The sequence below is a fragment of the Sciurus vulgaris genome (genome assembly GCF_902686455.1).
Source record: "Sciurus vulgaris genome assembly, chromosome: 15".
NCBI classification, from domain to species: Eukaryota; Metazoa; Chordata; class Mammalia; order Rodentia; family Sciuridae; genus Sciurus; species Sciurus vulgaris.
Window position 1 is genome coordinate 5,345,282 of NC_136476.1, and position 144,179 is coordinate 5,489,460.

Sequence of the window (144,179 nt, forward strand, 5' to 3'; positions counted from 1 at the left end):
GTTTTCACCCGCACCTTTGCTGTATGAATGGAAGAGTCAGGGAAAGGATTTGAAATGAATCAATTGTATTTATCATGAACAGTTCTAGTGAAAACCTCTATTAAGGAGAAGGCTGAAACTTTTCAAGGAATAACCTTGTTTCTGAATTCAGTATAGAAGATGAGTGTTCTTTCTTCCGCTGACAATGGCTTTCAAGCATGAACTCTTTTGCGTGAACTACAGAATAGAATTTGCTTTAGTGATGGGGGAGATTTGACTTGTCTTGAATTGGTGGAAATAAAAAGAGGCCAGATGGGGCTTTTGTGGAGAGGACTTCCTTTTATCAGCCACAACCTTGTTTCCAGAGAAGAACTCCTGGAGAGGAGATGATTGTTGTGGGATATAGAACGGGTTGAAGGGGCCACTTGTCTCTTGAGCCAATCCAGTTTGCTGAGGTCACTTTCCTTTTCGTTCCTTTGCTTGCTTAACCGGTCTGTGCTCCTCCCTCAGTAAGGTTGATGCCCCATTTTATGATGCTCTGTTTTGTTCTAATGTTCCGTGCTATCCTAACAAATTTTCGGTAATTAGATCCATCTTCCTTCTAGCTCCGCGCTTTGCATGGAGGTAAACATTAACTGTTTATTGCCAGCACAGATTCCCAACATGTGAATTAGTGAGCAGCTGTTTGCCCCTAGAGCCTCTGGACCCGAGGGCTCTATATTGGCTTTCTTTATTACTTGATCAGCACTGTCACTAATGCAAATCTATCCCCCACATGAGGAGCGACATTAATTTTATGTTGTTTACGTACTCTTGCCATAAGGTTAAGCAATTCCTACTATTAAGCTTGATGAAATTGCATTACCTTAATGAAATGCACTTTACTGATAAAGAAGAATGTCACTTTCACAAGTGGAAGCACTGTTAGCAAATTTTTTCGAGAGAATTCCCAAAATCATATCTTAATTGCTTGGACAGCTGTGTAGTTTACATAACGAGCAAACAATGCCAAGGTTTTTTATTTCCTTTGTCAGCTGTACTGGATGTTAGTATGCATGGTGGACCTTTTTGGGGCCTTTTATTACTTGATTGCAAATCATTCTTCATTGTTGCCCAAATTTATGGAAGGACATTGCTCCCTGAGGTGCCATTTCCTTTCAGGTCTGTAACTGAACATGACTGATGGCACCAGAGTAACAGTTGCTTATTACTGCGTTCACTGAGCTGTGATTGCTCCAATACTTTATGTTGGCAGATGTGTTTCCCTAGGAACAGCATCTCTGAGACAGAGGTCATTGATCAAACCCCCTCTGGCTGTTCCATTATGTGCAAATTATTGCTAAAAGCAGAGAGGCTGCAAGGGAGGTGGTGTATACTCATTGCAGATATCGGGGAGGGAAGACCAAGGGAGAAAAAAGGCAAGTGTAATGAAGCAGAGAAAAATTCCACCTAAACTAGAACAATGTTTTTATAATGTGAATTAATAGGGAAAAAGGGGAAACTAAGTGACTTTGAAAGGCACACAATGGGAGAAGAGTCAGATTTTATCATTGGAGGATAACCTCAAAAATTGGGCTGGCTGACAACATCCTCGACAGGTTTGAAGGGGCACATGTGTGGGCTGTACCCAGAGAACTGCTGTCCTAATTGTGTAAAGATTAAGGCACTCAAGTGACTAATACAGAAGACTCTCTTTGGTCCTTTTCTGGCCAAATATTTAGGAAGTGCTGGAGACATACAGGGGACATATGTAAACCTGTCTCCCAGCTTCTCAGGGCAGGGATGAAAGTGCTAATGGAGTGACTGGTAAATGAGAAGAACTCACATGTAGATGGTCCCGTGCTCAGTCTTGGTCCAGTGAAACATCTTAATTTCTTGCTCAGCTGCAACAGCAACTCTTCCAAGCAGATTTCTGTTTGAGGAAAGATGGATGGTCCTCCATATGTGTGCCTCTCTCTATCCTCTACTAGCTTTGGTGAGACTACGGGCTGGCTCAGGCAGAGCATGTAGCCTGCACACCCAGGACTGGGCTCTCCTAGCTACAGCCTTATTGCTCAGACCAACTTGCTTTTTTAGTATTGGCAAGACTCACCTTTTCATTATTGCAATTCTTCTCATCTGTACCATCTTTCCTTATATGGAGCCAGAATCTTCTTAGGATCCAAACCACCTGGCGCATAGAAGATTTTTCCTAAATAACAGATGCTAATTCTTGATATATTGATGTAGCCTTTCTGGTATAATTAGAGTCCCTCCTAAATATTTTATTTACTTCTAGGTTAATTTTAGGTAACCCCATCATAACCTCCAACGAAAGATGAAACTTTTTTACTTGCACACACGATAGGTACTAGAGGGCTTGGCAGAGCTTTTTTTGAAGTGATTGCTAATGTTCCCTGTTGTTGGCAGGCAGATATGACACCCTTCTTCTCTGGTGATAGTTGTAGTCAGAGTGATGAGGGTGCTTTTTGCGGAGGAGGATATTGGGGATTGAACACAGAAGTGCTTTACCACTGAGTCACATCCCTAGTCCTTTTTAAGTTTTAAATTTTAATTTTTAAATTTTGAACACAGAAGTGCTTTACCATTGAGTCACATCCCTAGTCCTTTTTAAGTTTTAAATTTTAATTTTTAAATTTTGAGGTGAGGTGAGGTCTTGCCAAGTTGCTTAGGGCCTCTCTAAATTTCTGAGGCTGGCTTTGAACTTGGGATGCTCCTGCAAGCGACTGGGATTACAGGCATGGCACCACCGTGACTGGGTTTATTTTTAACAGAAGAAAGTTCTTCAAAAAGAGTTATTCCACTCCTTGGTTTATACCCAAAGGACTTAAAATTAGCATACTACAGTAATGCAGCCATATCAATGTTTATAGCAGCTCAATTCACAGTAACTAGATTGTGGAACCAACCTAGATGCCCTTCAACAGTTGAATGGATAAAGAAACTGTGGTACATATACACAATGGAATATTATACAGCCATAAAGGAGAATAATATTATGGCATTTGCAGATAAATGTGTTAGGTCAGGACTTAAGCGGCTGCATGGGAGGGCGCAGAACAAATAAGGAAGTGGGCAGCATGCCAAAGAGCAACCAATCAAATGCGGACTGATAAACCTCACTGACCCTTACATCCACCTATCACTCAGCAGGACCCCTGCTTATTCCGGCCTATACATACCCTGGGCAGCAGAGGCCACATGAGATTTTCTTTGGCTCTCCACCTTGACCTATACCCTGGAGGGCTGGGAATTTCACCTGAGAGCCAAATTCCATTAAAGCTTTGCTTCAGCTGTTTTTGTCCACTTTTGTTTGGCCACCAGCCCTTGCCCTTGAGCTTACACAATGGATGGAATTGGAGAATATCATGTTAAGAGAAATAAGCCAATCCCAAAAAATCCAAAGGCTGAATGTTTTCCCTGATAAGTGGAGGATGATATATGGTGGGGGTGGCGGGTGGGGAGTGGGAGAAGAATGGAGGAACTTTAGATTGTGTAGAAGAAAATGAGGGGTATATGAAAAATGGTGGAATGAAACAGGCTTCATTACCCTATGTACATGTATGATTACACAAATGGTATGAATCTGCATCTCGCACAACCATAGAAATGAAAAGACGTACCCCATGTGTGTACAATGAATCAAAATGTAGTCTGTAAAACTAAAAAAAATAATTTAAAAGAAGAGGTAAAAGCATAACTCTCATTCATTCATAACATAAATACACCCAAAAGAGTTTAATGTACTAATTTAGTGAGGAAACTAATAAGATGTTGGGAGTATTTTAAAGGAGAATTCAAAGAACAGATGGATGTATGGATCAGGAATTTTGTTGAAATGAATTTGCAAATGCATTGGAGAGGATTTAAATTAATTTGCATATCTTTGGACATGGATTGTTTGCATTCTTGTTAGTTTCTGAATGTTAAACTTAATCTCTACATAGTCACGAAAAGACTAGTTGAAATCCAAGGGACATATCCCTATATGTAGAGATAGTCTCTGGCATTCCATTGGAAAGATAATCAGTTATGTTTTTATTATTATGATTTTTAAATAATGGAGTCAGACAATGTATAACTCCATCACTACTCTCCCAGCTTGGCTCTCAGAGTCTTGACCTGACCCCATCTGCTATTATTCTCTCATCATCAACCAAACCTGCCTTGGTTCACTCTGACCCTAAATGCCTACCTCTTTAAACACCATGTTCATTTTCTCTGTGCCCATGTTAAATTTCCTTAAGCTACAGTTTCACAAAATTAAATGCTTATAATCCTTACAGCAAATGCCCTTGATAATATTTCTTCCAGGAATCCACCAGCAGTTTTCCTCTTTTCTGAACTCCTATTTCATTTTGAACCTGTTGACAGTGTTCAATCTGATCTTAGCCATGTGCTTCCGGAAAACAGAAATGACTAATAAATCCTCCACCCTTTTGTGTTTCAGGAAATAACTTCCTGCAAAGAGCCACTTTTATCCAGATGACACATCTTATTGTTGGAGCATTCTTCCTAGTGCAATTGTTGGGCAGGCTGTAGGTCACTGTACCCATCTTAGCTCTTAATGGGATCTTTAGTACGAGGCAGATTAACAGGAGAAAATCATGCAAATTGTTCTTAATATTTGCATGAACTTAGGGCTCCTCACAAGACAGTGAAAAGTCAAAGAAATGGCCAAAGCAGAAAGTTTGATACATTTTAGAAAAAGAATAGTAAATCGTGTGAAGAAATGACAAGAAAAAGGTATCTGGGCTGGGGATAGTAAATTCCAGGGAGTCACTAGGAGATGTATGGAGGGATATATATACCCCTTAAAGAGTTTAAGGGAGGATAACGGTTATATTAGTGATTTTATTTATGTGGATCCATTGCAGTATCAATTCTCAGTCACTGGTTACAAGGGTTATCTTTTATTGGTTCAAGGTGGGTATCTTTCTCACAGAAATTTTTATGGCTTGCTATAGGTAGGATAATGAGTTCAGCTAGTCCTTTTTGCAACTGCTGCTTCTCAAGTGTCTTTGGCTCAAAAATATTTACAGGGCTGGGCACAGTGGCTCACGCCTGCAATCTCAGTGGGTTGGGAGGCTGAGGCAGAAGGACTGCGAGTTCAAAGCCAGCCTCAGCAAAAGCAAGGTGCTAAGCAACTCAGTGAGACGCTGTCTCTAAATCAAATACAAAATAGGGCTGGGGATGTGGCTCAGTGGTCGAGTGCTGCTGAGTTCAATCCCCAGTACCCTCCCAAAAAATTTACTTTAAAGAAGCATGTTCTGTGGTGACATATTCTGATTATCTTCCCAGTAATCCTTCCACCACCTCTGTGCAGTACTTTTCTACTCACCATTGCAATAATCTATGTAAATCAAATCTGTATTTACCCAACTCTGCATTTGTTTTTATATGATATTGTTCTTTGGCACCAAGCTCTCTACTATAATTTGATTTCTTATAGATTGCTTTATCAGTATTTAGTTTTATTTACATCTATGCTTTTTCTTCTCAAAGAACTTGTGGCAACTTAGAAAATAAAGAAGTAAAATAGATTACCAAAAGAATCAGGTGAAAATAACATAAGGCTCAGAAAATGATAAATCTATAGAAAGGGAATGGCCAATAAATACATATTACATTGGGTGCTATATAGTTGCTAAAGTACGCCTCACATTTGACTAGGTTTCCTGGTAGACAAAGCAAAAAGGGAAAATGTTTTGAATATGGAATACATGGAGTCTTCCCCAAAATCAGCCCCTTGTACAGAATTCACATGAATCAGTGTTTGTATGCCACGCAGACAGTACCTACAAAAAACCAAATAATTAGAACACTTTGACAGCAAAGAAGTTTATACCAAATAATATCAATACTACTACTACTAATAGCATTTATTTAAAGCTGATGGTGTGTTAGAATTTTTAAAAAAAAACGGTTTTCTCTGTAACATAATGCTATTCAAATACTGTTGAAGAACCGAGAGTGTTGATTTCTTGAGAAATAAATAATTTACCCTTCACCACTGAAATCTACCCATAAAATAATAAAGACAAAGCAGTTCATTAGAGTGGGTAGACATTTAAGAAGGTCATTTAAAATGGTAACCTAAACTTTGGTTAAGGAAATATTGCGGGGGTGGGGGACTTTTCCATGTAAACCTGTCTCAATGGTATTCTTTGGCTTCCTCAAATGATTGGAGCAAGGGTATAGGTAGAATCAAAGACCGAACATGTGAGGCTACACGGCAGACCTCCTTTGAGTTCTAGAGTGCAGGGCTGATAGATGACTATGTTGACACTGAGACTTCATTTGATGTTCTGAGTAGGAGAAGTGATACTGTTAGAGCTAAGCTTTAAAAAGATTAGTTCAACAGAAATACCTGAGATGGGTTGGAGAAGGGAGGGATCTGAGGGGAAGAGATACAGCTATTTCAATAGTTAAGTGGTAAGTTTGATCTATCATAGTGCGACCCCAAATGTCACTTCACATAGTGCCATCGAATTTGAAAGGTTTTGGCTGTAAGATAAAGCCTAGATGTGGAGGCAAAGAATGATGTAAGGTGACGACTCACTTTGAGGTTTAGCTGGTTTGACTTAAGTGGATGATGAGGAATATTAACAAAAATAGAAAATTCTGGAGAAAGTGGTTATGGGAGAAAAAAGATATATTCAAGTTTGCAGCTACTGATTTTGAGATGTAAATGAAATATTCAAATGAGGATGTCTAGGAGGCTATTGCTACCAGTGATGTTCCATCACTGAGAAAAAGTGTAAAGAGAGAAAAGTCCTGGGCTGAGGACAATCATAAAGCTCTCACGTCTAGGGGAGTAGAGGAGAAAGCAGAGCTAAAATGGGATAGGTATTGACGGAGAGGTAGGAAATGAGTCAGTTTCAGTGGTGATAAGAGAGAAGTTTCAGTGATCCTGGGAACAAGAATGTAAGACAGAATGGGGGAGGGATGGATGGTAGGCAGTTAGACATTCATTGAAATGGGAAAGCTGATGTTGGATAGTAAGAATTAAGGAATGGGTGGGATGGCAGGGGAGGAAATTAGAATACAATAAATCAATGAATTGCTTGAGTATAAAAAGGAAGAGAAAAGGGGCAAGGAATGATAAGGGGGCAAAGGGAAGTGTTTTAGGATGTGAGAAATTTGAGCATGATACTAAACTGAGTTGTAGGGATTTAAAGAGCGAGAGGAGATTGAAAAAATGAGATACAGAGAGGAAAATAAGTTGTAGAGCAAAACAGGAGGGTATGGAATCATACCACATAATGGAGACTTTTTTTTTTTTTTTTCATTCTTTTCTTTTTTTTTTTATTGTAAATGGAGACATGTTTTGAGAGCAAGTGAGAGTTGTTGAAGATGCTTCTACACCATGGAAAAATCTTGGTTAAGTGTGAAACTGATGGTATCGGGTATGGTGTTAAAGGTAATAAGGAGGTTTTGAAATCCATGCTCAAGAAAGAAAAGAAAGATCCAACAGGGGACAAAAAGATCCTCAGAAATCACCAAAACTTACTTCAGGTTAATAAAGTTGCTTTCATAGAAGCACATTTTGTGAAATGCTTGGCACCAGGTTATAGAGCCATATCTTAAGGGAAAACAAATGGTTACTGTTTTAGATGGCAAGGAGGCAGAATATTAGGAGAGTAAAAGGGATTAGTCATTGGTTGTCATGAGTGAATTGTGAAAATGACTGGCTATTGTTCCAGGTCGATTAGAGTCAAGTGAGTTCAGAAGGGGGCTCTTGCCTCTCTGTTAGGCATGACAGATTTCAAAGATTACCAGTCCTGATGTTAAGGTAGGTAGTCACTGACTGTGGGAATTGGAAAAAATGGAAGGAAGGAATCTATGGTCAAAGAAAAGGAATATCCAAAATTGGAGACTTCAGTGGGATATATGTCCAGGGGCCATGGTTACTGACAATGTGAGCAGAGGTTTTGTTCATGTGAAGTGGAACTGTGCCTTGAGAACCAGGCAAAGGAGGACGTTTCAGGTATTTGTATCCTGGGATCACATGCAAAGGTCAAAGGCAAAGGTCTTAGACCATTACTTGATATGGGTGCTTAGACCAAAGTGAGATGGCTTGCCTGGATGGCAGACCTATAAAGGACAAGAAGTGGTTATGTAAAGGTACAAGGCTTGGAAATGATTCCATATGTTTTTGTAAGAAAAGTGTGGAGGTAGTTGAAAAGAGTTTTAAAGGCTGAAGAAAACTCTTCTTTAGAAGAATGTCCCTGATATTTTTTAAAAACATTTAAGAATTGGATAACTTATTTCTATTCTGAAGTTAAGAATGGATTTGATCTAAAATATTAGAAAAATAGTATAGTAATCTTTTTACAGAAGGTGTGCCTGTGTGTGATCCTATGCCTACATGTGTGTTTAAACCATAGACATACACAGAGAAGGTTGGCAAGGCATAGTGGCAAAGTTCTCTTATGAGAACAGAACCAGATTTTTTCCCCTCATTTTCTTGCTAGTCTTGGGCCATTTCACTGCTAATCTACACATCCATCAAACAAACAGGAAGGGGAAATGGAGAGTAGAATCACAAATCTGTCAATTTTGTTATTCTTGGCAGTTCAGGTTATAGTATTTGGTGGGGGCAGAGTTTGAAACAAATGACAAAAATTAGATTTCCTGATTGTGAGAACATTGTTGTGGATAATTAATCAACTGTTTGAAATTGGTCAAATTTATGGCTTCCCCAGGTGTTCTAGAGAGTTGGAAGACCAGTTTTCCACTGAAATTTGGTCAGCAAACTTGCTTTTCTTGAAGAACTTCATGCATTTTATGTTATCAGGACAGAAAGAAACAGCAAATCCTTTAGAGCACCTGAGGAAATAAAATGTAGTGGGTATGAATTTCATAGGCCACCAACTCAGATTTTTAAAAACAGAGAACATGTTTCTATTTCAAACCTGAAAACTTGGTCTTGCTCAATCAAGATAATTCAGTTAACTCGACTTTTTCAGGCATTTCAAGAGAAACATGCTCAAAACCAGGGTTCTTAGATTCCCACTTCTACTCCCTAATGTAAAAGGTAGCAGTTAAGTTCTGGGGCCTTTTGGCCCTCACCTGTGGCATGATTGTCCTCTGTCCTTCGTGGCTTCTCCGTAAGGCCTTAGCTCTTCTCCATCTGAGATATGAGGCACAGGGATTCTCTAAATCTATGCAATGTTCTCATGAACCCAGGACTTTGACTTCGTAGGAGGAATGCGGCCTCCTTTCTCAGACTCCAAAATGCTCTCCTCGCCCCTCAACCCCTTCTCCTATTTTATTAATTCCATTTCCTTTTGTATCAGAAAATTGGCTTTTATACAACCAAGTCTTCCTCCCAGATCCATAATTTATACTATTAATTGTGTGCACTCAGTGAAATTAAAAAAGGATTTGGACACTCAGATAATCTTCTTTCTTATAATGCCTCCTTGGGTAAACCACATGTCCATTGACTTTCAACAATGTTTTCTTTATTATACATTTTTATATCATTTCAGAAACAAAGTGAAATTCTTTGTTAATTATAAGTTCTCTGGGTAGGAAATTAGGCTTGAAAGGTGAGTCTTGGATGACTAAGAAAAAAATTTGCTCCCTTCTTGGTTTTATATTTCCACAGTGTAGACAGAATAGCTCGTCCCATGATATATTTGGCTCAAGTGACCATAACATACATCTTTCTTGGAGCAAAAGAGTGAAGAACTAATAATTATGACAAGAAAACAGGCATAAACCAGATCTATCCCCAAAAAACTGGGATATAAGGTCATCCTATTTTGATCCATAGAGAAAGGCTAGGACTTAGTTAAAGATAGTGGTCTGTGTCCAGAAGGATAAAAGCTGAAGATAACTGAATAGATTCAAATAACTGAATCTCATGAACTATAATTTTATGTATTTTTCTTTCTTCAGGACATTTAGTGAAGCCTGGCTTATGAATTTGAGGTTGGACTCAGCGATTTTGGAGGTATGTGTGTATATGACACTTGGAAAGCACAGTTTTTTGTTTAGGAACAGTGTTTCCCAGGGATGGCTCAGGGAAGTTGCAGGAACGATTAGCAAAAGGAAGGAAATTTTTGGAAGATAAAAGTTGTAATAAGATCCAGGCACTCTTTTTGATTGATATTCTCCCTCTGTTACCAGTCAGGAAGGGCCTGAGCTTGATTGGGTTAAGGAAGCACGCCCTACAGCATGCCCAGCCATTTAGTTTCTGAGCGATGATCACTTCCTTGTGCATTCTTTGCCCTTGGAAAGCGATGCTATAGTATAGTAGCTGCAGTCTAGGTGGGGCTGAGGAAATGGGTATCAATTTAAGTTATATAAGAATACATAAAACATATCCCTTGGCTTCCTCAATGTTTACATTTTAAAAAATCAATTGCCAAAATATAAATCATAAATACTTCATATGGATTTCTGGTTTCTTTAAGAGAACCAAGAGGTCTGATCACTCTGGGTCAGCAGTTCTGAGAAACAAATACCAGCTGGAGCACAATGTGATGGCGGCTAGGAGATGTGGCATTCTCTCTGCATTCACCGGGGCCCTGCCACTCTTTAAGGTTGTGTAGCTGAATATTTCAGGATTTAGGGTAATTTATTGGCTATTTATCACAAATTTCCAAATTGTGATTCCTGCACTATAACATGCTGCATGTTGGAAATTTCCAACATAAAAAGGATTAATTGTGGCAGATGAATCAGGGTTCATGTTTTTCTAAGAAATCCTACATGTCATTATTCAGAATAGGTAATTAAACATCTATTTTTAATATTTTGAGGTATAAGTAATACAGAGTAAAATGCACCAGTATTAAGTATAACATGCAATGAATTTTTTAAATGCATATTTCCAGTGTAATTGACACACTAATCAAGTTATTAAGCATTTCCATCGTCCTAGAAAATACTCCTCCCCAGTCAATACTTGCTGGTCTCCACCCACAGGTGACCACTATCCAGAGTGGATTTGCCTTCTTTAGAAGTTTATATAAATAGGATCAGATGGTACAAACTTTTTTGTATCCAAGTTCTTTCTTTCTCACATTATGTCTTTTGGATTCATCTGTGCAGTTGAAAAACACAATATTCTGATGCATTTGTTTTTATTTTTGTTTCTGTGGTTTTTTTTTTTTTTTTTCTGTACTAGGAATTGAACTCAGGGGTGCTCTAGCCCTGATCTATATTCCCAGCCCCTTTTTAAATATTTTTTATTATTATTTTGATACATGGTTTCACTAAGTTGCTCAGGCTGGCTTTGAACCTGAAATTCTCCTGCCTCAGCCTTCCCAGTCACTGAGATTACAGGTGTGTATCTTGGCACCTGGCATGTCTGTTCTTTGATATAGCTAAGCAGTTTCTATTGATGAATGTATATTTGTTTATTCATTTATCTATTGATGGATACTTGAGTTGTTTTCAATCTGGGTCATTTTGAGTGAAGCAGGTAGAACATTCTTGTGTATGTCTTTTTATAGATATATATTTTAATTTAGATAAGTAATTACTGAAAGTGGAAAGTCTTGCTGTTACGTTGGATGTATATTTAACTTTTTAGGAAACTGCCAGCAGTTCCAGAGCAGTTGTACAATTTTGTACTCCTACAAGCAGTGGAGGAAAATTCTAGTTGCTCTGCATCCTTGGCAACAGCAGATATCGCCCGTATTTTTAATTTTATCTATTCTACTGGGGATGATTGGATCCCACTGTAGTTTTAATTTACATTTCCCTAATAACCAGTGATATTGAGCATTTTATCATGTACTTATTGGTTGTTCACATATACCCCTTTGTTGAGTGTTTAAGTCTCCTATCCATTTTTGTTTTGCTTGAATTTTTTTTTTGACTTGTAAAACATGTATTCTGCATATCAGGCTTCTGGCAAATAGATGTATTTCTCATAATCTTAAACATCTCATTTTACATTGTGCTGCCTTAGACATTAAAATGCTATATCTAGAACCAGATTAAATAATGTCAATCTGAAGCACATAAAAAGACAGCAGAATGGCTACAAGTTGTTGAACAGACTCAAGGAAATGGACACACCTGCACTGTGCAATCATGGACATAAATTCTTGAAATTTCTCCCTGAAATAGCTAGGTAACTTGTAGTAAAGACTTACTTGGTATCTCTCCATATGTTTATATGTATTTTTTTTTTCAGACAGGGAGTATCTAAATTTTTGCCACTGAATAAAAGGAGCAAGTTCAATTACAAGGCTATGATTGTCCCTGCTCCTTGGGTCAGGCTGCTCTCTGGAAGAGGGTCTTCGATCATCCCCCTGCTGGATACAACTACAATTCACTTGGAATGCCGTCAGCAGGAATCTTCACCCTGTGCCAGGTGATTGTTTCTCTTGCTAGTGTTAAAAGATCATGTCCTTCTGCAGCTTTTAGGAGGGAGAAGCTGACCTGCAGAAGCATGCAGCAGGCCCGCTTTGATAAGTGAGAAAAAGCATAAACTGGGTTGGTTTGGAAGTTACCAGAAAGCAAGTCTTTTTTTATTTTAAAGCTTTTTAAAGTGGTTATTTTTAGTTGTACATGACAATAGAATTCATCTTAACAAAATTATAATACATGGAATATAATTTGTTCTGAGTTCCTAGTACTTTCCTTCCCTTCTTACCCTCCCACCCCATTCCCTTCCCTCTACTGCTCTTTCTGATATTTACTTAGATATATATTTTAAAAATTAGTGTCTTGTGAATGTACATGAGGGTGACATTCACTGTGGTGTTCTCATATATGTACATAGGAAACTTGGGTCCAATTCATTCCACTTTCTTGCCCTATCCTATCCCTCTTTCCTTCAGTCCACTTTGTCTAGTCCTCTGATCTTTTGTCCTTTTTTATCCCCTCTCCACTTATTGTGGGTTAGCTTCCACATATCAGTGAAAACATTCAGTCTTTGACTTTTTTGGACTGGCTTGTTTCACTTAGCATAACAGTCTCCAGTTCCATCCATTTACTGGCAAATGCCATAAAGTAATTCTTCATTAAATATGACTAATATTCCATTGTGTATATATAGACCACATTTTCTTTATCAATTCTTCTGTAGAAGGGCACTTAGGTTGACTCTATAGCTTGGCTATTGTGAATTGTGCTGCTATAAACATTGTGGCTGTGTCACTGTAGTATGCTGATTTAAAATCCTTTGAATATATACCAAGGAGTGAGATAAATGGGTCAAATGGTGGTTCCATTACTAGTTTTTTTTCAGTAATCTCCATACTGCTTTTCAGAATGATTGCTCTAATTTGTAGTCCCACCAACAATGTATGAGTGTACACTTTCCCCCCACATCCTCACCAACATTTATTGTTACTTGTATTATTGATAATTGCCATTCTGATTGGAATGAGATGAAATCTCAGTGTAGTTTTGATTTGCATTTCTCTAATTGCTAGAGATGTTGAACATTTTTTCATATATTTGTTGACTATTTGTGTTTCTTCTTTGGGGAAGTATCTGTTTAGTTCCTTTGCCCATTTATTGATTGGATTTTTTTTTGTGTGTTAAGTTTATTTTAATTCTTTGTATGTTCTGAATATTAATGCCCTGAGGAACAGGTGTCAAAGACTTGAAAGGAACAAGTATTGGAGTCTGGGCTGTCCACGTCTCTTTAGTAACTTCAGATTGCTCCTCAATCCATTCTATCATGACATTTGGGCTCAAAACCTTCAGAGGTTTCTTATGTCCCAGAGCCCTTCAATATTAAGTATAAAAAGGCTTCAAGAGCCCCATTAGCCATAAGGACAATCTCGAGACTAACTGTCATAGTCATCAGGGCTGTTCATCAGATATTTCCATCACTTCTCTTTCTGAAGCATGGTAATTAGGAATGGTCATGTGATCTGCTTTGGTGAATAAAACACCAAGTGGAAGTCACTCTTGGCAGAAATTTTTTAAACCTAGTGTTTGATCCATCATCTGCACTTTGCAATTGCATGTTAATTGTGCAATTCCAATTGTAGAGTTGCAGTATGGGGCATGACATTGCCTAGCTGCCCTGCAGATATGCTTAAATGTGTGCATACTAAAGTGGGTGGGGAGATCAGGACTCCAGAAAATGAGGGAACTCTAGACTGAAGTAGTAGCTCCACTGCTCCTAGCTCATGCATCAGCCCTTGGCTCTTGAACCCTGAATCTGTAAAAGGGAATAACTACCTTAGAAGGTCGATGCAAGCACAGAAAACTATGTTGAGGGTCTCCTCACAGTTTCTGCACACACCTGTTTTGTTAGGTAAATGAGTTACATAGACAAAGTTGAATTTTAAAAATGAACAATGGGAGAAACAAATTGAGAAAATCTGCTTTTCTGGCTTCAGTTTAGGTTATTAGTCATGACAGGAATATAGTAAGTATTTGTATTAAATTTTTAACATGAGACCTTTTCTTACAAGGAGAATCCAATGTAGTATTTTATTTGTCAAAGACCAAAGAAAAGTAAACAGTTTTTTTAATCCTAACAAGTCATATTCAATGTCAATAAGTCAATAACCAAATGTAAACTAGGTCCTAGTAGGGTTGATAACTCACTCCCAGGTTATGTATACCTGTTCATTGCTCCCTAATGACTAAATTTTCTGCTCCCCCAAATCATCAGGCTATATAGTGAATCACATTTTGACCTAGAGCGTGAACTGTATCCATTTTATTAAGAAGGACAATTATTTTTACAGTTTTGATCTAAGAACTCCATTTCTCTATGGAATTTAATCACTAAGAAAAACAATCACCTAATTTTTTGAAGTGAAGAAAACTTGTCCCATTGTCCTAATGTCAGTAAGTAGAAAGAGATAGAAAGAATTACGCAGAACTTTTTAGACATTTCCAATGTAAAATATAATTATTTCATTATGAGCATTAATTATCATGCTGCTCAATGAGTTGGCTCCTTTCAGTGGTTTACAAATTTCAGATTGGCAAGGAAATTACATGTAATTTGTTTTCTAAATTAAATTATTAGACAGTAGCATGACTTGTGCACTCAAAATTTAGCTTGGAAAAGTATTTAGTAATTAAAATGCCAATGCCAAGAGTAAGCAAAAGGGAAATATTGCCCCACACTTTCAGATTATGTTGGTTTGAAAAGCCAAATTTAAAGTTTGGGTTTAGCAAGGGATAAAATGAGGGGAGGAGAGCAGAACGGCTGAGGACTTTTGCAGAAGTTCAACTCAGTGTAAATCATTTAGTTTTAGTATGAGGTTTAATCTTTATAATCTAGATTAGTATGTCCCAAAGTCTAATATGCTACCAAATATGTAATAACATTTACAAAAACAGATGCCCTTTCAGCGAGAGCTAACGATCGGTGGTCTTCTCATCCAGCTCTGTTGGAGAATTGGAGGCCCTCATGATTAGCTGTCTAACTTCTCCTCACACAGAGGCAGAGCTAAGATCAAGCACAGGTTCTCTTACATTCCTGGCCTGGGGCTCTTTCAGCTGTCCCTAGGCTGTCAGAGACTCTGCAGTGCTCAAGTTGCAGAGATAAATAAAGCAGGACTGGATTTAAGCATCAGTTAAGCAACTGCTTTACAGAGGGTAGACAGTTTTCCCTAACTATAAGATGCATACTTTCTAGTGGAGGACTTCCAGGATGAAGATGATTGTAGGAATTTATTAACCCCCATCATTTCCAGAAAATGAACCCAAAGCAAGCAACAAAGAGATATGGGGAAAATACACACACACACACACACACACACACACACACACACACACAGACATACACAAACACACACACAAATTCCATTTTCTGAGAAATTAGAAAGATAATGTATATAATTTATAAGGCATGTCAAAATCAGTTTAATTTTTTTTTTTTTTTACGGTGCTGGGGATCGAACCCAGGGCCCCGTGCTTGTAAGGCAAGTGCTTTACCAACTGAGCTATCTCCCCAGCCCTAAATCAGTTTAATTTTATGCAAGAGATATTAGAATTTAGAGGGGTGCCACAATCAGTTTAATTTTAGGCAAGAGGAGAAAGCTAGAGTCAGAAACAGAAATAGAAATAGAGGTATAGAAAGAGATAGACGAAAATAGAGGGAAAGAGAGAGAAAACACCATCCTGGAGAAGCAATAAGGTTCAGGAAAGGAGAGAAGATTCCGCTGCATACAAAATCCTACAGGTGAGAATTATTTGCAGAAAGCTACCCTGCTTTGTGGCAGTGGCAGTGAAGGGAAGTTCTGCAATGTGGAAACTAGCTAGTCTGGAACTCTACCCGTGTTCCTCTCCACCTATGGAAATTTCTTGGAAATAGCCTATAAAATCCTCACTTATTTAATAATGAATAATAGAAAAGGAACTTACATAGCATCTATAAGAGAAAATTGGCAATAAAATTTATTGACAAGGAATATGCCCTAGGAAAATGTTCCCTGGGACAGATTAAAACTGTGAATACATATTTCAATATGAACTAAAAACCTTATAAACCAATTGATGGTTTGAAGCAGAATCACAAAGAATCAAAACAAAATCTCAGGGAAGTGACGATGATCCAGCAGGAGGAAGTAAAGTATGAGCTGGTGAAACTCAGACGTAAGTAGATGAAAAAAATAAGCAATCACAGAAGAAGACAAAATTGTGAGAAGAGTAATCTGACATGCATTATAGAAAACATATAGGAAACATAGAAGTGAGAACTGAGAGAAATTAAAATAATTGGAATGTAGATTAAGGAGAGAATTTTAAAGGATAAAATAAGAAGCAGATCTTAAGGAGTGAAAACATCCAAGTAAGCATAAAAGCCATCATCAAAAAAGAAAATGGAGAACAATAAAAATTAAGAGTAAGTTAAGCAATGTTTACCTAAAATAAAGAAAATTCGTGTCTACATATTTCAAAAAGCATGCTGAGATCCTGTAATAATTGATAGGAACAATCAGAAGACCTCTTAGGCCAACCATCAAAAGAGTCAATGGTTGACATTGGAAATCTCATGTGGTCTTCATGTATCTCCATAGCCATTGCTGGTGCTAGAACATTGGTGGGGCAATGCATAAAGAGTAGGAAAGAAAATGTGGCCCAAAGGCATTACACCAACCAATTATGTATAAATACTCAAGATGAAGAGCTGTGAACATTTGGGAATTCTAGAAGAATTTTCCTTTTGTTCCTACAGACATTTCCTAAAACTGAACTTCAGTCAAGCAGCAGGTGTACAGGTAGTAAACTCTCAAAAGGCTTGGTGGTGAGTATTGACTGTATTTTATAATAGAACTAAGACCAAACATGAGGATTTGTTGTTCAGAGGGAAGTATAAATATTATATGACTCAAAAATTCTGTCCCCTGCACATATTGATTTGAAATGAAGAAGTCACAGTAAAAGAATGGCACAAGACATCAAAATATACAAAATATGGGAGATTGAGTTATTCAGGATTTTTTTCTTTCTTGGTTGATTTTTTGTTTGTTTCATTTGAATAAGCAAGCAATAGATATATAACTGGAATAAAAGTTAAGCAAACTGGAAGATACAATTCTAATGTATTTTTTATGGACCAAGGAACTTGATGAGGGTCTGTTTCCATCACACCATGTTGAACACCACAGTGTATGTTACCTCTTGTTACCAAGTAGGTTGTTCTCCTCCTAATTGCCTTTGAGGTTTTGTATTCAAATCCTAAGGCTGACCATGCTTGTTTTGTCTGGTTACTGAATACTTCCAGGAAGTTTTGGTCTCTGGCTGCAGTGTTTATTTTTTAAAGCCGAAGTCTTGTGACTTATGATTAATTAAATTGTTTTTTATTTCAGTAAGTCAAATCTTATAAAGGCCTGCCGTGAGTTATAAAATCTGTGCAAATCTGCAAAAAAATAAAAATGCCTCTGTAACACATGCAATGCACGCTAACATAGTCTTGATTCTCAGACACTGTGTTTTCCCCTTTGTTATGGTTTAGATACCAGTGTCCCCCAAAGCTCATGTGTTAAGGCAGGAATTTTTAGAAGTGAAGTGATTAGTTTAGGAGAGCTATAACCTAATTAGTAGATTAATTCATTTGATGGGTTAATAATTTGAATGGATTACTGGGTGGTAAGTATAAGCAGGTGGAATGTGCCTGGAGGGAGTGGGTCACTGGGGCATGTCTTTGGGTATTATATTTTGTCTCTTGTTCTTTGCTGTTTTTCTCTACTTCCTTGCTGTTGAGAGTTGAGCATCTTTCTTCTGCCATACCCTTCCACTATGATGTTCTGCCTTGTCTTGGACTCAGAGTAATGAAGTCTGCCAACCATGGACTGAGACCTCTGAAACAATAAGCCCAAATAAACTTTTCCACCTCTAAGTTGTTCTTTTTGGTTACAGTGATGAAAATCTGATTAACATACTCTTTTTAAAAAATAACAATTGTACTAATATTTGTTATTGAAGTGGTTCTAATATTTATAAGGAATTCAGTGTAGCCATTAAATAGTTCATGATGTAGAACTGTTAGTATTTGAAGTATCTTTTAAAATATATCTGTGTATTCCAGTATTTTTCAGGTCCCCTCCTCAAAGTTATATTTTATACATAACGTGTATTATGTGTAAGTTGAATATTTTATTTTGAATTTGTAATGTTCTCAGATATTTCATTCAGTAGGGTATTTTCTGCCCTATTGGCAAATGACAAAAAAATATCTTGAGAAGTATTTGTTATCATTTGTAGATGGTCCTCTTATAGTAGAATGAGAAAAGTCTCAAGAAAAGCATGTCTTATTACTTTTTCTGTGTGGTTTTTATTTTTGGTATCTAAAGCCACGTCATTACTATGATCTTAAAACTTATGTTATTTTTATTTGATAATTAATGAAAAATCTGGAAGACAGTACTTAATAAACAGGTAGTTTTGAGGTTTGTACGTGTGAAGGTCATTTGTTTTAATGTCCCTCCCCCCACGTAGGAATGATATAGTTAATAAACATCAAAGGGAAAAAGTAGAAAGAAGACAGAAGCAACAAGGACCATGGTGCTTACCACAGTTGTGACAGCAGAAATTCCAGATATCATTCAAATCTGACCTAGCAAATAAAAGAAGGTGATCATATTTGCAGTACAAAGATTAGTACTATAAAAATGATATTTGCTAAAATCAGGTCATGGAGAGGAAGAAGAAGAAATACACTAATTTTACCATTGCTCATTAAATGAATACATTTTTGCTAGAAAAAGAAGAATAAAATTATAAACACACTAATATGAAGATAATAAGAAACTTTTCTAAATATTATAATGATTACATAATAAAAGAGCAAAGCAAACAAACTACATAGAAAAAGACTTGCAGAAAGACTTGCTACATTCAGAAACCAAATATGAAACTATATAAGAAAACCTGGATCAATCTCATATCTGATCATCATGAATGCCTCTGGGCTAAAATCACCTATTACAATAAAAAATCTATGTGAAATATGAAAGCATAAAAGAAAGTAATTCGAAATGTTGAAAGGAAAAAAATAAGGGCAAGTGTAAGTAGGCAAAAATGTCTAGAAACTAGGCGGGGGCTCAATATTACATAAACCCAAAAGTATGAGGCAAATAAAAGTACCTAATCAGAGCACAACTCAAATTGAGTATAGAGAGTTATGAATATCAATGCACTTAATAAAATGGTATTAGCATTCATAAAATAAGCATTAGAGGAAATATGAGAAAAACAGATAGAAATGCACTAATATTAAGAGTTCAAATATTTTCTTTTCTCATTCTTTTGCAGATCATACAGGGAAAAAGGATTAAACAGATACAACATAGCAGAATAGATTTAATCCTTATATAGTGCTATGGACTGAATTTTGTCCCCTAAATTTATATGTTGAAGCTCTAACCCCCATAGAAGCTATATTTGGAGATAGGAGGTTATTAAGGTTAAATTGGGCCATAAAGGTGAGGTGTGGTGACTTTATCAGAGAAGGAAAACAGAGATCTCTCTATCCCTCTGCACTCAGAGGAAAGACCCTAAGAAGACACATGGCGAAGGTGATGGTCTTCCAGCTAGGAAGAGGACCTTGGCCAGAAACTGAGTCCTTTGGAAGTCTTGATCCTGAACTTTCCAGATTTAAATTTCTGTTTTCTAAATGCCCGCTCTATTTTTGCTGTTTTGTTATGAAAGCCCAAGGTGACTAATACGTATAGCTACTACTTTTATTTTATACTAGAGAGCACATGATTTTCTCTAATGGGACTGGCATAAAAATTTTTCATATTCTTGGCTGCAAAGTAATTTTTATTTTTGACTGAAAAATAGAGATGGTACAGATATTGTGAACATAATGTGCTAAAGTGAGAAATAAGAGCAAGAACAATGCTCATACATTCAGGAAATTAATCATTAAATAGCTCTTCAACCAAAGAAGCAATGCAAACCTAAACATCATCAATACAGCTCAGTTAGTCCCAATAAGAATGTGCTAACTTAAATATTAACATCAGTAAACTAGAAATAATGAAAATTAAAGAGTCAAACATATGATGCAAAAATGAAACAACAAAAATGAGTGGAAAGAAATTAAAGAGAAGGAAGGGAGGAGGGCGGGGGGGAGAAAAAAATCAAAAGTTCAGAAAGTACAAAAGCTAATAGGCAAAGTTAAAGTCTGGCTCTCTGAAAAAAATAATAAACCTGCTAGTCATGTTCATCAAGACATAAAAGTAAAAAAAAAAAACCACAAGTGTAAACAACCCAGATTCTAAGGCAATTCAAAGAATCATAATAAATTTTCTTTGACTCTAAAAAATAAATTTGAAAATATGGATAAAAAAGATGAAATATAATGAAATATGATTTGTCAAAATGCACTCAGTTGAGACAGTAATATTTAAATAGATTGAATTTCATAGCAACAATTGGAAGAGTTCTCTTTCCAAATTACTGTACCTAATAACTTCATAAATGAAATTCATGAAAACTTCAATGGACAGAGATTACAATTTAAAATATCATCCCAGAAAATAGATAACAAAGTTCTAAATTGTTTTTATGAAACAAGTAGACTATCAATAACGTTAAACAGAAATTTCAAAATATGAAAATTGAAGAACAATTTCACAAATAATGTGATAAGATGCAAAATAAAATATTAGCAAATAGAATTTAGAAACATGACAAAATATAATACATTGAGACCAAGTGGTGGTTGTCTAAACATTGCAAGGATGTTTCAATATTTGGAATTCTATGAATATAGTCATCATATACATAATATAAAGAAAAAAGCTATAGCATAAAGTCTTTAGATTTGCAAAGTGCTCAACAATATTAGTAGTATCTCAGTACCAGTTTAACATCATGCTTAACTAGTGACAGAAGCATTCTTTATGTCAGGAAGAAAACAAAGATATTTATTATCACCAGATTATTTAACATTGTAATATTGGTACTCTCTCATGTAATTGAAAAATTATATCTAGAAAAGTCTAGTGAAGCACCTAAAAATCCTGAATCAATAAATTGGTAGGATAAAAATTAATACGTACATACCAATGGCTTTTACATATATCAATTCCTGTGATAGATGTTGTAACAGAATAAAATAATATTTTTATATTTGCAACAAAAGTATTTTGAAGTACTTAGGAATATTTCTGCTTCAGGGAAATATGAAGTCAACATACTTTTCCCCATTACTTTCATTAAGTCCAACAAAATACCCTAGAGATTATCTATAAAACAAATACTGAAGGCTCTGAAAGGTGGGGAGAAGAAGGCCAACTGGCTAAGAATCTTGGGACCAGGGAGCAGCTGAGTGGTGAGAACTCTGAATGTTCTTTGTTCTCCCACCTTGAAGAAAGATCCTGGCAACATGAAAATGCCAGATGAAATAAAATATGACCAAAGCTTGCACTTTATATCCCAAGAGTGAACAAAGGTACAGTCCAGCAAGACAGAAAACTTAAACAATGACATCTACCCCAGGCAATCACTATGGAGAAGCATGTCCTGCCCCACTTCTGTCCATGCCAGTAAAGGCAGAATGGGAAGGCTAGATCTTCAATCTCACTGGACTGAAATTAGATACTCAGAACTGTACACTCTCTCCCAGCTGGGACAGTAAAAAGTTATCAGTCAGGGTGCTGGGATGCTCATCCCCATCAAGGAGTATGAGGCATCTCTCCACCTCCTCACTGAGGAGGTATGAGAAGAGACCTAAAGGGGAATCAGGATTTTTTTTCTTCCATCCGATGCCACTTCTACTGCACTGTCAGAGGAGAACACCTGAGAAATCTATTCCCAGTTTGCTGACAATGGAGATTGAATTTTATCCAATGTCTTTTTCTGCACCTGATATGGCATGCAATTTTCCTTCATTCCTGTTGATGTGATGGATTACATGAATTGATTTTTGAATGTTAAACCAACCTTGCATGACTGGAATAAATCTCACTTGGTTTGTAGTACTTTTCTTTTGATATACTGTTGATTCAGCTTGCTAATATTTTGAGGATTTTTGCACCTGTGTTCATGAGCAATTTCAATTTTTAGTTTACTTGTAATATCTTTGTGTGATTTTGGTGTTAGGATAGTGCTGGTGCTTCTGTTTTCTACTGTAGAAATTTCATATAATTTCTTCTTTAAATGGTTGGTGGAATCTACTTGTGAAACCATCTAGGCCTGATGCTTTATTTTTTGGAAGGTTATTAATTGTTGATTCAAGTTCTTTAATAGACATGACCTATTTTGCCTTGTATGAGTTTGGTAGATTGTGCCTTTTGAGGAATTAATCCATTTAATCTATCTTAATGCATGGGTATAGAGTTATTCATAGTGTTCACTTATTATCCCCTGAATGCTCCATTAATAAGTAGTGATCTATCCTCTTTTATTCTAATATAATTAAAGTGTGTCATCTTTCCTTTTTGTTGGCTATCTTGGCTACAGATTTATGATATTTATTGGATTTTAAAAAGATTAAACTTTCAGTTTTGTTGATTTTCTCTTTTGTTTCCTTGACCTCTATTCTACCTTCATTATTTCTTTTATTCTATTTGCTTTATGTTTATATTATTAGTATTAATCATCTTTGTGTTGCTATGACCAATGTACTTGACAAGAATAACTTAGAGGAGGAAAAGTTTATTTTGGCTCATGGTTTCAGAGATTTAATCCACGGTGGGCTGACTCCCTTCCTTTGGCTCAGGGTAAAGCATCACATCATGGTAGAAGGACATGGCAGAGGAATGTTGCTCATGACATGGCAGCTGGAAAGCAGAAAGAATGCAAAAGAGGAAAGGGCCAGAGGGAAAATGAACCTCTTCATGGCATGCACCCAGCAACCAACCTTCTCCAGCCACGCTTTGCCTGCCTACAGTTACCACTCAGATCATTCAAAGTAGAATGGAACTGACTAGGTCACAGCTCTCAGAATCCAATTGTTTACACCTCTGAACACCACTTCTTTCACACAGAAGCTTTTGGAGGACACTTCAAATGTAAACCATAACATTTCTCTCCTTGCTCCGAAAAGCTCACGTTCATCTAACAATGCAAAAAGGATTGGTCCACCTCCAAGAGTTTAATCGTCTTAACAGTTCCAGTGTTACCCAAATGTCCAAATCCAAAGTCTCTGAGACTCAAGGCAACTCTTGACTAAATCTCTGTAAAAATCAAAAGCAAGCTACATATGTCCAATATACAGTGGCACAGAGTAAATGTTCTCATTTCAAAAAGGAGGAATGGGGCATAAAAAGAAGGAGTGGGACCAGAACAAGATGAAAACTGAGTAGGGTAAAAAAGTCCCATAACACTGTATACAGTATCTAGCACACATAGTGGTAAGATATTTCCAAAAGGCTTGGGAAGCCCATCCCCTTGGCCTAGCTGCTTGCAGCTCACATGTACTCTCTTTTAGTTTGGCTCTTTCCACAGTGAGCAGCTTTTCTCAGCAGAGAGTCCATATAACTGACATCTTTTACTTCCTTGGGTCTCCATTTGAGGTGTGGTTTCCTCTTTAGTTTCACATATTGCTCTCTCAGGGAGAGGCTTCCAGCATTCTGACCCTGCTGTGCTTTGCCTAGCCTCCTAGGTCTTCCTTTGAAATCTTGGTGGATGCCTTCATGACTCCCTAAGTCCAGAATCCTGCATTCCTGCAGAACTAGCATCACATGAATGATTCAGAGGTCTAGCACCAGCTTGTGCAGTACCTGGATCCTTTGGGATCAGGGCTTCAGTAGCCTTTGAGTGCCTGGATAGCTCAGCATAGTGAAACAACTTTCTAGGCCCCTGCCATTGTGCAAGCAGGGTGCCCCAAGAATCTCTTCCCAACGGATTTTCCCTTCTATATTCTTAAGCCTGCAATGGGGTGATCTTACAAATTCCCGAGATACTCTCAAGCAATCATTCTTATTGTCGCTATACATAGTACTTAGCATCTCTTTTGGTGCTATAATCTTATTGACAAACACAACTTTCTGGGCCCCAGTTTTAAATGTACTTTTTTTCTGGTCAAACTGCAAGTTTTGAAAGTCTTTCAGCTCTGCTTTTTTGCTCCAATCCTCACAGTAAGCTTAGCAGCTGGGAAGCTGAAAGAGAGAAAGTGGGATGGGGGGCACAAGAAAAATGCACCCATTCAGGGCACCCAGTGACCCAGCTCCTCAAGCCATGCTTCAACAACCTACAGTAATAAGGCAGGTCATTCAAACTAGGATAGCCTGATAGGTTACAGCTTTCAAAATCCAATAATTTACATCTCTGAACATTTTCTTTCATAGAGGAGCTTTTGGGAGATACTTCATATCCAAACCATAATGACTGTTCTTCTTTCTACAGTTTCCTAAAATGGAAGATTATATTATTGATTGTAGATGCCTCTCTTTTTCTATAATGTACATTCAATGCTAAAAATTTCTTTCTACTTTCCCCTGAGATTCTATCAGATTTTGTCTGATGTATTTTGATGCTTCTATTATATGAATACACATTGAGGACTATTATATCTTCTTAGAAAATTTACATCATTATTATTATATACTTCTCATCTTTCTGTTGGAATTCTTTGTTCTAAGCTCTTCTTTGCCTGAAAGTAATACAGCTATTACAACATTCCTTTAATTAGTGTTATGATATATATTTGTCCAAACATTTTCTTTTAATTTATATGTGTTCATATAGTCCTTGCAAATAAAAAATATAGTTGGGTCTTGTTTTTTAATCCATTCTGACAATCTTTGTATTTTAGTTGGTGTAATTAGACCACTAACTTTTTTATAGTGATTGTTGGTATAGTTGGAATAATACCTACCATATTTGTATCTGTTTTCTATTTGTTGAACTTGTCCTTTGTTTATTTTTATCCTCCTCTCCTTTTCTGCTTATTTTGGATACAGTTGAGTATTTTCTGAATCCATTTTATTCTCTCTCTATCAATTTAGTCTTCTTTAAAATTATTTTAATGGTTTCTCAGAGTTTGTGATATATTTTTATAACCTAATTCCACTTTCAAATTACACTATACTGTCTCATGAATAGTGTAGATACCTTTTAACAGAGTACTTCAAATCCTTCCCTCTATGCCTTTGAACTTTGCTGTAATTATTTAACTTATTCATAAGCTATAATACTTATTTATTATTAATACTTATTTATTATTGGTTATTTATTAGATTAAAAAAGAACAGGAAATGTTCATTATTTAATTTTACTGATTTAATAATTTCACTAATTATTCTGATTCCTCTTTTGCTAAGATTTCCCTCTGCTTTCTGGCTTTCTTCAAGATTTTTCCCTGTCTTTTATTTTCTATAGTTTGGATATAATGTACTTAAGCGTATATTTAAATGTATTCCTCATGTTTGATGGTATTCTGAGCTTACTGATGGTTAAGTGTCTGTCATTAAATTTGGAAAATTTCAAGCCATTATTGTGTCAAGTATTATTCTACTTTCTCTCTTTTAGTTTTTCCTTCTGGTATTACCATTTATATATATTAAACCTTTGGTAAGTATCCCACATTTCTCAGATATTCTATTACATATTTCTCTACCAATTTCAGAACCTTCTTTGACCTATCTTCAAGCACAATGATATTTTCTTGACTGTATAGTCTGCTGATGAGCCTACTAAACACTTATTTATTTCTGTTACCACATATTTTGTTTCCCCTAACATTTCATTCTGATTTTTTTTTCTAGCGTGTACATCTCTCCATTCATTTCTTAGCTATTCTTGTTATTGTCCACTTTTTTCTACTAGAGTTCTTAGAATGCTAAGCATAGCAATTTAAAATGCCCATTCTTAAAATTTCAAAATCTGTCATATATAAGCCTGGTTCTGATCTTTGCTTTTCCTCTTAAGCTACACTTTTTTTTTCTTGTCTTTTAGCATGCCTTATAATTTTTGTTGAAAGTTGTACATGATGTATCAGATTATAGGGACTGAGGTAAATAGGCGTTAGGCCCAAGACAGGCTGTGTTTAATGTTTGTTATGTTTTTCAAGGTCAGAATCTTGAAGTTTCATCTAGTGTCCTTGTTTTAGTCTTCCCTGCTGTCTTTGAGTACCTTGGAAACAACATAAGTATAGTCTGTGTCTTACATCTTTTTTTCAGTTGCAATACAGGTATCCTGGAGCCTTTTTGACTTGGTGGCAATTTACTAGGGAAGGGAAGCAGTCTATAGTCTTATATCTAAATCTCTGTGCTTTTGGTGGACCAGAATCCCTGAGTTGTGACCCTCAGATGAGTTTCTTCACCTTTTTTCTCTCTATTTATGTGAGACAGGAGAGTTTAAAAGGGCTGAAATTGGCTAATTGCACTTCTCTCAGGTCAGATAAGACTTTGGCAAAGTAGTTTATCTTGAAGGCTGGTCTTTGTTGCAGAAACAGAGGAAGAACAGAATGTTGCAGCTGTTTTCAGAATGCTTACTTTCCCATTCTCCAGCTAGAAGAAGGGGAATTTTTTCAATCTTTACCATAAAAACCAAAATGTACATACAATATAATTTTATTCATAAAACATTTTAATATGACTTAACTAAAGCAATATGAAACAAATTAGTGTTTGTTGCAGAGTTATGGAGGAGGACACAAAATTAAGAATCCATGAGTTATTTGTAAAAATGACTGTAAAAACTTTAAAATAATCTCATGTATGGCAAAAATTCTATGTCAAAATGCAAATGGTACACCAAGAATATTTGCAAATCATGTCATGAAGAAGTTTTATAATCTCCCAAATAAAGAATTTATAGACATTAGTAAGAAAAAAATCAATGAGTCAGAGAGAGAGAGAGAGAGATTTAAAGAAGAATAGAGAATGGTAGAGAATCAATGAGTCAGAGAGAGAGAGAGAGAGAGAGAGAGAGAGAGATTGAAAGAAAAGAAGAATAGAGAATGGTAGAGAACAACTAAATGACTCATACATATGCAGTGATGCTTAATTCATAAAAAGAAAGAGATAAAAAGTAGAGATACCATCTTTCCTTATAGCTTTAGCAAAAACCTAGACATTTGTTAACACAAGATGTTGGTGAAGCAGTGGAAGAAATATACGTTCATTACTGGTTGGAGTGTAAATTAGTGCAACTATGTTGAAGGCCAATTTGGCACTAAGTATCAAAATTATAAGATTAAAAATCACTCTGCCACACATGAATTCCACTTCTGAGTATGTGCATCCTATAAATTTACTGATCTATGTTTGAAGTGAGGCATAATAGACTTATTCACAGTAGTGTTATTTGTAATAGCAGAAGTATAGAAACACCTCAAAACTATTACTAAAGGACATATTAAATAAATCAGGCCACATATTTATGATGAAACGTTATGCTGCTATAATTATATGAAGAAGCTATCTGTAATATAATATAGAAGTATCACTAGTATATATTATCAGGAAAAAAGTATAACAGAAATATATAGATATGCATACATATACATACACACATGTGTATGCATGTGTGTACATGCATGTGTGTACATGTACATACGTACATGTATTTAGTATACAACTTTTACTAAGTATATAGTGAAGTGTATGTGTGTGTAATGCTGTAATTTTTATATTCAAGTATTTATTTTAAAGTTATCTAAAATATAAATACTAAGCTATTAATACCTTCATGAGGGAATAAAGTATTGGGAGGAAAGAGTATGTTTTATTGATGATATTTTATATTTTTAGTGTACAATTCAATGTGATTATATTACATATTCAAAAAATAAATTTTAAAAATTCCACAAAATAGAATTAAAATAAATTATAGTGTAACTTCTCCATGTTTCAATTTACTCTCAGTCTGAGGTATTAGCGTAAAAGCTGTTTTTCACATGCTGCTTTGTTAAACCTTAGTGCTTTTGGATTCATCAAGAAATATGAGCAATGTGGAGGTCTAGATTCATCACTAGTTTTTTTAAACAACAAAAACAAACCCTAGAAAACAAAACAAAAGAAATAGCATTGTGTATATTTATATTTGAAAAATGGCACTTCTGATCTAAATATTTGAAAATATCAGACTATGTAGACACATTAAAGAGAATTCTACTTTCTGCCTCTGACATAAGTTAGGAAACTGAAGAAGAATGGAGTATTTCCTAGATCAATAGAGTAACAGATTGATTGCCATGGAATACAGAAGTTATTTTATCTATGACAATCACGGCTATCAGAACCTAATGGTTTCTACACATTAAGGATGCTTTCAGCTTAAGTCACAGAAAGCCTCACTCAGGCTTCAATGATAAGGAAGTATGTTATTCCATCTAACAGGACATTCAGAGGTAGGATGGGCTTCCAGATTGTCTCAAGCAATAGTTTCATGGTGCCAGGCTTTCTTGTGCTTTCCCATTTTGCCTTCCTCATGTTCAGCTCCATGCTGGGGCTGGTGACCTCAGGTCTTGAGAGAGCTGCCACTGTGGTCAGGACAACATGCTTGCTCTTTGTGTTCAGCAGACAGGAGAGCATCACCCCTTGATCGCAGCAAAGCGAGCTTCTGGCTTTATATGGGATGGCAGCAGTAGTCCTCACAGGTAGATTCTGAGCCATGGATTGGGACATTGTTCTTCACACCTAGCCTGAGTCCATTTCTCCACACTGCCTCACAGATATACGAAATTACTAACATTTTTTATTGACACCTCTTCTGCTTAAATTGGTCACGTGGACACACAAAATCACAATTAACGGAGAAATGATAGTTGGTTGAGAACCCCTTTGGATATTTGTCATACGCAATAAGTTTTTACAAATTGTTAAAAGCAAATAAACATGAGAAAAAGTGTCAGAAAAATGGGTTAAAAAGGACTAATTTACAGAATATTAAATACTAATGAACAATACATATGTGAAGGTACGTTCATGTTCACTAGTAGTGAGTAAAATGTAAGTTAATGGAGACCTTCACTTTTATTTTATATCCATTAGATTTTCTAGAATTAAAAATTAGAAAAATAATTTTAGGTAGGGAAGTAGAGAAAAGTGAATTTCATAAACTTCTGGCCAGATGCCAAGTGCCCTGGACTTTTTTTGAAAAGCAATTCAACAGCACCTTCTAAAACAGGAGCTACAAATCTTATAGTCCATCCACTCACATAAAGGGAGGTTTCACCAGTTCACATAGGCTCTGGAACAAGGTGAGCCCTCTGGGTATAAGTGGTAGAACAACTTGTGGCAGGAACCTGGAGGAAACAAGATATTAAACGGAGGATATGTTCAATCCCACCACATGTCCTGTTGCAGTAAGTTGAGTTGTTGTCATGTTGATTCACTCTGCACATTTATCCAGCTCCTGTTCTGTGCCAGGTATCCAGCTCAGTTTCAGGAATAGAATAACAAAAAGTAACTGCTTCCTCTCTTCTCCCCACCAGCCCAGGCGTGAGAGGTAGGAGCAGTGACATCGCTGAAGTAGGTCAAGGTCAAGGTCCCTTCCAAGGCTGTTTGCCGACTTTGAGAGTTAAATTTCAGTTTGTTCTTCTGGGGATCATCTGTGTGTTCTCTCTTATTCTTCCCTTTCCCTGGATTTACACACTTAGATATGAATCCCAAATTCTGAGGACCCTGTCATCCTCTTCATTTCTCAGGTGGGCATCTTCTGCATCAGATGCCACTGGATTTCCCTGGTGGGTTCCCAGCCTGACTCTTTTGCAGTGTGGCACAAGGGAACTTCAGCTTTCCCACACTGAACTTGGTCTCTGATATTTAAAGTTGGTGGAATATTTTTAGAATGTGACTCCTCTATATGTGTTATTCTTCCTCTTCATCCGCTTATTATTTTCACCAACCTTGTTTTAATGCATTTTTAACTACACTACTAAAAAAAAACTTAGCAAAATTATTTTAAAAAATATTTAACTTCCCAGGGGGTTCTTCCTCTCAGTAAGTTATTTCTACAGTAACAAAATTTCTTTGAAAAATAGTTGTCTCTATTGCCAGTTCTTTAATTTCAAAAATATGTATCTGTACAGGAATATTTAACAGAATAGTGCTCATCTGTGACTGAGTGCATTTGAAGGATAGATTGTTGTTATTTTTTATAGATCCTGTGACAGGTGTCTTTATTCCTGAAGGAACTGGAGAGAGGTACATGGTCACAGGCTGTATTTTATGGACCCAGATAAAGAAATGAAGTTATAAACTCATCAGTGACTTAAAGTGAGCAGGGCTAGGGTGACTTTTCCAGATGTCTTTGGACTTTGCAGGTTGGTACTGTCTTTAGGGAATGACTTGAATTTGATTTAACATTTTCTAAATTGGTTCACCCACCTTTGAGTTTGGAGGATGTATTGCTTCATGCTCCCTCAGATTAATGTACTGCCAGCAGCTCAGAAGCTCCCATCTCAGGAAATTCATTAACACATTGGGAAATCCAGAGACCAGGTGTGACACCAAAAGGTTAATCTATCCTCATTCCTTCTTCATAGCAACTTTGGAGTGAATTATACTCCAGTCGTTTAAAGTGAACAAATGAAGGCAATATACCTTACCTCTGCTTAAAGTGTGATTCATGCCCGGCTCAATTTTAGTCGAGATGCATGGGAATTGTGTGTGTGTGTGTGTGTGTTTATGTATCTCATACACATCCCGTAGTTCTGAAATATCTTTAATACAGTGGTATTAAGATCTCTTTAACTGTTTTAAGTGTCAACTCTCTTTGCTTCAGTTCATGAATAAAAGGAAATCCCCAAGTATCCACTACACGGATGTAGACTTTCTGTGCCATTCCAAAATACACAAGGAAAAAAAAAAAAAAAAAACTTCAGGCCATGGAGAGGGACTGAGGGACTTTGTCTGGATACCTTAACTTGGGTGGATTTACTGCAGCATGCTCATTTTGGTCTGGAACTTCTAGATCATTCTTAGTTTCCTAAGACTGTTTTCACTCCCTTCTTGCTTTATTTTAGCATGTTTTCCTTCTTCTACCTAAGAAATAGTGGTAGATATGTTAACCAAGCACATTCCATTGTTTTTCCCTCCACTATGTAAACTCTGGTTCATTAGAACATAAAGTTCCTGGCTGACTTCAGTCCCCAGCTCAGACCTACTGCCAGCAATTCGGAATTTCTTTCTTTCTCTCTCTTATCTATTCCTTTCCTTGTCTCTGTTAAGCACATCCCCAACCCTTATAGCCTAAACTTACTTCAGAGGTTACCAGGTTTGCTTTGATATTACTGTTTTCCATTCAAATTTTGCCCATAAAATCACTTTACTTGTACAGGATAAAATATTATTTTCATTATTCTCTGACCCCAAATACAAACAGCAATAACACACTTGCGATGTATAGTGAGTCCTGTGTTAAATACATAATACATAATAAGAATGTATCATTTTAATGAAATATTTTATTTCCTCTTTTGTTATCTGGTGTAATTTGGTTTAATTTGGCTCTGCTAACCTTTTTGCCCACGTGTAACTCTTAAAACATGTTCTTATGAGCACTGCATATTAAAAAGAAAGGAAGAGAGAGAGAAAAAAAGACATTCAGCATCAGCTAAATATCAAGGTGAACATAAGGTCAGATTCAAGTTTGGGGAAAAGAAAAAGCAAAGCACATAGACTGTAACAGAAAATTCTCATTGAGGAAATATGCACGGCATTTTTGGTAAAATGTTCTCACCAAGATAGCATTACCAGTGATCTCAATTCTATACAAATTCTGTTACTGTTAGTATTAGGAGAATAAAGGAGCATTCAAATATCCAGTATCAGGACCCATTATTTTAGATCTGAGACTTTTGTCAAAGATGTTGGAGATGAATCTGAGACAAGACCTCCCAGCTAGACGATTTGGATGGGAGAACTGGTTCCTTCACTTTTCAGCCTAATCATTAAAGTGAAAAATGCCCCTGTGGCTGAGCAGCTCCATAGGCCTGCCTTGTTAATAGATTCTTAGCAAATTATATCAGCTCTTGAATACCATCCAGGTTCTTAATGATACTTCTGAAGGTGACAAGCTTCAATAGCTTGGAAAAGTTCTGGGGATTGTGATTTTACTCTGATAAGACATTCACTTGTTCACAGGCCTTTTAGCAGAAGTCTGATTTCTTTAAGATGCTGGGAACTGGCACTATAATAATGTGGTTGAGGAAACCTGGGAAGCAAGTCCTTGGCTAATACTGGGACCTGAAATCCTGACTCTTAATCTCTGTAAGCAATAATACACAACACAACAAAACAAAAAGGTCAGAATCACCTACAGGGGCTCCTTGAAAATAGTTGCTGAGGTTGTCTGCATCCTGAGGCACAGAACCTGTCAATATGTCACCTTGTGTGATGAAGGAGGGTCAAGGTTGCTAATCAGCTGAACTTAAAAATGGGGAGATCGACACCCTGAATCTTCTATATCCAGGACACAGTGTAGCCCCGAGGGTCTTAAAAGGTGGAAGAGGGAGGTAGAATTGGTCAGAATGATGAGCCCAGGAATACAGGTACTCTCAAAGCTAGAACAGGATTCTCCCCTAGAACCTCTAGAAAGGATCACAGCCCTGAGGACACCTTGATTTTAGCTGAGTGAGACAAATGTCAGACTTCTAAACTTCAGAACTGTAAAATAAGCCACAGTTGCTTTATGACTTAACAAAACAAAACAAAAATGCATTTGCTACACCCTACCTCTAGAATTTCTAACTTAGTTGGTCTCAGGTTAAGCCTGAGAATGTGTATTTATAACCTATTCCCTGATGAAGAAGATCCTATGTTGTTGATCTGGGACTGTACTTTGAGAACCTAGATTTAAAATAATAATAGCTTCAACTCATCTGAACACCTGAGAGTCAAGGATGTTTAAAGAACTGAGCATAGTAGTTGAAAACCTAATTGTAACATGAAAGAAGAGCTTGCAGCAACCTCTCTCTGATATTTCAGAATACTACTGAACTAATATCAGAGAAATTGTCCCCTCTTTCTGCTGCACTCTTTTTGCTCTCTGAGTTTCAGGTTCATTTCTCCTTCCAATATGGTGACCTCCTCTTTTGTTTAAATTGTTTTAAAATCACACAAATTTGAGTTTTAATCCTGGCGCGGTGTAACTGTTCACTGGTAATACAACCTCCAGCATTTTGGCAATTTATTAGAACCCTCTGAACATCAGTTTACTTATCAGAAGAACAACAATACTCATTTCTAATAGGATTGTGAAAACTAAAATGGCCCTTACGCCGTAAGAACTTGGAATAATACAGGTACATTGTGGTGCACAATATATATTCTTTATGCTTGGTTTTCATTGCCTGAGAATCTTTCTTCCCTCTTTTACTACTTTACATCCTGTCACTTTGCTTTCACACCTCTGTGTCTCTCTTTATCCCTTTTTCTTTTCGGGTTCACTGAGCTAGGTATGATACACCTGTAATCCAGCACACCTTATCAGATCTCAGCTCTTCCGTGAGGCCATGTGAAGTTCAGCAGGGGCAGACTTCTCCTCTCTTTTATGACTTTGTGCCTTCAGCTTGTCCAAGAGCACCTCACTAGGCTTCTCAGCATCTGCATAGTTGCTCATGAAGGTCTCCAGCCGTTTGCAATGGGAATTACAGAGCAGGGGGTCACGTTTAAGGTTCTTGGTAAATGTGCCTTTTCTTGGAATCCAAAGAGATCTGCTCAAAGTATCCCACCATTCATTAACTCTGATCTGAGGTTTATGCCTTTTTCTTTAAAGAGATTTCTCCACCTTCCTGGAGTCCTCACGTCTAACTCAGAGGAGATTAAGTACTTGGAAACATTTCTTTTACTCATTCAGTGCACAGATCTAGGTTATTTGGTCTGGATTTGGGAGAAAGATCACAGTGCCTATAAATTTTTATTACTCACAGAAGAGGAATAACAGGGGTAGAAAAAACTCTGATGAAGATTTTTGCATATGCTTATGGGGGGCAATGGTCTGTAATTTTATTTACTTTTAATGTCTTTACTTTGTTATCAGGGTTACATTGGTCCTTATAAAGTGTCTCTTCTCTGTTATCTAAAAGATCTTGTGTAAAATTAGAATTATTTCCTTAAATGTTGGTAAAATTTACTGGTAAAACCATCTAGCCCTGAAGTTGTATTTGCTGGAAGAATTTCTTTTTATTATGAATATTCATAATAAGCATATGACTATTTGATATTTCTTTTGAAATTGTTTTGGTGAATGATACCTTTCAAAGAAGTTAGCCACTTCATCTAAGTTATCAAGTTTATTGGTATAGAATTATTTATTTTATTCAGTTAGTATCCTTTAACTATCTTTAGGATCTATAGTGATTGCCTATTTTCATTAATCTTTCATCACTCATACTGAAAACTTGTGGCCTTTTAAAAAATTTTTTGTACCAGGGATTGAACTTGGGGTGATTAACCACTGAGCCACATCCCCAGTCTGTTTCATTTATTTATTTTTTTTTTATTTAGAGACAGGATCTCACTGAGTTGTTTAGGGCCTTGCTAAGTTTCTGAGGCTGGCTTTGAACTTTTGATCTTCCTTCCTCAGTCTCCTGAGACTGCTCTCTTTTATTGATTAAAATGTAAGGGTTTCATCAATTTCTTCAATATTTTAAAAGAACCAGCTTTGCCTTTATTTCCTGTATTGCTTGTTTTTCATTCCACCAATTTTTGTTCTTATATTTATTATGTTCTTTCTTCTAAATTATTTTTGTTTTAATTTGAATTTCTTTCTCCAGCTTTGTAGGATGTACATGTGCTTGCATTACGGCTATTTAAATTTTTTCTGTACTGTTTGTACTACTACTATCAATACATACTCTTATCAGATCTTACTTATTGTTAATATTACATCATTTTATATTTCAGGTCTCTCATTTTTCACTTCTACATCCAAATTCACACTTCACAGTCTGTAATGTATCATCCTAATAATAGTATAATTCTCTTTACTTGTTCCTTTATACCTTTATAACTTTATACCTTTATACTCATTGTTATACCTTTTATTTGTACATACATTTTAATTAGAACTTCAAATATTATTGCTTTCATTGTAAACAGCCTTTTTTTTTTTTTTTTTTTTTCGGTAGGGAATAGAACCCAGGACCTTACACGCACACATGCTGGGCAGCCCTACCACTGAGCCACAACCCAGCCCCCTCCCCCCACCTTTTTTGGAGAGATAGTCTTGCTAAGTTGCCCAGGTTGACCATGAACTTATGAGCTTCCTGCCTCAGCCTCTTGTGTAGGCATGTGCCACTAGGCCTGCCCGTAAACATTATTTTAAGAAAACGAATAAAAAGAATTACAACCCAGTCCCACAAAATAATAATAAATACATAAAAATAAAGAGAAGAAAAAACAACAACAACAACAACAAGAAACTTGATATTTACCTGCTCACTAAGCATTTCTTTTTTTTTTTTTTTTTATTGCAAACAAATGGGATACATGTTGTTTCTCTGTTTGTACATGGTGTAGAGGCATTCCATTTGTGTAATCATAAATTTACATAGAGTAATGTTGCTTGATTCATTCTGTTATTTTTTCCCCTTCCCCCACCCCTCCCACCCCTCTTTACCCTCTATACAGTAGTTCCTTCCTCCATACTTGCCCCGCTCCCTAACGCTAACTCTAACCCTAACACTAACCCTTCCCTCCCCCCCCATTATGTGTCATCCTCCACTTATTAGCGATATCATTCGTCCTATGGCTTTTTGAGATTGGCTTATCTCACTTAGCATGATATTTTCCAATTTCATCCATTTGCCTGCAAATGCCATAATTTTATCATTCTTTATGGCTGAGTAATATTCCATTGTATATATATATACCACAGTTTCTTTATCCACTCATCAATTAAAGGGCATCTAGGTTGGTTCCACAGTCTGGCTATTGTGAATTGAGCAGCTATGAACATTGATGTGGCTGTATCTCTGTAGTATGCTGATTTTAAGTCCTTTGGGTATAGGCCAAGGAGTGGGATAGCTGGGTCAAATGGAGGGTCCATTCCAAGTTTTCTAAGGAATCTCCACACTGCTTTCCAGAGTGGCTGCACTCATTTGCAGCCCCACCAGCAATGTATGAGTGTACCTTTCTCCCCACATCCTCGACAAAACCTGTTGTTGCTCGTATTCTTGATAATCGCCATTCTAATTGGGGTGAGATGGAATCTTAGGGTGGTTTTGATTTGCATTTCTCTTATTACTAGAGATGTTGAGCATTTTTCCATATGTTTATTGATTGCTTGTAGATCTTCTTCTGTGAAGTGTCTATTCATTTCCTTAGCCCATTTGTCGACTGGATTATTTGACTTCTTGGAGTAGAGTTTTTTGAGTTCTTTATAGATTCTGGAGATTAGTGCTCTATCTGAAGTATGATTGGCAAAGATATTCTCCCACTCTGTAGGCTCTTTCTTCGTATTGCTGATAGTTTCCTTTGCTGAGAGAAAGCTTTTTAGTTTGAATCTATCCCAGCGGTTGATTCTAGCTTTTATTTCTTGTGCTATGGGAGTCCTGTTAAGGAAGTCTGATCCTAGACCAACAAGGTGAAGATTTGGACCTACTTTTTCTTCTATAATCTGCAGGGTCTCTGGTCTGATCCCGAGGTCCTTAATCCATTTTGAGTTTAGTTTCGTGCATGGTGAGAGATATGGGTTTAGTTTCATTCTGTTGCATATGGATTTCCAATTCTCCCAGCACCATTTGTTGAAGAGGCTATCTTTTCTCCATTGCATATTTTTGGCACCTTTGTCTAGTATGAGAAAATTGTATTTATTTGGGTTTGTGTCCGTGTCCTCTATTCTGTACCATTGATCTACCTTTCTATTTTGGTACCAATACCATGCCGTTTTTGTTACTATTGCTTTGTAGTAGAGTTGAAGATCTGGTATTGCAATACCCCTGTTTCACTCTTCCTGCTAAGGATTGCTTTAGCTATTCTGGGTTTCTTATTCTTCCAGATGAATTTCATAATTGCTTGCTCTATTTCTGTAAGGTACGTCATTGAGATTTTAATTGGAATTGCATTGAATTTGTATAGCACTTTAGGTAGTATGGCCATTTTGACAATAGTAATTCTTCCTATCCAAGAACATGGAAGATCTTTCCATCTTCTAAGGTGTTCTTTAATTTCTTTCTTTAGTGTTGTATAGTTCTCATTGTAGAGCTCTTTCACCTCTTCTGTGAGATTGATTCCCAGTATTTTATTTTTTTCGAGGCTATTGTGAATGGGGTAGTTTTCCTAATTTCTCTTTCTGAAGATTCATCACTTATGTATAAAAATGCGTTGGATTTATGGGCATTGATCTTGTAACCTACTACTTTACTGAATTCACTTATGAGTTCTAAGAGTTTTCTGGTGGAATTTCCAGGTTCCTCTAAATATATAATCATGTCATCAGCGAACAGGGATAGTTTGAGTTCTTCTTTTCCAATTTGTATCCCTTTAATTTCTTTGGTTTGTCTAATTGCTCTGGCCAGAGTCTCAAGAACGATGTTGAATAGAAGTGGTGAAAGAGGGCATCCCTGCCTTGTTCCAGTTTTTAGGGGGAATGCTTTCAGTTTTTCACCATTTAGAATGATATTAGCCAGGGGCTTAGCATAAATGGCCTTCACAATGTTAAGGAATGTTCCCACTATCCCTATTTTTTCTAGTGTTTTGAGCATGAAGGGGTGCTGTATTTTATCAAATGCTTTTTCTGCATCTATTGAAATAATCATGTGATTCTTGACTTTAAGTCTATTAATATGGTGAATTACATTTATTGATTTCCTGATGTTGAACCAACCTTGCATCCCTGGGATGAAACCCACTTGGTCATGGTACACTATCTTTTTAATATGTTTTTGTATGCGATTTGCTAAAATTTTGTTGAGAATTTTTGCATCGATGTTCATTAAGGATATTGGTCTGAAATTTTCTTTCCTTGATTTGTCTCTGTCTGGTTTAGGTATCAGTGTGATATTGGCTTCATAGAATGAGTTTGGGAGGGTTCCCTCCTCTTCTATTTTATGGAATACTTTGAGAAGTATTGGAATGAGCTCTTCTTTAAAGGTTTTGTAGAACTCAGCTGAGAACCCATCTGGTCCTGGACTTTTCTTTGTTGGTAGGCTTTTGATGACTTCTTCTATTTCAGTACTTGAAATTGGTCTATTTAAATTGTTTATGTCCTCCTCGTTCACTTTAGGCAATTCATATGTCTCTAGAAATCTGTTGATGTCTTCGAAATTTTCTATTTTGTTGGAGTATAGATTTTCAAAATAGCTTCTAATTATGTTTTGTATTTCAATCCTGTCTGTTGTGATATTTCCTTGTTCATTCTGAATTTTAGGGATTTGGGTTTTCTCTCGTCTTCTCTTTGTTAGTGTGACTAAAGGTTTATCAATTTTGTTTATTTTTTCAAAGAACCAACTATTTATTTTGTCAATTTTTTTGTATTGTTTCTTTTGTTTCAATTTCATTGATTTCAGCTGTGAGTTTAACTATTTCCTGTCTTCTACTACTTTTGGTGCTGTTCTGTTCTTCTTTTTCTAGGGCTTTGAGCTGTAGTGTTAGGTCGTTTATTTGTTGAGTTTTACTTCTTTTATTAAATGCGCTCCATGAAATAAATTTTCCTCTAAGTACTGCTTTCATAGTGTCCCAGAGATTTTGATATGATGTTTCTTTGTTCTCATTTACCTCTAAGAATTTTTTAATTTCCTTCCTAATATCTTCTGTTATCCATTCATCATATAATAGCATATTGTTTAATCTCCAGATGTTGGAATAGTTTCTGTGTTTTACTCTTTCATTTATTTCTAACTTCAATCCATTATGATCTGATAGAATACATGGTAGTGTCTCTATCTTCTTGTATTTGCTAACATTAGCTTTGTGGCATAATATATGGTCTATTTTAGAGAAGGATCCATGTGCTGCTGAGAAGAAAGTGTATTCGCTCTTGGTTGGATGGTATATTCTATAAATGTCCGTTAAGTCTAAATTATTGATTGTGTTATTGAGATCTATGGTTTCTTTGTTCAATTTTTGTCTGGAAGATCTGTCCAGTGGTGAGAGAGGCATGTTAAAATCACCTAGTATTATTGTGTTATGGTCTATTTGGTTTCTGAAATTGAGAAGGATTTGTTTGACATACATGGATGAGCCACTGTTTGGGACATAGATGTTTATGATTGTTATATCTTGCTGATTTATGCTTCCCTTAAGCAGTATGAAATGACCTTCTTTATCCCTTCTGACTAACTTTGGCTTGAAGTCCACATTATCGGAAATGAGGATGGATACTCCAGCTTTTTTGCTGAGTCCATGTGCATGGTATGTTTTTCCCCATCCTTTCACCTTTAGTCTATGGGTATCTTTTTCTATGAGGTGAGTCTCTTGCAGGCAACATATTGTTGGATCTTTCTTTTTAATCCAATCTGCCAGTCTATGTCTTTTGATTGATGAATTCAGGCCATTAACATTCAGGGTTATTATAGAGATATGATTTGGTTTCCCGGTCATTTGGTTCATTTTTAAAATTTTATTTATTTATTTATTTGACACGACTTGTTTCCTCCTTTATTTGACAATTCCTTTAGGATAATTCCTCCCTTTGCTGATTTGCTTCTTTGTTTTTCATCTCTTCCTCAGCGAATATTTTGCTGAGAACGTTCTGTAATGCTGGCTTTCTTTTTGTAAATTCTTTTAGCTTTTGTTTATCATGGAAGGATTTTATTTCATTGTCAAATTTGAAGGTAAGTTTTGCTGGGTATAAGATTCTTGGTTGGAATCCATTTTCTTTCAAGGCTTGAAAAATGTTGTTCCAGGCCTTTCTAGCTTTTAGGGTCTGGATTGAAAAATCTGCTGATATCCGTATTGGTTTCCCCCTGAATGTAATTTGATTCCTCTCTCTTGCGGCCTTTAAAATTCTGTCTTTATTTTGTATGTTAGGTATTTTCATTATAATGTGCCTTGGTGTGGGTCTGTTGTAATTTTGTGTATTTGGCGTCCTATAAGCCTCTTGAACTTGATTTTCCATTTCATTCTTCAGATTTGGGAAATTTTCTGATAATAATTCATTGAATAAATTGTTCATTCCTTTGGCTTGTTTCTCCAGGCCTTCCTCAATCCCAATAATTCTTAAATTTGGCCTTTTCATGATATCCCATAGTTCTTGTAGATTCTGTTCATGATTTCTTACCATCTTCTCTGTTTGTTCAACTTTGTTTTCAAGGTTAAATATTTTGTCTTCAATGTCTGATGTTCTGTCTTCCAGGTGTTCTATCCTATTGGATATGCTTTCTATGGAGTTCTTAATTTGGTTTATTGTTTCCTTCATGTCAAGGATTTCTGTTTTTTTTTTTCCAATATCTCTAACTCTTTATTGAAATGATCTTTTGCTTCCTGTATTTGCTCTTTTAACTGTCGATTGGTGCGATCATTCAATGCTTGCATTTGCTCTTTCATCTCATCTTTTGCTTCTCTGATCATTTTAATTATGTACATTCTGAACTCCTTTTCTGTCATTTCTTCTGCCATGCTGTCATTGGGTTTTATTGATGTAACATCTAGATTTGTTTGCAGCATTTTCTTTCCTTGTTTTCTCATATTGTTCAGGTTTCAGTGGACTGCTGTGATATTGCAGATTTCCTCTATTGACTAACAATGTCCCTGAAGATTTCTATATATATCCCCCCTTAGCCTTCAGTAGGCTGAAGTCTTAGAGGAAGTTGATAATGCGGTGAAACACAAGGAAGCTGCCTCTCTAGGAGTGGTGGCCTTCAGGTGGGGTATAATCCCTGCTAGTGGGCAGAGGTGCCTCTACTTGTTAACCAATGGTCATCTAAAGGGGACCTAGGCTGCGGACTGAGGCAAGGCCTATTTGAGCCTGAGTCTCTGGTTTTACCGTCCTTGTGGGGAAACCTCACCCAGCAGGGAAGACTCACCCGGTGGGGAGGTCTCGCTGGTCAGTTCCTTCCTAGAGGTTCCCCTCAATTTACAGCTACCGCCTGGGCTGGGCTGCCTTCCTCTGCAAAGTTCCCAGGGGCCCGGCCCTACCTCCTGGGCCTGGGAGCCTCACCCTTTGCAGATGACTCTCCTTAGGCTGCCCTTCCTCAGAGAATCTGCCCGCAGGCCTGGAACCTTCACTCCGCCCTAAGCCTGTCTCTGTGTGGCTCTTCCACCAAGAAACCTCCTAGATCCTGGGACCCTGCTCTGCACCTAATCGCCTGGCTATGCGGCCCCTCCTCTGAGCAGCCACCTGGGGCCCCGTACAATCGCTCTGAGTCCCAGAGACCCGCCACACACCTCTTCCTCCAGACAGCCGCCCAGTATTCCGGTGCGGTCACTAGGAGTCCAAGAAACTCACTGCGTGCTTCCACCTCCCACCAACCACCCGTAGCCCTGGGCAATCAATCACTCCGAGTCGAAGTGACCCTCCCTGTTCCTCCTCCTTCTCCAGATAACCCCCCGGGTGTTCAGGAGCGGTCGCCTGAGTGGCTCTGAATCCACATGACCCGCAGCACGGGTCCTCTGAGCAACCGCCTGGAGCTCTGGTGCGGCCACTCAAGACCAAACGACCCACCACGCTTCTCCTCCAGGCAGCCCCCCTGTGTTCAGGAGCTGTCACTTTAAGTCCAAACAACTCACCACTCGCCTTCTCCTCTGAGCAGCCACCTGGAGCGCCAATGCAGTCACTGCGAGTCCAAACGACCCGCCGCGCTCCTCCTCCTCCTCCTCCTACTCCTCCAGGCAGGCCCCGGGGTTCAGAAGTGGTCTGAGTCCAAACAGCTCGCCACGCTGCCGCTCCTCTGGCAACCGCCTGTAGCTCTGGTGTAGTCACCCGAATCCAAGCGGCCACGCTCCTCCTTCTCTTCGTCCTCAGGGCAGGCCCCGGGGTTCAGAAGCGTCGTTCTGAGTCCAAACAGCTCGCCGCGGAGCTTCTCCTCTGGCAACCGCCTGTAGCTCTGGTGCAGTCACTCCGAACCCAAGCGGCCACGTTCCTCCTCCTCCTCCTCAGGGCAGGCCCCGGTGTTCTGAGTCCACATAGCTCTCCTCGCCACTCCTCCCCTGGGCAGCCACCGGAGCCCCAGTGGTTGCCCGAGTCCCAGCTCTGTGCCGAGCGGCCTCCATTACGGCGCTCCCAGTTGTCCGAGTTCACTGCTCCAGCGGGGGGAGGGGCGTCTCGCCGGCAGCTCTACTTCACAAAGTTTCCTGTGTTCCGGGACCACCGTCCCATCCGGGACGCCTTCCCAACGGGTGAGAGTCACCCGGCTGCTTTGAGTTGGTCCCAAGTGTCTCAATATGTCCTCTTTTGAATCCTGAGTCCTGGAGCAACATGAAATGCAGCCACCCTCTAGGCCGCCATCTTGAAAACCCCCTCACTAAGCATTTCTTGCATTCTTCACTACTTTTAGGTTCAAGTTTTCTCCGGCATTTATTCCCTTCAGCTGGAATAATACCATTTGGCTTTTTTTTTTTTTTTTATGTGGTGCCTGTGTGCTGGTAATAAGTGAAGGATATTTATCTATGTAATATGTAATATTCTGGATTGTCCCTTTTTTTTCCTCTCAGAATTTTAAGGAAACTGCTTCATTTTCCTCTAACCACTATGTATTCTGATAGGAAGTCAAACACTGATATTGTTCTCTTTAAAGTTCCTCTTTTAATCTTTGTATTCTTTCATGACTTTTCTCTGTCCTAAAAACCCCGAAAAACAAAACAAAAAATCAACTGTTCACAATTTGACTTTCATGGGGCTGGGAATGCCATTCTTCATCTTTATTCTGCCTGAGATTGGATGAGTTGCCTACATCTATAAGTCAATGTTTTCCACCAAATATAAGAACTGTACATTCATTATTTCTCCAGAAATAATTTTTACTCCATTCTTTCTCTATTCTTCTGGAACTCCAGTTGCAGGCTATATGATAGTATTGCAGTCTCTTAAGCACTAAAACATTTTTTCTATCATTTTTTATCCTTCTTTTCTTGAGTTTAGATAATTTATCGACAATCACACACATAATTATAAAACAGAACAAAGACAACCATAAAACTCCTCACATTTGAAAATTAAGACTGTGAGGCATATAACAGACATTAGTTCCTAGTAAAAAATTTCTTTGGTTAAATATTACCTGGTTTTCCTAGTGGAAGGGTAGGGGATATTTCTTTCTTTCTTTTTTTTTTTTTTTTTTCATGCCCCAGTTCTGCTTCCTGACACTGAATGACTCCTCAGTCTCCCATTTTCCATGGTTCTTGTCTCTGCCATTTGGGATTGTCTATATTTTTAATTACCACTTCTGAAGAGGGAAATGAGCAAAAAAAATTTTTTTTTCCTAGCTATCTTTCTGCTTATAGGAAATTAAGAGCCTACAGGCCTTTTCTACATTGTAAGTAGCAAAAAGTCAATCTTACTATTTCTAAATGGTCAGCAGCCTAAGTCTCTTCTGCACAAAGATGTCTGAAAAATGCATTTTCATATATTTGAATCATTTCACTGCAGGTGCCAAAACCACATTCACAGTTCTTTTTTTCTTTATCAAGACTGAGGGTATGCCAGGTTGCTTTGAAACAATGGAATTATGCTTCTAGAAGCCATTTTATCTTGCTGAGGCAATTTATTAAGCATCACTTGAAATCTTTTAAAGATCTTAAGAAAGGTTCTTATGGCCTCTAACCTGATAGAGTCTCTTTCTTGGGCCTTGTCCTACTGATAGCACCTAGCACTCTTTGATATTCGGGCCCAGGTTTTAAAGACAAATAGTTCTGAAAATCCATTAGACCTAAATGCATCATTTATTTGCAAGGTACTATGTTTATAATGATGAGTTAACCAAAATCTTAAATTTTGTTTGTATTTTAGAAGGGAAAAGTTCAGAGTCAATGTATTTGGAGGCTTACATAGGCAAAACTATTGCCATCAAATGTCAAGAATGATTTATTCTCCTGATTATTTTGCATAGCCAACCCTTATCTGCTTCCTGTATTGTACAACAATGAAGCTTATTGCCACATTGGCTGTGGGTGACATTCAATGAATACTTATTGAGTTGAATTCATAAACATATTGACAGAAGGAGTCCTCCATCTCTGTAGCCTCCCATTCCCAATCTGTACCTACTGTTCTTACCTGCCCATAGGAAATAAGAGAACAAAACAAATGTTGCTGTTGGATGGTCATTTCCTCTAAGAAGATTTGGCAATTGCCAATGTTATAATAAAAATAAACATGTTTTATTGCCAATAAGTCAGTGCATGTACATTCAATAATTGAATGTACAATTGTATTTGTATGCATTTATAAATGTACACATATGCATGTATGTATGCATTTATATATTTGTATATATGATTTATATATATATATATGGCAATCCTGTTAGATTTTCCTAACTATAACATTTTCTCATGAGTTGTAATATTCTATCCAAATGGAATCCATTAAATAATTTGGAAATGAATTTTAGGGAAATGAATTTTGTTACATGCTCATGTTCTGCCCATTCATAATAAGAATATTCTATTCTTCATAAACATATTAACAAGAATATGTGGTGGTGATTTTGTGTAGATTAGTAAAGTTAAAACAGAATGTGTATTAAGAAAGTAAAAAACAGAAATGACTTGTTAATCTCTCAGTCAAGTTGAAGAGTAAAACTCTCCAGATGGGTGAGGATTTTATTTTGACTGCACCAAATTTCCTGTACTAGCAAAAGTGTGGGATTTATTTCTTCCAAGTCAATGAAATTTGTTCCTAGGAATTATGTATAGATTTCATGAGAGAATTAATGTATTCTGGGGAAAATCTAGTCAGGTTCACTTCAGATAAGTTGATCCAGTCCACTGGCTTTGGCTCTTTTTTTTTTTTTTTCTCCCACTTGTTTAATAGTTATTTATTCCTTTATTTGAACAACTTCTACACACAATCATAATGTATGATTTTTTTTTTTCTTTCGTTGGGTAGAAATTAATTTAATTCTCAAGTTTTTATGAGCCTGCTTCAGATTATTTCTTGGAAATCAATGAATTGACTCTTGAAATTGCTGGAGAAAAAAAATCAGTTAAGGGAGGTTATCAATTAAGACTTTAAAATTGAAACACCTGTTTAAGTCAGCAAACCCGGAATTTGAAGAGTAAGGGCAATTCCTCCTCCATATTCAATTTCTCCCTGGAAAACAGCAGCCTAGTCTATGGGATAATATTAATAGGAATGAAACAATGAAACATGGTAATATACTTAACTGATGACCCAACTCTGTGGAATAATAAGATTTGGGGGGTTGTTTGACCAAGGAGAGAAAAATAGCCACACGACATAACTCACTTTTAGTAGTCTTATAGGAGTTGCCCAAGATGACTTGAAAGAGCAAGTACTTTGAATAGACAATCATACATTTGCCCATGTGGCTTGAGGATTCATAGTGTTTGCAAACTAGCATTAAGTACTTTGAAATATGATCAGGACTCAGGACTTTTTCTAACCTTGCAAATACTTAGCAAAAAGACACCAGCTCAGGGCTGCGCACTCTAGCATGTTACTAACTTACAAACATTAAGGTAAACAATGAATACTAACCCCATGTTTCAAAAATATGTTGGCATACATGTTACAGAATACTGTTGCAACAAGTTCAAAATGCTTTATTCCCTGGAGCCACATGATTAAACCAGCATTCACTCTTAATGTGAACTTATAGGATACTGTGGAAACTTTGTATTTTAGTTTGTAAAAGAAACCTCTTGTAACAAGTTTCTTATTCTGAAAATGGGTAGCATTTGGGGATTTTTTTTTCCCCTTTCAGAAGCAGCAATTATACAAATCAAACACTGGCTTAAATTTTAAAAATGTGGGCTTGAAAGCTGAATGCATATGACCATGATATTGGGTTAGGATCTCCTCCCCACATCTTAAGCAAAATCCAATCTTTAAAAGTTTATACTGCCACACTCCAAAAAAACCCCAACCACTTTTAAGTAAGCTACCAGAGCATTACATTATCCCAATGAAGTTGTAGGTTTTGACACATGCACCAAAACAAATCTACAGGGCTAGTTCCAGCACTCCTCTTTTAAATAATTTATTTGATACCTATTATACCACATAGCATATTTTAAACACTGACATATAACTCCCTAATAAGATAAAGCAAGACAGAAAGTTTATCTTATTAGAAACAAGATACACCATCACTTATTGTCTTTAAACGTTATTGCACTTTAACTTCCATAATTTGACAAAGCATTCATGAAATAATCTGCAGACTAATTTTAACAGACAAATAACACCGTTAAGCAGACATGACTGTCCTAAATTGTTTATTAGGTATGAATTTTACAAACATCATACTTATATTAGCGGTAACGGTGGAGCTGGAGGGTATTGCGCCTTCTCTAAGCTGCACGTTGAGAACCATCAATAGTGTGGTGGAACTTGTGGCCCTTTCCAAGGCCACGACTCTTCAACGGCCTGCAGATGTTAGGCCGCGCATCTCCCTGTGCTTGTGGACTGGTTTAGTGATCCATTGGGTGTCAGGATTTCTTCTGATAGTTTTATGGAAAGGATCAATGAGGATAACCTCAAAAAATTTTTATGTGGAAACTTCGCCAACCCAGTAAGAATTCAGGACTCTCAGAACCCCACAGTGGTGTTCAGCTCACTCCTCAGCAACGGACTAAAGGCTTCCATCAAACTTTAGCTGGTTAACACCATGATGGACAGGCTTGCCATACGTCGCACCCTTAGGCACTGGGCGTTTGCGGCCACCACGGCGCACATGAATCCTGTATGTGACATAACCTTGCTTGGCCTTGTACATGAGTCTGCGTGCTTTGTCCCGCCAGGTGGAGCCGGGAGCCCTGTGGAGCGCGGAGAGCTGGCGGTACTACCAGCATCGGACTCTCACAAGAAAGCGCATCACATCCGACTGCTTCTTCCTCCATAGCTCCTGGATACACTTGTATGCACCTATCTTGGCTCACCTGATGGCTGCCGCCAGACGGAAAGGCTGGGTTTGGCTCTTTATCAAAGCATTGAAGATATTTGTTATCTATAAGACAAATCAAGAGAAAATATTTGGTGTGCAAATATTTAAAAGGCATGCTTTCATATAGGCAAACGAGTTCTGTTTAGTCCTGTTTCACTTAAAAAGTTAATGTTTCTGGAAATCAATTATCAACTTCGTGGTATAAATATTTAGACTCTATCTATATTTATATCTATCTATCTATCTATCTATCTATCTATCTATCTATCTATCTATCAATCAATCATGTATCTATTCCCCTCCATCAACTACACTGTGGACATGGTCCATCAAAGTGCAATTTACAAAGAACCAATTACCAAGTACAATTTGCTAGTTAAACACAAGAGAATTTTATTTTATTAGTGAACCTCCTGATTTAGTGCAACTCTATAAGCTAATGAGTTTTTAAAATCTCATGAGATTCTATGAACTCAGACAAAAATGGATACTGCAATATTATGGCTTAATGAATTATTTTCATGTATTGTTGGACTGCATTTAGCAGTAATGAGTGATCTGAACAGATTTGTGTTACTGTCTTAAAGGAAAGTAAATACAGTTGTCATCTTTTTTATTGCTACCGAGTTTTCAATATATACTTCTCTTTCTTTCTTCCTCTATTTCTCTTTCTCTCCCTCTCTTTCTGTTTGTCTCTTCATGTGCATTTGTGCATACATATATGCACACACATCACCTAGTGACTTGATAAAATCTAGAAATCTGAATCTAATTTTAACCTGTGGAGAGTTTCCATTTTCATTGTCATGGAAATTTGAAAATCATTTAGCATCTTAAATTGCCTATTAAACTGTAGTGGGTTCTTTATAAAAATTATAGCAAAATGTGCTTATGATGAAGCCTAATAAACTTGACTTCTTTAAGTATTACTAAAGTGTTTCTGGTTTCTAGTCACTTGTCCCTAGATTAGTATGTATAGTGTTTTAGAAGTGGATTTGGAAAAATTTAGTTTTTAATTGGCTGCAGTTCAACTTCTGTGAATAATGAGCAATTATCTAATAATTTAACAAATCAGAGATCAAACTATAAACTCTTCCCTAATGACTTAGTCAAAATATTGCCTCAACTTCTTTCCACGTAAATAGTTCAAGGAACCTTTGAGGAACTACATGGTGTCTCTAATTTACATACTAAGTTGGTAAATAGCCGTTTATCTCTAGAGAAGGGCCTGGCATGTGATACAAGAATCTGATATGTTCACAGATCATTCTTTCCCCTTTTTATCTCTAAAATATATTTTGACCTTATTAAGCTATGCAATGAGAAATGAACTAACTGGATTTGTTAAAAAACTGGTGCTTGTTATAATGCAAAACACTGAAATATGCACTGTTTCAATAATTTGAGATAATTTTAGAGCAGTCCTTACTGGTCTTTCATCACATAAGCTATACCTAAGCTTTTATTTTAAAATGGATTGATTTGATCTGATGGCTGCGTGCATATTTTTCCTGATCTTTCCCATTCTGTGCCAAACTTCCCTTCAAAACTGTGTGAAAACAGTTTCTCAACAGTTTCTACATATAATTCCAGCATTCTCAACTTACAGTTTACACACTGATACTTGTTTCAGTAATATTTATATTTGTTAGCATCTAAGTTTGTATGTCTATGTTGTATGTTTATATTTGCTCCCATTTATTAATTATAGTTAGTAATTATTTCTAGTGCTTTTGTGATCTACATTGGGACTTTGTGGTTATTGTGACAGAGGTCTCCTTAAGGACTATACTCATTACAGACTCAATTTTAATACACTTCATTTGTGAACTGGGGACATCTGCTTGACCTGATTCAGTAGAGTTATGTTTACTAAATGAAATGGCATATACAAAAGCTGCTATGTAAATCAAGGCTATAGTAGAAAAAAGCAGACTGAAAAGGAGCAGGAAGAGTTATGTGGAACATGGAAGCCATTGCTTCTCTTCCACATGATCAGTAGTGGAAGGGTGTTGACTTTTCCTTCACTGTCTTAAGCCAGTGATTATAAATGATGAGTTAGGTCAGGAATGAAGTGTTTTCAGCTTCTTAGACTCACTGCCTTGAAACTTCCCATTACATCTTGTTCTAGAAGGATTCCTACTAGGTTCCTCACCACTGAGCCTTGGGTAATGCTATTGCTTAGGAGATCAGTGCAGGCAGGACTGGGAAAGGGGAAAATGTGTACTCTGTATTCTCCCTTCCTTTCCTTTGCATCCTCCTTTTAAACATTCTGCTTCTCTGGTTCCTAAAGCCCTCTTGAAATGTTTCATTTGTGATTTTCCTACAGGGGCAGGACTCCTATAAGCTGAACCTCCTCCCCTTTCCTTCTCTTTTTTAAAGTTCCTCTGTCCTTCATGCCATTCTTAAGGTGGCATGAAGAAATAATGTTTTGATCCATATGTAAGTACTGGGTTAAACAAAGCTAAATGTTGTTGGTTTTTCTGTCTTTCAAAGTATGATTTGACTAGGTTTTTAATGTAATAAAATATACTCAGAATCTCTGAAGAAGGTAAAACAAAGATTTTCTGTAACTTATTTGGCTATAGATCCTTTCCCTAAAAATTTCCTGGTGCTTTCTTAGTATGCTGCTAGACTTAGAAAAATGCCCCAATTCTTAGCCTAGGCCATCAGTTTTTCTCTGATCTGAACACAGGAAATTCTCTTGTTCATCAAGGAAACAACTTCAATGTGTGTTGTCCTCTAAGTTTCAGACACTTTTATTCTTGCATTACCCTTCTTTCTATTTCTTTCCTCAAAAGTGCCTTTCTTGACCATGCCTGAGCAAATCCTGCATATTCTCTGGAGTACATTTCATGCACAATGTCTTCTATGTAGCTTTCTCTAATCTCCTGAAGAGGATGCATTCTCTTCTGCTTCTTAAGGAAAATTATTTTGATTTTTACTTTTTCAGCAGCAGACATGTAAAAATGTTGGAAAAGCATGTTCACCCACTTGCAGTAATTATATAATAATTGAAGAAAATCATGGAGAAAAATGCAGATTTTACTCATGATTCTATCACTAACATAAACACTATTAATTTTTATTGTATCTTTCTTCTTATTTTATGCCCATACACATTTTTAAAGTTTTTTTAAAAATCAGGATTATTTAATGTATTCTACTTAATTCTAGTTTTCAATAAATTTTGAGCATTCACCCGTATCAAAATAGTCTGCAATATAGATTTAATACTTGCATTTAACTTTATTGTTACAACAATGATAATCATAAATTATATGATGAGTATTTATATGTCTGACTCTGTGTTATACAGTATACATGAGTTATTCAATTTGATTCCCCCAATATCCTTCTCTAAGGTAGGTGTTATCTCCATTGTACAGATGAGAAAATAGTTGTTAAAGAAATTAAGTATCTTGTCTAGGATTACAAAACTGGCAAGCTCTGGGTCACAATTCAAATACTTCTACTCCTTGCTCCAAAGTCTTACACCAGTTATTATTGACTCCATTTGTTTTATATGGAAATTAACTTAAGCCATTTTCTACTCTTGGACATTTAGGTTATACTCAATATTTTCACTGCTGTTATTAAAAAGAAAAAAATGTGATTAACATTCTGCTAGAAAAATCTTTGCATGCATCTGTGATTATTTCATTTGAATAAATTCCTAGCAGTGAAATTGTATAGTTATGAGTATTATGAATATTTCATGACTATTGATATCTAAAATATGCCTCCCAAGTTTTTAGAGTTTTTTTTTGTTGTTGTTGTTGTTCTTGTTTTACTGTTTTTTTCTTGGTCAATCCACTTAACAACTAATTTAGGGCTTGGCAAAATAATAGTGGTCGACACAATACTTGGGAACTTGACCCATGGTGGGGATTTTAGGGAAAAGGAAATCAGTGAGTCAATCTATCTGAGCCTTAAGATGCCCTTTGTATGGCATAGTTATTCATTCTGTTTATGCAAAGAACATTTCCACCCTCCTTGTCTCTTTGATCAAACAGTTTGAAACTGGAACCCTAATTTAGGGTAGTTGTTTTTAAAAGAAAGTGGTAAAATTTGAACAATGATCATGTTTTTGAATGAATACATCTTGTACCAGCAGTGAAATTTTTAGAGAACTCTCTTTGAATCCTTCCACTACTAAATTTCCTGTATGGTACATGCTGAGGCAGATAGTTATTATAAAAAAAATTACTATATAATATTGACAGATTACTGAAGTGCAAATTATCAGGATTCAATAACCCAAATGATGCTTGAACTGAGGACTGGCATCCTTTTACAGCTTTTCCTAGACTACCAAGGGCAGAATTTACCCAGGGCATTCTTCAAAGACCAGCATCATAGTTTGTCAGGATGCAGAGAAACTGTGGAACCATCTACATTTTTAAACCCTTTTCTCAGCATTACATAATCTGGTGAATCCTCTTTGAAATGTAAGAAATCACTTACCTTTTTAATTACGAAGCATTTTGGATCAGCATGTCATTAATAATTCATTTTAAGGTTTATTTAATGCCTATTTCATGAGAACAATTTACAGATAAATTTAAACATAGCCTATTCAACAAATAACACCATTTAATTTAAATGAATTAATAATGTATGAAAAACATGTGTTTTTTAAAACTTAAGATTTGGATTGAGGATCATATCTCTCTGGGTCGGCTATGCACTAAACAGTTTCCAACTTCAGTGAACCCAGGATAGCTTTCCTTATTGCTCAGGCAAATGGCTCAGACAGATCAGAAGAAGACTCTACAAATCCCAAAATCTTAGAATTCACATTTTTTTCTAATTTTAGAAAGGCAATACAGCATACATTACTTACCGCCTTCAGGGGAATCTGGAGAAACCCTTGTTGTCTAACATTATTTCTGCAATATGAATCACAAGAAGCAGATAATATACAATAAGGAAAAGAGCTTGTGTGCATTAGTCAGCTTTTTGTTGCTGTGGCCAAAAGACCTGACAAAAACAACTGAAAGGAGAAAAAATTTACTTTGGTTTATGGTTTCAAGGATTCAGTACACGGTCAACTGACTCCATTGCTCAGGACTCAAGATAAGGCAGAAGGGTATGGGAGAGGGAAAGAGCTCAGGACATGTCACACAGGAAGCAGAGAGAGCTTGAGTGTAAGAGATATATAATCCCCAAGGGCAGGGGGATAACATGATAGAAAGGAAATTAGAATAAAAATTTTCAATTTGGGGAGGAGCAGGAGTGGTTTCTGGATCTATTCCTTAAGAAATACACACACACACACACACACACACACACACACACACACACACACACAAGTGAACTGAGAAGGATGAAATGAAGGCACAAAGAAAACCATGTCAATGTTTAATGGGGGGTTAACTTCCAGCAGTTTGTGCCATAGTAAGACTCGTGACTTAAAGGCTCAGGTTCTGATCCTATAGTCTTTAGTACCTACTGCCCCTTGTTTCTAAAAAGTAAGGTTACTTTTTATTAGAGAGGACACTAGCTCTTCTAGACCAAGAGGTTCAACTGAGAAAACCACTGCTCTGGTTCAGTGAAATACCTCCCTCCCCTGCACTATGCCATGCTCTTTTGCAGAAATGGTTGTTCACCAACACTTGTTCTGTAGTGTCTGCTCATGTAGGAAAAGCAGGAAGCAGCAAATGCCTCTCTTGAGCATTGTTGTCCAAGAGTTTCTAGACATTTGAGAAAGCTTCCTGTCTACTCAAAGCTGTCATCAGGAGCTGATGTTAATCTGAATCTATAAGCTAAGACCATGTAAAACCCTCAAAAGAGACTTATTCTGGAAAGGATGAAAAGGATTTTGTTGTTCTCTGTTTCCATCAGTAGCTACAAGAGATGGTCAAAGTTTGTGAATAGTTTCTTCTGAATGCATTTTCTCACAGGGTCATTCAGAAAGACCAAGTGAAATGCATGTAGAGGGGGGTTAAATTGAAGGACTCTACAAACACTTCTGTTTTGAAACTGCAGATAAAAGCAATACCTGTTCTAACACAGTGAACATTGATAGGCAAACATGGGCGTCAAAGAGAAAAAACTATACCAGCGTTAGGGAAATACTTTATTATTTTGAAGAATAAGTTTTGAGATTATCTACAAATAGATAATACTGATAGCAAGGCTTTGGGGTAATTTTTGGAAGCAATTAGATGAGACCATCTTGAGAAATGGAAGGAAACAAGATAAATCATTTTATTATTTTTATTATTATCATTATCTTAGGATTACAAGGGTTTATTGAATGCCAATCAATAATGTGCAGAAATTGAATTTAGTTTTACTGAATTGAAACTGATATAATTGTCATGTATATTATCAATGTGAAAAAAAAAAACCTTAGTTTTATTAAGAATTAACACTCTACACAGAAAAGAATGATATTAAAATGGTAAGGTAAAAATATGACTATCATATCTAATATACATTTTCATTTGATCTACTATGGGTATTTCACATATAATAGACTGTCTCCCCTACCACATTCTAAAAGATAGTTACTGATACAGATTGAAGAAACCAATGGAAACTCTATTTATGCTCTTTTAAAGGTGTTGCCAGATATTTGTGGTACAAAAGACCTGAAATGAGTTTGGCATGGTAAAACATACACCTAAAAGCATGAGAAAATAAAGAAAAACTGTTTAGTACAAGCTACATAGAAATCAAATCTTGGAACATATGTGAGAATTTTAAATCCATTGCTTTTTAGTTAAGCTTTCATGGATGTACAAGATAGAGAAATGAATAAACATCAGAAACTTGAATTTTGATTTTAGGAAAAACCATGATTTTACATTGCAGCCACTTTTCCAAGGGTGACATTAATCTATGCAAGCTGTTTCCATTTTCCAAAAGAGCTATTTGATTTCCAAGAAGATTCATTAGCCATTTTCTTGCCTGCTAAGTCCATATTTATTTTGAAATATTAAGTCTGTTTCTTTCTACCATGGCAATGAAACTTGTTACATAAATCCCCAAATTGTCAGGGTTGGTTGAATCTCTAAGAGCCCCCACACTGGAAGTGAGATCTAAATCTGGCAACAGCATTTAATAAGTAAGGTGGGTGACTATCTGGTGCTGTTTTTGTGTTACAGTTTGATTTAAAAAAAAGAGCTGACAAACCCAAGATCATTGGGAGTTTTTTTGTTTTTATTTTGGCCAATCAGTTGAAATCCCTATCACCCTCTATCTCAAGAACTGCTTGGCAAGGATACCATCTCATTTGACTAATTTATTCCCCTTCATGTTAGGGTGTAAACAGGGAATTTTTTTTAAATGAAGATTCCCAGCTTTCCAGGATCTTATGGCACATGAGGATCACAATAGGAAATGATCCTTGCTGCAGCTGCATGTGATGTCTATCCAGCGTGTTTTGTTTGTAGAACTTTGGTGTTAAGGGATCTCCCATTATGACCTATTTTGTACCCTAGACTGGAAAAGTTATTCTCCAGTCTTCCCCCTGAGTTCTGCTTAGAGACAATAGAAGAATAAACACTTGGCAACTACAGACTTAACGGTTAACTCATGGGCAAAGAGATGGGAGAGATGGGAGTTTCATAAGAACTAATATTAAAAGAGAACAACTGCACCGCTTCTCCTGAAAACATGTTATGTGCTCAGGAAGCATTTGTTGAGTGCCTCCTGGGGACTAAGTCCTGTACTGGATTGTTACAGGCAAAACACTAATGGAAACTGATGACAAATCTGGATAAAGGCTGAGGATCACTGTAGACAGACAACGCAGAAGGAAATAAGTTAATCTGCAAAATAATTTCAGAAATGATACAGAAGTTAAAAATGTGGCTCCCTGGTTAAGTGCCCCTGGGTTCAATCCTCAGTACCAAATAAAGAAATACATAGATAAGTGACACGTAGAGTTTACTTCTGAGTAGATTGTTCTTCCAATGCAACAACTAGAAAAAAGTGAATAAATCTTAAAATCATTTCTAAAATGACACTGTAGACTGGTTGGTTGCAGTTGCGGAGCAAGCTGGCAACTGAGCCAGGCTGCCTACATTGCCGAGGTAGGCAGCAGGCAGATAACCCACCCAGTCAGCAGGCCAAGGACAGACATCATAACTGAGCTACCCCGCATGACCCCTGAACCTAAGTCGGTGCCATCACTGGTTGGTCGTAGTCGTGGAGTGAGCTGCTGCTTGCATAGCGAAGGTAGCAGGTGGGCACCCAATCTGCCTGCCCTGCAGAGTGGGGCAGCGGGTAGCCAACCTGCCCAACCACCAGGCCAAATACAGATGCCACCACTGAACAACCCCGTCCAAACACCACACCAAGGTTTGTCGTCATCACGGAGCTAGCCAGAGGCTTCTTTATAGGCTGGTGCAGGCATTTTGAATTACTCCTGAGGGCGTGGCCATCATCATTGGAAGGGCAACTCCCTTCCTGAGACACCTATAGGAGGCTAGAAGACCTTTGACAAGACCCAGGAGACAAGAAGAGAAGGTATTTAGAGACTCAGGACCAACTCAGAGCCACCAGGGAATATATCCCACCTGAAGGCCACCACCCGCAGAAGGCCAGTTTCCTTGTGGATCACTGCATTATCAAGTTCCTCCAAGACTTCAGGCTACTGAAGGCTAAGAGGTGAGTTATTGGAAATCTACAGAGATAGTATTAGTCATTAGAGGAAATCTGTAATATCCCAGAGTTTCTCTACTAGAGGGGTAGATACCTGAGCAATATGAGAAAACAAGAGAGGAAAATGTCCCAAACAAACCTAGATGGTATAGCAATAATATCCAATGACAGCATGGCAGAAGAAATGTCAGAAAGGGAGTTAAGAATGTACATAATCAAAATGATCAGGGAAGCAAATGAGGAGATGAAAGAGCAAATGCAGGCATTGAATGATTGCACCAATTGATAGTTAAAAGAGCAAATACAGGAAGCAAAAGATCATTTCAATAAAGAGATAGAGATATTGAAAAATAAAACCAAACAGAAATCCTTGAAATGAAGGAGACAATAAACCAAGTTAAAAACTCCATAGAAAGCATAACCAATAGGATAGAACACCTGGAAGACAGAACCTCAGATATTGAAGAAAAAATATTTAATCTTGAAAACAAAGTTGACCAAACATAGAAGATGGTAAGAAATCATGAACAGAATCTACAAGAACTATGGGATATCATGAAAAGGCCAAATTTAAGAATTATCGGGATTGAGGAAGGCTTAGAGAAACAAACCAAAGGAATGAACAATCTATTCAATGAAATAATATCAGAAAATTTCCCAAGTCTGAAGAATGAAATAGAAAATCAAGTACAAGAGACTTATAGGACTCCAAATACACAAAATTACAATAGACCCACACCAAGGCACATTATAAAGAAAATACCTAACATTCAAAATAAAGACGGAATTTTAAAGACTGCAAGAGAAAGGAATCAAATTACATTCAGGGGGAAACCAATATGGATATCAGCAGATTTTTCAATCCAGACCCTAAAAGCTAGAAGGGCCTGGAACAACATTTTTCAAGCTGTGAAAGAAAATGGATGCCAACCAAGAATCTTATACCAAGAAAAACTTACCTTCAGATTTGATGATGAAATAAAATCCTTCCATGATAAACAAAAGCTAAAAGAATTTACAAAAATAAAAGCCAGCATTACAGAACATTCTCAGCAAAATATTCCATGAAGAAGAGGAAAAACAAAGCTGTAAATCAGCAAAGGGAGGAACTACCCTAAAAAAGCAACCAAATAAAGGAGAAATCAAGTCGTGTCAAAAAAAAAAAAAAAAAAAAATGAGCCAAATGACCGGGAATACAAATCATATCTCAATAATAACCTGAATGTTAATGGCCTGAATTCATCAATCAAAAGACAAAGACTGGCAGATTGGATTAAAAAGAAAGATCCAACAATTTGCTGCCTGCAAAGAGACTCATCTCATAGAAAGAGATTCCCGCAGACTAAAGGTGAAAGGATGGGAAAAGCATACCATGCACATGGACACAGCAAAAAAGCTGGAGTATCCATCCTCATATCAGATAATGTGGACTTCAAGCCAAAGTTAGTCAGAAGGGATAAAGAAGGACATTTCATACTGCTTAAGGGAAGCATAAATCAGCATGACATAACAATTATAAATATCTATGCCCCAAACAGTGGCTCATCCATATATGTCAAACAAATCCTTCTCAATTCCAGAAATCAAATAGACCACAACACAATAATACTAGGTGATTTTCACACACCTCTCTCACCACTGGACAGATCCTCCAAACAAAAATTGAACAAAGAAACCATAGATCTCAAAAACACAATCAATAATTTAGACTTAACAGACATTTATACCATCCAACAAAGAGCGAATAACTTTCTTCTCAGCAGCACATGGATCCTTCTCTAGCATAGACCATATATTATGCCAGAAAGCTACTGTTAGCAAATACAAGAAGATAGAGATAGTACCTTGTATTCTATCACATCATAATGGATTGGAATTAGAAATAAATGACAGAATAAAAAACAGAAACTACTCCAACACCTGGAGATTAAATAATATGCTATTGTATGATGAATGGATAACAGAAGATATCAGGAAGGAAATTTAAAAATTCTTAGAGGTAAATGAGAACAAAGAAACAACATATCAAAATCTCTGGGACACTATGAAAGCAGTTCTTAGAGGAAAATTTATTTCATGATGCGCATTCAATAAAAGAAGAAAAAATCAGCAAATAAACAAACTACCACTATGGCTAAAAGCCCTAGATAAAGAAGAACAGAGCAACACCAAAAGTAGTAGAACACAGGAAATAGTTAAAACAGAGCTTAAATCAATGAAATTGAAACAAAAGAAACAATACAAAAAATTGACAAAATAAATAGTTGGTTCTTTGAAAAAATAAATAAAATTGATAAACCCTTAGCCACACTAACAAAGACAAGGAGAAAACCCAAATTACTAAAATTCAGAATAAACAAGGAAATATCACAACAGACAGGATTGAAATACAAAACATAATTAGAAGCTATTTGAAAATCTATACTGCAACAAAATAGAAAATCTTGAAGACATCAACAGTTTTCTAGAGACATATGAATTACCTAAACTGAATGAGGAGGACATACACAATTTAAATAGATGAATTTCAAGTAATTAAATAGAAGAAGTAATCAAAAGCCTACCAACAAAGAAAAGTCCTGGACCAGATGGATTCTCAGCCGAGTTCTACAAACCCTTTAAAGAATAGCTCATTCTGATACTTCTCAAAGTATTTCATGAAATAGAAGAGGAGGGAACCCTCCCAAACTCATTCTATGAAGTCAATATCACCCTGATACCTAAACTAGACAGAGACATATTGAGGAAAAAAAATTTCAGACCAATATCCTTAATGAACATTGATGCAAAAATTCTCAACAAAATCTTAGCAAATTGCAAACAAAAATATATTAAAAAGATAGTGCACCACGAACAAGTGGGTTTTATCCCAGGGATGCAAGGTTGGTTCAACATCTGGAAATCAATAAATGTAATTCACCATATCAACAGACTTAAAATCAAGAATCACATGATTATTTCAATAGATGCAGAAAAAGCATTTGATAAAATACAGCATTCCTTCATGCTCAAAACCCTGGAAAAAATTGCGATAGTGGGAACATTCCTTAACATTTTAAAGGCCATTTTTGCTAAGCCCATGGCCAATATCATTCTAAATGGTGAAAAACTGAAATCATTCCCCCTAAAAACTGGAACAAGGCAGGGATGCCCTCTTTCAACACTTCTATTCAACATTGTCCTCTAAACTCTACCCAGAGCAATTAGACAGACCAAGGAAATTAAAGGGATACAAATAGGAAAAGAAGAACTCAAACTATCCCTATTTGCTGATGACATGATTATATATTTAGAGGAACAAGAAAATTCCACCAGAAAACTTTTAGAACTCATAAGTGAATTCAGTAAAGTAGCAGAATATAAGATTATTGCTCATAAATCCAATGCATTTTTATACATAAGTGATGAATCTTCAGAAAGAGAAGTTAGGAAAACAACCCCATTCACAATAGCATCGAAAAAAATAAAATACTTGGGAATCAGTCTCACAAAAGAGGTGAAAGACCTCTACAATGAGAACTACAGAACACTAAAGAAAGAAATTAAAGAAAACCTTAGAAGATGGAAAGATCTCCCATGTTCTTGGATAGGCAGAACTAATATTGTCAAAATGGCCATCCTACCAAAAGTGCTATACAGATTCAATGCAATTCCAATTAAAATCCCAATGATGTACCTTACAGAAATAGAGCAAGCAATCATGAAATTCATATGGAAGAATAAGAAATCCAGAATAGCTAAAGCAATCCAGCAGGAGGAGTGAAGCAGGAGGTATCACAATACCAGATCTTCAACTGTACTACAAAGCAATAGTAACAAAAACGGCATGGTATTGGCACCAAAATAGACAGGTAGATCAATGGTACAGAATAGAGGACATGGACACAAACCCAAATAAATACAATTTTCTCATACTAGACAAAGGTGCCAAAAATATACAATGGAGAAAAGATAGCCCCTTCAACAAATGGTGCTGGGAAAACTAGAAATCCATATGCAACAGAATGAAACTAAACCCCTATCTCTCACCCTGCACAAAATTCAACTCACAATGGATCAAGGACCTTGAAATCAGACCAGAGACCCTTCATCTTATAGAAGAAAAAGTAGGTCCAAATTTTCAACTTGTTGGCTTAGGATCAGACTTCCTTAACAGGACTCCCATAGCTCAAGAAATAAAAGCAAGAATCAATAACTGGGACAGATTCAAAGTAAATAGCTTTCTCTCAGCAAAGGAAACTATCAGCAATACGAAGAGAGAGCCTACAGAGTGGGAGAATATCTTTGCCAATCATACTTCAGATAGAGCGCTAATTTCCAGAATATATAAAGAACTCAAAAAACTCTACACCAATAATACTAATAACCCAATCAACAAATGGGCTAAGGATATGAATAGATACTTCACAGAAGAAGATCTACAAGCCATCAACAAAAATATGAAAAAATGTTCAACATCTTTAGTAATAATAGAAATGCAAATGAAAACTACCCTAAGATTCCATCTCACCCCAATTAGAATGGCAATTATCAAGAATACAAGCAACAATAGTTGTTGGAGAGGATGTGAGGAAAAAGGTACACTCATACATTGCTGGTGGGGCTGCATAGTGCAGCCACTCTGGAAAGCAGTGTGGAGATTCCTTAGAAAACTTGGAACGGACTTACCATTTGACCCAGCTATCCCACTCCTTGGCCTATACCCAAAGGACTTAAAATCAGCACACTACAGAGATACAGCCACATCAATGTTCATAGCAGCTCAATTCACAATAGCCAGATTGTGTCACCAACCTAGATGCCCCTAAATTGATGAATGGATAAGGAAACTGTGGTATATATATACCATGGAATATTACTCAGCCAAAAAGAATAATAAAATTGTGGCATTTGCAGGCAAATTAATGCAGTTGGAGAATATCGTGTGTGCTAAGTGAGATAAGCCAATCTCAAAAAACCAAAGGACGAAGGATCTCATTGATAAGCAGATGATGACACGTATGGCGGGGGTGGGAAGGGGGCAGGAATGGAGGAAGGAGGGACTCAATAGAGGGATAAGAGGGGTGGAAGGGGTGGGGCGGAGAAAAAAATAACAGAATGAATCAAAAAATATTATCCTAGGTAAATGTATGATTACACAAATGATATGCCTCTACTTTCTGTACAAACAGAGAAACAAGATGTATCCCATTTGTTTACAATAAAAATGAATTAAAAAATAAATAAAATGACACTGTAGAGTTTTGAAAGTGTAGTGTATACAGGAATTAAACTATCCTATGGGAAAGAACACTTCTTATTTTTTTGAGATGAAATTCAGAAAACATAAAATAAACCATTTGAAAGTAAACAATTCAGTGTCATTTAGTACATCCACACTGTTGTGTAATGGCCACTTCTTTTTTTTTTTTTTTTTTTTTTTTTTTTAAGGAGTCTTAAAACAATGTCAATTTATTTTTGGAAATTCTGTTGGTAGGCTAGTCAGTTCACCTGGAGTCACCTGGGTTCATTCACATGGTTGCATGCAGTTAATGGAATGTCTGGGCACTGGTCTCAGTTGAGACAACTGAAATGGGTGGTTTTCTTCTTCTATGTGGTTTTGTCTTTAAGGTGAGTAGCTAGGACTTCACATGGCAGTAGGAACACATCAGTAGAAGTAAACTCTGTGCAAGCTCATATCAAGCTCCTGTTCATCATGTTTGTGATGTACCATTGGTCAAAAACAGTCCATGGCCATATCCGGTGTCAATGTGGAGGAGGACGACCCAAGAATGGATACCAGGAATTGAGATTTATTGGGAGAAATTAATGTAACAACAGCAAACACAAATTTAGGACTTAGTGTAAAATGCTTTAGAATTTGTTTCCTGATAATTAGCTTTAGAGAGAATATTGCTAAAAAATGTTACTTAATATGTAATATTGGAGACTTTTTGTGAGAGAAAAACTGAGTATTGGATAAGTATAAAAAGCTGAAACTTAAAATTTCAGTATAAGTAGATCTTTAACAGATCTAATATTTAAAGAATATTTTCCATTAGTTTATTGTCCCCTTCATTGTTATATTACAAGGATCTCCAAAGTCAAACCCTGATCCACTAAGGTGCTGTCTGAGGGCAAAGGGAAGAGTGGCTGAAGGAAGTATTAAGTACCTTGTGAAAAGTTGTTAGGTTTGGCTAGGGTAGGAGTTACTTACTGTACTTCTTTGTTTTGCTATTTTTCATTAATCCCATTTTTCTTTCTTTCTTTTTTTTTTTTTTTTTTTTTTTGTGGTACTGGGGATCGAGCTCAGGGCCTTGTGCTTGCAAGGCAAGCACTCTATCAGCTGAGCTATCTCCCCAGCCCAATCCCATTTTTTTAAAAAAACAAACCCGTGCTGTCTTTCCAACCACACCATCATTTATGGATTGTGTTATTAATAGTTTACAATTTAGTCTTTAGTTACATTATGTAAAGATGGGATTGTATCATCACACTGAAGGAGGAATGAATATCACCTAGAGATCTTAGAGTTGAAATGTAGAAACTGTTGAAACTTTAGGTCATTTCCCTTAGACGAGATAAGTAAAATTTCACCATGTGATGAGTAACTCTGTCAGTAAGAGCACTGATTTTAACATTGTAAATGTTTCTTTTTAACATGCCAAGCCTCTGGTTGCATCGTGTATGCTGATGTCCCATTGTACCATACAGTGGTGAACGTAGGTGTTGGAAGTCAAGATCTTGTGCAACAGCTATTGCATGCCCTATTGTTGGCTTCTTAGCATCCATATCTTCCTTCCATTTAAACCTCTAATAATGGTTAAGTCTTGGTGACGGCAGAATTCTGCTTACCATGGGAATGCTGGTTGATGATGTGGCATTTTGAATCTTGATCAGTAGAACTTAATGCATTTTGAAATCTTGATCAGTAGAAGAAGCTGAAGAAATTGTTCAAAAAGTCAAGACCACTTCTTTCTAGTTCCAAAACATGTTCATTACTCTGGAAGTTGCTCCCATTCCTCTATTCCCCCAGCCTCTAGAAACCACCAATCCGCGTACTATTTCCAAGGATTTACCTGTGCTGAATATTTTATGTGAACAGAATCATTTGTCCTTTGACATTTGCCTTCTTTTATTTAGCCTAATATTTTGAGGTTCATCCTTATTATAGTATGTAAGTACTTTGTTTCTTCTTAAGGCTAAATAATATTCCATTGCTATCATATTCCACACTTTGTTTCTCCATTCATCAGGTGATCAATACTTGGGCTGTTTTCATATTTGTGACTGGTGCTGCAATGACATGCATATATAATGTTGGTTTAAATATCTTTTTCAATTCCAAGAGTGGAATTTCTGGGTTTTATTGTAATTTGATGTTTAAGTTTTTTTGAGGAACCATCAAACTGTTGTCAACAAAGGCTAACCCATTTTAATTCCTGCCAGCCGTGTAAGACGATTCCAACTTCACATCTTCATCACAGGGCTATGTTTGTTTTTTGAAATTATGGCTATCATAATAGTACTATGTTGAGGTGAGGTAGTACTGCACTGTAATTGTGTTGTACATTTATCTCATGACTAATAATGTTGAGCATCTTTTCATGTGCTTCTTGGTTCATTGTATTTCCTTGATTGAAAAATGTCTATTCAAGTCCTTTGACCAATTGGCCAGGTTGTGTGGAGAGCCCTTCTTTGATGAACTGAGATTCCAATGCCTATGGGTATTTTCCGGGTCTGAAAATACTGAGGACTGAACTTGCCACAGTATAGAGATTCTAATGGTATAAAACAAATTCAGCAGTTTTTTTTTTTTTTTTTGTGTGTGTGTGTGTGTGAACTTGTATAATGAACTAGAACCAAAGGGATTCCTAAAAGTTTAGCTGATTGTGTCTATAAAAAAATTGCTTAGTTTCTGGGACTTGATGGGGTACTGGCTAGAGGCTAGATGGGCAGAGCCAAATATCTCAGACTTCTGATCCTCCAGAAAAAGGATGCAACTGTAAGAAAACTCATGAAAACCACACCAGACACGGGAAATCACATAAGGGAGTTTATTAAGCAAACACGGTAAGAGAGAAAATGAGAGGAAAAGAGAAAGGAAAGAGAAAGGGCACACGCTAGAGAGAGTGGAAACGCTAGGAGGAGAAAGAAAGTGGGTCACGGGAGAGAAAATATGAGAAAAGATGGCGGTGAAGCTACCCTTAAGCAGTTGAATTCCCCAGGCTAACATGGGACCAATAACAGAGAGGATACTTGCAAGCTGACTGATGAACCAATAGCTAGCTAGCATGTTCACAGACTGACAAGTAGTTGGGAGGCGGGGAAATGACTGCAACGGAAAGGGCTTCCTTCCCCCATCTCTATAATAATACCCACTTCCTGCCCCTCCTTCCCCCATCTCTAGCCTCTGCAATCACTAAGCCGTTCTCCTTGTCTATAATTCTGTAATTTCAAGAATGTTATATTAATAGAATCATATAGTACATTATCTTTGGGGATTGACTTTTTTCATTCAGCACAATTTCCTTAAGATTCATTCAAGTTGTTGCATTGAGTAGTTTGTTTCTTAATATTGCTGAATAAGTAGTAGAAAGAGTCACTAAAATGCTACCACACTTAAGACCAAATGATGTTTGTAGGGAGACAGAAAAGTTCAGCAATGAAGTAGAATGGAGGTCCAGATATAGATTCACACATATAAAGTCACATAAGGTAAACAGAGATATCATCTCCAAGTGGACAAAGGAGGGAGCAATGGACCATCCATGTGAAAAAAAAAAATGTATTTTGACTCTTACCTCATATAAACATTAATATTGGAATATTAAAAATTAATTTGGAAGATTTACTGTAATAGGAAACCATAGGAAGGCTTGAATTGAATTATAATTAATATGAAACTTCCATAGTGATCTAAGCCAAGTTAACACACTTTTGGGGAGTATGATTTGGTTTATTCCAACCAAAATGTTTAGGCAGGTATGGAGACAAGTGAAATCTCAGAGGATAAAGAAACCCTTAGTTTGTCTAATGAATACTGTAAAAAGACTAGAAGAAAATCAGGCCTCTGATTAATATAAAATTAATTTCATCTTTCTCAGTTATCCTAAAATTTGATATCTTAAAATTCAGTATTTATTTAAAATGTACTATGAAATCATTCATTGTGAACTATATATTTCAAGTCACATAATTATATTTTGTATTGAACTTAAACTGGGGCCAGTCAGCTATTATTTGGCTTATATGTCAGAGGATATTAATAGGAATCAGGTTTCCTAGCGAAGTACCCTTTTATGCTACCACTGTTCTGTTACTATCTCATCCCAGAAAAACAAATGCTTTGTTAAAGAGTATGACTCTAATAGAGGAGAAAGGTATTTTTAGTCAAAAGCACAAAATCTCTAAAACTTTCACATTTACTTGAAGGAGTGATTATTTTAATGTATTGTGTACTAATATAAGATGTTTTGCTTCTCAAAAATCATTGATAAACAAATTGATTTCAGTAGTGGCTTGATGATATGTAGGGAAACCCACTGAAATAGGAATTATCCCATGGAGGAATGCTTAATGAATGTGTCTTCTCCAGCTCTTATCAAATACTTTTGATTTTGGCTGAATCCTGGTTCAAAGATAAAGTGAATAAACAAAAGAGGATTGAGGGGACAAAGCTAGCATGTAGGACTATGGTTTAGATTAAGAAAAAGGGGTGCTATGTCTTAGGGGCCCAACTCTGGCCAGTGTTCTGCTGTGCCTTTTCTCCATGGGGTGGGGAAACAAAGTCACAAGAGTATACAGAACCACAGTTCAGTCTCTTTCTTCATGAAATAGTTTTCACATGAGAATTGACTGATAAAATTTTCAGGAATTTGGTAAAGAGATCAATGTTATGTTTGTAGCTTGAAATTTGACATGGTGAGAATGTTTACAGGATGCAAAATGTCAAATGGTACAAACCAGGGCTCCTTTCTCAAGAACTGTGTTTTACACACTTACTGGCACCACTAGTTATGACACTAACTCTACTCTAAACAGAGGGTTTTTTTCCCCCAAAGTTTTGAATCAAATAGTGGTGGTAATTATAACAAATCAATGACCTATTTTTGTTGTTGTTGTTGTTATTGCTGTTGTTTGTACCAGGAATTGAACATTGAACACGGGGACACTTAACCACTTAACCACTGAACCACATCCCCAGCCTTTTTTCCTTTATTTTTAATTTTGAGATAGGGTCTTGTTTTGTTGCTCAGGGCTGCACTAAGTTGCTGAGGCTGATCTTGAACTTGCTATTCTAATGACTATTCTCAGAGAATATTCTATTCTCAGCCTCCTGAGCCACTGGGATTACAGGTGTGTGTCACCATGTACAGATTTTGTTTCAAATAATTTCTTTTTTTCTGTGCTACTAATTCAGTGTTCTATGTATGGAAATACATTGGTTCCCTAGGCATAACTGTCCATGGGGTTATTTAAAAGAAAGAAAAGAAAGGGAAGGAAGGAAGCAAGCAAGCAAGAAAGGAAGAAAGAAAGAAAGGGAAGAAAAAAAGGAAGAAAACAACTTTTTATTTTGAAAAAAAATATGGACTCACAGAAAGTTGCAAAAATACTCCATGGAGTCTTTTTTTCTTTTTTCTTTTCTTCTTCTTCTTTTTTTTTTTTTTTTTGCAGTGCTAGGCATTGAACCTCTACCAACTGAGCTATCTCCCCAGCCCTCCATGGAGTCTTATGTGCCCTTCAACCACCTCCTAAATGGTGACATCTTATGTAACTGCTCTATAATATCCAAGTGAGGAAATGCACATTACTGCAGTATTGTTAACTAGATTCTAGATCATATTTATTTTTCACCAAGAATTCACATGCACTTATTTGTGTGTGTGTGTGTGTGTGTGTGTGTGTGTGTGTGTATGATTCTGATGTGATCTGTGGGTTACTTTTTAAATGCAATCTGTAGACTGCCCCAGGGATGAAGAACATTGCTTAATTAGTTGATGCCTGTAGGATCCTGCACTCAGATGACCTGATAATTTCAAGATAAAAAATTAAAAAAATAAAAAAGAAACCCTTGTCTTTGTCTAAATTACCCAAATTTACTGGATGAATAGTCCCTAAAGTACAAGGTAACTGTGTCATCTGCTGATATCTGACTTTGTAAGGATGACTTGAAATATCCCTATGTGAAAGAAGCACATTTGTTCTTTCTAAAGAAATACAGATGACATTTCTATAAAAGATTGCAAATGAAAACTAGTTAAATAGTCAATATGTCATATTAAAATGATTAAATTATTATTTGTATGACATATACATTTGAAAATATGGGCCTTTAATTACTAAATGCAATGTTGATGGCCAAAAATGTTTGAAAATCTTTTTCTGTTAGTATATGATTTTTAATATAATATAAATTATATCACTTTATAATAATCAGAATCTTAACAAAAAAATTCAATATTGTTAATAGATTTCTCTATGAGTAATTTAATGGCTCTCTTTTTGTGTCTGATGGCTTTATTCCAAAATTGTGTTATGGAAACAACACTGTTTATATGGGATATGTTATATTTAATTACAAAGCATTCTGTACTCAATTATCTGCTGGCACATAAACTACAGCATATTTTGTTCTAAAGCCTTTATGTTGCTACTTAGTGTACATAATTTCTGTCTTTTCTGGATGTGAAATGATTATTTAGGAATAGATCAAAGGGAGAACATTTTGAACTCTTACTTTGATTTATATTGACATCTTTGGACCAGGAAAGGAAGTGGTTAACGAGCAGTCTAAGGAAAAAGCCAGGTCTGTTTTAACCTAGTGCTTTCACTTAATCACACCATGCTCTGTCCTGTTATGGAAGAGGAAGCTGAGCAGAAGCTGGGAAAAGCAATGTGAAATTGCATCAGTTTTACAGATTAGCCTTAATTGGACATTTTGGGCTTATATTTATTATTTGGTTATTTATGATAAAACATAAAATTCAGTTCCTCCCAGAAATTATATTCAAATAAAATACAAAATACTAATATATTGGATGTAAATTGTTTTGATTATATACTTTTCTGAATTACTCATGTCAATACTTCCTCCATTTAAACGTATAACTTCGACTGGATTGAAATGATGAACAGTTCTTGAATACTTACTGACTTATTTTAATCTTATACCATTCAAATATATTGATTAGTCATTATTTTATTACTTTATCTCCTCCCAATGTAGTGTCTGAAGTTCAGCATTTGTGATAATTGAGATTATATTATTGATCTGCTTTTCTTTCATTTTTATGGTAAATAATGAGAAAATTATTTTTTACATTTCTCATTGTACTCGAAAATTATAAATTATTTTCTAATATCTTTTTATGGAAATTATATTCATCCATCTTTTGAGATGTTTAGGGCCACTGATATTAATATTTTCTAAATGTGAAAATTAAATGAAGCAAAGCATTTGCCCTTCAAGAAGTTTTGTATTTACATTGCTCTTATGTACACAGCTCACAGATATTTTTTAAAAGTGTGAATTTTATTTCATATGAAAAAAATTACTGCTTAGTAAATACTAAAAGCCAATCAAAGTACAGTTATAGGAAGCAGTATGGCAATAAATTAAAATATTGAGCTTTTAAGATGTTTTGTTAAAAGCCTCAAAATCATCCATGACTTTTGGAATTGACAACGTCATTTTAGCACCCACTTTTAAAGATCATTTTGAAGCATGAAGTTATTTGTCAGGTGTGATTTATTTAAGACAATAAACTTAGATTATTGAGTTGAACAAATAACTGTTTGGATGCCTGCCAAGCATTTAGAGTGAATGACTGAGTGTAATGAGACTGGATCACTTGGAGGGATGAATAATCAAAAGCCATGGGATGAAATTAACATTGTTCGAAAGATAAATCTCTTCTTTCTCTCCTTTGTCAATATTGAGAAATAGAAGAGTGAAAAGCATCTTGGGAAATATAGTCCTTGCATCCCAAAATAACAGAAGTAAATATACCGTATATTTGCATAATGCATTCCAACTCTTTTATATGTATCTCTTATTCCATTAGAAACATACTTTGAGGTAGTTATAATTACAACATTGTGCATGAGAGAAAAACTAAGACTTCAGTAGATTAAGTGATTGCTCAGGTTGTGAATTCATCGGAACCCAGCTCTATTTTCAGATGAGGCAAAGGGGGTTAGAGGAAAAGCAAAGATGAGGAATCAGCTACATCCCGATTTGCTCCTTGTTCTGCCATTGCTCATTCTCTTGGGGGATTTGGTTAATGTTTTTAACCTTCGGTTCTCTCACTTATAGAGTATGAATAGTAGTATTTACTTTTCTGGACCACTAAGGGCATCCATGAGATGATATCTAGGGAAGCATAATTTCAGAGTGGTCAAGATCATTTGTTTTGGAAATTAACTGATGGTTTTCTAGTACCAGATCTAGTACTTAGTAAGCATCTGATTCTGAGAAAATCCTGTAAACTTTTTGCATCTTATTTTCATCATCTATAAAATAATGTCTATTTCATAGTGTTGATAGAATAATTATTCGTGTCATCCTCCTGTCTGCCCAGTGCACACCAGCCTGTCCCTCAGGGAGCAGAGCAGAAAGAATTGTGGGTCAACCACAGTGATGTGTGCCTCCCCTCCCCTCACCCCTTACGCCTCATGGATCCTAAGGCAGGTAATCACTCACTTGTTCGTTCACTCTTTCAGCAGCCAGTTGTTAGGCACCTGTGCTAGGGACACCAAAAGTATGCGTGGTCCCTACCCTCACAGAGCTTATGGTCCATTAGGGAAGGTGAGCAGCAAACCAGTAGAGGTACAAAGAGTGCATTACTGATGGGAAGGGTGGTACAAATGCACTGTGACCTGGGGTTCCCCTGAGAAGGGCCCTTAGATGGGCAGGAGTGGAGGGAAGCAGTATCACTTCCCATGTAACAGAAGGGAAAAGTGAGGCTCAGTGAGCACATGTGAGCTAGAAATGGAGCATGGATCTGAGATCAGGTCTGTTCAAGTCCCCCCCATGGGAGGTATCCTCCACAAAAGCTGATGGGAGAGGACCTCACATGGCTAAGGCAGTTGACCTTTGCTGACATCATTGTCCTCATCTGGGTTCCTTGATGGTGATGAGAAACACAGGGCAACAGATGTCCAAGGGCAGGATTTTGATGGGGCCCAGGGATCCTGACTGCTACTGGAGGGTCCATGGGGAAGTCCTCCCCCTTCTGGTGACTGGGGATGGCACCTGGGATCCACGAATCCATGGACCATTGGTATCCTGGTATCCCCTTTTCTTTCTTCACTATCCTCTGGTTTCCCTTGTTTCCAAATTGTCCTTGGAGATGAAACCTTCTGCAGCGTGACCCTATTGAGTTTGGGCTTTCCTTCCCCGTTAAGCACAAGAGAGGGCCCAGGAAAGTATAGAGGTGTAAAGATCGTTAGAAATGTTCAAATCCAGGACAAGAAGGCAGTAACTTGTCCAAGTCAAACACAGAGAAAAATGTTTGGGAGCCCAGTCTTTTGCCTCCTGAGTGGACATCCATCCTGCACAATCAGGCTGTCTTGCCTGGGTGGCTCCTGATATACCTGAAGCAATAATAATTGAGGGACTAATTCCCAGGGACAAGTATCACTCCATCTTTCCCTAGTGATTCTTGGTTTACAAAGACTTTTGGGGGTCTCAGCCTTCTCTCAGGTAAACTAAAGCTCCCACTGTTACCCCTGGGGGATCCCTAGCCTTGGCCTAAGTCCCCTTTGATTTTCTGAGAAGCATGAAGGGGGAGCCCTGTAGAGTTTTTGATGAATGAACTACTTGTCTCCCAGTGTTGCCTAACCTGACACTCCCACAGCCCTCAATCTGAGTGTCCTGGCCTCTCCCACAGACTTATTGCCTGTGTATAGTATAAAGATATATTTTTATGTATAAGATGTATAATATAAGACTCTACAAATCTCTCTCTGTGTGTGTGTATGTGTGTGTGTGTGTGTGTGTGTGTGTGTGTGTGTGTGTGTGCATGTGTCTGGTGAAGGGCAGTTCCTATCCTGGATGCCAGCTCTAGACCCCCACTACCTGGCTAAGTCTCTCAAGAGTGAATCCAGTGGTCCTCTGGTCCCCTTCTTTATGACAACCATCCATTTGTGGTGAATCAAGTGAAGGTGGTGATTTCTGGAAACAAGTAATAAAGTGGTGTGGGGTGTGTGTGTGGGGGGAAATGGAATGGTTTGAATATGTGTCCACAAGTCCATGTGTTGGAAACTTAATTCCAAATTCAGATGTTGACGATATTTTGAGTGAGGCCTTTTGGAAGCACCCAGAGTCAGGTTAGATGAGGACACAGGATGGGAATTCTGTGATGAGATTAGTGGCTTTGTGAGAACAGTAAGAGACCTGAGCATGTATGATCCCTTGTTTTCTCCATGCTGGCCGCTGTGTTTTAGATATGGCTTCTGTTTCCACCTAAAGTCCATGTGTTGGGAGCTTGGTCCCAGTGTGATGATAGTAAGAGATAGTGGGACCTTTCAGAGATGAGGCTTAATGCAAGGTAATCAGGTGATTGGGGGTGCTACACTCAGAAGGGATTAATGTGGCTCTTGAGGGACCTTGGTTAGCTCTCACGAGAGTGGGTTGTTATAAAAAGAGCCTCTGACTTCCTATATCACCATGTGCTCACTTTTGCCATGATGCCATTTGCTACCCATGACACCCCTAATGGGACTCTCACCACAATCCAAAATGATGGGGCTGCCCAATATTGCTCTTTCAGCCTCCGAAACTGAGTTAAATAAACTTCTTTTCTTTAGAAAATACCCAACCTTGGGATTTTGTTATAATAATGGAACGTTTTGTGTGTGCCTGGTGTTGTGAATTTAACCTAGGGCCTTGTAGATGCTAGGTAAGTGTTCTACCACTGAGCTACAATCCCAACCTTTGTGTTTTAGTCAGCTTTTTCGCTGTTGCACTTAAAGACCCAACCAGAACAACTGTAGAGGAGGAAAGTTTTAATTAGGGGCTCATAGTTTCAGAGGTCTCAGCCCATAAGTGGCTGACTACATTCCTTGGGGCTCTACGTGAGGCAGAACATCATGGCAGGAGACTGTGGCAGAAGGAACCAGCTCACATTATGATCAGAAAGCAGAAAGAGAGGTTCTACTCTCCAGATACAAAATTTATACCTCATGGTGAGCCACTTCCTTCAGCCACATCCCACCTGCCTCTAGCTACCACTCAGTTAATGCCATCAGAGATTAATTCACTGATTAGATTAAGGCTATAACCCAATCATTTCTCCTCCATGAACTTTTGGGGGACACCTCACATCCAAACAATAACATCTTGTTACAGTAGTATAAAATGGACAGATATACTGGCACCTTCATTTTGACTTCACAACCTCCAGAATCATGAGCAATTTTCTTTGTAATTTACTCAGTCTATGGTAACGTGTTATAGCAATGCAAAATGGACTAAGACACTGACACGTAATAAAACTCTTATTTTTGTGAGAGTCACTTGGAAGTTAGGCATACCCCTTGACTCTAGAATTAGAAAATGTAGCTTCAACTTCCCAATTCCTTACCCTGTGGAAGTCCAAATTCCCCACTTCTTTTTCTAAGGTTTCAACAAATTTTGAGGGTTCTCAGTCTCTCAAGAGTCCATCAACATCCTTCAGTTCTGTCTGCATTAGAAGCAGTTGTTCTGGGTCAGAGTCCCAGGATGGCTCCCATGTTTTTTTTCTCTCTCTTTTGAGCTTCTCAAAATGCCCAGTCACACATATCTTTCTGATAATCCTGAGGTCAATGAAAAGTATTATATTTGAACATCATAAAGCTTGTTCACTGCTCCTCTTCTTTTTCTTCTTCTTTCTCTATCCTACCTAGGGTACCCCTCAAACATCAAAATCTTCTACCCCTTTTATGAAGAGAAGTTGTGCTCATTCCAGATGTTGTGCTTAGCCTGCTCCCCCAAAACTCATGGATGTGAAAGAGCCTTCTATTTGATAAGTCCAGCCCTCCTTTTTGAATGGCTTTGAAAAATAAGCCCGTTGCTTGTTCTCATGACTAGGGTGAGAGAAAATTATTGTTGTGATTTGGATAGGAGGTGTCCCCCAAAAGTTACTGTGTTGACACAGGAATATTCAGAGGTGAAATGATTGGACTGTGAGAGCTATAACCTAATCAGGCTATCATAGTTTGAATGGGAGGTAACTTGGGCAAGTGAGGTGGGTCACTGAGGGTGTGTCCTGGAAGGGTGCATCCTCCCTGTGGACCCTTCCCCTTCCCTCTCCCTCTTTCAGCTTCATGTCTGCCATGAATGGAGTAGTGTTGCTACATCACACTTTCTGCCATGATGTTCTGCCTCACCTGGAGCCCAGAGTAATGGACTTATTTAAGCATAGAATGAGCCTCTGGAGCCATGATCCAAAATGATTTTTTTCTCTCTACGTTGTTCTTGTTGGGTACTTTGGTTACTGTGATGAAAAGCTGACTGAAAACCCTACAAAAACACTGTTCCGATATGCAGGATAAAAACTTTGGATACATGAAAGATGAATGCTAATTTCATAGTGGCTGAGATGAATATCTGAAAGAGTTAATTAAAGAGGAGATATGGAAATAACAAAAAAAGATAAGGAAAACTCCATTATTTATGCTTCAGGATAAGCCTGGTGGAAGGTTGGGTGAAGCCTTTACTTGTGGACTGGCAGTGATCTCTGACATTTTCCTCGTGCATATGAGTGTAGGCAGGTCTGTGCTGTCACACAGGGTCCTGCACTTAGAAGATGGGCTCATATGTGGTTAATGTTCTGCTGTCACTTCCTTGAAATTCCTAATAATGTTGAACAAAGGGACCCTCATTTTTATCTTGCACTATGCCCTTCAAATTACACAGCCAGGGCTAGGGAGATAGCTCAGTCGGTAGAGTGCTTGCCTTGCAAGCACAAGGTCCTGGGTTCAAACCCCAGCACTGAAAAAAAAAATTACATAGCCAGTTTTGGATGTGGGTATTCTTGGGCTATATTTTTATTGAGTAGTATTCATAGCAAAACATCAAAAAGAAAGTATTTCTAAATTCTTAGAAATTGCTCTTATATGCTACGAGTGACCACAGGAAGAAAAGATATTCTTTAACTGAAATTCAGTTCTTCCTTGGTATTAAGTCAGTGCCTTAATAATTAACACTCCTTTTAGCTACTTCCTGAGAGAGATTTGGTCAGGAATTTTATTTATTCTTTTCCAACTGCCTCATTGGTTTTACAAGATAGTAAACTTGTAGACATTATAATTTTGGCTTCCAGTAAAAATGAGGAAAGTGATTATTGTGTGTGATGCAGTGAAGTAGGATTTAAGTTGTAATGCCTGACCTATAGGAGATTTAAATAAACAAAAAAATGTGCAGCAGTTTTTAGTCAGCAGTTGGAGGTAGTTTCCAGGTTGGTGAATGTGGCATTTTGGCAAGGCTCACCAGAGCAAATGTTGACTTATTCAGAAGTGTTTTGTTTGTTTATTGTTTTAATTCAGGGTTTCACTGAGCATTTGGCCTTTAATTATTCAGATATCACCAGACTGAATTAAGACTTAAAAATCTCCTTGTGCATTAAAATTCAGGGAAAAGAGACCAACTTCCAGATCCTCTTATAACCAAACCCTTTGTAGCTCTAAAATAACCAAAAGGAATGGTAACTAAAGGAGATGGTGGAAAGTGAGTGACTATTTCAAGGAACTCTCACTGACTCCCTAATCCCAAACTTGATCTCTTATAACCCTTAATTGTGTTTCTCAGGGTAGAGCTCAAACACTGAGAAAGACAGGAAAAGTTCTGGGGAAACAGCTTTTGTCATGTATAAAATACTGTGTATCATAATAAATTTGTCAAATATTTACCTGATCAGGAAAAATTATAAGAAACCATAGTTTTTAACATGGCATTTGTTTTTAAAGTAATAGAAACTCTTCAAATATATGGTTTTATGTCAGCTCAGTGTATGAGACAAATGGAAGTTGTTAATAGTTCTTTTAAAACTGGAGAGAAGTTCCTGGAATCTTGATCTTCTTACTTTACTCTCTCTAATATTCCCAACCTCTAACCTCATGTCATAGCTCACATTCTAACCAGGATAGTCTCTAAAGTATATCTGAAAACCCTGGAGAACCTTGGGCCTTAAAGACTCCCCAGCAGGAAACTACTGCTATAGGTAGGCATTATTAGTTCATTTTTTGAGTTAACACATAGTCCATGAAAAGAAAATGGAATAAACTGGTGTTGTCTGTTAATATTTAAATGACAGAGCACAAAAGGAAATGGGACCATGGCAGAGGTGTGCCTTGTACAGTGTAGTGACAGTGGAGAGATACTGAGTTACATAATGCAGAGGTCTCCAAGTGAATAATGCTTATCTTCCTTGGGCAAGTTCTAAACCATTTGAGCAATAGAAAAATATAGATGAAGATCAAAATATTATATTTATTACCAGTAATGGCCAGGCTAACTTGATGAATAAAATCAAAATTATGGGGCAAATCTCACTAGTGGATGTGACTGACGCAGGTGAGATTTTGCTATGAAGGATCTGGTGGGCACTTGACATTCTGCCAGGAAGTTCATGACTAAGAGTGACAAAGAATAGTACTGAGCTGACAATACCTGAATTCTTTCCCTATAAAATCTAAAAAAGATGACCTCTTATAAGAGAGGTTACCAGAGATTGGGGATGGGGGAGGATGGAATAGATGGAGATAATTTGGTGAACCAGTATAAAGTTATAAGTAAATAGGAGGAATGAATTCTGACATTCTATTACACAGTAGGATAATATAGTTAAAATTATGTATTGTTTATTTCAAAATGGCTGGAAGAGGGGATTTTGAATGCTCTCATCACAAAGAAATGACAAATGTATGAGGTTATTAAAATGCTAATTACTATTGATCACTATGCAATGTACATATATGGAAACATATATGTTCCATAAATAGGTACAATTATTATGTGTCATTTAAAATATTTAAACAATGAAAGAGGAAAATAATTATTTCTGAATTTACCCATCAACATTTCCCAGAGTGAGGTATAAAGAAAGAGGTAGAGGGACGTGGGTTCCACTAAGTGACCTCTCTTCATAAAGCTTAAAAGAAATGTTTCTTTCCAGGACATGGAATTAAGGGGAGGATTTGTGAAATAAAGGATATTAATGGGTGCTTATCCTCTACTTCCTCTGCCAGAAGGATAATTTTGTTTATTATGGAAATATATTATGCTCTTTGTAAAAGTAAGTTAATCCAATAATTGGAATAGAATCCTTGCAATTTTGGGTTAATTATTATGATACACTTTGGTTTGGGATTAATGAATTATACATTTCTGAAATTATGTAGTTTAATTGCTGGCTTTTTGGGAATATAAGATTATTACAGCATGGAGACTCTTTTCTCTTAATAGAGCTGAAACTACCAGGCTCCTAAAATGCAGAAACTCCTGTTCCCACAAATACTCATATTAGAGAAAGAAGTTAACTTGTTAGTTTTGAAGATTCCTAAGCATAGTCCTAATGACAAATGTGTTTATAGTCAGGGTAGGAAATTCAATGAAAACAAACAATGAAGATAATAAGATGTATGATATAGTATATTTTGAAAATGTGCTTCTGATATAACATTTTTATTAGGAAAAATTTACTCATATATTTACACAACACTTGTTTAGACATATCTAAAATTGGCATTTTAAAATTATTAATTGAAATACTACTGCCATTAGCACCACATTCTGGAGTTTTATAAACAGTACTGAATTAGTAGATGAAATCAGGTTACTCAGATACCTTTTTATCTTAAGCTATAGGAGGCTTTTGAAGATTCACACATCTCATCATAGGCAACAAAGGTGAGATTTAAATCTAGAATCTCTTACTATTCTTCCTAAGCTCAGAGTTAGTAGAATATTGGGACTTGAAGAAAATAATCACCACTTATATTTCCATACTTCATTAACTGTGACTTTTGTTTACATATTTTTATCCATCTTGGGGCCTTGCTGACACAGCAATGATTGCCTCTTCACAGAGTTCATCCTCCGGACCACCTCCTATATCAGATTCTCACACTGAGCTACCATTCACCTGCACTAATCACCCCAGGGCCAGGTACCAGACACCTAGGGAGAGTCTTATGCGCAAGATTCTGCAGAAGTTATTCAAACTTGCCAAGTCCTAAGCCTGCTGACCTTGCCTTGACTGCTCCTTCCCATAAAAATCAGACTTTCTTAACAGGACTCCCATAGCACAAGAAATAAAAGCAAGAAACAACAACTGGGATAGATTCAAACTAAAAAGCTTTCTCTCAGCAAAGGAAACTATCAGTAATGTGAAGAGAGAGCCTACAGAGTGGGAGAATATCTTTGCCACTCATACTTCAGATAGAGCACTAATTTCCAGAATCTATAAAGAACTCAAAAAACTCTACACCAAGAATACAAATAATCCAATCAACAAATGGGCTAAGGAAATGAACAGACACTTCACAGAAGAAGATGTACAAGCAATCAACAGATATATGAAAAAATGTTCAACATCTCTAGTAATAAGAGAAATACAAATTAAAACTACCCTAAGATTTCATCTCACCCCAATTAGAATGGCAATTATCAAGAACACAAGCAACAATAGGTATTGGCGAGGATGTGGGGAAAAAGGTACACTCATACATTGCTGGTGGGGTTGCAAATTAGTGCAGCCACTCTGGAAAGCAGTATGGAGATTTCTCAGAAAGCTTGGAATGGAACCACCATTTGACCCAGCTCTCCCACTCCTTGGCCTATACCTAAAGGACTTAAAATCAGCATACTGCAGAGATACAGCCACATCAATGTTCATAGCTGCTCAATTCACCATAGCCAGATTGTGGAACCAACCTAGATGCCCTTCAGTAGATGAATGGATAAAGAAACTGGCATGTATATACAATGGAAAATTACTCCTCCATGAAGAGTGATAAAATTATGGCATTTGCAGGCAAATGGATGATATTGGAGAATATCATGCTAAGTGAGATAAGCCAATCTCAAAACACTAAAGGACGAATGATCTCGCTGATAAGCAGATGAGGACATATAATGGGGGGTAGGAGGGGTTAGCGTTAGGGTTAGGGTTAGGTTGAGGGTTAGGGATAAGGAGGGTGGTAAGAATGGAGGAAGGAAGGACTGTATAGAGGGAAAAGAGGTGTGGGAGGGGTGGGGGGGAAGGGAAAAATAACAGAATGAATCAAACAACATTGCCCTATGGAAATTTATGATTTAAAAAAAAATCGTAATAAGAGCTTTCTCCCATTTTCTTCCCATTTCCTCTGCCTCTTGGTGCTTCTCCACATAGACCTGTATAACATGTCAAGCTTCCTGTTTCTAGGATCTCTATGACAAAAAAAAAAAAAAAGTCTTCCTTTACGACATTTATTTCCATGTCTGTGTCTTACCATACATGATTAAACAGATCCTAGTTAATCTTAAAATATATACCTCTTTGTAGTTAATGTGATGTTTTCCTATGATTTTATCTCAATTATCATCAATCTATGAAATAGATATTATTATCATTTGACAAAATAAGCAACTGAGGTTTAGTGATAACAGAGCCTAGCTGAACTAAGATACATTGACTTTGGAAGTAATAAATACAGTAATGCATGTCTAAATATTTTTTGATTTGTCTGTAAAGTGAGAATATCTGCCTTGGAGGTTGCTATGGCTTGGATCTTAAATGTTCCCCAGTGGCTTTTGTGTTAAGGGTTTGTTCATCTGCTTGTGACAGTATGGGGAGGTGGGAGAACCTACAAGAGGTGGAGCCTAGTGAAAGAATAGGTCACTGAGGACCTGCCTTTGAGGGAGGCACCAGGAACCTGCCCCTTCCTTTCTCTCTCTGTTTCCCAGCCTCCTTGAAGTGAAATGACTTCCTTCCTGCTGTACTCCTGCCATAATGTACTGTGTCTCCACTGGCCCAAAGTGATGGTGCCAATTGACCATGGACTGAAACTTCTGAAACTGTGAGCCAAAACAGGAAAGGAGCTGAGAACAGATAAGCTCTGCCTAGGAAAAGAACCACTCTGGAGAATAAAGATATCATATCATTTGCCAATGGCTGGAGAGAAGAAAACAGTCTTGTGAGTTTCAAACATATGTCAGTTTTATTGCCAAGACATTTGCCAAGTGATGAAATCACTTTGTGCAGAAGACCATAAATCAAATTTGAAAACAGTTGAAATACACATAAGAATTTTCCAGAACACATAATTTAGATTTCAAGACTTGCCAGGATTTGGGATTCTAGTGAACAAATCATGTCCTCAGGTAAAACTCTTGGGGCCCTAACCCTTAGGTACAAACCTAGTCAGAGAAAGACTAAACATTACCTAAAAGCAGTTCAGCCTTAACTTGGTTCGATACCTGATTGAATTGAGAGAATTCATTCTCACCGAGGCTACAAAGGGAAGAATGAACTCTGAAAAGAAGATGATGTGGAAGTCTCTCAGAACTTTCACAATTGTTACAAACAACATCTAGCATTCAATCACAATTTCATTTTGTCAAGTGATATTGGACTAAACAAACTAGATTTGAGAAAAAGAAGAAAAAAAAGAAAAAAAATCCATAGACAATAAAAACAACCTCATAGGTGAGCTAGATATTAGATTATCAGATAAGGATGTCAGAGTAATTCTTGTTAGTATATTCAAGAAAATAAAGTAGGAAGTGAATAATTTTATTAGAGAGCACAAATCCATTGAAAATAATCAAATAGGAGTTATTGAATTAAAAAATACAGTATCCATAATTACAAACTCAATAAATTGATAGAATAAACATACCAAAAGACAGGAATAATATACTAAAACATAGTTCAAGACTAAAGAGTTAAACTGAATCACAGAGAAAACACAAAAGGGAAAAATAAAATAGATGTCAAATATCTGGGGGACAGAGAGAGAAGTTCAATATACGGGTAATTAGGTCAAAGAAGGAGAGGAGAAAGAGATTTTGGTCAAAGTAATATATGCAGAGGGAATTATCAATAGTTTTTCAAAACTGATTTAAAACTTCAACTGACATTTTTAAAACTCTACAAATAGAAAACAAGTTAATAAAACTACATTAATTTCAGAGGATTGATGAGAAAGTTATTGATGATTTCAAACAGAAACAATAGCAGACAGGAGGCAATGGAATAGAGTTTTGAAATAGTGAAAGAAAAACATTGCCAGTATAGAGTTAAAAATCCAATAAAATATTCTTTCAAAATAAAGTTTCTGTTATCCTCATTAACTATGACTCAGATTTCTGAATTTGGGCCTCCAGGAAACTCTAGGTCTGGTCTAGCTCTCAAAACTTTATTCTTTATTATAGCTAAATCTATGGTCTAGCTCTCAAAACTTTATTATAGCTAAATCTATGTCTACATCAGTCCTTAGATGTCAGGTTTTATCTTGTTTAAATATCTGCTTATGATCTACAATGCTTTTACCTTTACTCCAACTTTCAACATTCAACTTACCTTTAACACAAAATTTAGCTCCTACCTTCATTCCAAAGTCTTCCCTGGCTTCTATTAAAGACCAACACTCTAGAAGTCATTCATCTGGGTTTTGATACAATAGACTTGCATGGCCAGTTGTTAAATTTTTAAGTATTGTACATCATTAGATTTCAGATGACACTGAATTTCACGACATCGTTTTATTTACCAGAAAAAAAGGAAGAACAAAATGCTTTCAACCAAACTATGTACAATACAATTCCTTAACAACCACCATAGTAGCCTCCTGTTGATTTGAAATTTCGCTTGTCCATTCTAAGGGATTTGGCAATGTCTCCTGACTTCTTTTGCATTTGTTAGTATATAATAGCACACACATGCTTGTGTGTATGTATATGAATGTAACACATCTTCATCTTTTTGGAGATAACTTTCTTTCTCAGGTACCATAACACTTTTGTTTTTGCCTTTTGACAAAATAAGGAATTGCAAAGAAAAAAAGAGGAATTTTCAACCATTTGCTTCATTTGTATAACACTGATTCCCATTTTCTTAAAAACACAGTGATTTTTCATTTCAGTGCTGTAACGAAGACTAACCTCATATTCTAAATATAATTAAATTCCATGTAGCACAAGAAAGTGATGTGACATGAGCAAGGAGGATTGTCTTTAGTATGTCTGGGGAACAGCAAGTATGTCCTGAGTTTGACCTGGTTAATCACCACTGTTTGACATATCACAATTTACCATGTTAACTTTGAAAAATAAGTAATCTTAAAATCAACAAAACAATATATTACTTGTCTCCTAAAATAGGTTTTAAGTTCCCAGAGAGTCTGGAATATTCCTGTTACTTCATTTAATAGAATGACACAATTTCTACAATAATACTGTGCATGAGGAAGGCATGAATAAATGATAGGAAATAAAAAATAAAACGGGGCATAAACATGTTTTGAATTAAACTGAAAAAGAGAAATAATATATAGAGATTCTCTTTCATCAATGTTAGGAAATATTACTTGTAGGCCTGTCATGTGAAATATTATTCACTCTTCTAAGTTCTGTTAACATTTATGAGGAGTCTATGTATATCCAAAGTACAGTATTCTATGACATAATAGATTCAGTTTGTCTGAGCAAGACTGATGTCCACTGACTTTCCCCTGCCAGCAAGCAAATCCTCCTTTTGTTTAATTGAATGAGAGTTAATTTATAGAGATTTCTACCTCAAATCCTAGGGTTTGCACTCTTCTAGAAAAGCCACTGCAGAAATCCCAGATTATTGTTACTAAATCCTCTTTTCATGTATTTACAGCCATTGCAACTTTTGTTTATGGACCAGAAGTGCTGTTACGTTTACTATACACAGTCATATGCCCTGAATAGACTGTGTAAATCATGCTGAAATTCTTGTGGTTTATTTGAACAACCTCATTAATTTGAATCGGGTAATTAAGGAAATGGGGAATAGGAGAAGGAGAGTATTTGAAAAGATAATTCATAGTGTATAAAATTTGTGGAGGTAACGTCTTATTTAATAAATAAATTGACTTTTTTTTGTTTTTGGATCTTTCTTTCTCTCTCTTTCTTTCTTTCTTTCTTTCTTTCTTTCTTTCTTTCTTTCTTTCTTTCTTTCTTTCTTTCTTTCTTTCTTTCTTTCTTTCTTCTTTCTTTCTTTCTCCCCATTGCTGGGGATTGAAACCAGGGCCTCAAACATGTTAGGCAGGGCTGGGGAGATAGCTCAGTCTATAGAGTGCTTGCCTTGCATGCACAAGGTCCTGGGTTTGATCCCCAGCATCAAAAAAAAAAAAAAAAAAAATGCTAGGCAGTTGCTCTATCACTGAGCTACATAACTAGCCAACAAATTGTTTTTAACACCTGAAAAATATTCATTTTTATACTGAAATTGAATGTTTAACTCTTTTTAACCTATCGGTTAAAACAAGTCCTTGAATATTAGTGGTTATTAATTGATTTCTACATGTTGTTCACAGTAAAAAAACTGAAATGATGTAATAAAAATTGTTTAGGCTTCAGAATCAGTGAAGCTTCATCAGCTTCAACTACTGGGTAATAAAGGGCAATTTATTTATTTAACAAGTACTGATTCTAGTTTCTGTATATGAATTCAGGGATACAGAGTACCTGCTAAGGTATTTACAATAAGTTAATGAAAGAACTGTGTGAACATTTCTTGGCATATAATTCAAATAGGATAAGTATTTATTTATTGACTTAATTAAGTCATGATTTAATGAATAAATTAAATTAAATTTTAACTTCCTCGTTTTAGAATCTATCTTATTTGGAGTTATGGTGTCTTTATGTACTATGTTGTTCCCATTTCATCTACCATCTAAATAAAGGGTTGGCAGATCTTCTGTAAAGGGCTAGATAGTCAATATTTTATGGTCTCTGTCACGTATTCTTTTTTTAAAAGATATTTTATGGAAAACCTTTAAAATACGATAACTGCTCCTTGTTCTCAGGCTGAACAGAAAGACACAAAGACCATAGTTTGCTAATCCCGATCTAAACTTTCCACATTTAATCATCTATTTCTACATTTGTAATACAAATTACTAAAGTGCTTTCAAGACTTAGAAATACAAAAAGCCAACTTTAGATTGCTTGGATAAAATTTAGAGCATGACCAATTAATATATTAGCGAAAGTAAACTTTGCTTCAGGGATACTTCATTATTTTCAGAAGAGTACAAAGAGAATTAAGACGGTAATTTTTCTTTCTGTCTATGAGACAAATCAAAGATTTTTATGGGCTTGTGCATGTCTTAGGAAACAAGGAAGTTTGTATTTTGGTTGATTAGAAAATGCTAATTCTTCAAAGGTGCTTCAGTCAGTCTCATAGGTATACACATTGATTAAGATTTCTTATTAACATACAATCATCTCCAAATGTTTCCACTTAATTGCTTTTTATTTCAGTTAAGTACCAATGTTCTTTATTCTCACACGTAGTTTAATTAGCATGGAAGGTCACTGAGAGGTGTTAAGGCACAAACTTGCCCAGAGGAAGTAGTTGATGCCTCACTGGCTTCTAATTATAGAGCATCCTAGAATTGCCAAGTAAAAGAGAGCTTAGAGGGAGGAACAATAATGAAAGAACTAAAAATGAACAAGAGGCATTCCTGTGCACAGAAAGAACAAATGTTCAGCTCCTATTCTTCTGCTAAGGTCACAGCTGCACATGGCTATCAGCGGATAATAAAACACAAAGTATAACAATTTCTAGATCATTTAACTAATTTGTTGAATACCTACTACGTACAAATGCTTTGGGATGCTTGTAGCGAATGCTAAAGTATTGAGTGAATGCTAAAGTATTGATTAAATGCTATTAAGGGATATTTAGAATCAAATTTGTAATAATAAGATATCACAATTATATGTGAAAGATGAGAACATATTATTTGTTAAGTTTTTATTACTGATAATAATAAAATTCTGGATTTCAGTAAAGTTTTGTCAAATTATACTAAAATTTGACTTTTTGGCTACACAATCCATAATATTAATCATTTGTAGATATTCCTAAAAGAAGTATTGTTTTCAGCCAACAACAATGTACTCCTTATGTATTTTTTATAAGTGAAATCTACCCTAAACATTAAAATTCAGTAATGAACCAAAGGGGATAGCTACTGATAGAGCTGTAGGTGATAGGCCTGACTCCAAGGATCCCACCAAATCAGATCCATCCAATCAGAAAATGTAATGGTGAGAAACAGGAAAAGAGCTTGAATCAATATGACCAAATTGGGACCTCAGAGCAAGACCTAGTATCTCAGCCCTTTGAAGGGCTGACAAGACCTTTAGGTTTAAATAGAGGAAGGATTAGGGTGGAAGGGAGAGCTACGTATCATCAGTCTTTGCCAAACTGTGCTCTGGTTCTTCCCTTTCTGGTTCCTGTGTAGTAGCTCCAGAGAAACTTAGCAAGAAGGTGGTTAGCTGAAGCAGCTTCAGTGCCTGAGGTTCCTGCCTATGCCAAAGAAAGTCCAATGTAAACAATAAATTGAAACTTCAGCTGAACCAATCAGAAGCCAGTTGCTAACCCCTTGCTAGGAACTTTCCACTTTAACCAAATATATTTTCTTTGTCTGGAGTCCACAACCATGTCATAGGTACTTCTCTCTCACCACCACACCCATCCATCCCTGGTGGACACTGAACTGGTTGTGGTCTGGTTCTGCCCGAGTCATGAGTCACTGTCTGCTGAAGTGAACTTTCCAAAATATGATGTGTTGCTATGGTTTGAATTCAATTTACTCCCTCATCACACTGAAGTTTGATTCCCAGTGTGATGGTGTTGAGAAGTGGAGGGACCTTTAAGAAGAGTTTGTGTCATGGGGCTCTTGCCTTATGGAAAGGCTGATGCCATCCTCTTAACAGAGGAACTCAGTTCTCATGGTAGAGGGCTAATTATTGCAAGTCGGTTTTTAATAAAACTGTTTGTCATCCTCAGTCACCATGCCCCTTCTGTCCTTCTGCCATGTTGCAGCACAATACAAGGCTGACACCAGAAATCAAGTAGATGCTGGTACCTATTCTTGGCCTTCCCACCCTCCAGAACTGTGAGCCCAAATAAACTTCTTTTCTTTATGAATTACCCAGTCTCAGGTCTCCCACTATAGCAAAGACCTGACTAAAGCCCATGAAGTCCCAAGTTTTCAAATCTGTGACTAGTTCAATGAAATCAACACAGGTGCATTTAAGTAGGTTAGAAATCATAATCAAGAGCTTATATATATATTATTACATTGCAATTTGGTTCTGACATAATATTGCATATTATATAATTTTAATGATTATATTTTAATTATATTCTTATTATAAAATATAATTACATTATATGCTACATATTATATATTATATATAATTATATATTACATTGAAATTCTTATAGGGACACTATATCTGTGACCAAATGGGTTAAGACATTTACTTAGGTATATTCTTTTAAAACATATAACATTTACAGAACACTTTTTATGTGACAGGCACTGTCATAGAAGTTTAGTAAACATGATTTTATTTAATGCTATGCTAAGAGCATTTAATTTCCAGATTAAAAAAAAAAAGATGAAGCAAAGGAAAGATAGTTTGCCTTAATCATGTGTGTGTAAATAAGAGTATTAGAAATTAAGCTCAGTCTATGTGACTCCAGAACCTTCCACACTGGTAACAGCCTCGGCATTAGTATATACACTTCATGTAACATGGAGGGTGTGCTCAGTTCATTGCTGCAGTATGAGTGAGAACATAGCATTATCATACAGTTAACAGAGAGGAAATATTTGGTGAAAAAAAAATGTAGCCTGCACTGGGCTCTTCATTTCACTTCTGGGCCTGTCTCCTCCTCTGTGAAATGAGATTTGGGGAAGATGGAATATTTTCTCTCTCTCTCTTTTAAGTGTTAAATCATGACACTAATACAAATATAACATGAACTCATTCATTTATGGGGGATACAGTAAGACATTGGTCAAAGAATTGGAAGTGCCAAATTTTTATAATTGAACAGGAAATGCAGAATTAATTTTTTACAAGAGAGGTTGACAAACTGTGCTTCCGCAAGACTGGATTGCAATGTCTGTGGACAAGTATCCTTTGCTTTCCTGTCAGTTATCTACAAACATACCCAGTTATGAAGTAGCTTAAAGAAAGGAAGGGACCAGAGTCCCCACAGGTTGGGATAATCAGAGTGTGTGTGAGACAACACCTTGTTTTCCATTGAAGACACTCAGAAATCTTTTGGTCCTATTCAGACTTTTCTCTTGCACTACAACCCAAGTGCTACAGGAAGTTCAACCTGTATAGCTGGTGAGGCATGTATGTTTGACAGATAGAGTGGGAGGCACAGACCTCCTGTCAGTTTGCCTCAATTGCCAAAAAAAAAAAAAAAAAAAAACTCCAAAAGTCTCCATAGCTACCCTTGAGTCAACTGCTAGTCCTGGCTAATTCCATGATCTCTCCTTACTTCCACAACCAACATTCTACATTTCCCGGTTCTCTTCTGTGGAGGAAAAGACAGAGGTAAAAGATGAACACATTTGGCCGACATTTTACAGTTTTTTTAAGTCCCTGTGATACCGGGATCATCTTCCTCACTTTAGGATCTGGAATTCCTTCTGAGAGAAACCGTCCTAGGCTCTCAAGATTGAAATATTCAGAAATTACTATACCCAGACTTCCCTAAAGGCTGTTTGTTAAATCTCATGTTAATTTTTTTTTTTCAATGAAGACTCAGAAACTCTTCCTTCCATCCCAGGAGGTCTTTGACCATAAGGAATTCATAATACTTTTAGATAATGTGTGGAAAATCTATGAATAATTCATTAACAGATTTCATAGAATGGGCATGGGAAGGGGCTGGTCTAGATTTAATTAGACTGCAATGATTCATAGTGAATTATAACTAATTTGTAGAAAATTATGTGAGATCAAGTCCATTTTGAAGATTTTCATATTGACACAATTTAAATGAGCACATACAGTGTTTCCTCTGGTCAAGCATCTACTACTGGAAATATTTTCTACTAAGTGGCCTAGGTAAAAGTTACAAAATTAGTTGATATTTTCTTTAACCATTTAAACTCTAAATCAATGTCCAGGCAGGACAAAATTCCACTATAGACTGACTTGGGGATGTGGTAGGGATTATGCAGTTTGTAACTGTAGGGGACTCTAAAGATCACTGGCATACATGTTAGTTCTTAAATGGGATATTTGGCTGCATCTTGGAATCAAACTGACACAAATCAGATTAACAGGAGAAGCACATATAAGTTTTGTTAATTTTCACATGCACGTGAGGACCCGTATAAGAGTGAAGATCTCAAGAAATGACCAATGCAAGGTGTTTTTATACTTTTGGAAATAAAATGATATGTTTGTGAAAAAGTGGCAGTAAAAAGGGTTGGTGAAAGAGCAGGGATTCTAGAAAAGTCACCTAGAGATATATGGGGGCTGGTATAAAGCTAGTAGTAGACAGGGGTCATTTGAGTGGATCTATTCATTCAGGTCAATCAGAGCACCAATTCTCAGATGTGGATGATGAGGGATATTTTCTCACCAAGTAGAGGCAAGGCACCTTTCCTGGTTGAGTCCTTATGGCTTGCTGCATGTAGAAAAATTCAGGTCAGAGACCACTTTCTCCAACTACATTTTCTCAAATGTTTTCAGCTCGAAATAATCAATGTATCAAGTAGGTGTATTTTGGTGTGTGGCACCCAAATTTCTTCCACTTTGCGACTTTCCTCTGGTTCCTCTTAGTCTGGTTCCTCTGCCTTCCTCTTAGTCTGCCGTTCTTTATTAGTTGTCCTGTCTTATTAAAATATTTCAGTGTGTAATACACTTAAATATGTTTACTAAGTAAGTAATATAAAAACATCTGACATTTTTATAAGGGAAGAAAAAATCGATTGTGTCAATTCTACAGCATATCAATTCTTTTTTTTCCCCTCATTCATTATATGCCTTTCCAGTTAGCCCACCTATTTTCGATATGAAATCAGAGTACAAATATAACTTCACTATGAATTTGTTTTCATCAAATACCATAAACAAGTTTTCCAGCATTGAGGGATATTGTTTATTTATGCAAAATGATTTTATTATCTAAAATACAAATATATCGTACACTAATACAATATAGAAAAGTACAAAGGAGAAAGTAAAGATCATGTGAAATTACACAAAATGGAAATGATAGCATTTGCTATTGTAACAAACACTCAATTCTCTTTTTATGCACACATATATACACAGCTTTCAAAATACTGTTTCTCATAAGTGGATTCATATGTACATGCAGATATATAACCAACATTTTCCCCTCAGTATGATTTTCTCATGAACTTTTCCATGTAGAAGAATATAGCTATGCATCATCACTTTAAGACCCTGCCTGAAAAATATGGCACTATAAGATTTCACCACTAACTTTCTTGCCAGGCTCCTCCTTATGTGTTTGTAATTTCTGTCAGTGTAAATGATGACATCTAGAATTATCTTCTTGGGGTATATTTCAAGTACTGTGACAATATCAAATGGGAGTATGTATTTTAAATCTTAAAACATATTTTTGGAACTATTTTTTCAAAGATGTAACATCTTGCACTTTCTCCACTAGAGCCAGTATCTTTTTTACCAGATCCTCTTCCGCCCTGGGTTTTATTGCACTTAGCATCCTTCAGTGTTATGTGGTGGGGCGAACAATTTCTCACCAGTTTTAAATATACATTTCTTCAGTTACCTGGGTGTTTAAATATCTTTTCCTGTATTTTTTTGTCATTTGTACATCTTCTTTTCTAAATAATAGAAAATATGACATTGCAAAATATCTAAATTTTACCATATTTATTTTAAAAGAATATTCATTTTTATTCATGATGATTTAATTTTATATACTAACACATTAAGTGTTCTTGGAGACTTTTGGTTGTGCTGTTTTTGTTGTGCTTCAGGTATTTTAAATTTATTGTCAACTTTATCAGTGTTTTCCTTATTGTTTTTTAGTGCTTGTGCTCAAAGTAGAAATATCTTTTTCTATATTTAAAAAATATCCTCTTGTTAATTTTTCTAATCATTCTGAGTTTTATTGTTTTTAAAATTCAAATTGATATAACTAGTATTTATTTGGGTTTGCTGAAGATCTTAAAAATCCAAAGACTAGACATTTTTTAATCTCCATAGAACTTTGGAAAAATAAAGACAACAGGACATTTATTATTTAGACTGAAAAATATTCCATTGGCAAATGTTACCAGGCTTGACAAAACTTGCTCTAGGAAAATAGGGACCAATTCCATTTTTAAGCTGTGGGTATAATCTTACTAATAATGGTGACTCTAGTATTTAATATTTACAAGTATAGAAATAATTGGAAAGAAAAGATCAAATTTAGACAATATTGATGTTAATGAGATTAAAGATCTATAGAGTATATTTTCTATGCAATATGATATTTTAGTAGTATGGAGAGGAAGAGAGCAAACATAAATAGAAAAATCCAGATTTAAAAGAGTGAAATGCAGTTTTATGTTTTATGGAGCACTGTGCTAAGTGAGGCTTAAGTTCCAGTTTCATTCAAAAATATGAACTGTGAAGCCCTTAAGAATGGATTGGTCTTGTGGGTAGTTCTCTAAGGAATTGAAATGGTATAACAGACAATAAGTTAATAGGATGCTTCAGGCGATTACAATTAAGGAGAAAACAGGGTGGAGACAGACTTCATTGAGGATGGGACCAAGGGATTATGAAATTATGAAGCCACATTTTGCTGGTGCACCCGGCTGAGAGACAGCTCTATCAGGGCCAGTCTTCTGAGAGTGCATTAAGGCAGTGCCTCCATCCCAAACTCTCACACTCTGGCTAGCACTACAGGGAGACAGAAGCTAACACAGGTAATCAGAAACAGGACCTTCATTTCACACTAAATTTTCAATTATTCTCACATTCATTCTCTTTTCTTGATCCATTGCTCTATTCCTGTACTCTTTCTTATTGTAACTTTACAGTATACTTTAATAGTTAAAATATCAGATGTTTGCTCTTTATTCATGGTTTCCAGGATTTTATTCAATATTTGAACTTGAGAATCATTTTGTCCAGTAGCCTATGTGTCTTGTATCTATCCTACCCCTTGCCATCTAGGTCTTAATTCTGAATGGGAATGAGTAGGTTAAATTATGGCAGCAAACAACCCCAAATCGCATCAGGATGACACAACAGAATTTAGTATCATACACTTTGTCCTACATGCATTGGTGTGAATGCCACAGGAGAAGGGATTTCTCCAGAGTTATTCAGGTTTTCAGGCTGACGGAGACTTCAGCACTTGACACCTTCACTATCTAGCACATGTGGTCTTTTCGCTCCTGAGTCACCAGAGTAAGAGAGAGCAACAGGGGAATTGTGCATGGGTTACAAAGACACTTGTTCTCCTTCACAACTCCTTGTCTACGATGGCACTGTCGAACCTTACTTTCTATGATAATGGAAATGTACTATATTCTTCACTGTCCTACATAGAAACTCTGTGTGTCTATCAAATACTCGAAATGTGGCTAATGTTCTTAATTTATAGAAAAATTAATTTTCAATATAAATAACTATGTGACTAGTAGGTACCTTATGGGATGGTGTTTTGTCTCACTATAGGGGAGCTAGGAGTATAGGGGAGTAAATGGAATGTTTGCTGCATGTTAGTGTCTTGGCCTTCTAACGGCGAACAAAGTACTGCCCCTTCCACTCTCCCTGAGAATTTCATTATGATTTTAACAAAATCATATTGAAATCTTTTAAATTATAGATCTTCCCTGTTCAAGTATAAGGTATAACATTTCATTTGTTTTTCTTCTAGCATTTTTTTCAATTCTAAGCCCCATTTCTTGATTTTTCTACATATAAATCCAGTATATTTCTTTTAGAGCAGACTTTTAAGCCAGATAGACCAGGGTTAGAATTTCAATTCTCCTACTTAAAATAGTGTAATCTCCACTTTAAAATCATTGTATAATGTCTTCAAGTCTCAGTTATAAAATTAAGAGAATAACAATACCCAGTGCTTATATCACTATTGTTGCTGCAAATATTATCATCACTATTATTCTTCCTCTTTTTATGATCATTATTATTACCATTTCTTTCATGTGAATAGTAGTAATTATTTTATTATTATCATTAATATTATAATCATTAAGTAATAGGTACTTTATATGGATACTATTTTCTAGTTACACAAGAACCAAATGAGTTTACTGCATTAAAAATTAAGTGCTGCATGTTAAATAATTTATGTTAACCGTAATTGGAGCTGTCAAAATGAACATCATCACCATGGCGTTATCTTCATCACCAGCACCATCATCATCACCATCACCATCACCAACTATGGCTGCTTCCTTGATATCTTCTACCCACCTACCCTACCTCATCCTGCAAGAGCAGATTTGGTTGGGATTTGCCTCACCTCTAACTCCAAAGGAGAATAATTCTACCCTGGGCCTACAATGACATGTTCAGGATGGCCACACAATCCCGGCCAAAGCCACTAAAACATGGATGCCTTGAGTCACAACAATAGGTTGACTTAAGGTGAGCCAAGAACTTTAGTTCAGTGGTTGAAGGAGAGGTGATTTTACAAATAGGAAATAAATGAAAAGAAGAGATCAACATACAGAAGCAGATTATTTGTTAACATTGCTACTCTGTTGAGCATCATTCAAAGACTGCATTACCCCTGGACGTTTTGGTAATGTAAGTCAACAAATTCTCTTTTTATTTAGGTTTTTCCTTTTACCCGCTATTAAATACAAGTTTTGTATAATTATCATTTTTCCAAAATTCTTTAAATATAATAATTGAATATTTCTAGTACATTGGAAAGCTATATAGAGTGATTCTTTAATCTCTTTGAATTTGGCCAACTTAATCAAATTTTCACTGTCTATATTACTTTTTTTGGATGAATCTTTTGGGATTTTCTAGGTATATAATAAAGTAATTTGAAAATAATAACAATATTTGCTTTCTCTTTTCCAAAATTATTCCCTTTCCTGACTAATTGTGTTGATTAGTAATGCCAGAAAAATGAGAAATACTCATGGTTGGTACATTATAGTGAAAATACTCCAAGCACCTTTTAAAAAGAATTTTTTTGATGTTTGTGAGATATAGCAAGTTAAAGAAATATTCTTATTTTTTGTTAAAAATTTTTGATAGCAAATAGCAGATCAAGCAGTTTATTCCTTCAAAGATGACTAATCAGAAAATGATAACAGAAATGATATAAAACTTCAAAGCAAAATGAGAAGAGAATGATATATAAAGGGAACTGAAAAAGGAAAACAAAGAGAAAAAATACCTGAATTGCAGAACTTAAAGTGAGTTACAAGCAATGAAGTATCTATTTGACAAAAACTTAAATTAGAAAAAGTGAAGGGCAAACTCAAGGGAATTGGAAAGAAAAGCATAAAGAGAATGAATAAATATAAGAAAAAAAACTGAAAGAAAATATAGTTATAACGAACAATATGGAGATCCAACACACACACGCGCGGGCGCCCACACACACAGTGTGTCTGAAAAAGAAAAATGGGATGAATGAAAGGACCAAAAAATAATTTCAAAAATATAAAAAAAGGAAACTTGCTTTAATGATGGGAAACTTTCAGATAAAAATTCCTATAAGACATGTAAGAAATAATAATACTATCATATCAGAAAAATAAAACCTGAGAATGGGATGTTTAAATTTTATTGAAAAGAAAACATAATTCTATTATTCTCATTTTGTTTTGTTCCATCAATCCCAAATTGATTGGTAATTTTGATAATAATCTGAGTTAGGATGAGACCCTAAAGCTTTTGAGCCTTTCATTTTGTGCATGAGCTTTTCAATCACCTTTGGAGTGCAGCTGCAAATTACACTTGTTTGCAGACTCCACCCTCCAGCTAAAATCTCAAGTCAGCAATCAAATAGGGCACAGGCTATATGCTGTGGGTTTGTTTTTTCTTCTGTGTCTTAACTGCCAATTGAGAGGTGGACCAGCAAAAGCTGCAAGTTGGTTTTTCTCTATCTCTTATGCAGCTTCTACAGAGCAGTTGGCTTTACCTCCATCCCAACCATGGACTGAGGGAACCTCTGCCCAGGGACCTGCAAGCAGAAAAATGTGAAAGGTATGAAGGTTTTCCTCAAGGCGTTTTGTGTACCAATGCACTGTGCAACCAACTGAGAAAGCTCTGTAATGTCTCTGGAGTTCCCTTCTAGTTGGTCCATTTTGTATAGTAATAAGCCAATGTTCTCTGAAATTGTAGTAAGAGGATGAAGCCATTAATAATATCTGCATGAGGGGCTGGGGAGATAGCTCAGTTGGTAGAGTGCTTGCTTTGTAAGCACAAGGCCCTGGGTTCGATTCCCCAGCATCCCCCCCCCAAAAAAATAAATACTATCTGCATGAATAAAGTGCTTTTCTATCCTTTCTGTCTGTCCTACCTTCCCAACTTGTCCTTCACAGAATGGGAGAATTTTTATAAATATGTGTTTATATTACCACTTTTTCCTTGTGCTTTACTACTTGATTCTATCAAAATTGCATCTTTTAACTCTTTCCCCTTGATCTAACACCTTATAAAGACTGGACAGAACCCTCATGTGCTATTCACTTGGATATATCTCTTGCTATATTTTTGCAGTCCTGTAAGATAGCAAATATTTCACATACTCTGTGTTCTCATTTAAATGGAAGATAGTATGCAACATGTTAAAAGAAATATGGAATGACTTTCACACAGTGTATCCATCATGGTCAAATCAAGAAAGCTAAGTCTATGAGGGGTGGTTTATTAGATGCATTTTGATATAAGGAAACTCAAAACAAATTTGTTAGAATTGATCAAAGAGTCGATAGGAGTGACCAGCAACTTTGAGGAATTGTTCTTACAGCTAAAGATGAAAAGGCACGGAGAGGAAGTGAGGTTTTACAAGTTCAGGAGTCATGAAGTGCTCACTTACAAAGAGTTAAAAACACAGCAGGCAGAGCTCAGGACAGGCAGGATTGTGGAGGAAAGACAACCACCATTAGATACATTGCTTGAAGCAGAAAAAGAGAGAGAGAGAGAGACACTCTGGTGTTTGAGTCTTTTCAGATTGCTGTAACAAAATACTGTGAAGGGGAAAACTTATAAACAGAAAAAAACTGGGAACTCCAAGATCAAGGCATTGGAGATTTGATGTTGAGGACGCTCTGTAGGTCACAGCATGGCTCCTGCTTGCCCTGTCTTCAAATGGTGAGAGGAGCAAATGAACTTCCTCTGGTCTCTTTTATAGGGACACTTGTTCCCCCTTTCTGGTTCCTGAGGGTTCCACTCTCCTGACATAATCACCGCCAACACCACCACCCTGGGGCTTAGATTTTCAATATTTAACTTTAGAAGAGACAAAAACACTCGGGCCAGAGCATCAGCACTTTTGTTCCTTGTGTTTAGATCTCTGGCCTGTGCCTCTCACTAGCTGAACCCAGCTAAAAATGTGATTTCATAGGTATCAATTCTCTCATTTCTTAATGGAGCAAAGGAAAGCAGAGAGAGGATCTCAGGGAGAAGAGATGTATGTGACATATATAAATGAATTTGTGCAAATACTAAAGGCTCACGAAAACTTCAAGAAAAAATTAAAATGAACAACGGACTGTTGTTACAATAATGCAGTAGTCTGACTTTACATAGGCTTACGGATGGTTTTACATCTCCAGACGTTTCTTCTAGGCCTCCAAAGTGTGGATATTCTCCAATGCATCAAGTTCGGGTAGTACTTTTGCATAGTAAGGAGAGCGGGCTGGATTTTAAAGCAAATTTTCTTAATTATGACTGGATTTTCTCCCAGAATTTTAGGCAATAGAAACTTTGGGCTGTGGCATAGCTTGAGGTTTTGAAACGCCTTTGAGCTGGCATAAATTGCCCCATCAAGAAATCAGCATCTTGGAACTGATTATTATTAGATAGATATAATGAATGGAGCATCTCAAAATGTACGGTGCTGTTTTTCAAAAGCCTTCATATATTAGATTTCTGTTAACTGGAAATTAGCCAAAACATTCTGATACGTATTATTAGAAGAAAAACGACTTACTGCCGTCTCATGCATTTTTACCTCCTTTCCAGCAACCTTGAATTCTAAACAAAGTGTCCACAGAACATTAATAAAAAATAATTCCAAATGTGTGCTGGTAATCACTTGATGAGTCATCCATTTATCTCTGCAGTGTGAGCGTGCAGAACTTCCCCAGGTGTCTCACACTTTTTTGAGGTTGAGATGTGTGTTAACTCTTCTCTTCCCACACGAGGGCATCAGCGCTCTAAGTAGCTCCCAATTTCACCTTCCTGATTTTGACTTCAAGAGCTCTGTTTTGAGAAAACAAAAACACTTTACAAGCCTCATACCTCTTAGACTATATAAAATGAACAGTTAGTCGATCCTGCTGAAAGCCATCCGTTCTTTTCTTCCATTCAGTTAACCGTGCCATGGTGTCTTCCTAGATGGGGAAGAAAAGAATGAATGACATCCCTGTGACACTGCTACTCCCTGTACCCATTTATGCCTTCACAGTCCGCTGGGGTCAATTAGTTTCTGTTATATTAAAATGACATGCAGAATTTCAATGAGAAGTAAAGCTATCACACATATTCACTCGCAGTGAAAGTTAATCCATTTTTAAAACTCAGTGTGTATATGTGTTCACATTGCATGGATTTATTTTCACAACCGAAGATACAGCTATCACATATAATCCTTGGTTTATTCTACATTTCACACTTTTAGGTGAAAGTCGTTCAAAGTAAGGATGTAGATACAACTAATACAGATAGAGCTCAGATATATTACTCTCAATCTAGTTATTGGCGATAGGAACTACGAGTTTGTGAGAAACAATGGCTTGACTTTTTCTCTGCCTCTTAAGAATAAATTAATCATCTCAGCCTCTGTATTATTACAATGAGCTCCTATCTGCCTTTTTAGCCTTATTTGTGCCTACTCTGTCCTCTGATGGCATGAGTTCTGACTGAAGAGATAAATTCACATTTGACTTTTAACACTTGGCGAAGGCATCCCATGCTGCATTGCTTCTCCTTGTCCTGTTCATTCTGCTTGAAATATGGCCCTCAGCCCCCATTTGCTCTGTCGAAACCTGGCTCTGTTTTGAGATTCATGATGGAGCCCAGATCTCAGATTCTCCTTCTGATTTCACCCTGTCCATTTAGCAGAGTTTGATCTCTAACTGAGGTAGGATGGAAGAAATTAAAAAATAGGTAAAAAGGAGACATAAAGGAAGGACAAAGAAATATAATTTTAATTAAAGGTTCTACATATTTTTCTAGTCCTGTCATTCCTCAATCAAAGAGACTCCCGGGCCTGTCGTTGCCAAATTTCTGGGAAATTTGTAAATCTTTGGGTTAACTGTAAATTCGCTCATTTATAATTAGTTTGTGCATTGTTAACTAATTCAATAAGTAAGTTAAGAGAAATAGTACATTGTAAGAAACCTATAAATTAGGGAATTTTCTAATATTATCTACTAGATCAGATAATGCAGAGACTTCAACCTAAGGATCCCCAAAATGACCTAAGGGACTCACATACTATCCTGCTCACCTCTCACCAAATTTTTCTTAAATAAGTATCAGGGAAGCCCACTCACTCAAATGCATACCTCCTTTGAACATGTAATCCTTGCTTTCCTCAATCTGTGCTCTACTGGCTCATGCTGAAATTCATCACTATCTCACACTTTAAGAAGACCTCTAGTCCTAAGTCAAGTGCACCCCACCCCCTTGCCAGGACCATTTCCTCTGAAGGCATAACAAGAACACCAAGGGCAGGTTATCTTCACTGGTGTTGACCAACCCCACATTATTATTCACAAATGTGTTTGTTTTTCTCTTATCATCTTTTTGCATACATGACACTAAACCTATCTTTTTGTTCTTTTCAAGAGGAGATACTTTGCTTTTCACTCCAAGGGGGTGAACAAGCAGTTTCCTTCTGGTATTTCTATGAAGTGTTTTTGTTTCTTCCCTGGATTTGCGCTGCCCTCTCCTGACACTTGATGTGTGACATGGTTCTTTATCTATTCACATTCCACCTGACAGTCACAGTTGGCAGTTTTGTTTTCATGAGGTGGTGTAGACCCAGCTTGCTCAGTCCTTGAGTTCTGAGCCCCATTCCCTCTAATTCCTCCTTTTGACATTTTTATCATGTGGCTGAAGTGAAGGTGAAGAGAAATCACCAATTTTACTTTATGGATGAGGATTCAAGTTCAGTGAGGTTAAGAGCCAATTTCAAACCAAACAGGAAGAAGAGGAGGCTATATAAAATACAACAAAGAATACACTTGCAGGCATTAGGGAACACAACTCTAGGACTTATTGGTACTAGAGAATTTTGAACCTATGATTTTTCTCTTCTGTTTTCTTTTCCCTTTTTAACTAGATATTATAGCCATTTTTTTTTTTTTTTACTGAGAGATTAATGCAAATAGTGAATAAAGGCTTATGGAGTCACCAAAGTTCTTCACTGCACATGCAATAATTAACTTTAATAACTGCTTCTTCCCTTCTTAACTTTGTAATTTAGTTACTCAGAATTGATTCTGTGCACCTATAATGATTATGCACCTACTGAGTGCCAGGTGCCTAATGTCCTTGCTTGCATAAAGCTTCCTTTACAAGCCTACTTTTACTTAACATTTTCCAGAATCTTTCTTTCTGGGTGGAATATGCTATTCAGACTCTGCAAAATAGTTAATCCACTTTGGGAAAGACACACACACACACACACACACAATTATGAAAAAAAAAGAGAGATATATTTGGTTTAGTTTTAATTTGTTAGAGTACTAAAATATGGGTGGGATTGAGTCAACCTAATTTTTTGCCCTTTCTTCTACTGAGGGTCTGAGACCGGTTGCCAGTGGTTATTCCTAACCACTGTCTTGTGTGGCATCAAAGCTTTCCTCAGTTCTATCCCAGTCTTGTATATTTTCTGATTCAACGTGAATGTTTTCTAAGAACTTTTAGTCCTTCTTTTTGAAGCTTCTTTCAAAAGATTTTGAAGAATACTCAGGTCTATTCAGAAGAAGTCATGCATAAAGATGAACTGCCTTTGTTTTATGGCTGAACAACTTCCCCTCTTGGAGCACCTCAAGGGGAACATATTTAACTGATACCATCATGGGCTTGTCTCATTTCTCTTTCCTCACTTTCCCGGTGAACTTCATGAATGTGAATATTTCTCAAATATCATAGTGGTTTATTTTCCTAAAACTTCTGGTGGATCTTAAAATGTGTGGGTGTGACAGGGGGTGGGAGACAAGATATAGTAACCCCAAAGTTATGTGGTCCTCATTGTACCCCATTTTTTTCTTCATGTTTCCAAGATGAGTTAGATGAGTTACAATTTGGTTCTGTCAGCAAAAATTGGACTTCAGAATTCCAACATCACAGGCCAAAGAATTTGTCTTTAGGAAAGGATTTTTTAAAAAGTTTGTATTATCCCAGAGCCCTGGGTGTTCGGGGAGTGCAGGGAGAGGTGTTAACTACAGTCTGGATATTGATGTTTAGATATAGTTTGAGTGTGTCTCCCAAAGACTTTTGTGCTGGAAGTTTGTTCCCCAGAGTGGTGGTGTTGAAGTGGTGGAAACTTTAAGAAGTAGAGACTTAGTGTAAAGTAATTAAGTCTTTGGGGATTCCACTCTTGTTAATCAATTAATGATGGTCTCACAGAGTATGGTGGGTCTCCCAAGAGTGAGTGATTTCCCATGAGAATGGGTTGCCAAAAGAACAAACCCAGCCCTTCCCCAGTTTCTTGCTTCCTATCTTGCCCTGTGATCTCTCCCTTTACATTTGCTTCCACCAAGATGATCTTCCATAGTATGATGTAGGCAGAAATTCTTTACTAGAGTCACACAGAGGTTGATGCCATGATATCAGGCTTCTAAAACTGTGAGCTAGATAAGTCTCTTTTCTTCATTTAGTACCCAGTGTCAGGTAATTTGTTATATCATTGGAAAATGCATTAAGACACTAGGATAGGCTTATACTATAAAAACCAAATGATTGAACAAATTCTCAATGCAATGCTTGCAAAAATCTCTCCACTCTTGCCTTTATTACCATTCTGATAATCTGATTAATAATAGTCCTCATTTTTTCTCTTGGTTTTGTCATTCAGTCCTGGTCTTCAGTTATAAGGTTTTCTTTTCTGTACTTGGCTTGTCTGACCGCTTTGTCCACGATGAGCTGATACTGCCAACATATTTTACTGTTAAGGGATGCTTCTCACTTCTTTCTTCATCTCACTACTCACTTTTCTAACAATTTCATCACCAGATTTCCTACTTTCTGTGGAGTTTGCCAAAGTCATTGTTCTTTTGTATATTATTTTCTCCTGATGTTTGTTTTTTCCTCTCTCCTTTCTTCCAGAACATTTGTATTTTATCTTGTGACTCCTTACTTTCTTTGCTTTCTTCCCTTATCTGATCATATAAAGGATAAGTAGGACCATAGTCTCAAGATCATTTATATAGATTTACTCATACATCTATGGATCTGTAAAACCTTTGAAGCAGAGGAAGAAAAATCACTGTTGTTAATCAAAATCTCTAACATTAACAATAATATTGTGCTTGAGTACCTGCTTAAAGACTCATCAGGGTTTTTCAAGATGGCGGCCTAGAGGGTGGCTGCATTACGTGTTGCTCCAGAACTCAGGATTCAAGAGAGGAGATATTGAGACGCTTGGGACCAACTCAAAGTAGCCGGGTGACTCTCACCCCCTGGGGGGGCATCCCGGATGGGACGGGGGTCCCGGAACGCAGGAAACTTTGTGAAGTAGAACTGCCGGCGAGACGCCCCTCCCCCCGCTGGAGCGCCATAGAGGAGGCCACAGCGCTGGGACTCGGAGCAGCCACTGGGGCTCCGGCGGCTGCCCGGGGGAGGAGTGGCGGGGAGAACTGTGTGGACTCAGGACACCGGGGCCTGCCCTGAGGAGGAGGAGAGGAGCGTGGCCACTTGGATTCGGAGAGACTGCGCCAGAGCTGCAGGCGGTTGCCAGAGGAGAAGCCGCGCGGCGAGCTGTTTGGAATCAGAACGACGCTTCTGAACCCCGGGGCCTGCCCTGAGGACGAGGAGGAAGAGGAGCAGCCGCTTGGATTCGGGCGACTATACGGGAACTACAGGCGGTTGCCAGAGAAGGGGCTGCGTGGCGAGCTGTTTGGACCCTGACCACTTCTGAACCCCGGGGCCTGCCTGGAGGAGTAGGAGAAGGAGGAGAAGGAGCGCGGCGGGTCCTTTGGACTCGCAGTGACTGCATTAGCGCTCCAGGCGGCTGCTCAGAGGAGAAGGCGAGTGGTGAGTTATTTGGTCTTAAAGTGACAGCTCCTGAACACAGGGGGGCTGCCTGGAGGAGAAGCGTGGTGGGACGCTTGGTCTTGAAGGACCACACCAGAGCTCCGGGCGGTGGCCCAGAGGACCCGTGCAGCGGGTCACGTGGATTCAGAGCCACTCAGAGGGACTGCTCCTGAACACCCGGGGGGTTATCTGGAGAAGGAGGAGGAACGGGCAGGGTCACTTCGACTCGGAGTGATTGATTGCCCCGGGCTACGGGTGGTTGGTGGGAGGAGGAGGCACGAAGTGAGTTTCTTGGACTCCTAGTGACCGCACCGGCATACTGGGCAGCTGTCTGGAGGAAGAGGCCTGTGGCGGGTCTCTGGGACTCAGAGCGATTGTTCGGGGCCACAGGTGGCTGCTCAGAGGAGGGGCCACGCAGCCAGGCGATTAGGTGCAGAACAGGGTCCCAGGATCTAGGAGGCTTCTGGGTGGAAGAGCCGCACAGAGACAGGCTTAGGGCGGAGCGAAGGTTCCAGGCCTATGGGCAAATTCTCTGAGGAGGGGCAGCCTAAGGAGATTCATCTGCGAAGGGTGAGGCTCCCAGGCCCAGGAGGTAGGGCCGGGCCCCTGGAAACTTTGCAGAGGAAGGCAGCCCAGCCCAGGCAGTAGATGTAAATTGAGGGGAACCTCTAGGAGGAAACTGACCAGCGAGACCTCCCCACCGGGTGAGTCTTCCCTGCTGGGTGAGGTTTCCCACAAGGACAGTAAAACCAGAGGCTCAGGCCCAAACAGGCCTTGCCTCAGCCCACAGCCTAGGTCCCCTTTGGATGACCATTGGTCAACAAGTGGAGGCACCTCTGCCCACTAGCAGGGAATATACCCCACCTGAAGGCCACCACTCCTAGAGAGGCAGCTTCCTTGTGGAGCACCGCATTATCAACCTCCTCCAAGACTTCAGCCTACTGAAGGCTAAGAGGGGATATATATAGAAATCTTCAGGGTCATTGTAAATCAACAGAGGAAATCTGCAATATCTCAGCGGTCCACTGATATCTGAACAACATGAGAAAACAAGGAAAGAAAATGCTGCAAACAAATCTAGATGTTACATCAATAAAACCCAATGACAGCATGGCAGAAGAAATGACAGAAAAGGAGTTCAGAATGTACATAATTAAAATGATCAGAGAAGCAAACGAGGAGATGAAAGAGCAAATGCAAGCATTGAATGATGAGATGAAAGAGCAAATGCAAGCATTGATTGATCGCACCAATCGACAGTTAAAAGAGCAAATACAGGAAGCAAAAGATCATTTCAATAAAGAGTTAGAGATATTGAAAAAAAACCAAACAGAAATCCTTGACATGAAGGAAACAATAAACCAAATTAAGAACTCCATAGAAAGCATATCCAATAGGATAGAACACCTGGAAGACAGAACCTCAGACATTGAAGACAAAATATTTAACCTTGAAAACAAAGCTGAACAAACAGAGAAGATGGTAAGAAATCATGAACAGAATCTACAAGAGCTATGGGATATCATGAAAAGGCCAAATTTAAGAATTATTGGGATTGAGGAAGGCCTAGAGAAACAAGCCAAAGGAATGAACAACCTATTCAATGAAATAATATCAGAAAATTTCCCAAATCTGAAGAATGAAATGGAAAATCAAGTTCAAGAGGCTTACAGGACTCCAAATACACAAAATTACAACAGACCCACACCAAGGCACATTATAATGAAAATACCTAACATACAAAATAAAGACAGAATTTTAAAGGCTGTGAGAGAAAAGAACCAAATTACATTCAGGGGGAAACCAATACGCATATCAGCAGATTTTTCAATCCAGACCCTAAAAGCTAGAAGGTCCTGGAACAACATTTTTCAAGCCCTAAAAGAAAATGGATGCCAACCAAGAATCTTATACCCAGCAAAACTTACCTTCAAATTTGACGATGAAATAAAATCCTTCCATGATAAACAAAAGCTAAAAGAATTTACAAAAAGAAAGCCAGCATTACAGAACATTCTCAACAAAATATTCCATGAGGAAGAGATGAAAAACAAAGAAGCAAATCAGCAAAGGGAGGAATTATCCTAAAGGAATTGTCAAATAAAGGAGGAAACAAGTTGTGTCAAACAAATAAATAAACAAAATTTTAAAAATGAACCAAATGACCGGGAAACCAAATCATTTCTCTATAATAACCCTGAACGTTAATGGCCTGAATTCATCAATCAAAAGACATAGACTGGCAGACTGGATTAAAAAGAAAGATCCAACAATATGTTGCCTGCAAGAGACTCACCTCATAGAAAAAGATACCCATAGATTAAAGGTGAAAGGATGGGGAAAAACATACCATGCACATGGACTCAGCAAAAAAGCTGGAGTATCCATCCTCATTTCCGATAATGTGGACTTCAAGCCAAAGTTAGTCAGAAGGGATAAAGAAGGTTATTTCATACTGCTTAAGGGAAGCATAAATCAGCAAGATATAACAATCATAAACATCTATGCCCCAAACAGTGGCTCATCTATGTATGTCAAACAAATCCTTCTCAATTTCAGAAACCAAATAGACCACAACACAATAATACTAGGTGATTTTAACACGCCGCTCTCACCACTGGACAGATCTTCCAGACAAAAATTGAGCAAAGAAACCATAGATCTCAACAACACAATCAATAATTTAGACTTAACGGACATTTATAGAATATTCCATCCAACCAAGAGTGAATACACTTTCTTCTCAGCAGCACATGGATCCTTCTCTAAAATAGACCATATATTATGCCACAAAGCTAATGTTAGCAAATACAAGAAGATAGAGACACTAGCATGTATTCTATCAGATCATAATGGATTGAAGTTAGAAATAAATGAAAGAGTAAAACACAGAAACTATTCCAACATCTGGAGGTTAAACAATATGCTATTATATGATGAATGGATAACAGAAGATATTAAGAAGGAAATTAAAAAATTCTTAGAGGTAAATGAGAACAAAGAAACATCATATCAAAACCTCTGGGACACTATGAAAGCAGTACTTAGAGGGAAATTTATTTCATGGAGCGCATTTAATAAAAGAAGTAAAACTCAACAAATAAATGACCTAACACTACAGCTCAAAGCCTTAGAAAAAGAAGAACAGAACAGCACCAAAAGTAGTAGAAGACAGGAAATTGTTAAACTCAGAGCTGAAATCAATGAAATTGAAACAAAAGAAACAATACAAAAAATTGACAAAATAAATAGTTGGTTCTTCGAAAAAATAAACAAAATTGATAAACCTTTAGCCACACTAACAAAGAGAAGACGAGAGAAAACCCAAATCACTAAAATTCGGAATGAACAAGGAAATATCACTACAGACAGGATGGAAATACAAAACATAATTAGAAGCTATTTTGAAAATCTATACTCCAACAAAATAGAAAATTTCGAAGACATCAACAGGTTTCTAGAGACATATGAATTGCCTAAACTGAATGAGGAGGACATAAACAATTTAAATAGACCAATTTCAAGTACTGAAATAGAAGAAGTCATCAAAAGCCTACCAACAAAGAAAAGTCCGGGACCAGATGGGTTCTCAGCCGAGTTCTACAAAACCTTTAAGGAAGAGCTCATTCCAATACTTCTCAAAGTATTCCATAAAACAGAAGAGGAGGGAACCCTCCCAAACTCATTCTATGAAGCCAATATCACACTGATACCTAAACCAGACAGAGACTCATCAAGGAAAGAAAATTTCAGACCAATATCCTTAATGAACATCGACGCAAAAATTCTCAACAAAATTTTAGCAAATCGCATACAAAAACATATTAAAAAGATAGTGCACCATGATCAAGTGGGTTTCATCCCAGGGATGCAAGGTTGGTTCAACATCAGGAAATCAATAAACGTAATTCACCATATTAATAGACTTAAAGTCAAGAATCACATGATTATTTCAATAGACGCAGAAAAAGCATTTGATAAAATACAGCACCCCTTCATGCTCAAAACACTAGAAGAAATAGGGATAGTGGGAACATTCCTTAATATTGTAAAGGCCATTTATGCTAAGCCCATGGCTAATATCATTCTAAATGGTGAAAAGCTGAAAGCATTCCCCCTAAAAACTGGAACAAGGCAGGGATGCCCTCTTTCACCACTTCTATTCAACATCGTTCTTGAGACTCTGGCCAGAGCAATTAGACAAACCAAAGAAATTAAAGGGATACGAATTGGAAAAGAAGAACTCAAACTATCCCTGTTCGCTGATGACATGATTATATATTTAGAGGAACCTGGAAATTCCACCAGAAAACTCTTAGAACTCATAAGTGATTTCAGTAAAGTAGCAGGTTACAAGATCAATGCCCATAAATCCAACGCATTTTTATACATAAGTGATGAATCTTCAGAAAGAGAAATTAGGAAAACTACCCCATTCACAATAGCCTCGAAAAAAATAAAATACTTGGGAATCAATCTCACAAAAGAGGTGAAAGACCTCTACAATGAGAACTATACAACACTAAAGAAAGAAATTAAAGAACACCTTAGAAGATGGAAAGATCTTCCATGTTCTTGGATAGGAAGAATTAATATTGTCAAAATGGCCATACTACCTAAAGTGCTATACAAATTCAATGCAATTCCAATTAAAATCCCAATGACGTACCTTACAGAAATAGAGCAGGCAATTATGAAATTCATCTGGAAGAATAAGAAACCCAGAATAGCTAAAGCAATCCTTAGCAGGAAGAGTGAAACAGGGGGTATTGCAATACCAGATCTTCAACTCTACTACAAAGCAATAGTAACAAAAACGGCATGGTATTGGTACCAAAATAGAAAGGTAGATCAATGGTACAGAATAGAGGACACGGACACAAACCCAAATAAATACAATTTTCTCATACTAGACAAAGGGGCCAAAAATATGCAATGGAGAAAAGATAGCCTCTTCAACAAATGGTGCTGGGAGAATTGGAAATCCATATGCAACAGAATGAAACTAAACCCATATCTCTCACCATGCACGAAACTAAACTCAAAATGGATTAAGGACCTCGGAATCAGACCAGAGACCCTGCAGATTATAGAAGAAAAAGTAGGTCCAAATCTTCATCTTGTTGGTCTAGGACCAGACTTCCTTAACAGGACTCCCATAGCACAAGAAATAAAAGCTAGAATCAACCACTGGGATAGATTCAAACTAAAAAGCTTTCTCTCAGCAAAGGAAACTATCAGCAATGCGAAGAAAGAGCCTACAGAGTGGGAGAATATCTTTGCCAATCATACTTCAGATAGAGCACTAATCTCCAGAATCTATAAAGAACTCAAAAAACTCTACTCCAAGAATTCAAACAGTCCAGTCAACAAATGGGCTAAGGAAATGAATAGACACTTCACAGAAGAAGATCTACAAGCAATCAACAAACATATGGAAAAATGTTCAACATCTCTAGTAATAAGAGAAATGCAAATCAAAACCACCCTAAGGTTCCATCTCACCCCAATTAGAATGGCGATTATCAAGAATACGAGCAACAACAGGTGTTGGCGAGGATGTGGGGAGAAAGGTACACTCATACACTGCTGGTGGGGCTGCAAATTAGTGCAGCCACTCTGGAAAGCAGTGTGGAGATTCCTTAGAAAACTTGGAATGGAACCACCATTTGACCCAGCTATCCCACTCCTTGGCCTATACCCAAAGGACTTAAAATCGGCATACTACAGAGATACAGCCACATCAATGTTCATAGCTGCTCAATTCACAATAGCCAGACTGTGGAACCAACCTAGATGCCCTTCAATTGATGAGTGGATAAAGAAACTGTGGTATATATATACTATGGAATATTACTCAGCCATAAAGAATGATAAAATTATGACATTTGCAGGCAAATGGATGAAATTGGAGAATATCATGCTAAGTGAGATAAGCCAATCTCAAAAAGCCAAAGGACGAATGATATCGCTAATAAGTGGAGGTTGACACATAATGGGGGGGAGGGAAGGGTTAGAGTTAGGGTTAGGGAGGGGGGCAAGTATAGAGGAAGGAACTACTGTATAGAGGGTAAAGAGGGGTGGGAGGGGTGGGGGGAAGGGAAAAAAATAACAGAATGAATCAAACAACATTGCTCTATGTAAATTTATGATTACACAAATGGTATGCCTTTACGCCATGTACAAACAGAGAAACAACATGTATCCCATTTGTTTACAATAAAAAAAAAAAAAAAAAAAAAAAAAAAAAAAAAAAAGACTCATCAGGATCATGGAATGAACAGGCAATAGAGAAAAAAATATTTCCTATATATGATTGGTTGAGTTTTTAAAGAAAATGCATATCTCAGTTTTTTTCTGGTGACATTAGTGAATTTGTTTCCTAAGTTTTGCTGCATTAAGTTTAAACAGCATTACTTTATTTTGCAAGAGGCAGCGGGAGGTTCATCTTACAGTTGCTTTTGCGTTACCTCTTCTCTGATATAACTTATTGCTGCAAAATTGAAGGCAGGTCACATAAAACATTTTCTACATGGAATTTTTACTGGACGTCTGACTGGTTCAAATAATAGAGAATGGGCCTTTCATTCTTATAGCTGAAAAATCCTCTAATTTCAAGAAAACTTAGCGTATAAAGAAAGCAAAAAATATATATATTGAGAAAAACCCTAATGAGTGTACATTCTGCTTAATAGCAGTATGTTTGATAAGGATGAATTTGCACTAATAGTTTATGAGGATTCTAGGATGACTGGTCACTTTTATCAAGGACTAGAAATACATCTGTGTATCAGTCAGAATGGACTTAGCTTTTCTGTAACAACAAATAACTAAATTTGCAGTAACATCAATCAACATAGATATATTTCTCTTTCATTCTATGTGTTTGTCATGGATATATAGAAGAGTGCTTGTTGTAGTTGTTCATGTCAACTGAGTGGCTACCATCTTAAGACTTTCCAGTTTCTGAAGGAAAAAGACCTTGCAGGGTGTCAAACTAGCAGTTAAATACTTTTCCTTACATTGGCATCCATTGTTTCTGTTCACAGTTCAAGGTCCAATAGTCACATGAGCTCACTCCTCATACAAGTTTTCCTTTTGAGAAGTGTGATCCTATCACATGCTCAAAAGAGTGCATAAATGGGTATTTTTGGTTATGAGTATGAATAACCATTACAAACTAGGTCTAGTACTGCTCCCAGCAAGTTCATAGTCAATATTGTGGGAGGAATTAAGAAGGGGAGGGAAAGCGGTTGGAGACAGATCCACACGTGTGTACAAACAATGCAGGGCAATATGGCTAGGGAACTAGAATGTCTAATAGCGCGCAGAGATGGAGACCTTGCCCAAGGTGAAGGGTCCCTAAAGTTTCCTAGATGAATCTGAGACTTCAGGTATTGTATGAGTCAGTCTAGTGGTAAAGTATATTTTATTCAATCCACATGACAATACTAACATGGAGGAATGAATAATACTCTTTAAATAACAGTGGAATTGGGACTCAAAGAATCATACAGGATGAACCAAGAGTAGACTATCAGTCCAGCTCTTTCCAAATCCCCTGCTTTTAAACAGTCAGATCTGAAGGAAGAGATTTTCGCAGTAGGCTTTTTGAAAGGAATAGCAGTTATGTTTAACTTTAAAGAAACCAGGTTAAAAATACCTTGAAAGAACACCTGTGATCTCAAGCTAGGTTAATTTTTCATAGCACAAATTATAACATAATTCCAAAATACTAATTGATACATAAGACATTACATCTATCTTGGGGGGCAGTGAGGAGAAATCCAGTGGTGCTAATTAAATAGTGTATTTCTCTAAAAGCAATAATTGAGAATTGAATTGGAACAAAACAATTCTAGTACTCTGCTGTTCATAAACCTAAGTGAATGAATACAACAATGGTTTATTTATGTAGCACTGAAATTGTACACCACCCAGTACCTTACAACATGGGGAATAGGCCCAATACAAATACTCGAACCTGACTGTTTATTTCTTCAGTAGGCTGTGGGTTGCCAGTGTTTAGAAAAGGATAGTGTCACTGAAGAAATTTACACAAAAAGGTTGATTCAAGTCCCCATATGTAGGAGTTTATGAACACAGAAAGCTCTGCACATCAATAAATGCAGCCATCCCCCAAACAGCACTAAAAAGATGCTGGGTTGTGCAAGCTGGCCATAAAATCAAGGCAACACACAATTAAGGGTAAAAACTGCTATATATCCTCCAACACCTAAGTGGGCAGCCACATAACAATGTCCTAAACTTGCCTTCTTGCTGTAAGAAGTAGTAGACAATGGAAGTAACGTATAATCTATATGATTTTGGAAAAACAAATCATAGAAAGCAATTTCTCCTTATTTCAATATTTTAAAAAATATATTGAGATCTTTCATTCTCCAAGCTTTCTGGCAGAACTAAAGGCAATTTCATTGCCTCTACATTGTACCAAACATTGTAACAGATCAATTTCATCTTTTCCTTTCCCTCTGCAAATCTTCAGAGCCAGCCAGCCCAGAAGTGGGGCATCTGCTCAGTGCTTTGAGGCCTGAAGAAGATGCCTTTGTTGCCATTTCAGATATTATAACTGGCAGCCCCAACTGGCGACCTAAAACTCCCTTGTGTCTCTGCTGAGGCAACCACCTATTGATTTCCTAATTTTTTATCACCAGAAGGCATGGATTTTCTTTTCTTTTTTTTTTTTTTAACTAATTATATACTTAATTTGAAATCAGGAAAGGGCAATGGGTAATGCATATTGTGTGTGGGTTAACCTTCTTCAGTTAACCTTCCCAGGTCCCTCTTCATGGGAATATGAAAATAGGAAATTAACAAGGACGCAGAGGGAGGCAATTGTTATCTCCAAGACCAACCAAGAAAAGGCTCTCGCATGCTTCCAGAAAGGAACACAGACGATCTTCTTCCTCTGTTTTAGTGTTGGGCTACGACCCTGATGGAGAGTTTATGGTTCCAGGGCTTTGCTCTGATCTCACCATGGAGTCATGCAATGGTAGTATTAAGAATAAATTTCATTCTCTGCAGCTAGGAAGATATGTTATGGATGAACATTATGTCCTGAACCAGAGGAACAGTTTCATAATGTGAAGACTAACATTCTAAACAGAAGAGGGGAGAAATAGTAAGATTACTCCTAAATGAGTATATTATTATATAGAGTTCTATGTCATTTGCAGGTAAAGTAACAAGACAGCAAAATCAGGGAGAAGGCACAGATTCCCATATTTTATCTGAGTTTTGTGAGTGAGAGAGAATAAGAGGAGTTCTGTTCTATTGACTGTCTCAAGTACTTCCTATTGGAAGAAGAAGAGAAAAAAGAGGTGATGCTTTCTAAGTATTAAGGTTTGTTTGAATTTAAAATTGTGACAACAGAATCATTTGCACAATTGTCACTATCTTTTAAAATCACACTCTTAGGCACATTTTGTACTCAAGTCACCAGTTTTTCATGTTTAAAGTAGAACTAGAATGAAAGGTTGAATGTACTTATGCTTCAAAAATTGTCCCTGCAATTTTCCTTTCAATTCTGGTTGTGGACCAGTATCTGGCTATTACTTAAAAATCTCATGGGCATTTGAGCTTTGAAATTCTGAACAAAGATGGAGAGCACAGCTCCACCAAGTGTCGTAAGATGTGAGTTCGAGAACTTTTGAGACTTGCCCATTAATTTCTCTTTCTCACTGCCACTGCTTCTTTTTATAGCTATCCAGATTTATCTGCCTACTCATTAACACCTCGTTAGACTGGCCACCTGCCAGGGTTTGGGTCATCTGGGGACACATTAGCCATTACCTCTTCTCTTCACTGGGATCTGCTGTCACTGATCATAGATGGGGCCTGTGAGAGTTCAGCAGCAGTGCCTGCCCTGTGCCCATACGCAGGTTTATCATGCCTAGTTGGGGATATGATTTTTGTTCTGTAGTTCTCCCACTTTGCCTGAAGTCTGAATATATATATATATAATTTCTTAGTTCTACCCAGTTCCCAATACTGACTTAATATCCAGAGGTGGATGCCTCCCAGTATATTAGTTTTCTCTACCTGCCACTAAAATCACCCCAAACTTAGTGGCTTTAACAACACACTTTTTTCCTCTTGGAGTTCCACGGGTCAGATGTCTAACAGAAGTCTCACTGGGCTGAAATCAAGGTGTCATGGGGCTCAATTCCTTTGTGAAGGCTCTGGATAGAATCGTTTCCCTGCCTTTCCCTGATTCTGGACGCTCTGTGGGGCTTGCCTTGTGCCCCTTCCTCTATCTTCAAAGCCAACAGTGGCCTGTGGAGTCCTTCCAGCCTCACATCCCAGCCTGCTGATTTCTCTTCTTCCTCCTCCTCTTTCTTTTAAGGATCTTATGATTTCATGGAGGCAGCATGGATAATCCAGGATTAACACTCTACTTTAAGATCAGCTCATTAACAATCTCCATTCCATCTGCAACCTTAATTTGCCTTTGGTATATAAGGTAAAATTGTCACAGAATCCTAAGATTCGTATGAGGACTGCTTTAGAGATCATTTACCCACTTACCACATCTGGTTAGAGTTTTTCAGATTCAAAAATGTATTGAATTAAAACATATACCCCAAAAAGTGCATAACTGGTAAACATGTCAATGAATTATCACAGAGGGAACACACTCATGTGCCTCTTGAATAAGTTTGCAGATCAAGAAAGAGAACCTCACTGTCCTCCTGGAAGGTTTTCTTAGAGTCCTTTCAAGGACTCCCCAAAGGGCAACTATACTTTTTTTTGAAAAAAAAAATTTATCATTATTATTTTTATTTAGCTTTTAATTTTTTGCAGACTGCATTTTGATTCATTGTACACAAATGGGGTACATCTTTTCGTTTCTATGGTTGTACACAATGCAGACTCACACCATCCATGCAATCATACATGTACACAGGGTAATGATGTCTGTCTCACACCACCATTTTTCATACCCCCTCCCTCTCATTTGCAATTACATTCTTGACTTCTTCACTTCTAACACTATAGATTCATTTCAACCATTTAAAAACTGCTTTATTGAGCTATAATATATATGCCATACAGTTCACAAATTTAAAGTATATGATCCAATGGCTTCTAGTATATTCACAGACGTGTACAATTATGGATACAATCAATTTTGGAATATTCTTATTATCCCCCAAACTCTACACCCCTTAACTGCTCAACCCCATCTTCTACGCTACCCCTAGCCCTAGATAAACACTAACCTCTTCTCTGTCTTTATAGATTTGCCTATTTTGAACATTCCGTGTGAAAGAAGTCATATCACATGTGTTGTTTGTGACTGATTCTTTTGCTGTTCACAATGTATTCAAGGTTCATCCATGTTGTAACAGGTATTAGTGTTTCATTAATACATGAAACACAAAGTTTTTAATTTTGATGATGTTTGATTTATCTAGTGTGTGTGTGTGCCTGGGTGTGTGTGTAATATTTTGGTATCATGTCTTTAAAAAACTGTTGTCTAATCCAAGTTCATAAATATTTATGCCTACATTTTGATCTTTCATCTATTTCAATGTAATTTTGCATAAGGTGTGAGGCAGGAGTCCAAATTTCTTAGGTACGTGGATGTCTGGCACTATTTGTTGAAAATTTCTTCCATTTTACCTGGTTTTAATGGATTTTTGCAGGCTTTTCCCCTCTAAATTGTACATACCTTTGCATGTAGTCTCTTCCCATGGCCCCCTAATGAATATATAGATATATATATCATCATATATTCATCCATTCTACCCTTGTTAGGCACTTGGGTGGGGTCGATCTGAGAGCTCTTATAGGTCATCATTGGGTTCATGGATTGTGTGGTGCCTGAACTCTATATTAAACCCCAGCTTTAATACAAGGATAAGTCCTTGGTAAAATATTGTATAGAAGAAAATCTTGGAGATTCAAGCAGGGGTTTTGTAATTTAGTCAGCAATTTGAGTTCTTTCCCATCCTAAAGAGATACTGCATAGCAGCAATGCTCTAGAACTTTCTTGGGGAATATTCAGGTTTGGAATAACGGCAAGAAATAGTAATGAAGAGGTGGTGGCAGAAGACTTTATTGTTAGGATTGTTTTCTAACAAATGCTCTTTTACCTTATTTGTTCAAGGGTTTGACATGTGTTCATGCACTGGGAAGAATCAATGTAAAACATAGACATATTAACACATAAACAGGAAATTGTTGTTTGGTTTGATGAGTTCTTTGATGTTCCATGTATAATGGCCTATAGAGGAAAAAACCTTGCCCAGAATTCTTTCCCAGAAGAGGTGGTATACTATCTATGCTGAGAGGTGATTGGTGAGTAGAAGTCCCTAGACAAGGTGCATTGGTTGGACGGGTAATGCTATAGACAGAAAACAATGCCTGCTATCTACCAGATAGACATATCATATGCCAAGAACATGAGGTGAGTCCATGTTTTACCTAGAACTGGATTTAACTCTTTTTCAGTTTACTGGATTCCTTAGTATTCTTCTGTCACTGGAAGTTGTTCTTCAAACTTATTTAGAATCACAGCAAGGAGGTGTCTCTTGATTTCTTTAGATCCCCAATCTCTATTTACTCAGAGAACATAGAAAACGAATATTAAAGAGGTAAAAATGTAAAGTGAAGGTATCATGAGAAGAAATGTTAAAACAGACAATTGTATTTCAATATATTTGGCTTCCTTTATACTAAAATGTATTTAATATGTATTTTCCTTTATGAATTTAAAAGCTTTATTATCAAAAGGGATCCATAGTCATCATCAGACTGCTAAAGAAGCCCACAGCACAAAAAGGTTAAAAATCCCTAGCTTATAATCCAAATCCAAAATTGAATTATGCTAATAGAGTCAGATGCATTATTTTTGCTGAAAGGAAGCTACTTCTGAAAACTAGTTATTAGCATGGGTTGATGTGAAAGATCAGTTCTTCCTTAGCTCTGTCTGGAAGAGACTGGAAAATGAACTGATTCCAAAGAATTTTGGCAAGTGGAAGTACCTGGCACAGAGGCACCCACCCAGCTTGGTAGGGGTTTACTATGGGTAACTAAGTCTTCAAACACTCTGTTATAAGGAGTCTACCAAAGGTCTATGCACCTTTGTTATAATTTTTTTCCTTTACTCAAGTTCCTCTGAGTCATACTTTAATTTTCTTTTCTTCAAGTGAAACTAAAACCCCTGAATAGAATATAGCTTTTTTCCTTATAAGGTTGCATAGTAACTGCTATCTTGATTTCTCCGGAAACTATAAGCCATAAACCTATAAACCTTTAATCACTACAAATCCAGTTTCAGCAAGAAATAACCTGGACAAAAGGAGGTGGAGGTGGGCAGATGTATAATCCGCTGGTTGTTTTCCCAAGAGGATCATTTCCTTCTCCTTTAAGCAGATGTCAAATTGAAGTGGTGTGGCCTTTCTGCAGGATTACTAGGGAGTCTCTGACACAGGAAGTTCATTTCTGTGTATCACATTAGGAAATAAAATTAGCTTTTTCCTGTTACTTTTCATCAAAATACACAGATTCTGATTATTTGAACATAATTAGATTTCCGTTCTTAGCATACGCTTTGTTTTGGGTTGCTGGGTACTGCTGGAAAAAATAAATAAATAAAAGGGCCAAAGTACAATCATTAGTAAACCCCAAGAACCAAGCAGCTTCAGTGCTGCGTTTCAGTGACCACCTTACTTCAGAGCAGAGGGTCAAACTAATTTTATACACTGGTTTTGATGGAAGAAATAGTTGTGCTGTTATTCTGGCAAATAAAGGCTTAATAATTGGAAGTAGTACTTTAAAATTTACATTTTCGAGATTAATTCACTATTTGTCTAGACCAGGAATTAGCTACCTATAGTTTATGGGCCAAATCTAGCCCGCCATCTTTTATAGATAAAGACTTTTGGAACACATCCCCTATCATTTGTTTATATCTTGTTGATGGTAGCTTTTGCCCTATAGCAGAATCACAGTTGCTATAGACCATATGGCCAAGGAAGCTTAGGATATTTACTCTCTGGCCCTTTGTTGACCCCTGGTCTAGACTATAGGATATCTTCTCCTTAAGTAGATTTATGAGAGAAGAATGTTTAATGGCTCAAGGAAGTCAGTAGTGTTCACTGGTTTTACATTTAGTCTGATTTGCTCAAAGACTCTGAGGCCAGGTGATGCTTCCAATCATCCCTCTGTAAGTCATAAAGGACTTATAAAATCTCTGAGATTACAGGGACAGCCGTCCTGGTCACACCTCTGTCTATATTCATGGATCATGAACAACATATCTAACAGAACAACCGGAGTGCAGAGTCAGCATTACAGTTGCAGGTGTTCTGGAAAACCTAATAATTTGTTGTCTCTTCAAATTCATGTTCTTAAACTATATTTCAAGGTGTATTTAGGAGAGAGATTGGGTGTAATGTGGTTGAGAGGAGAATAGGAGGACTGTTGAGAATCTTGACAGAGATACTTCAGAAACTTTTCTGAGAATATGACTGATTAACTTAGTAAATGCCAGTATCATTATGTATATTATGTTTTTACTTTCTGCTAGTCTATGAATAAATGCATCATGAAAAATATCCTTCAGAATTCTAATAAAATAAAATACATACAGAAGGTTGAGGAAGATGAACTTTAGCCTGTTGCAGAGTGGGGGATTCTCAGGTGAAGCCATCAGGTTAAGAAAAGAAAAAAGTAATCTCTGCAGGTTAGGATGGAGGAACCAGGGATCTAAAAGCACCATTACTGATGAGGTCAGAAGTCAGGTCTGACTGAGAAAGCAAATTTAGGCTGCTAAGAAGAATGCTATGTGTACAATTGTGGAGCTAGGAATGAGGACAGATTTGGGAAAATTCATTTCCATTATATGCTCTATTGCCCAAGTTCTTTTGGGTTTTCTCTGTCTTCTTGGCATAGAAATAAAAGATGTTATACAGGCTTTCCTACATGTCTGCTTTTTGCAGCTTATCTGAGACTTCAGAGAGTTGTAGGAAAGCAGTAGAGGTTGCAAAGATAAGACTCAAGAGCAGAGCAATGACTCAGCTGGCCAACAGAGAACCCAGAAGAGATATTACTGCAGTGTTTACACTTAGTTAAGGGAATAGCACAACCTGCTGCGTTCATTAAGCTGACATCTATCTATTAAATGCCTACTACTGCAAGGTTTTGTAAGGATACAAAATACTGTTGGGGATTAAGAACTAGGGCACCTTCTACCCTCTTCAGAAATTCTCCTGGTTCTATTGTGTACATATCAAAGTAAAGCTAATACAGATAAAATACAACAAATCTCTCCAACAATCAAGTTATATTCTCATTCCTAAACTTAAGGCCCATTTTTTGTAATCTGAAACTACCTCAATGTGTTTCCATGACAATGTGTGGTTGTTTCCTTTAGAGGCTGAAATTTAGCCAGGTGCAATGTGACAAATCTCTAACCCCAATGACTTGGGAGGCTGAAGCAGGAGGATCCCAAGTTCCAGACAAATCTCAGTAATTTAGGAAGATACAGTCTCTAAAAATTTTTTTTTGAAAGGACTTGGGATGTAGTTCAATTGTACAGTGACCTGGGTTCAATCCCCAGAACTGCAAAATAAATAAATAAATTAATTAATTAATTCAATTAAAATTTAAAAAGGAATAGGAACAAATAATACTTCCTGCCCTTATAATGCCAATAGTGAGAGAGAAAGCTAAGGAAATCAGTAATTATAGGATGAGTGATTAGTGTTGTTTTTGCTACTGAAAAGCATTATGTCAAGGGTGCTTGGAGTAAGGTATCTAAGAGAGCCTTTGGGCCTCCGTGTGGAGAGTGATCAGGGGAGACTCTCCTTAGAAACTATGAAATGAATCTTGCATGGTAAACAGGAGTAAGTCAAAGGAACTCAGGGAGGGGAGGCAGCCCAGGTGTTTGTGTACTTCAGATATCTATGCTTAGGATAGATTGCCAGGGGCAACCCTTCATGGAGGATAGAAAGTGACAGATACATTTCTTCACTCTTTTGTTTTGGGTAGGGACACATGGGAGGCTGTCTCTAGGTTTCTCAGGGAATACCAGTGACTACAACCCCTTGGCTCACAGCAGTGACAACAACATGATACCCATGTCCTGGCTTTTCTTTATTCCCTTTCTCAGGTTTCCAGAACTCTCCTTCCTTATTCTCTTCCCAGCAGAGGAAACAGCTCTCTGAGAGCACTGTGTACCCGCGAAACTGCCAGAAAATCACTAGCTGGGGAGCAGACACCTGTGGAGAGCATAAGAGATGGGTGTAGAGTTAGGCAAGGACTGGATCTGAAGAGGCCTTGGTGCCATCCAGAGGGGTTAGGGCTGTGATCTGAAGGCAGTGGGAGATTCACGCAGTTTTTAGCCATGGAATGACATAGGCATTCCTATTTAAGCACTTGCGTTCAAACTGAATGCCACCTGTAGCAGACCCTAAACAACCTTGTTCCTTACATGCAAGGTTTCCTAGCAAAAGGCTCCAGGTATCTCCAGGTGTTCTTCTCAATACACCTGTTTAGTAGCCAAAGTAGATCCACTATTACATATAAAATATATTTGGAAATTGGAATTTAAAACATTTAAATAATTTTATTATAGAAAAAGAAATATATAATCATAATAGCAACTTTAGGAAATAAAGCAAAACAGTAAAATTAGCTTTAGTCCTATTGCTAGCAGGCATATTGGTGCAATGTTGATATAGTATTAATGTTTTACTATATTTTTTCCAATTGTTAATTTATGTATGTGTATTTGGTTCATATACTGTATTGCATATTCAAATTTGTGTCTTTTGTCATTTAACATTATGCATGAACACTTCCCAAGGACATTAAATATTTTTGAAGTCATGAATTATGATGAGCACATAATAGTCCGTTATATGGATGTGCCATAATTTAATGAATCTTCAATTGTGGGACATTCAGTTCATTTCCAATTGTATGACATTATAAATAATGGTACATTATTTTCTTGTGCCTTAATCTTTGTCTGAATTTATGACCATTTCCTTAGGAAATGTTTACTGGAAAGCTCAAAGGAATACTTTTTAATTTTTTCCTGGATAAGATAAGACTCAAATAAATGAATTAATTAAATATGCTTAGAGTACAAAAATGTAAACAAGAATTTTTGGAATATTCTGCATGTGTATTTCTAAATCAATTTATAGAAAGACTTACATGCTTATACTTTTCTTAATATTTATTGCATAAAACTACTTTGTCATCATTCTTTCTATATTATGAAGATTGTTATTCTTTAAAAATCTTAGTTATTTGAAAACTGAAAATTTCAATGTAATTGAAATTTATATTGCATTCACAATTTATCTATAAGGCTTAGGAAAACAATTTTTGCTTTATCATGATTTATATGTAAGATGCTCAATAATAATATCTAACTAATAATGGTAATTAAATATCTACCATGCTTAAGAAAAAAATCAGAAACTTCCTAAGTTCTGGTTGTCCATTCATCCATCAGAACTTAAATCAGTGTAACTTAGACCCTTCAACCAAACAAGACAAAGTAAAAGCTGTAAAATGTAGGATCTTCCCCAATAAAAGCTTGTTTTTCACTCATGTGCTCCAGTGTGGGTTAGGTTGGCAAGTCGGGGTGACTGGAGGGCTCTGTCTACTCTGCCACCTCAGCAGATACATTGTGGACCCCAACCCACTTCCCTTGGTCTTACCTCTGACTTCCACTGGATGGCTCTGAACATTTGCTGGTAGCACTCCACCTTCAGCTGTATGGTGTTCCTTTTCCTGTTCTTCTTGGCACTCCTTGGACTCCATGGTACCCTGAGGAGGCATGGCTCACACTAGCCTAGTGCTTGTGCAGTTTGGAAGGGCTGGAGGATTAACACCCCTGTAGGCAGTCTTTGGTAAGAGATGAGAGTTGATGTGCAGATGTTGTCATCTGTCAACTTTTAGGCAGAGAGCACTGGGGGTATTCAGCAGGCCCTTCTGGGGAGCTCAGAAACAGTCCCTGCCCTGAATAACCTACCTTTATAATAGTTTTCTTCACTCACTATCTCTGCTTCCTCGTTCTGCTTTCTGGGATCACTGTCCAAATAAACTATTTGTAACAAAGTCCCTTTCTGAGGCTAAACTTTCAGGGGAACGCAACCTAAGATATTCAGGGATAATAGTTCTTTCTATCTGATGACTTTTCCATTTTATAAATCCTCCAAAAGGGCATGTGGTGGTGTGGAAGATTGTATGGGTGGGTGACCTGGAAGTGGCAGATATCACTGCTGCCCACATGTCATGGACAGATTTGTCATGTGGAAGGTGGAGAATTATGGGTTAGTTGTGCTCCTACAAGGAAAAGAAGACAGACTAAGGAACACAGCATCCTCTATCACACTATCTTAGTAAGTTTCAAACTCTTATTTTAATATACTAAGAAAGGAAACAGAAATTGCCTCTTTCATCAGTAATAAGGAAAGACCAAAGATAATTGCTCCATCTCAAATTGTTAGAAATTAGGATTAGGACTATGTTTTTTTTTTTTTTTTTTTTTTTTTTCCAGTTCATTCTGGACATGTAAAACTTGTTCTAGTTCTTCCCCCTGGAAATTATGGCTTCCAGATTCTTTCAAAGGAGTTTGTGTTTGCTAAATCTTACATAGATTATCTTCTGTGATTGCAGGTTTTCTTGTCTTTAAGTATTCACTGAGCTACTAAAGTGGTGGTCTCAATTGCAATGTCTGAGAGCAGGTTTAAATCCATTTGTACCTACTATACTTTTAGTCATAGATATTTTGAATACGTACAAGGGCCTTTGCACCAAAACAGAAATTGATGTAAGTAAGCCTAACCTGGTAATTAAACTTATGAACTATGGAGATGAACAAGTCTATTAAATTCTCCAAGACTCAGTGCTATCCTATGTAAAAATACGAATATTTATCTTACATCTTGTTTTGTAGTTCTTATACAAACAAATCTAGATATATAGTACATAGTCAGAAAATGTGAATGCTCCCTTCCAAAATTCCTTGAGATTGTCACTAATTTACATGAGAGAGAAGAAATCAAATTTTTATTTATTAATCAACTCTCCTTTCTCATTATCTAATTTGACTGAGGTGTGTATTCAAACTGAGGGAAGAACTAAATTGACAAAGAAGATTAGAAGAGATCTTAGGGAAGAAAAGAGAAAGGAGTCATAAACCAAATGATAAAAGAGAAGGAACTGTGAGGAAACAAAAATATCTAATTTTTTAATGTTATGGCCATCTGGTGTATGATGTGAATTCTCCATTGCCATAAAACATTAGTACAATTAATATAAATAAACTTGCTAATGCTTTTATAGCTGTGTTTTTTTCGAAGCTATTGCACATTACTGAATCTGGTCTGATACAGGCTTAGTAATCTAAACAAGGGCAACTCATGTGAGCTGGAAAATTTGAAACATCCTCTATTTCTCTGAAGAATTTTATACATTTCTGAGTTTAAAAAAAATCTAAATCTAAAATTCAGATGAGAAGTAAAACCCAGAACTACTCTGGAGATGGGGTATGCAGTGATAGGACTGAATGAAATTTGTTACTTCTTTTGGTCTAAAGATCATGGAATTTGCAAATTCATAAGAAGCTTACTGACATTATTTTTCAGAATCCGGTACCATAGAATGTGGGATTAGAAGATAATTAGACCTGTATTTGAACACCAGTCTGATACTTATTTTCTGAGTGCCATTTTTCAGGTTGGGTAACCTCTCCAGTCTCAAATTCCTCCTCTGTGAACAGGGATAGGGATGATTATCTTGCAGTTTAGAGCAAGAACTAAGTAAACAAATATATATATAGTATGCTTGTTGTAGGTTTCAGCAAATAGTAGGTATCAGTTTATTATTAATAATAAATAATAATTATAACACTATGGTGTATTAGGTCCTATATGTGATATTAATAAGATACTGAACAATTGACAAATTATATCCTCATTCTCTGTTGTGGTTTGGATATGAAGCATTCCCCATCAAAGAGCCTGTGTTAATGCAGGAATGTTCAGAGGTAAAATCATTGGATTGTGCGAGTTATTGTCTAGATACTTCATCTTAGTTTGAATGGACAGGTTGGTAACTCTAGGCAGGTGGAGCATGGCTGGCGGAGGTGGGACACTAGGGGCATGCCCTGGAAGAAAGAATCTTCTTGCAGCCCCTTCTTCCCTTTTCTGACACTCTGCGTCCTGGCATCTATGAATGGAGCAGCACTTCTCTGCCATGCCCTTCTGCCATGATGTGCTGCCTTATGTTGGGCTCAGCCACTGTGGCCTGATACCTGTGAAACCATGAGCCCCAAATTAACTTTTCCTCTTCTGAGTAGTTCCTGTTGAGTATTTTGGCCACAGTGATGAAAACCTGACTAACACACTTCACAAGGGTAAATGTAGTTTCTTTTGGCACCCGTGTTTATTCTACCACACAAATACCTGATAAGGCTATTTACAGATGAGTTTTTTTTGTGTGACAAAATTATAAAAACTATTCCTGAAGCATCAGTCTGTACAGCATATTCGTTAAATTAAAAATGAGAAATTGGATGCATCCAGCCCCATCTTGTGCATGCACATGTTGTCATGGTCAAGGTACTGAGGAGATGTGGAGAAAGTTGGCATTAAACTCATAATGCTTTCATAAATGGACTATATTCATTATTTGGTCATCAGAATGATTTGTTTCAGAGGATTATAGCACAGAAAAATGCCAGAGTATCTTACATACTATCAATATGTACTTGGTATTTATCTATTATTTTGTGTCTTCTGTTTTCCACATGTATTGTAGTCTTTTAGAGCGGGTAGGTAATATTTATCTTCCTGGAGGGCTTTGGAAAATAAATATAGGAGAGTGTAGAAACTAGGGCTGATTCTTAGCTCTTAAGATTTAATAGTTGAGAGAATCCAGCAAATGTGGTACAGAAATGATAATATTTGATGATCTTCATTCCAACATGAAGTTCTTGTTTACACACACACACACACACACACACACACACACACACACAATGCCTTACTCACACCTGCTCCTTATAGCTTGAGTACTTCCTAGTAGAGATTTCTGTGGTCCAGTGTTTCACAGCTTTTGGTCTGTGCTCAAGTTTGCAAATGAAGATGGCAATTGGTATCAGCAAAAATTACCTTAAGACCAACATCCTTTTCATGAAATCCTTATGTTGGCAAAATCCCTGTGCCAGTGATCTTGGTTTTATTGAACAATGATAGTGGATGCTATAATATAAATTTATAGGTTGACTGAGAGGCAGAGCTACCATTATTCTGAAGAACAAATTCCTTTTTCTGGATCCTTGAGTGGGCCCAGTTTTGCTCTAGCCAGGAAAATGGCTTGTTTAATGGAATATGACCCAGATTTCAATCATCAATTACTCAGGCAAATATCCTTGCACAACCATACAGTATCTCTTCTGGTAGAACACAGGAAGAAAGGCTGTGGTAACTCACCTCAAGGATGGCTGTCAATCATATCTCCAGTCCCTATATGCTCATAATGTTCTTATATCGAAAATTGGAGTTTATTTCTCCTCCATTTAAATCTGAGTTGATCCTCTGACTATTTTGACCAATAGATTACTGCTGAACTGATAATGTTAACATTCCTAAGTCCAGACATTAAGTGGACTGTCAGCCTCTTCTTCCTTCCTGTTGAGATGCTCCTCCTCACAATCAAGTAACCACACAGTAAGCAAGGCAAACAGCTTTGAGGAGAGACTTAGGCAGTGAAGAAACATGGCACTAGCCACAGCCGTAATTGGGCTCCCATTCAGGATCCAGTATCAACAGCTATTCAACTGATAACAAGTGAAACAGAAGAACTGGATAGGTACACTAATAATCATAAGAGGTAATTATTGTTTAAGATATTAAGTTTTGTGTTGGTTTGTTATGCAACAAAAGATAACTAAAAAGGAAGTCACAAGGATTAATAAGGGTTTGGAACTGTGTGACAAGATTTAATGATTCCAGAGTTGACACTGCTTATATGCTTTTAGTTCAGAATGTTGCAGTAATGTACTGCTTCCCCACATGCTTTCCCAGTTCAAGCCATTGAGTGAAATGGGACAAGAGTGGGAGAGAACATGGAACAACCAAGTTGCTATGCTTTGATTCCTGGTTTGGAGTCCTGCCATTCATCATTGTCACAGTCTTTTGCTTTCCCCTCTGCACAGAGGGAGGGTCATAGCTATTACCAGCATCATAAGTGAGTCAGTTGCAGTAATGATGCGATGGCAAATGTCTGGGGATTAATGGTGGCCCTTGAAAAAGATACATTCACAACCTAACCCCCAGAGTATGTGAATGCTACCTTATTTTGGAAGAAAAAAGAAAGGATCTTTGCAAATGTAATTAAGATTTTAAGAAGAGGAGAACATTCTGGATTATCTGGGTAGGTCCTAAATCAAGTGGTAAATAGTCTTAGACAAAAAAGAAGGTAGTGTGATCATGAAGGCAAATTTCAGAGTAATATGACCACAGACTAAGAAACGCTAAGGGCCACCAGAAGCTAGAAGAGGTAAAGAATGGATTTCCTCCAAAAACTCCCAGAGGGATCATGAATGATAGATTTTGAACTTCTAGCCTCCAAAACAGAAATTTCTAGTTTCTAGTACCGTGAAACAATAAACTTCTATTGTTTTAATGCACTCAGTTTTTGGTAATTTGTTAAAGCAGCCTCGGGAAACTAATATGGATTTTGGTACTGGAAATGGGCTGCTGCTATAACAAATATCTAAAAATGCAGAAGTGGCTTTGGAATTGGGCAATAGGTAGAGGTTGAGTGAATTTTTGTTACACATGTTAGAAAAAGCCTAGAGTACCTTGAATAGACTATTAGTAGAAACAAGGACTCTGCCAGTATCCAGGTAGAGGAAAATGAGGAACATGTTAATTTAATGAAAATGGCAGGAAAATTAACCCTTGTTACATAGTAACGGAAAATATGAAAGAGCTTTGTTCTATAGTTGTGTGGAACATAGAATTTTCAGCAATTAGCCCTGATCCTCAGCTAAGGAGGTTTCAAAGCAAAGTGGTCAAGGTGTGGTCTGACTTCTTGCTGCTTATAGTAAAATACAAGAGGAAAGAAATAAAATAAGAAAGATAACATTGAGCCAAAAATAACCAGCACCTGATGATTTGGGAAATTTTCAACATATCCTAATTGCAAAAGATGCCTGAACAGGATTTGTGTGCTTCTACTTGCTCTCATACCTCTGCCATTAACCTGTGAACAAGCCTGTTCTATTGTACTGGACATTAAGAGAAGCCATGAAGGGGAGTCCAATTGTCCAACCATAGCTTTTCTAGAACAGTTACCAGACATCAGACACCCAAATATGTGTGAGCCCAATTCACTAAAAAATAGTTACCTAAACCAACCTTCAGGTGACTGAAGTTCATGAGCAAACCCAGTCGGCATAGATAGACTCTGGAGTAATAATAATTCCACATTATTTGAAGGCTCCAACTTTTGAAATGGTTTGTTAAGCAACAGTTGCTGACTGATGCAGAATGCAAGATGACTTTTTTTTTTTTTTTGCTGGTTATTGAGGAAGATTTTAATTTCCTGTGATCAAATGAAAGTAGGGGAAACTCTAAGGTCAAATATGGCTTACATATAGGAAAGTGTTACATAAGTATCTGCAACCTAAGATGGAATTAAAAAGCAAGAGAACTTGCTTAAAAGCTGTATTGGTATAGCAAGAACATTATATTTGTTTTGGTATCCATATCTGGGGTGGGAATCAGGGATGATGTTAAGAAGTTGACACTGACTATGAATTTACAAAGATAAGAAATGAGTTGGTCAGATTAACAATAGGGAGAAGAACTGGCAGAAAGGTTTTCCAAGCATAGGTTTTAGCTTGAGCAGAAGCCAAGAGGCGTTTGTGCTCAATACATTTTTAATACCTAAGCAAGTGTCCTCAGTCAGCCCTCAGTGCTTTGCTTCATTACCATCTTTAAAACAACACCCAAGATGTCTAGGATGCCAGCTGCCAACCTCCCCCACACTTCCTCTTCCCTTCCTTTAACCTACAAAAACACTGTCTGCCGATAAGTTGTAAGTCATTTTGTAGAGGAAATTGGGTGTGCAAATCCTGAGATTAGACAAACATCCCTCATTAAAAGTTGTAATCCACTGGCCCTCCACGTTGACACCTTAATTCTGAACTCTTAACAGCCTGAGCACACTCAATAGCCCTGAACAGCTCCACCTTCTTCATCTCATTCCCAGTTCCCTCCCCTCCTTGCTTGATTCGCCACCAGAAAATGACACAGTCTTCCAGATGGGGTAACAGGGCCTTCTCTTACTTGCAGTGATAATAATGTTTTCTCAGTTTTATTACAGTCTCTTGAGAGTGGGACTGATTTGCATATTCCCTAACACTTAATTAACGATGTCACCTTCCCAGTGCCTTGAAAACAGTTTGCATTTTTTTCTTCCTCCCCAGGCAGACCTCCAACAGTTACCTCCCACATTTTCTGCTGCAGTCCTTTTTATTACTTTAATGACAAATAATTGGACAGATTCTGAGTAATGAGGGTGAGAGCCAAAGGACTGTTGCAAGGGAGACGGCTGCATGTTACAAGACACTTTTAGTGGTCTCTAAATCAGACAGACAAGTAGAGTAATGATCATCTTGCTGTAATGAGACACAATTAAGAATCACTGCGGCAAATGACAGAGCAGTTCATTGAACAGTAACCTCCTTCCTCACGTTCTCTCTCCCTTTTTTTTTCCAAAGGAGATCGAAGCTTAATTATAGCATCGCCATTTGCAATGCTATCCTTAAGATTGTGTCAGCACTTCCAATACGAATCACATGTTTTCAAGGGTTTATTACTTAAACAAAATACTGGCTCCATTTTGAAATTCAGAGTGTCAGATCTTGATCTAAGAAAGTCAAAAAATATAGATTGTCAATATTAGAAAAGTTTTTGCTGGTTGTTCTGTTTATATCTGATCTTTGAATGTTACTTTCAGATGAAACAGATGAGGGTGTTTGTGGCAGATCTCTAAGGAAAGGCCCTTTTGTCCAGTGCTTCTCAAACTTTGGCATATGTCAGGACAATAGGCAGGTCTTACTATAGCAGGTTGCCTCACTTCATTGAAGGATTATGATTTAGCGATTTGGGAAGGGGTTTATATTTGTGAAAATGCCCCTAAGATGCTGCCAGGCTAGTCCAGGTACCACATGCTAACGGCCATTCCATTTGTCTTTACCATTAATGGGGATCAAAAACAAAACTCCAAACCATCAAACTATAGATCTCAAAGATAGTGACACTGCTTTTTACTTAAAAGAGCACATCAAAAACCACGTAGAAAATAGAGTTCCCTCCAGAAACCCACCCAGTGATCCCTCTCCATTACAAATGGTGGCTATTCTTTTTCAGTCAATTCTTTTAACAAGATAAATTAAAAATTAAATGTATGCATGATGAACCACTGAAATTGCAATTGATAAATTCTTTTTTATTTTACTCTACAAGTCTTTGCTTTCCCTTTCCTAGTGAGCTGACTACCCTTTGGAATATTTTGTTATACCCTATACAAGATCTCCTTTTCCAAATCTACCTATCTCTCTCAAAACACTATGTTTGGAATGGCCAAAACATTCCTAATTATAAACATACTGAAGTGATAATAAATACTAAAATATTTTTCCCAAAGTCAGAAAGTCAGAGAGATTTTGCGATAATGGTGGAAACAACTTTCTGCGTGCTTCTTCTACTGACATACAATATATTCATTTTATATTTATGAAAAGACAGATCCAAAGCCATTGTACTTAATTCCAATTCTTTTGCAATTGTTTCAGAACTATGTAATTTGCTGACACATGCCAAAATTTGAGAAGCACCAAACAAAAGGGCCTTAAAAATCTCAGGGTCTCAGTCACCCTAATCCATGTAATGTAAACTTAACATTCAAGGATCAGATTTAAATAGAGAACCTGCAAGATCTTTCCTAACACTGAGGATCTTCATTTTCAGATTCTCTTAGATCAGAATCTGATGCCCTAAATTTCAAAATGGAGCCAGTTTTTATGTTTGAGCACTAAATCAGTTGGGGAAATTGGAGAATGATTCATCATTTATATATAAATATTTTTAGAAGAATGTGGAATCACAAATAAATATTCACAAGGTCATCTCCATTTTTTTTCTTAGAAGTCACATTTCAGCTAGTGAAGTGCATTATGCTACATACATGTTTAATGAGTAAGGTAAAATAAATTTTGAAAAATGAAAGCCTTTGGTAATAACTGTCAATGTATCTATGGAAGCTTACTTACGAGTGAAGAAAAGTAATCTTTTTCTTCCTTCACTGCATTTACTAAACCTATCAATTTTTCTAGCATTGTGAAGATGTCACAAAAAGTTAGTGAATAGAAGTAGTTGAATAATTCAAAATAAAAAATTGTGTTGCTTAGCAACGTTTATGAAATTCAGATACCCGAAGTTAAACATCTACAGTACTTGTGGCTGTCACCTATAGGAATGTAGGAGACCCTGAAAATACCCTCAGGGTTATACTAGTTGGGGTAGGTTGAGTTATGCTGTGGTAACAAAACCAATGAAAAAGTGTCATGCAGGTTTATTTTTCTGTTCATGTGATAACCTATTGTGGGTCCAAGTGAAACCCAGGGCATAATGCTTCCATTTAGGAACTCAGTTAACTAAGCTGCTTGAATTTCTTGGTACCTCCATCTCAGCTGAGACCTCCTCAGTCATGTTGACAAGGGAAGAGAATGCTGAAGGGTCGTGCATTGGCAAAGAAAGCTTTATTTAGCTCAGCAGTGTCAGCCGTAGGTTGTATGGGCAGAATGAATCATACACCTCTGCCCATTTCCAAAGTGACAGGGAAAGGTAATCCTCTTACATGCCCAGAAGAGAGATTAAATAAATATAAGCATTGGAAGGCTCTGTCACAGTGGTTCATACAAATTCTCCTTTGTCAGTGTCTACCCAAAGTTAACTAGTCTACCTAGAATCTATCTTCACTTTCTAATTGTGTGGTATGAAATTTCTATTTTTATTTTGTTAATTGTTTCTATTTAGTACTTTTATCATTGAAACATAAAGCCTTAATCATCCTGGACTTATATAGTTTACCATAGTTTACAAAGTGTGTGTGTGTGTGTGTGTGTGTGTGTGTGTGTGTGTTATACAAATATGTATGTTTATATTATGTATACACATATATAATAATATCAGGTAATAAAATCATTCATAATGTATACAGTGAGGTGTCATTGCTACTTTCAGAAAATGAACTCTATTTGGTTTAGAAACTTCCTTAAGTTTTCCTAGTTATATAAGCACTGAAGGTAAGACACCAAACCTAGATTTTTCTGAATAAGTGCTATATTCATTACACTATACCGTATTATCATCTTTGTTGGAAATCCTTATAATTATTTCTCTCCAATAATAAAGTCAAATTTATTTAAACATGAAATAGTCTGGGTCTGGTTTGCCTTAGAGTTTCCAGGCTCAATTTATGGTGTTTATGAGGTTTGGAGTTGTTTTGTCATAAGGTTGCTTTAGAACTCATTAGTTAATAGTTTCCTTAAAAGTCTAAAATGCATTCTGATTTTATTCCATTTTATTTGATCCTCACATGTGCTTTTAAAATTCAAGATTATTGGCCATTAAATTAATTTTATTAAATTCCTGTAATTACAGGGTCTTAGCTAATGCAGTTCTAATATGTGCCATTTGTACTTCTTTACCAGTAAATTGAGATCTGTCAACTTTTATGGTGCCATTTTATAGTTCCTTTTACCCCAGAACTTTAGTGCTTTCTACATTAGCATTAAGTGAAACTGAACTCCTTGGAACTAAGTATTTGCCTTTTTACCAAGAGAGAAAATGAGGCCCACTGGGTGCCATATTGCCACTACTCCAGACCAGTTGCTCCCCTCTTGGTTCTGGTAGGATACCCACCAGCATTCAGAATTGATTTTCTCATATCAAATTGAACCATGAATGCAATTACAAGCTATATAAATGTTCATCCACAAAGTCCAGTATACAAAAATTATACCTTTTTTTTTTTCCTCTTTAGCTAACTCAGGCTAGATACTTCTACAAGCTCCTGTTCCATAGAGTGGTAGAAACGTAACCTCATTGTATTTAGAGTAATTATAGTAGGTGCTGTCTGTGCCTCCTCTGTATACCCTTGGCATTTACCGTTCCCACTCATGCCAGCAGTGTCTTTCTGCCAACTTCAACAGCTCTCCACTTGAGTATTCACTTGCTCATGCACAGGCAGGGAAAAATGAAAATCCTGAAGAATAGTCCTCAAATAATTATGGATAGAAGTTAGAGAAAATATATTTCAGCTTTCTGGTCTCTCAGGTGGGAAACTGAGATATATTCCACACTTTCAACAGATTCCTATTGAAATTGGTTCAGGGTTTTCCACAACAGTAACCAGTTCATTAATCATACCTCTTCTTCCTTGTTTCATTTCTCCATTTCTCTATGAGGACTTCCCACAGTCAATATCCAAATATGCCTCTTACAATCAGATCCCTTTCTCAGGGAAAAAGAAGGACCAGTCTAACATACATATGCTCCCAATTTTCCCAGAAATAGGTCTAAGTTCCATTGGCTCTCAGAATATCAAAATGCAAATAGAGGGCTTGTATTTTATGAGACCAAACCCCAAGTATGAAAATTCCATGGTCTAAGAAACAAAGGATGGAAGGAAAAGTAACTCTGTCTTCGCTATTTCCAGAGGCCTTCTTGGAGAAGGGTATGCTTCTCGTCCCTTCAACTTTTCAGTCTGATGTTTCTAATTCCAGTGTACATAGATGCTTTGATGAAAGAAAACAATCAAGAGTTTCACTTCATATGAAGTTAAGATTGCTGGTTGTTCATGTGAGCTCCTTGTAATAGCAGACCAGGAGATACAAAGAGAAGTTACCACACTGGCAAGGGTAATTGTCTGTGATCATCATAATCAGTAGTAATGCAGCGACATAATGGGGCAAATAATATGTCTGGCATTAAGATACTCTTTCAACAGATGAATGGATAAAGAAAATGTGATATATGATATATACATACATGCATATATATCCATATGTGTGTGTGTGTGTGTGTGTGTATAGATATATGGTGGAATATTACTCAGCCTTAAAATAGAATGAAATGATGGCATATGTTGGTAAATGGATGGAGCTGGAGAATATCATGGTAAGCAAAATAAGCCAATTCCAAAAAACCAAAGGCTGAATGATGTTTTCTCTGATATGTGGATGTTAATTCACAATAAGTGGGTGGGGCTAGGGAAGAACAGAGTTACTTTAGATTAGGGAGAGGGGAGTGAAGGGAGGGGAGGGAGTATGGGAGTAGGAAGGATAGTAGAATGAATCAGACACTATTACCCTGTGTACATATATAAATATACTTCCAGAGGAATTCTACATCATGTACAACCAGAAGAATGAGAAATTATACTTCATCTATATATGATGGATCAAAGTGCATTCTACTGTCATGTATAAATAATTAGAACAAATAAAAATAAGTGAATAAAAAGAATAATAAGTGAATAATAATAAGTGAATAAAAAGGTACCCACTCGGGTACCTTGGTACTGTAATCTTCATTTTTAACTGTAAGTAGGCAAGTAGGGGAACCATGGACTTACAAGAGCCTGAAACCACTCAGTGATAGAGATAAGTGTCACTCGATTAGGAAAGCTACCTAGACCAGCACAAGTATGAGCAAAGAATGAGAGGAGTCTAGAATAGGTGATAGAGAATGTAAAGATTATCATCGATTTTGGTTTAGGGCTCAAGAGTAACTGTGGTTTGACACACCAATTTCCCTAATAAAAATTTACCTAGGAATTATGAGCACAGAATCCTGGAGTATCTGTGTCTACATGGGCTGGAAGGAATGGAATGTGAGAAACAAGTGTATCTGAGCAGTACAAGAAGTGACTGTGTTAGCCATTCTTTTGGTGCTCCACCCAATGCCTTTTAGCAGTTGGCTGAGAATGTTGACTGTGACAACTTATAGATGGCGTTCTACTCTGTATTTGATGAGGTCTTATATACCATCTTTTATCTCAAGGAGGACCACAGACAAAGGCTGAGGGATGTAAAAGTACCAAAGATCAGCACTTGCTTCATAGAAAAAACAACTCCTGAATATGAATCGTACAATTCATATTCAGGAAATCTTGTGCTTGTGAGATCATATCCTTGCTTAGTTCTTACTCCTTCTTTACCCTGATTTGCTCCCTCTTTCACATGAATTTTCTTGGGCATTCTCTTAATTTGTCATGTATATGTAAATCCCTGCCAGAAGGTATGCTACAAGGAAATATGAACTAAGACAATTATACTCCCAGACTTTCTTGAGATTTACATAACTTTACAGTGCAAAAAAAAAAAAAAAAAAAAAAAGCAAAAGAAAAAGACTTTCTTTTTCATATTCTAAAATGAGAAGACAAACCAAAAGTGTGCCTTATTAGAGTTTCTTTCATGTGTTTTTATTGTCTGTCATATTCAAGGTCATATTTAAGAACTCTCTTTTTTGGGGGACAGGGACTAACTATAGCCCTAAATGTTAGCCAAAATAATTTACTGGAATGATATTACATTTGAAAGGTAGGCTGGAGATCATCTTAGTATTTTGGAGATAGTAATTGGAAATAGCTAGAGACTTTGGATGCACTCTACATATGTAAGGATATATAGAACAAGTTGGCATTCCTGAATATTTTGTGTGTATATGAAAGAGATACCTGTCTTTCTGTCCATCTTTACCTATTGTTTCAGTCAGCCTTTTGTCACTGCAACCAAAAAATCTAAAAAAAAAAAAAAAAAAAAAAGGTAGAGGAGAAAAATTTTATGTTCGCTCCTGGTTTTGGTGGTTCAGTCCATGGGTGACTGACTCCATAGCTCTGGGCCCAAGCTGAGGTAGAACATCATGGTGGAAGAGTGTGAGAGGAAAGCAGCACAGGATATGACAGCCAAGAAGCAGACAGAGAGCTCTGTTCACCAGGAACAAAATACAAACCCCAAAGCCACACCCCTAGTGACCTACCTCCTCTAGCCACACCCTTCCTGCCATTAGTTACCACCCAGGATCCATATCCGGACTCATATCGTATCAGGATCATATCAGTGATCATACTAGTGATCCATATCAGTGGACCAATTCACTGATAACAGGCCACACCTCTCATAATTCAGTCATTTCATCTTTGAAAATCCCTGCCTTATGTCACACACAAACTTTTGGGGGATGCCTCATATCTGAACCATAACCTCCATCTACCTCCTACCTACCTATTATTTTCACATGTATTCACATGTATTGATGCTTACAAAGGCTCTTTTGTTAGGCCAACATAACTACTTGCTGCTTCTCATGTACACTGTGAAAAAACACTGGGTTAGAGAATTTTAAGAAAATGCATCATTATTATACTTTGCAGGTGGTGATTAGGAAAGTACTGACTGGGTAGGCTGCTCCTTTTCAATTCTTATTAAGTCACAGTAGCTTGGTTTTATTCTGGTGTACTTATTAGGCCAAGACCTAGCCTTGACAACCTCTCTAGTCTTCATTGTTTGGCACTCTTCCCCTGCATGACATGCTCCATGCAGTTTTGAAAAGTTTTCAATATGTTTCTCAGAAAAGGTCCTGCTGTTTTTATCTCTTATCATCACACATGTCATTTTCTCTCTTCTTTCCTCATTCACAATTTTGTATGGTCAGCTCTATTCATTCATCTACAATCACCTTAAATATTACTTCCATGGCAAAATTGTTAATTACTTGTAGGTCCTATTATATTTTGATTACATAGAACTTTACATTTTAATTCCTTTTAAATCATTTGTTGATGTCAAGGAATATGTATTCAGTTTTGTATATACACTGCCAAACACAGAGTCTAATATATAGTAAATGTTAAGAAACGGTACTTGATATTAGCAAGAAAGAAAGCATTTGGATCTAATCATCAAAGCTCAGACACAAAACACCTTTACTGCTCAATACTGATAAATAACCATAGCCATCATATAAACATATTTACATTTTCCAGTCTTCCGCACTGTCTAGTGTTGATAAATGGTCTATGTTACAATGCAAATCAGTGTAGTTATTGCACCAGGAAATGGCAAATTATCTTGCAAACCATGCAGGATTTCATAAAGTTGATGAGAGTGATGTTGGAGAACTACTCAATTCAACTCAAAGCCATTGAAAAATGGCTTCCCAAAAGAAGAGTGGAGAAGATAAGCATGAGAAGATAGTACTTCAAGCAAGAATAATTAGTATACTAAAGGATCAAGAGAAACCCTGAGGAAAATGGTTGAATTTGAGTATTTTTACAAAAATCACCCACTTTATAGCAATATTGCAAAAGTGATAAGGGAAATAAAAAATATTATATCAACATTTTAAACACATATAAAATGCTTACTTGAATTTTATTAATTGTACAAAATAATATGAAATTTTATAAAGTATTTTTAAGTTTCATTTTCAAAATGTCCAACCAAAATTTTTTTTTCATTTTTCACCGTAAGATTTTGGTTCCCACTTTAAGTGGATTCATGTTAAGTAGTCTTTGCCATACCAGTTATTTCACATATTGAGAACCTCTTGAGGTTTCAGGGACAAAGCTAGAACTAAATTATGGCCATTGCAGGTAGATTACAGAAGACTTTATGAGAACGAATGGGAACACCCAGAATAGTCATATAACAGATACAACCTGGAATTGACCTAAGCAAAGCAAAACACACAGCTACCTTATTTTTAAGAGATATATATGTCCAAAAATTTATGGATGGAAATTTGTTTTTCTATTGGTATAAACAACCTGCTATTATAGTGAGTTCCCTGCCACTGGAAGTATTTGATCAGAATGTATCAGCAATGATAGTGACCAATATCTGAGGGTCCTTTCCAATGTGACTTATCAGATTTTCCAATTCTTATCCATCTCCAAGAGCTTAGCTCTATGATATACACCTAAAGCCAGTTAGGATATGGCCTGGCTATAGAGAACCTATAATAATAATACCTATAAAGGTATTATTACATCTTTGTGTCCTGCTAGCCCTGTGAACCAACTCAATGAACAGTGTTGTGGGAGTTTGATTACCTAGCATTGTTGCTGGCTGTTTTCAAGTTTCATCACGTTCCTCTTCTGAGAAACTCATTCTACAATTCTATCTTTGGTTGAGTCTTGGATTTCCCTAGTTACATACCACAACCACTATCCAGCCTTATGTAACTAATTCCCCGTAGATGATAATGGAGGGAGGACTTAAGGTCAGAGATAAAGACAAAATTTAAGTATCATAAAAAGTGTAAATGGAAAAATAAAAATTTATCAATTGGTTAGTGTTTTAAAAATCAGAAAGATACCTCCTATTCTTTCTATAGATAGAAAACTGAATGAAAGCTCTACTATTCCCTTCAAGCATTGGGGTGCATCAAATATTTAAGAGAAATTTAACAACATATTCTACTGCACTTATGGATCAAAATGGTAGCCTGAAACACTAATTTCCTTCATTAATTTTATTTCTTCATTTCTAAATAATGAGACACTTATAAGCTGGGAGGCAACCTTTAATATCTGGTAGCTAGAATGATCCCTGCCAGTAAGTTAGCCATATTTCCAACACACTTAGAGAAAATCTTATCTGCAGATAAAATAAAACAGTAGCATCAGCAACAATGAAAACTCTGAAGATAAAAACAAAGGGAAAAAAATGATAATCCTAAATAAGGAACTTCAAATGATCCTGTGTTTTCATTCCCACTTCTTGCCTCTTCTTTCTGTTTCACTCCTGTGACTCCTACTTCTCAGGGCTTTTGTAGTTGACATTACCTCTTTTCTAATCTAATCCTCTTGTATATTTTATCCACCCTGTTGGATGTCTGAATCTTCCATTACTACAATCTTGAGAAAACTATTAACAATATTTAACCTATTACAAGCTTGCTTCCTGCATACACACTGTAAGTTAAAGTAGACATGCCCCACCCACCTACATGAAATTTCTTTTTAGGCTTCCTGATACCCCATATTCATAGGAATAGAAAAGTTAAAATAACTAGACACTTAAGAAATCCTGAGGCATGAAGAAGGAAAATACAAATTTTTAAAAATATTTTATTTACTTAACAGTAATTTTTTAAGTAATAGGACTTTAAAAATGTGAATGGAAACTTCCAGTCTGGACAAGATGACATCGACCTCTTTATGCTGAACTAATATAAAAAAACAACACGCAAAGATAAAAACTATGGACCAGTATCTTTGCAAAAATCTGCAACAAAATATTAATCAACTGACTCCAAAAATATTAAAAAAATACAACATGATCAATTAGATTTATTCCAGGTATTCAAAGTTGGCTACATTAAAATATTAATCAATAATTTATTATATTGACAAAAGTCATGTGGCTGTATCAATTGAAGCAAAAAAAAATGACAAATCCAATATACATAGATGATTTTAAAAATTTAACAATTTAGGAATAAAGGCAAATTCCCTCAACTTGATTAAGAGAATCTACAAAAAACCTATAACTAACCTCACATTTAATGGTGATAGACTGCTCTCACCATTGGGTCAACTATGAAGCAAGGATATTCATTCCCTCTACTCTTATTTGAAATTGTGTTGGAAGTTCCAGCTACTAAAATGAGTAAAGAAATGAAGTAAAAGATGTACAGACGGTAAAAGAAGAGGTTAAATTATATCTAATTGCAGGTAAAAGGATTGTCTATATATAAAATTCAAAGGAATCTATAAAAGGATACCTAGAACTAATAATTACACTAAGGTCACAATATACAACAAGATCAGAAAAAATTAGTGACTTTTAAAATATTCTAACAACAAACATGTTGGATCCAAAATTTAAAAAATATACTATTTATATTTATTCCAAAGTAAATGAAATACACTAAACAAAACACTCATAGGATCTGTATTCTGACAATTACAAAATGCTGATGAAAGATATAAAAGAAGACCTAAATAAATGGAGAGACATCATGTTCATGAACTGGAAGAATCAACATAATAATGAAGTCAATTCTTTCCGAATTGATCTACCATTTTAATCCAATTCCTATTACAATCACACCAAAGGCTTCTGTGGACATAGACAAGCTTATTCTGAAATTTATACAAGAAGGAATAAGCTCTGGAATAACTAAAGCAACCTTGACGAAGAAGAATAAAGTGGGAGGACTTGCTCTATTACATATTGTCTTACTATATAGCTACAGTAATCAAGAAAGTATTTTATTGACAGAGGGAGAGACCCATAGATCAATGGAACAGCAAAGAGCACACAGAAATAGACCTACAAATATGCTGAACTGATTTTGGCAAAGATCCAAAAGCATAACTAAAGGAATGATAGCCCTTCCAACAAATGGAACTAGAACAATTAAACATAGAATTTTTTCCAACAGAACATTTACTAAAACCTCACACTTAAACAAAAATTAACTTCAAATGAATTAGGCATTTAATAATAAAATGTAAACCTATAAAATCTTTAGAAAATAAAAACTTAAGAAAAAAGCTTTGGGATCTTGGATTAGGCAAATATTTTAGATTTGACATTGAATGCATGACAAAAAGGGGAAAGAAAGAAAAATTGATAAATTGGGCATTTATAAATAAACTTTTGCTCTCCAAAAGACCATAAAGAAGCTAAACAGGCAAACTTGAGACTGGGAGAAAGTATTTACAAACTACATATGCAATAAAGGACTAATCTATAGAAAATGTAATGAACTCTCAAAAACTCACCAATAAAAAAAATTCAATTAGAAAATGGTCAAAAAACACACAGAAACATTTCAATAAAGATATGCATACAGCAAGTAAGTTCAAGAAAAGATCATTTAATTAAAAGAAAATAGGAAAATACTAACATCACGGAAAGCTAGTGAAGACATGAAGAAACTGGATTACTCATGCATTGCTGGTGGGAATACACATTAGCACAGCCATTTTGGAAAGTAGTGATGAAAGTACTAAAAGTTTGGCAGTTACTTGTAAAACTAAACTTGCAACTGTTACATGACCCAGCAATTGCACTCTGAAGTGTTTATTTATCCCAGAGAACGAACATTTGTTAATGTGAAATCTGTACATGAATGTTCGTAACCACTTTACTCACAACAGAAAAAAAGTTGGAAATAGCCTGAAGACCTGGTGAATAGTTAAATAAACTGGTATGTACATACTGTGGAATACTAATCCACAATTAAAAAGGAACAGAATATTAAGTACATTAGAACTTGGATGAATTTTCTGAGAATGTGTGTTGAGTTTAAAAAATCCAAAGAATTCCATGAGGTTTGATTTGATTTATATAATATTTTAAAATGATAAAAATTTCAGAAACAGAGATCAGTGCCTATTAGTTATGGACGGGACTGAGAGGGAGGTGGAAGTTGTAAAAAAGGATGTGATGATGTAACTGTCCAGCATCTTGACTGTGGCATTGTATACACAAACCTATACATGTGATAAAATTGCATAGAAACACACACACGTACACACACAAACACACAGCAGTCCACATAAAACTGAGGAAATCCGAAAAAGACTATTGGATTGTCAGTGTCCTGGTTGTGATATTACTTTGGGGAAATAGTATAAAGTGTACTTGGGATTCCTTTTGTGTCATTTCTTACAATTGTTTATGAATCCAAATTATCTGTAAACATTTCAATTTTAAGTATTCTTGAAAAAATGTGATTGGAATTCTAAGAAAGTCAAAATATTATATCATCTATTAAATAAGAATAGGTTGCTAAGAAATGATATATCAGAGAAGTCATAAATATTCTTGGAAAATGAAAACATAATTGCCATAATAAACTTAGAGAAAATCTGAAAGATTTCAGAATGTAGAGAAAAATTAAAGGGGAAAAAATACTAAGTGTGTGTGTGTAGGGGGTGGGAGGCAGGGATTTACAGATGGTCAATCCAGGAGTTCAAACATATCCAGAGTGTTACTTTATGAATCTTCAATATCCTCCAAAGTCCTTACACTAAAGGTTTAGTTGCCCACTGGAGGTGCTATTGGGAGGTGGTGGAATGTTTAATCGGTAGGACCTCTTTGGAGGAAGTCACATCATTGAGGGCATGTCCTTGAAGGAGATGTTGGATCCCCAGCTCCCTTTCTCTTTCTCTCTCTCTCTCTCTCTCTCTCTCTCTTTCTTCCCTGCACTTCCTGGCTACAATGAAGTGAACAGTCTTCTCCACCATTAACTCTCAATCATAATGAACTGTTTTGGCAAAAGCCCAAAAGTGGCACCAAGCATCCATGGACTGAAACTACCAGCCTTTCCTCCTTATAAGCTTTTTAGCTGAGGTATTTGTCACAGTGACTGAAAGGTGACTAACACACATGCATGCACACACATGCACACAGAATGAAAGAGAGAGAGAGAGAGAAAGTAGAGGAGGAAAGTACTAAAGAAGTTACTGGACAAAAATTCCTGCTCATGGACTGGCGATATAGCTCAGTTGGTAGAGTGCTTGCCTCCCATGCGCCACACACACACGCAAACACACACGCACACACACACACATGCACGCGGGCACACACACAAACACACACACACACGCAATCCCTGTTCACTATAGAGAACAAGGAATCTTGAAATAAGAGTCAGAAACAACTAAGCAAGATGATTTAAAAAACAAAAACAAAACATGGAGTTATTCTGAGCAAAAGAAAATCATTCTAAACTTGCAAGAATTGGGGACATTAACTTCTAATTTATTCTTTCTGAAGAAATTTCACAAGTATATATTCTAGTACCCAAAGGAGAGAACTTGTTGAAATTATGAATACAGTAAGATGAAATCCTAAGAGGGCAGCTGAGAAGCAGGTTTACCAAACAACTAGTCAAAATTAAAACATAGTGCTAGTGGGATCTAAGTAAAATCGCTTCAAAGATGGGGATGTATATCAAATAAAAGAGAATCCGAAGAACCTGAAAAACATTAGGGGCACATGTTAAAGAAACATAACTCTTTCAAATATAAAATAAAAGAAAGGTAATAAGAAATGCCAGGGAAAAAAATAGGCAAGTCATGGCCCCAATACAAAATAAACCAAAATGTGGAATGATTTTAATTTACGTACAGGAAAAGAGAGGAGAAAGTTCACCAATGATTTTGATTTTGACTACAGACAGTGACCTTACAATAGGAGCACTTCATCTTAAATTATAGGAGAAATGGTAACACAGGAACTGCAAACTATGAAATGTAACACCAGCATGCCCCTTGACTATAATAAAAGGTAATTATATGGTTATAGTTAAAATCCTGTTAAAATATTTAGTGCTGGAAAATTTATAATCAAACAGTAGTCTAAAAAGAGCTATAATTAAATGTTTAAAACAGATGAGAGGGAAAGGACAAATATGCTTAAAATTTTTATTTGATTGAGGTTTTGATCTAAGTTTTTAAAAATGTATGGAAGATGAAATGAGAGGCTGTGGATTTCTTTCATAGTTAAAAAGTAACTATTCAAAGCACTAAAAATAGTGATATAACCATCAAAAGTTGAGAGTGGGGATGATATAAAGTGACCCTTTTTCAATCATTCCATTGATGTGAAACTAGACAGTCTAAAGTTTGTATAAGAATTAGTCTTAAGGAGAAATTATTCAAATCTATGTCTAACTCTCAAAATCTCTAGACATAGAAATAGTTAAACATGATCGTCCTTGGAGAGTGGAGAAGAAAGTGATGAAGTGACAGACTCTCACTTTATTTTATAAGCCAGTCTATTCTATTTGATTTTCTACTACATGCATACATTACATTGATCAAGGAAAAACTATTATACAAGATTCACTAGCATAACCCCATGGGAAACCCTGGCCTAGTAACATTCTGCAAAGGGATGTAAAGTAATACAAAGGGGTGCATACTTAAGAAACATCTGTGATGGCAGTGAAATGTTGAGAAGGGAACAATAAAAGCCACAAATGAGGATCACAACCCAAACACCACATGTGGGAGCATCTGTGTTAATTCTGACAAATTCATTGGTCATAGAGTGACCTAATTCACTTAAAAAATTACTTTTATTTATCAGGAAAAATAAATCCTTTCCTTTGAGATATTAATTTCACCTTATCAATATAGGTCTATGTATATATTGAGTATAGGATGGAGATTAGATAATCACTAGGTAATTTTGGCTGATGACTTTGACAGTCTTCAGGCACTCTGCATTATAATGGCTATTCTATATGTACATATAATCAACTCTCATGAGAGGCCAGTAAATAAATTATCTCTACTCTGATGCAAACACACACATTGAATTGGATTTCTAGAGCCTATTCATTTGTTTTTAATTCATTCATACCTCTGGTTACGTTTGCAAGTTTGCCTTCCTCATTACTCATTACTTTCCAACTCCGTGAAAAGCTATCTGATCTTGGCAGCTTCTTTGATGGCCTGTTCACTGATCTGGGGTCCTCAGAGCCTACTGCTGGCATTCAGGGAGCAGATGGGGTCTTGCTTCTGGGCTCTGTGGTTTAAAGAAGGCTGAAGTAGCTCAGTAGGTGGAGCTCAGGTGCCACGCTCACATCCTGCCTTTAGTTGCCTGATTTCAGCCAAACAGCAGTCATTCAGTCCTTGCTATGCAGGGAACTTTATTTTGAGAAGAAACTCACACAGATGTGAATAATTATGGGGAGAGAGAGCAATTCCTGGGTAGAAGGCTTTTGGCTCATTCTGTCAGAGGAGATAGGCAAAGCTCCTTTGGAAGTCACTCTTAGAAGAATTTGGGGTTACTGGGGTAAACTACAGAAGTGAAAAATGATTTTTGATGGAATTTACTATTACCTTCTCTTCCTTATGAACAGAACTCTATGCTACATTTTGATTAATCTGGCAAGTTATAGGTCTGCATGCTTTGTTTAAAACCTCCTTTCTTTTAAGTGCATGAACTCTGGAGTCAAATTTTGGTTGAAGAACTTATAAGTTGTTTACATAGGAAACCAACTTTCCTTACACAGGAAAGTTATATTCTCAATGCACCTATCACCACTTCTGTTGAATGGGGAGTGTGATAATAATACTCATGCTAGAGGATTATTAAAAGAACATGAGACAACCTATGTTCTGTGTACATACACAATTCTTATAAAAATAATAATTAATAGGGATAATGACTGTTTTTCCATGAAACCTAACACTGTATACAGAAGGTATGTACAGAATGGCTTTAGGTTTGCAAGATGTGAATGGGGATTTGAAAATGAGAGGATGGTGAGGAAACTGCTTGTAATACAAAACTTTGGGTTTCTTTTCTAGACTTTTCTGAATAAGACTTGCCTGCACTTTCCTTACTCACTCATGTACATTGTCTCATGAAGAACTGGCGTGACAGAAAGAGAGAAGAAGGCAGTTATTGTTCCATCTTGAACTTCCACAACAAGCTTGGGAAGTGGCCAAAATTTTGGGGTGTTTTCAAACCATATTATAGTAAGACAATATACTTTATTCAGAAGATTTGTTTTAATCTAATTATGTAGGTGCATAAAAAGTGGCAAACTGGCTTTGTGAGTCAAAAGTTTTCATTTGCAAGAGTTGATTTTTCTGACTTTTAAAGTTCCAAGCATAAGACCTTACAGGACATAAGTTTGTGCTGTAACAACAGATTCCAAGAGAAGTCTGAGAGATTCAGAGAGTGACCTTTCCACTAAGACTGGACAAGATTAGGGTGACTGCCTAATTTAAAGTTCAAAGGGTGCATCAATAATCATTATTCTGGGACAAAATGAGAACTTACCAGGGCACATCAGAGCATGTAACCACCTAGCCAATGTGCGTTGGATTGGGAAAAGGAAATTGGAGCTGGACCAGGGAGGTAAATGAAACCTGGGCACTATGAGGAAGAAAGCAGGATAGGCAATAAGAGCCCAATGTCATCTCTTGCCAGAACTAGAACTACGGGGGACCAGAGAGAACCAGCAGGGCATCCATTAATACTTGTCACCTGCCTGATGAGCCATGTGGCCCTTTGGGGAGAGCCTTCCACCAATATCTGCCAGCATACTTTACGTCATCCAGCAGAAGTGATGACCACTGCTCACATAGCCTTTGCTGAACCACATCCAAACTTCCCTATGTGGACACTTTCCTGGTCAACGGCTCAGGATATTCAGAAACCTCTGAGAACAGAGAGACATATGGATGGGGGAGTCTCAAGCTTCCATACTTGGATGGAATTACACCATTTTGGAACTCAGCTCCCATTATAACAGATTCCAGCAGAATTTTTCAGCAATGGGAAACAGCAAGAGCTAGGGAGACAATGGTGGAAGTGGAAGATGTCAGCTTACAGATGAGAAGGCTGTGAGATCCACCAGAAAAAAAATCTTAATGCAAGCTTTCCTTAGCCTCAAAAAGAAACATAACTTAAAAATGAGTTGATCTTGCAGAACTGAAGTAGACAAAAGAAAATAGGCATGCAAAATAATCATAGTGGGCTTTCAGATTGTGGATTAGGGTTTTTCAGAAATTAATTTCCCTAAACAATTTATTGCTCCTCATAATTTCCCAGAGGTGAACATCAAAGCTACATGTTGATGGCTTTACTCTGGAATCACCATTGTAGGTTCTTATTTGACCTTAAGGATATTTCTTACTGCCTCTAAGCTATTAATATTCATAATCACCCACTCTTATAACCACCAGAAACCTTCTGGAAAACATTTCTTAGGGTGAATTATGTATTTATATGTAAAGCACCAGCAAACATCCTTGTGGCCATAACTTTTGGGTGTTTTCAAACCAGATTATAGTAAGACAATGTATTTTATTCAGCAGATTTGTTTTAATCTAATTATGTAGGTGAATAAAAATTACTGCATGCTGGTGCATCTAATGTAAGTTATCTATTATTCACACCACATTTACTTTTAATATTCATGCAGATTCCCTTTGACATAACCTACTGTGTCACAGTTAATCCAATAAAGATAAAATATAGCTCAGCAAAACACCAGTCGATTCCAGCTTTCTGGTAATTATTAAAGACTATTTCACACTGGTTCCTTCAATCAATGTATTTCCCCTTGGATATGGTGGTGCTCCTCTTTGAAGCTTTCAATCCTCCCAATGGATTCAGAGGAACACTCAGGACCTTTTTCAGTCTCTGGGTCTCAGAGATGGTTCAAAGAGCACAACAAGGCTTCACAGGTTTATCCTCAAAGGCTGACACTGTCTTTTTGATGTATGGTGACTTAAAAAGTCATCTCCGGCAAAGCATGTGTTTGCTACCAGTCTATCGAATCAGCCATTTATCAACTTATCTGTATTCACCCAGTGCACCTGCTAACAGCTCAAAGGAGAACACACACTGTCTCCTGCTGGACTGACTATTGATTTGATTCCCTCCTCTAATTTTATATTGTTTTGCTGCCCTGTGGATGAAGCAACTCCTTTACTGGATGAAATGAACATGGAACCCGTAAACTGATGACCTTTGACTGTTTTGCGCAAGAGCCCAGAGGGTAGCAGACTCTTCACAGGTGGAGGACAGCTGGGCTGACAGAGTGGATCCAAGCCTTCATTTCCCAGCATGCCTTGCTTTTCACTTTTGTCAGCCTGGAAGGCATTTCACTGTAGGGTCCCTGCTAGGAAACTGCAGGGAGATCACTAGGAATTCTCAACCTCATAATCAGAAGCTGGTGATAACCAACATCTACCAATGGATTAAAAATAAGGACACATTATCTCCCTCTCTGCCTCATCTTAACCATTTCCATGCTTCCAGAAAACTTTCCTTTATATTCTGTAATCCTGAACATAATTCTAGCTGGGACATATCCCTTTCCACTTGTCCTCCATTACCTGTTTTTAATTAAAATAAAATGAGGCTACCTCACTGCATCATGAAAATTATCACCGTTTATGAAGCCCTTCCTCATTAATTTAATATCTGATGTGATCATATAATTTGATTAATATTGTGTCTAATGCTTTAACTATAGAAAAGACAATTTTGATGGATTCTTATGAAAAAGGACAAAGACAAGGTCAATATTTTCTCTGTGCAATATTATATATTTAAGTAGAGCAGTTACTATTAGGATTGCAATTTAAAGTTGTAACATGAGATGAATTGAAGAGAGATTTTGTTTGGTCCTGATTCCCTTCCTATATATATAACAGATCTCTTTCTCCATACCTTGGTGAAATGCACTATGATTCTGTCCACAATACTCTTTACTTGTTGCTTTGTGCACATTGTTTAGGTGAACTGATTCAATTATGCCTCCCATTATCATCTACTTGCAGAAAATTCCTACAGATTTCCTCTCCCTGATTTCTCTGCTAGGCATCAAGTCCCTATTTCTAACTCTCTGATAAATGTTTCCATTTAGATAGGTTGCAGGTGTCTTAATCTCAGCGTATTCAGTTTTAAACCCATTATCTTTATACCTAACTCCTTAGTTCTTTGTCAGTAGCACTGCTAGGTACCAAGTAATCACTCATCACTAGAGTTGATGCTCCAAGTATCTCCAAGTAATGACCATTAAGTCTCAATCTGAAATATTCTCTATAAACTACTGTCATATGTCTATCTTAGGGTCCTATTGTCTTTAGCCCTAACCACTTTACTCCAAATCTAAACCATTATTCTTTCTTGCCTACTTCTCAAAGGCAGCCACTATCCCAGCTTCCTCCTGATTGTTAGTATTTTTTTTTTAAATAAGCCTTAACCAT

General features: G+C 36.8%; 1 pseudogene across 1 annotated transcript; it reads right to left on the minus strand.

Annotated features, from left to right (window-relative positions):
- Positions 1 to 46,075: 46,075 nt before the first annotated feature.
- Positions 46,076 to 118,151, minus strand: LOC306644933 (large ribosomal subunit protein eL15-like; annotated as a pseudogene). The gene is made up of 2 exons: positions 118,049 to 118,151; positions 46,076 to 47,265 (listed from the first exon to the last, which is right to left on the minus strand). The product of its transcript is annotated as a large ribosomal subunit protein eL15-like (transcript).
- Between the last annotated feature and the right edge of the window lie 26,028 nt (positions 118,152 to 144,179).